General features: G+C 36.4%; 1 protein-coding gene across 1 annotated transcript; it reads left to right on the top strand.

Moving 5' to 3' along the window:
* The first annotated feature begins 23319 nt into the window (after nucleotides 1–23319).
* Nucleotides 23320–102092, top strand: LEMD3 (LEM domain containing 3). The gene is made up of 13 exons (XM_010386908.2): nucleotides 23320–24841; nucleotides 66127–66164; nucleotides 68975–69041; nucleotides 71558–71625; nucleotides 92198–92277; nucleotides 92364–92509; nucleotides 93651–93752; nucleotides 93880–93982; nucleotides 94645–94823; nucleotides 97135–97216; nucleotides 99421–99526; nucleotides 99613–99691; nucleotides 99914–102092. Exons 1-13 carry the CDS (start codon nucleotides 23320–23322, stop codon nucleotides 100075–100077), a joined length of 2736 nt encoding a protein of 911 aa, XP_010385210.1. The 3' UTR covers nucleotides 100078–102092.
* Nucleotides 102093–110957: the final 8865 nt, after the last annotated feature.

Here is a 110957-nt window from a genome sequence, read left to right as displayed (position 1 = left end):
TATTTGTACAAATAATAAACTCCAATTCTTTACTTTTCTCTGTTCTTTCAGAATACCTACCTACCCACTGCAACCCATTTGCCTTCCTACCCAGTATGACCCTATGGCAAGCCTTGCTAGTAGAACACTTGTTTGAACATTGACCTGGACTCTGTGGCATAGCCTGTTTGCCAGTCTTCAAGCATAGGAAATCTCTACTGAATATTTTCTTTGCTCATACTCAAAAGCTGCCACGCCTGGCTATAGAATCACAGAACTTTTGCCTAAAATGGTGATAAAGAACACAATAAAAATTCTCTTCTGAATTCTCTTCTACCAAACTAACCAGGAAAATATATGAAATGAGATAAATTGTCTATGAACATAAGGCAAAATAAAAGATAGAGTCAGATTCTGTTAAGAAACAAAATTATCCTTCTTACCTACCTGTGAAGTAGGATTGAAATATGACAACCTTTCTTCCTGAACATTACTCATGGCCACAGTGACCATGACTCAGTAACTAAAGTTATCAAAGTTCTACTTATTCTTAGTTACCTAGGTCATTTATTATCACACTGGGAAGTAATAGGGTGGCATTTTCAGGTATCCAAGGACTCAGAAACCAGATTGTCTTCCCAAATAAATATCCTGAATGCCTACTGTAGGACCCCAAGATATTAATCAAAATTTACATTCAAGAAAAAAAGTGGCCTAAATGAATTGGAGTGATCAATGAGATTAGTTAAATATATAGAGATAAATTGAATTTATACAAATGGTCTATAAATGTGAAATAAATTTATTTATACTATTTAGTACAAAGACAATTATGCAGTTTATGACTACATTTTAAATGAAAGAGAAAAACAAAAACACAGGAGAGAAAGGAGGAACTTCACAAAGGGAGACAAAGCTCTGGGTGAAATGTTTCTCAGAAAAGGGAGTCAAGTTCTTACACTGTCCTTGATTTTAATAATTAGATGCTAATGGCCTAAGAATGGTTTAACGGAAAGAGGATGCTTCTTTCTCAATTATTGCAGAGAAAAAGAGCACATTAATAGTCCATACCTAAGAAGAGGAAAGAGATTAAAACTCAAGAAGTATAAAATAAGACATTTTATTTCTGTAACAATTAAAATGGTCATTTACTGATTTTTCTGCCCTGCACCTCTGCATTTTTCTGGGAAAAACACTCCATTCCCCCATTCCCACTGGAATCATAGACTCCAAATGGAGATAATGTGGTTTTTAGATGATCTTATTTCCCCAGTCTAGATAATCTAGAAGTGACCCTCTAACTTAAGCTGAGTCAATCATAGAACCTCATCTTCCTCACCCACTCGCCATCCGGCCCTATAAAGTGGTACAGCACAGAGGCATATAGACACCTGGCACAAACTGTGACCATTACGCTCCTTCTTCAGGGTTTGTTCAACTGGGTCTGCGGGGAGGCAGGAGATAAAGCTGAGAGATATCTGACGTGGTGTATGTGGAGAAAACTAATCAGAGAGAAGCAAAGAAGGGAGGCCGAGTAAGAGAATAGTGGTGGTATTAAGTGTCTGGTTCAGTGGGTCTCTAGCTGCACTCGTGTAGGAGCCAGTGAATTTCCATTTCGCCTAAGCTAATTTGAGATAAGTGTCTACATCTTGCAACCATATACTACGCAAATGGAAGAATTATGATTGTAAATGTAAATGAGCTTAATTCTTTTAGCAAAAAGTCAAAGACTCAGATTGGAATGGAAAATGAAATCTAGTTATTTAAAGAAAGGCATCTAAAATAAAAGATTACAAAAAGATTAAATAAAATAATTTGTAAATACAAACCAGACAGATATAGAAGGCAAATATAATTCAAAGCTGAAAGCATTCAATAGAAAAAGTATTGTCCCTTGGTATGAATTAATAGCGCGCTCCATACAAAAGACATAGTAGGGCTGATGTAGCGGCTTAAGAATGTCTTCAGGGTACTTTTCTATTTCTGTTTCACCATCCTTGGCATGTGGCTCTCATTCTGGTTACAAGATGGATGCTTTAGCTTCAGACATCACTTCTGTGTTCCAGTCAGAAAAAAGAAGGGAGAAACAAAGCAGAAGGGACGGCATCTTAATTAAGAAAGCAAAACTTTCTAGGAATCACTGGCAGGCTTCTGTTTTACATTTCATTGTTAAGAAGTACATCATACAGCCACCCATAGTCGCCATGGAGGCCAAGCAGAGCACACTGACACCCCCAAGTTATAATTCTGTTACCAAAAAAAAGGAGAGAATGGAAACTGCAAAGGCAACTTGTAGTGGCTGGCACATCTGTCAATGGTAACATAAATTATACACACTTGCATCTTCTACAGTCCCCTGGTTTTTATGAGAAAGATTTTTCCTAAACACTTCTCAGCCTGTTTGTACAGCGCCTGGCCCCAAACTTCCCCAGGGAAGATGGAGTGACTTCTCTGCTTAGTGAGTTTAGGGTAAGAAACACGCATACACAGTTCAGTTGTCTCTTTTTTTCTCTTTACAGGAAATACATTTTGGTCCGCTGCATTATGACATCGGCATTTTATAGCACTGGGGTCGTTGTGAGGAGGACTTAGTTTTCCAGATGTGCCTGGGATGCTGGGGGTGGGTGGGTAAGCATGCCTTGTTCTGAGTCTCAGTTACCGTACACTTAAGCCACTTCCTTCAACCTGGCCTTTATCAATACTTAAAAGGATATTTAGAATTAGCTTGTCAAATTCTTTTTTTTTCTGTTCTTTTCTTTTTTTGAGAAGGAGTCTTGCTTAGTCACCCAGGATGGAGTACAGTTGTGGGATCTCAGCTCACTGCAACCTCCGCCTCCTGGGTTCAAGTGATTCTCTCACCTCAGCCTCCCGAGTTGCTGGGATTACACGCGCCCACCACCACGCCCGGCTAATTTTTGTGTTTTAATAGAGACAGGGGTTTCACCATGTTGGCCAGGCTGGTCTGGAACTCCTGACCTCAAGTGATCCACCCTTCTCAGCCTCCCAAAGTGCTGTGATTACAGGTATGAGCCCCCGCGCCCGGCCGGTTTGTCAAGTTCTATAAAGAAATGTTGTGATTTTGAGTGATGGCACTGGTATCCTATGTTTAATTTTCTGAAGACTTGCCAAACTATTTTCAAAAACGACTTTACCATTTTCCATTTCCACAAGCAATATGTGTGTGTGTACATACACAATATGTGCATATATATGTGTATATGTAAATATATCATATATATATTCTCATCAGATATATAATTTGCAGATATTTTCTCTTATTCTGTGGGTTTTTTTACTTCCTTGATAGTATCCTTCAAAACACAAAGATTTTAATTTTTTTTTTATTATACTTTAAGTTCTAGGGTACATGTGCATAACGTGCAGGTTTGTTACATATGTATATTTGTGCCATGTTGGTGTGCTGCACCCATCAACTTGTCAGCACCCATCAATTCATCATTTATATCATGTATAACTAAAGATTTTAATTTTTATTAAGTCCAATTTATTTCTTTCTCTTATTTGTGTTTTTGATGTAATGTATAAGGACATATTGTCTAAAGTCATGAAGATTTATACTTTTGGTTTTGTACAGGAGTTTTACAGTTTTAGATCTTACGTTTAGGTCTTTGATCCATTTGGAGTTAACTTTTTTTGTATATATTGTGCGACAGGAATTCAACTTCATTCTCTTGCATGTGGATATTCAGTCATCCAAACCCCATTCATTGAAGAAATTAGTTTTTCCTCACAGAATGAATTTGGCACCCTGTCAAAGATTAATTGGCCATACAACTTTAGGTTTATTTCTGGGCTCGTGATTCCACTGCATTGGCCTATGTGTCTATCCTTATGCCAGCACTGCAGTCTTGATTACTGTAACATTGTAGCGAGCTTTGAAATTGGGAAGTGTGAGTCCTCCACTTTTGGCTTTTTCAATGTTGTTTTAGCTATTCTGAGTCCCTTGCATTTCCATAGGGTTAGCTTGTCAATTTTTGCACAAAAGCCACTGGGATTTTCACAAAGATTGCAATAAATCTATAGAGCAATTTGGGCAGTGTTACCTATAATTTCAGCTTAAATTCCCTCTTTAATCAAGAGTTATTTAAAAATTTTGTCTATCCTTTTGTTGCATTCTTTTTATTACATGATTAGAAAATGTGACATTGTGAGTTCTGTTGCTTAGATTTTGTTGAAATCATCTTAGTTCTCTAATCCAAAATCCATTTATATGATAATGTCCCATAGACATTTGAAAACAATACTCATCTATAAGCATCTATGTGTTTGTGTCTATATATGTTCACACTTTTAAATCATGTTATTTAAATCCTTGTTTATTTTTTTACTTGATATATAAGTTTATAAGAGGGTTTACTGATAGTTTCCACCGTGATTGTGGATTTGTGATTATTTCTGTATTTCTAACAGTTAAAAAACCTGCTAGACCATAAAGAATGCTAACTATTACAGCTTCATGGTCACTTTTTTTTTACTCAATTTTTTTTTGCAGTGATTAGAGGACAGAGTATATCCCCTCCAAATTTTTGATACATATTGAATTTCTATTTTAATAATCAATAGTTGAAGTGAATGAACATGCTCTAAAGAAGACATTACACTTTAGTGCTCTTTCCATATCGCTTCTATAGCCCCCTCCTCAGTACTTCTCATCTTGAAATCATTTAGGCTTTTGTTTCTACAAAATTTATCTTTTACGTTGTATATTAATAACGAATTAGTCATAATGATAACTTCTAATGTATTTATTGCAATAATTAATGCATTTAAACTGTTTGGTATGGTACCTACTGGCACATACTAATCACTCAGTAATGTCTGCAATGATGATGAAGAGTATCAATATTACTGTCATTCTGCACAAAGCCATTCTTCTCTCTCGACAAGGTCTCTTATAGTGACCTTAGCTTCAGCTTTTACTATCACTACTGCCTGGATGAAAAATCTACCTTGACTCTGCTCAGGAGCTCCCTTGTTTATTTTCCATTTCCACTGCAGACTACTACTTAAATGTTCCACCAGAACATCAAGATCAATATATCCAAACTAGACTATCTCCTAACTTCCCAATTTCCATTCACAAAACAAGCATTCTTTCCTTTTACTCATCTGAAATGTTGGGGACATCTTTGCTGCCCCTTTCAACTTGCCCTCAGCATGGCAGTTGAGCCCAGTGTCTATATCAAGCAGTTGCTGATTTAATGTTTGCCTTCTTCCCTCTCCTTCAATATATTGCTAAGCCCTGCAAAAACTTACAAAAATGCCGCTTCTGTTCATCTTCCCCTTTATGGCTGCCTCCTCTCAATGTATTTTTTTAGTCTAATATTGAGTAAGACTCCCAAATTTCCTCCTTATTTTTTGATTTCTTCTCCCTTCTACTATTTTTGCATGTTAATCCTCCTCAAACATAGTGCTAATCATACATTTGCTATATACTACCAAACTGGTTCCTTGCTTTGAACATAAGTCCAAACCACTCAGGCCACCACTCCAGGCTTTTTACTGACATGGGTCTAAACTACATCATCCACTTCCTGCTTTATGGACAGTATGCATCAGTCAAAATGACATGCTGCTGCTTTCCTGAAAACACCAAACACTTTCTTAATGGCATGATATTTACCCTTGATATTCCTTCTGCCCAGAAAGCTTTCTCGAAGCATCTTTGCCTATTAAAATCCTACCCATCCTTCCAGGACCTTCTTAAAAACCACTCTTGTCAAAAAGCCTCGGTTCACACACCACATATGATTTGCCTTTTCTATGAGTCACTATAGCATTTTGTGTGTCTCTTGTGGTGATGAAAATATTTTTGCTTTAATTTACAGATTTTCAGGATTTTTAAAATGTTAATCATGTACCCAATTATAAGATTTATAAAGGGCTTTGCCCTACTTATACTTTAAATTTTTGTAGGCCATTCTTAGAGTAGCATATTTCACAAATTAGCACTCAATAAATATTTGTCGAGTTTAACAGAGACTGTATCATTTAAGGCAAAGCAAAGATAAATGATTGTCACTCAAAGCTAGTGATGAAATTGTACCCTTATCTCATACTGTGTACAAAAATCAACTCAAAATGAATTAAATATTTAAACATAAGACCTGAAACTACACAACTGCTAAATAAAACATATGGGAAAATCTTCTTGATAATGGTCTGGGCAATTATTTTTTGGATATAACACCAAAAATACAGGCAGCACAAGCAACAATAGACAAGATTGCATCAAACAAAAAGCACTGCAAAAGAAACAATCAAAACAGTAAAAAGACAATCTATGGAATGGGAGAAAATATTTGCAAACCATATATCTGATAAAAGGCTAATATCTAAAATATAGAATGAACTCAAAGAACTTAATAGCAAAAGCAACAAATAACCTGATTTTAAAATGGGCAAAAGACTTGAATACACATTCCTCATAAGAAGACACAAAAATGGCAAACATGTATATGAAAAAATACTAAACATCATTAATTATCAAAGAAATACAAATCAAAACCACAATGAGATATCACCTTACATCTGTTAGAATGACTATTACCAGAAAGACAAAAGATATGTGTGGGCAAGAATGTGGAGAAAAGGAAAACCTTGTATGCTGTTGGTGGAAAGTAAATTGGTACAACAATTACTGAAAACAGTATGGTGACATTTTTGCTGATATATATATATTCAGCAAAATATGTATACATATCAGATTACAGGTATATATATATATAGAGAGAGAGAGAGAGCACATAAACACAAAATGGGGTATTATTTAGCCTTTTAAAAAAGGAAATTCTGCTATTTTAGAAAATGTGAATAAACCTGGAGGGGATTATGCTAAGTGAAATAAGCCAGGTACAGCAAGACTAATAGTTCATGATCTCACTCATATGAAATCTAGAAAATCTGAACTCATAGAAGCAGAGAGTAGTGTGGTGGTTACCATGGGCTGGAAAATGGGAGAAATGGGGAGATGCCTGTCAAATGGTACAAAGGTTCAATTATGCAAGATGAATAAGTTCTGGAGACCTAATTCACAACAATGTGACTCCACTTAACCGTACCACATTGTATAATTGAATTTTCTGAGGGTAGCTCTTACGTGTTCTCAATCCACAGGAAAAAAAAGGAAAGAAAATGATAACTATGTGAGGTGATGGATATGTTAATTTGCTTGATTGTGGTAATCATTTCACTGTATATATCTCTTTCAAAACCTCAAGTTTTATATCCTAAATATGTACAATTTTTACTTGTCAGGGATACCTCAATAAATCTGAAAAAGGGAATGGTTCTGAAAGCATAAACAAGGTCTCTGAAACAGACTATATAAAATACAGACTTGTTTAAGTAAAGAAAGGCTATTTCTATAAGTGAATCTTTGCTTGGAGAATGAACTAGCTAAATATGTCTCTGAATAACACAAGAGAAGCATACACCATTTTTATGGTGGTAGACCTGAAGGAAACATGTACTTTGCAAGAAAACCAGACCACAGAAACAGCTGTGGCATATGAATAGAAGTCTTTCTGAACATTTGATGAAGTGCCAGAGGTTGCCTGTTGCATATAGTTATTTAGAAATACTTTGCTATTGCATATGGTTACTTAGAAATGTTGCCTTTGGAAAAAAAAAAAAAGAAGTGTTGCCTTTGTTAATACAGACACAATAATAACAACTGTCAACTACCACACCGTACAGTCTGAGTAGATGTAAGAAAATAATGGAATATAAATCTAGGAAAGCAAATTGCATCTTAATTTTAAAGTACTTTGAATACTGGTATGCTTTCAGTCTCTTTCCTCTCTCTGCATCAAAACTTTCAGAGCTATTTTTGGTATCTCCTTTATTTTGACCATCATAATCGTTTACGGATCCTTTAATAGTTTTTTCATCAGCATCATTTCCCTCCTTTCCATTACTTATGCCTCGTTAGTTCATTTGATCTCTTCCTACTCTAAGTAGGCTAGCTAAGTCATTACCACTAGGGTCTCTTTCCAATCTATCCTACTCCCTGCTGCATGGTTAATTTTCTCTATGATGGTGTTTACAGGATCAAAACCAAACAAACAAGAAACAACAACAACAACAGATTACAATGAACTGCTTACTAAATAAAATCCCAATGCTGTAAGACTAGAGAGAGAGAGGCAAAGAGAAAAAGACCCAAGAGGAGTTAGAAAGGTTACTCCCTTTACTCCTGTGGGTACCTCTCTTGTTGTTCCTTGTTAGTCTAATGTATCAGTTTCTCTTCGTTTGCTTCCTCCTTTAAAAGTTAGTACTTCAGGCAATTCACTGATATTTAGGTAATGTGTCCATTACAGAACTCTTTTTGCATACCAAATGGAAAAAATATCTAAATGATTTATCATCTCCAGGGTTGTTACTCCTTTGGCCCTTCTGTGATTTCACTGAACTTTAAAACAACCCTATTCAATAGTAGATGCAAGTTATCAACATTCTTATTTTATACAGGTGATGAAAATGATAAGAGAGTTTAATTTACTTCTGCAACATCACAAAGCTAGTAGATGGGACAGTACTCAGACCTCCTGAATCCTATTTATGTTTTCTTTCCACAATTAGTTATATTAGGAGAAATATTTAAGTGATCTATCAAATAACGTGGCCAGCCATGGTGGTTCATGCCTGTAAATCCAGCACTTTGGGAGGCCAAGCGATTGTTACCAGTGTAGAAAAAAAAGATATGGTTATATGCTCCTGGGGAAAATATAAATTGGAATTGGTTTCATGATTAGAGGCACATGCACTATGGAGTTTGAGTTTTTACAGTTTAAATAAACTTTATTAGAATGTCAGTTACATATAAGATACAGCCACTGAAGTGTACTGTTAGGTGATTATTTTTCAAAAGCATATAAACACTACCCCAATTAAGATAAATTTCATCAACCCAAAGAGTTCACTCACATCCCTTTACTGTCACTTTCTTCACCCTTCACCAAAGGCAACATTCTGCCTTCTTTTGCTATGGATTAATTTTTTCTGTTTCAAAATTTTATGTGAATAGAGTCATATAGTGTGTATTCTTTTGTTTTGAGCTTCTTTACCTAAACAATGCTTCTGAAATATGTCCAGATTGGTATGTATCAGTAGTTTATTCCTTACCATTACTGAGTAGTTCATATGTAGTTCCACTAAAATTTGTTTATATATGCACTTGTTGATATTTTTTCAATTTTTGCTATTATGAATAAAGCTGCTATTAAAATTCATATGTAAGCCTTTGTGTGGACATGTGGTTTCATTTGTCTTGGGCAAATACCCAGGAGTGGAATTGCTAGGTTTATAAGGTAAGTATATGTTTAGCTTTATAAGAAATTTCCAAAATGTTATCCAAAGTGGATGTACCATTTTACAATCCTACCAGTGACGGATGAAAGTACTGACTTCTCCACATCTTGGCCAACACTGGATATCATCACTTCTTAAAATTTTAGACATTTTTGTAGGTGTGTAGTTTTATTGTGTTTTAATTTGCTTTATTCTAATAACTAGTGGTTAAGCATACTATCATGTGCTTATTGACCATTTGTAGATCTTCTCGTGAGAAAAGTCTGTTCAAATACTATAAATTAAAATTTTTAATTTTTTGCCTGCCTATTATTTAAAGAGTGTAATATATTAGTTCTTTATCAGTTGTGTTACAAATATTTTCTCCATCTGTGGTTTGCCTTTTCATTTTATTAAAGATGGTTTTCCAAGAGCAGAAGTTTTTAGCTTTACATGTAATTTAAAGAGCAGGCATTATCTGAAGCAAAAGAACAGAGGTGATGCCAATTTCGAAGAGCAGAAGTTTTTAGTTTTACATGCAAATTATATGCAACTTCTCACTTTTTCTTTGATGACCAAAGTTTTAAGGACTCCAGCCTTAAGAAAATGCAAGCCTCAGCTTTAGCTTTCTACCTATCCATTATTCACTTGGGATGCTAGAAAATTGTAAAATTGGGCTAGAATCCAGGAAAATCTTACCAAAGTCCAAGAATGTGACAGCCATTTTTGTTTATATTAATAGCTATATTTAGTGGGTATATAATATGCAATGAGTAGTGTGCTAAACACTGTACATATATCATTTAATCTTTACAAAAAGCCTTACTAAAGAAACTGGGTGTGTTAGTCTCTTCTAGCACTGCTATAAAGAAATACCTGGCTGGGCATGGTGGCTCACTCGTGTAACCCCAACACTTTGGGAGACCGAGGTGGATGGATCACCTGAAGTCAGGAGTTCGAGACTAGTCTGACAAACATGGCCAAACCTTGTCTCTACTAAAAGTACAAAAGAATTAGCCAGGTGTGGCTTCATGTGCCTGTAGTCCCAGCTACTTGGGAGGCTGATTCAGGAGAATTGCTTGAACCTGGGAGACGGAGGTTGCAGTGAGCCGAGATCACATCACTGCACTCCAGCTTGGGCAACAGAGTGAGACTCCATCAAAACAAAATAAAAAACAAAACAAACAAACAAAACCTGAGACTGGGTAATTTATAAAGAAAAGTGGTTTAATTGGCTCATGGTTCTGCTGTCTGTACAAGAAGCATGGTGGCTTCTGCTTTTGGGGAGGCCTCAGGAAACTCACAATCATGGTGGAAGATGAAGGCAAAGTCAGCACGTTTTACATAGTTGGAGCAGGAGCAAGAGAGTGAGCGAGGAGGTGCTACACACTTTCAAACAACCAGATCTCATGAGAACTCACTCACTAGAACAGCACCAAGGGGGATGGGGCTAAACCATTCCTGAGAAATCCCCCTCATGATTCCAATCACTTCCCACTAGGCCACACCTCTAACAATGGGGATTACATTTCCACATGAGATTTGGGCAGGAACACAGATCCAAACCATATCACTGTGATTTAGAGTAAAAAAGTTATTATACTAAAAGCATACACATCATCAGTGGCAGAGATAAAGTCTACCTGACTCCAAAGCCCTTTGAATCTTTGAAAATATGCAGGATCTAAGAAATCTTTTGCTAGGCACAGTGGCTCATGCCTATAATCCCAGCACATTGGGAGGCCAAGGCAGGAGGATCACTTGAGCTCAGACTAACCTGGATAGCGTAGTGAGACCTCATCCCTGTAAGAGATTAAAAATAAAAATTAGCTGTGTGTGGTGGTGAGCACCTCTGGTCCCAGTCACTTACGAGGTTGAGATGGGAGGATTGCTTGAGGCCGAATCTTCTTTTCTTTTTTCTTTCTCTTTTCATTCCTATTTTACAAATGACTCGGTATTTATTTTCACTTTCTTTGAGTGTGACTTTCTGTACTGAAGTAGATGGAAAGCAAAATAGTAAATTTCCTTGACTTCCTTGCCACCAGGGTTCCACATTTGGTTAGATTACACCAATTCAATACACCTACACACATTTGGAAAAGTGGTCCTAAACAGGAAGTCTCCTCACTTCTGCTTTTGACTATTTACTAATGGTAAACATGGTTATAGAAATGTGGGGGTTTTATGCAGTGTCTGATCTCCAGTTTCAGAGCTATTAAGAGGAAGTCACAGTGGCAGTGGCATCAGCTTCTTGAGCTCTGAATTACAGCTACAGTGTTTTGTTTGTTTTGTTTTGTTTCAACTTTAGTAGCTCTATGGCAGATTCTCGAATACCAACCTTCCCGATTATGGCAGAGCAGGTAACTCCTCTGGGAGGTCAGTTTCATGGTGTTCAGTGAATCACTCCTGGAGCTCAGCTTAAAACCCTCTCTTTCAGCCCTTCCAGTGATTTTATAATGACTTAACACCCTGTATTAAATCTGTTTTAAATACTTCAGATGGTTTCTCTTTTCAGCATTGAACCCTGCCTGATATACATGGTAGGGACAGACATTCGACAATGGCCTCAGTAGCCAGTAGTCAGCAGATCAGCAGAGGCAGAGATAAACAGTTAGTTTAGGGATAAGAAATTAAGTCTTTGGGGAGACAGGTGTGCCAGAATCTCCATCACAAGAAAAGAAAGCACTATCCTAGTTAGCAGGAACCAGAACAACAGCTTCAGAACAGGCTGTGCTGCAACACAACCTGTCGGTTGAGTTGGCAAACATCAATCTTGGGAAATGGCTCCCAGACTTCCATTCTGGTCATCCTCCTCTATATGAATTTTAGTTTTTGAGTGTCTTTAAAATGTGGCAACAAGATGGGAACATAGTACTTTTATTTTTTTGGTTGGAGGACAGGGTTTTCTCTATCACCCAGGCTAGAGTGCAGTGGTGCAATCATGGCTCACTACAACCTCGACCTCCTAGGCTCAATGCGATCCTCCCACTTCAGCCTTCCAAGTAGCTGGGCACAAGGTTTGTGTCACCACACCCAGCTAATTATTTTGTTAATTTTTAAAAATTGTTTGTAGAGACAGGGTTTCACCATGTTGCCTAGGGTGGTCTTGAACTCCTGGGCTCAAGCCTCAAGCAATCCTCCTGCCTCAGCCTCCCAAAATGCACTTGGGATTACAAGTGTGAGCCACCCTGCCTGGCCTCAACTTTTGTATAACCAGCAAAGTTTACTCCAAACATACCTCTATCACTGCAGTCTAGGATTGCATTAGCTTTTTTGGAAGCTGTGTCATAACATTGGATCACATTCTGTTTCTAGTTAATGAAAATTCCTGCATCTTCACTCAGCAACTGATGTTAATTCAAATCTACTTACCCTTGCACTTAAGCAGTTGGTGTTTTGAGATTATGGAAGGACTGACCAAAAAATTATCTTCTTTCATGGAATTCAATTATTTTTGTTCACAGAAATTTGCATCAATGCCTTTAATTGCTCAGTTTTGCTACTATGGCAACACTGTTAGTTGTTACTATTTTTTCAGCCATTACATTTTCTCATCAACTTTTCCTTCCTATCTTCCAACTGTCATGTAACATGAAAGTTTGTTGTTGTTGTTGTTGTTCTTATTTTATAGCCGAGGTTATCTTTTCTTGAGACGGAGTTTCGCTTTGTTGCCCAGGCTGGAGTACAATGGCGCGATCTCTACAGTGATCTATGCTCACTGCAATCTCTGCTTCCCAGGTTCAAGCGATTCTCTTGCCTCAGCCTCCCAAGTAGCTGGCATTACAGGCATGTGCCACCACACCTGGCTAATTTTGTATTTTTGGTAGAGATGGGGTTTCATCATGTTGGTCAGGCTGGTCTCGAACTTCTGACCTCAGGTGATCCACCCGCCTCGGCCTCCCAAAATGTTGAAAATTGAAAAATACTGTAATTGTAGAAAGAAAAGTTAAATAGGATTCAGAAGGCCTGAGTACTATCCCATCTACTAGCTTTGTGATGTTGCAGAAGGAAATTAAACTCTATTTTTCAATTTCATCACCTGTATAAAATAAGAATGTTGATAACTTGCATCTACTATTGAATAGGGTTATTTTAAAGTTCAGCGACATCATAGAAGTGACAAAGGAGTATTGATACAAAACAATACACATTGCTCCAGTTCTCAACCCCTACACACCCCTACAAAGGCTTGCCATCTTATTCAGAGTGAAACTCAAAGTCCTTATCATGGCTTAAAAGGCCCTACAAGATCTACACTTCTCCTCCACCACTGATCTGATCTTATCTCCTATGACTGGTGCCCCATTTCCCATCCTATACCAGTGATATTGCTCTCCTTTCTGTTCTAAGAATAATCCCATCTTGCATATTCCCACACTGGGGTTTTGCCCCTTCCATTCCCTTCTCCCTTAGATATCCACCTGGCTTACTACCTCACTCTCTTCAGATGACTGCTCAAATATCACCTGATCAGAAGGGTCTTCCTAATCACCCAAATAAAATAGCATCATTTGCCTGAAGTCTTCACTCTGTATCCTATTTTACCTTCCTTCGTTTTTCACCTTAGCACCTATCTCTGACATATTACATATTATTTACTTAATATCTATCTTCTTCAGCTAAAATGTAAGATCTAGGATGTCTATTTTGTTCATTGTTGTATCCCCATCACCTAGAACAATGTTTGGCACAAAGTAAGTACTCAGTAGATATTTGTTGAACAAATGAATAAACGAACCAGATAGTCTTAACCAAATACTTAGACAAAATATACAGAGGAAGGTAAAAGTAAACATGCTATTCATTGATTTAATACAGTGAAAACAACTGAACTAGAGTTATATATGGCTAAATCTCACAAAATATTGAGCGACAATGTAAGTTGCAGAAAACTGCATATGTAAAATGTGATATCAAAACGTTTTATATACATATTGTGTGTGTGTGTGTGTGTGTGTGTGCGAGAGAGACAGAGAGAAAGAAAGAAAGAGAGAGAGAGAGACTGAAAGGGGGAAAGAGAGAGAGGAAAGAGATGATCCTTATTAATGATAAATACCAAAATCATACTACAAAATGAATGGTTGTTAACGGAGAGGGTGGTAATGAAGACATATAATGATATTACTCTTAATGTTTTGAAAGTCAAAACAAAAAAAATTAGTTATATAGACCATACTGAAGACTTCTTAGGGGGTCACAAAAAGAGAATTTATATCTCACATAATAGAACCAAATAAAATTCCCATTACACACTTTTGTTTTGCTTCAAAAACCTTCTGCACTACCAGGCATCTTGTTTCTACCTTTTTTTTACAGCTTATTTTGGGAAATCTCAAACACATAAAAAAGTAGAGAGATTAGTACATTAAACCCCCATGTACTGGGATTTCTGCTTCCTGTCAAAATGGAATAAGCGGGACTGGATTTACTCTGTAGCTGAAACAAGTTTCAAGACGATGGGCAACAAAGCATAGTGACTCCGAGAGAGGGGAAACAAATAAGGTGAGACTAAGATTGCCCCTGTTTATTGTTAGGAGAGAAGTTCCAGGCTGTGTACCAGAAAGGAGGAGCCCAATGACCATTGCCATTTATTGTAAACCTGTTCTTTAGGGCCAAATGAACAATGAAAGGATACACGACACTCAGAAACATTCCTCTTGTATGGATGGGCAGAAAATTCTCTCATTTAGGGTCAAGCAGCAGAGGTCAGGAGCAGGTTTCAGCCAGGGGCAATGGAAGAGGATGCTTTCTAGTCCATCAACAAAAACTAACATTGGCCCTCTCCCCTTCTGTCCTCTTTCTCCTTTAAGAAGGCTTAAGCTTCTGGGAAGAACAGACAAGAAACATCAAGGGATAAATAAATCAAAGTTTAAAAGTCTTATTAAACCAAAACCTGGTGATTCTTGATGCCTGTTTCATATGAAGTTCTCTTACAACAAATAAGATGACATTTAAAGAAAGGTTTCTGTTAACAAGAATGCATAATCATAAATGGAGGTGCTCAGACCTCTTTGTTTACACCACTGCTCATATGATGTGGGACAGGAAAACATTGGTATTAAAATGCTTTCTGCTACTTAATGAAACCACACCTCTAGAGAACCCTGGACCATGATCCTCTTTGCAGGTGTATTCCTTAAACTTCACGCTTAATTTGTAGACTCCTATCTTTCTCTTATTTTTAGATAATCCTACAGGAGGCCTACTCCAAATGTATTTCTTGGTGTGTAACTCAAAGTCTTCCTAATGCCATTTTGTTACATGTGGTATCTCTTTACTATTCAGGCAACACATTTGTACAGAATACTGTGCATAAGACAATAAACTAGGAGACGGGAGGGATGCAAATTTCAAAAAGGCATAGACCCTTATCTCAAGGAATGTAGAGTCTGAGGGGCAAGATAAAGCAAGTGTATAACTATAATAAAAAGTACAATAAAAAGTACTCTCAGAAAGTTTTGGATTTGGAAGGGATCTAAATGGTACAGTAGCTTTACTCATTTTAGAAATGAAGAAACGGAAAGCCAAAAGATTAAATGACTCATTTCATGCAGTATATGGGACAGCATGGTGGTTAGAAAGAACAGTGGACTTACGGGTCAGAGAACCTAGAGTGATTTTGAATTTCAGTCCTTGCTAGCTTTCACAAAGGACAAATGATAGAGGCTTCTATCCTGGTTAAAGATCAATAAAATAATTTTATAGACTACGAGGCAAAATAAAAATGTAAAATATTACTACAACTGTAGAACTGGGAATAGAACCCAAACCTCCAAATTTTCAGACCCTTGTCCATCATGTATTAAAGTGAAATGTTTTTCCATGACTTTTAGTTAGCAATTTAGGCAATTCACTCACTTGCATAGTTAGAGTAGAATATAATTATCAATCATTGCATACATATGTTGTTTACTTGAATCCTATGACAATTCCCCACCTGTCTGAGTTATATATAGAAAAATAAAACAGATGCTCTCACTACAAAACTTGCCTGGCTAATTCTTACAGTAGCATAGGATAAAAATTTTATCCAACATTTCTCAATACTGTGTTGTATTTTCAGCCTGTTTGTTCTGGTTTCTTCCTTATAAGCAGTGTTAGTGTTGAACAATTAAAAAGAAAAATAAACATGAGGAACTTTGTAGATCAAAACTAGTGAACACATCCTAGAGGCATTTTAACAGAAGTGATAGCATTGGCCAGGCACGGTGGCTCTTGCCTGTAATCCCAGCACTTTGGGAGGCTGGGGTGGGTGGATCACAAGGTCAGGAGATCGAGACCATCCTGGCTAACACGGTGAAACCCCGTCTCTACTAAAAATACAAAAAAATTAGCCAGGCGTGGTGTGGGTGCCTATAGTCCCCAGCCACTTGGGAGGCTGAGGCAGAAGAATAGCGTGAACCTGGGAGGCAGAGCTTGCAGTGAGCTGAGATTGCGCCACTGCACTCCAACCTGGGCAACAGAGCAAAGTGATAACATCAATATAATATGGTGTTACTTATTTGATCTGCTAAAATGGTAAGTGATATAATCAGTTTTGTATTTTTGAGTTTTCTTTCCAGTTGTTACATGTAGCAACAAAACAAAGAAACAGATTAACTGTAAAAGCCTTTGTCCTCTCCTTCACCCTATTACAGACACCTTCCTCTTTAGGGTAGATAAGAAAAGAGGGAACTAAGTTTATTTTTACCACCATATAACTGTATGACTCAATTAAGGTATTCAAGATTGGTATGGCATAGTAGAAAGAACAAGGAATTTGGACTCAGAGGTCCTGGGTTTCAGTTTCTCATTTGTCTATTGAGACTTGAGTCAAGTAATTTTGCTAGCCATCAGTTTTTTCATCTGTAGAAGATGAAGACTAAGAAAACCTACCCATTGGGTTGTCAGATGAATTATATAAAATTATATAAATTAAATGATTTCAGGCAGCTAAAAAGGTACATATTAGGAAGATAATGTAAACATTAAAAACATCTTAGAGTTTTTTTGGTTTTTCTTTTCTTTTTTTCTTTTTTCTCAGAGACAGCTCTTGCTCTCTCGCCCAGGATGGAGTATAGTGGTGAAACCACAGCTCCCTGCAGCCTTGAACTCCGGGGCTCAAGCGATCCTCCTGCTTCAGCCTCACAAGTAGCTGGGACTCTGGTGCATACAACCATGCCTGGCTAAGTTTTATTTTATTTAACTTTTTGTGGCGATGGGGTCTCGCTACACTGCCCAGGCTGGTCTTGAACTCCTGAGCTCAAGTGATTGACCTCCTAAAGGGCTGGGATAACATGTATCTGCCACCATGCTTGACCAAAATAAATTAAAATAAAATAAAAATATTTTAAAATGAGACACACAAAAATAAAGTTAAGAAATTTAGATGGACTCAGTAAGAAGGTTAACGTATAAAATATAGGCTATGTAGTCCTATACACTTGCTCTGACTGGATTGCAAATTTGAGTATAAACTTCTTAGCTGTCATCTCAAAGGGGGAAACATGGCAAGTCACCAGACAGTGTCCATCTGTTAAAAGGAAAACTTAAGACAAAATAAATTTGACACAGTTTAAGGAAAATAATGATTAATGAATTGGGAAGCATCAAAACCAAAAAGAGTTTATGGGCTACACTCTAGCAGCCAAAGCAGGGAGGTGTTTTTCTTTTCTTTTCTTTTCTTTTTTTTGTTTGCCACGACATGGAAACAAAGTACAGAAATTATCCGTACAGCTATGCATTGGCCTTATTTGGGTATGGTCTGATGGGAAGTCTCTAGTTATGTATCCAATCAGCTGATTGGCTGTTTGTGATTGGCTAAAGCTGGTGGGTTTTCTTTTTTTTTTTAAGTTAATTACAAGAACTGCTTCCACTTCAGTTTCAGTTTGCTTATATAAGAGCTTTAGGTGCAGAGACAACCTCTGGCTAATGGCCTCCTTCTTGTTTTTTCTTTTTTGTTTTGAGACTCAGTCTTGCTCTGTCACCCAGGCTGGAGTGCAGTGGTGCGACCTCAGCTCATGCACCCTCCACCTCCTGAGTTCAAGTGATTCTCCTGCCTCAGCCCTCTGAGTAGCTGGGATTACAGGCACGAGCCACCACACCCGGCTACTTTTTGAATGTTTAGTAGAGATGGGTTTTACCATGTTGGCCAGGCTGGTCTCAAACTCCTAACCCCAAGTGATCCCTCCTTGGCCTCCCAAAGTGCTTGGATTACAGGTGTGAGGCACCGCACAGGCCTAATGGCTTCCTTATTTGCTTGAACACATTCATAAAGTTAAAAACAAATTAGTAGTCTTGTGATTCCTCAAAAAGTTCAACATAGAATTACCATATAATCTGCAATTCCACTTTGAAGTACATACCTAAAAAAAAAAATGAAAACAGCTATTCAAACAGATACTTATTATACACCAATGTTCATAGTAGCATTATTCACAGTAACCAAAGGTGGAAACAACCAAAATGTTCATCAATGGATGAATGGATAAATAAAATGTGGCATATTCATGCAATGAAATATATTATTCAGTCATAAAAAGAAATGAAGTACTGATACATGCTGCAACACATATGATCCTCGAAAACAAGTGAAAGGAGCTAGAAACAAAAGGTCATGTAATGTATGATCCCATTTACATGAAATCGCCAGACTAGTTAAGTCCCTAAGGACAAGAAGTATATTAGTATTTGTCAGGGGCTGGGGAGAGAGGAAAATAGGAAATGGCTGCTTAATGAGTTCCGGGTTTACTTTGTGGGTGATGAAAATGTTTTGGGACTAGATAGAGTTGATGGTTGTGCAACATTATGAATGTACTAAATGCCACTAATTGTATACTTTAAAATGATTAATGTTGCCGGGTGCAGTGGCTCATGCCTGTAATCCCAGCACTTTGGAAGGCCAAGGTGGGTGGATCACCTGAGGTCAGGAGTTTGAGACCAGCCTGGCCAACATAGCAAAACCCTGTATCTACTAAAAATACAAAAATTAGCCAGGCATGGTGGTGTGTACCTGCGGTCTCAGCCACTTGGGAGGCTGAGGCAGGAAAATTGCTTGAACCCGGGAAGCAGAGGTTACAGTGAGCTGAGATAGCACCACTGCACTCCAGCTTGGGAGACACAGCAAGACTTTGTCTCAAAAATAAAATAAAATAAAACAATTAATGTTATGTTATATGAATGTCATTTCAGTAAAAATTAAAACAAGTAAATTGCTCTGGAAAAATACAACCATTTCTAATAATGAGACCAGACAGGACATTCTTTAAGGAAATGAACTCTCAGCAGTATCTTTATTTGAACAAAATGTTGCATTCATATCATTCTTCAATATAAACTGATGTCAAGGTTAAATGGGTGACATGGTGAAAGGTATTCTATTGGGAACAGGGTGGGTAGGGAAAGAGAGTAGGAGGAATAGCGTGTTAGTAATGTGGCCCAAGCTACATTGGTCTTTCATAAGGAGGCTTAATGCAGAAATAAAAACACCTCAAAGAAGAGTTGGACCAGAATCCATCACAAATGTTTTCCTCAGATTTTTGGAAGTTATGGAGCGGGACTGAGTTTGACATTGCACTGCCTGTCAAGTATTTGGGTGCAGTCAAGAATAGAGCCTCATACTTTAAGTGTTAGCCAGTCTGGAAGCAGGAGCAAGATCCACTGGCAAATGAGGAGAATGTTGGAAGTGAGCAGTGACAGTGTTGAAGTAGTGAAGGTTCTCCTGAAAAAGTGATGGGTCTTCTCAAACACCAAACAAAGGGTAATTATAAACCCATATAGTTCCATGAAATAAATCATGATCTCTCAGTATCTTCAGAGTGGGAAGGTTTCTTGTAGATCAAACAAGGCCATGTATATGAAAGTTCTTTGAAAAGTATAAAGTAGCACATCAATCATAGTTGTCATTATTATTAATATCTGATAATAATACCTAACCTGTAAACAACATATTTGAGCAACATTTTCACATACAGTGTTCATTCATCATTCTCAACAAATATTGATTGATTGTCTGCCTGGTAGGGCAGGCAATATCATTCACATTTAAAACATTTTTTTTTTTTTTTTAGACTGAGTCTTGCTCCATCACGCAGGCTGGAGTGCAGTGGCACAATCTGGGCTCACTGCAACCTCTGCCTCCCGGGTTCAAGCGATTCTCCTGCCTCAGCCTCCTGAGTAGCTGGAATTACAGGCATGCGCCAATACACCTGGCTATTTTTTTTTTTTTTTGTATTTCTTTTTTCTTTTTTTGGTCGGGGGGGGGGGAGGGCAGAGTCTCCCTCTGGCATCCAGGCTGGAGTGCAGTGGTGCTATCTCGGCTCACTGCAAACTCTGCCTCTCGGGTTCAAGCCATTCTCCTGCCTCAGCCTCCTGAGTAGCTGGGATTACAGGCGCCCGCCATCATGCCTGGCTAATTTTTGTAATTTTTTGTTAGAGATGGGGTTTCACCATGTTGCCCAGGTTGGTCTCGAACTCCTGACCTCAGGTGATCCACCCGCCTTGGCCTCCCAAAGTGCTGGGATTACAGGCATGAGCCACCGCGGCCGGCCCATCTTCATTAACTCTTAATTGGAATTACTTAATGCCTTGAGGGAAGTTTGACCATTTCCATTTTTGTCTATGGAGTACCATTTTCTTTAATTGCTATTACATAGCGTTCTTAGGGGCCATGCTACCGAAATGGCTGCACACAATACTTAGCTTTATATATTGACTAACATTTGTTGAGTGCACACTGTGTGTTACGTATGGTGCTATGCATTATGCAGATATATAGTTTTATTTACTCTTTAAAACAGCCTTCTGAGGAAGTTTTAATCAACCCTCTTCTGTTTGTACAGAAGCTAAAGCTCGGAAAGATGAATTAACTTGTCCAAAGTCACAGGCAGAAACATAAATGGTTCAACAGTCCTTATAGGAGGTCATTTAAAGGTTCATGAAAATCAGAGGCTGAGCCAACAGAGCTCTGTGATTCCTATCAGAGGAGCCAGTATGGCATAAAGCAAATGTTGAACCAAGAATGAAAGTAAGAGAGGGCTGGGTCCATATATAGTTTTGTCTAACTCCCAAGTTCACAGCTTAAGCACTCTGCTACATGAAGACACAAGTCCGCTAAGTTTATAATAATCTTAGTTCCCACCCAGATAATTATGGCAATAAAGTCCGGGTCATCATCATCATAGCCACTATAATTTACCATTCAAAACTCTCAAAACTCCGTGTGTAACGGTCATAGATTCAGGAACATTTGTAAATCTTAAAGTCTCAATGATAAAGGACAAGGAAGTGAGGAAGTGTCCTCCACAGAAAAGCTTTTTTTTTTGAGAAGATGGCAACCTTTTGCTAGGAAAAGTGAAAAAATGAGGTATTATTCTGCTGTTTGATTCTGGTTACTGAAAAGCTAGTATTTATGCTTTTTTTTTTTTTTTTTTTTTGAGACGGAGTCTCGTTCTTGTTGCCCAGGCTGGAGTGCAGTGGCGCAATCTCGGCTCATTGCAACCTCCACCTTCCCGGGTTCAAGCAATTCTCCTGCCTCAGCCTCCTGAGTGGCTGAGATTACAGGCGCCTGTCACCCCGCCCGGCTTTTGTGTGTGTGTATTTTTAGTAGAGACGGGGTTTCACCATGTTAGCCAGGCTGGTCTCAACCTCTTGACCTCGTGATCTGCACCCCCCCACCCCCGTGGGCCTCCCAAAGTGCTGGGATTACCGGGGTGAGCCACCGCACCCAGCGGTACCTATGCTTTTGACTAACATTTTTCTGTACAGGTGTATAATGTAATGTAAGAGGTAAAATAGCTCATTCAACAACAAAAAATTATTGTAGTATTTTGTAGCTACCAGGATTGAAGTAGTAAAGAATTGTCTGTCTGCCAAGGTTTGGGGAAATGGGAAAATGGGAAAAGATCTTCACCACACTGGGCGCATTTCACCTCTCTGGGATTCATTTCCTATTCTGTAAATGGGAGAGTTGGGTGTCCAGGTCTCGTCCTTGTTTTTTTGACTTTGTGTGAAGGTTTCTCCACCTCACCTGGCACTAGTCTTATTTCAAAATATTCATCTCATACTATCCTTTGTTTGCAAGTCTTTAATTAATTCAACAAATATTTATTGAGCTTCTACTAGTATCGTGAGTAACAAAAGCAAGGTTCCTCCACACATGGAGCTTATTATAGTCCAAAAGGATAGGACAATAAATAATTTTGAAAATACATACAAATATTTATTAATAACTAATAAATAACTATTGGTTGGAAAGGTGCTAAGAAGGAAATAAATAGGATCATGTTATGTCTTTGAGAGTCTTAAAATGAAGCAGATAAGCTCTTTCACTTTCAAAAGTGCTGACGTAGGGAAGTCATTAGGTTTCAAAAAAGGAAAAACTAAGATAATATCTTACAATTAACTAATGAATGAACAGCCATTACGCTAGAAGAAAATTGTATTTGACTGGTGTACTCTGTATCTTCTCAGAATGGGAGAGGTGAGGCTTCTCAAAAAGAGCAGCGAGAGAAAGTCAATTTTTTTTTGGTAAGTCAAGCGAAAGACGAACTGAAAATAGACAACTTGAAGTCAGATGGGAAAGCTGCCAATCTAGTCTGGCCGGCAGAATTTCTTTCAGTAGGTCTAGGCTTCCTTGGCAGTGGGAATCCAGATGTAAAGAAAACTTATGCCATGAACTTCAAGGTAGATTTCAATTATTACTGCCCGGTGGCAGGAACCTAGGAAGGAGAGGTCAAGGTGTGGTTTAGTAAGAGACACCTCCTGGGAACAGCACTTGGAAGGGTAGGGCGGAGAACAGCTGGAGATGAGACAGAGAGGAGGGGGGAGAATGCACCGACACCTCAAGGTGAGAGAGTAGAAACAGTCTCCGCCGTGGGAGCCGCGCGCTGCTCAGGTGGCTGTTTCCCGCTCAGGTGAGTTCCTCCCGCGCCTCCCATTGGCCGAGACGCCCGCGGCGCTGGGAGGACGACGCAGCGCGGTCTAGTTCAGGGTCTAGGGCGGCGCGTCACTTCCGGTAGCGCGGAGCTTGTAAAACACCCTGGAGAGAAAATGGCGGCGGCAGCGGCTTCGGCACCTCAGCAGCTCTCGGATGAGGAGCTTTTCTCTCAGCTCCGCCGTTACGGCCTGTCTCCCGGACCAGTGACGGAGAGCACCCGCCCGGTCTACCTCAAGAAGCTGAAGAAGCTTCGAGAGGAAGAGCAGCAACAGCACCGGTCGGGGGGCCGCGGCAACAAGACGCGGAACAGTAATAACAATAACACGGCAGCCGCCACGGTCGTAGCCGCGGGACCAGCGGCGGCAGCAGCCGCGGGGATGGGGGTCCGGCCAGTCTCAGGCGACCTCTCCTACTTACGGACTCCTGGGGGCCTGTGCCGAATCTCGGCCTCCGGCTCGGAGAACCTCCTCGGAGGGCACGGGGGCGCCTCCGCCGCCCCCACGGCTGGCAGCAAAGTGCTGCTGGGCTTCAGCTCGGACGAGTCGGACGTGGAGGCCAGTCCCCGGGACCAGGCCGGCGGCGGCGGGAGGAAAGACCGGGCTTCGCTCCAGTACCGCGGGCTCAAAGCGCCGCCGGCGCCCCTGGCCGCCAGCGAGGTGACTAACAGCAACTCTGCCGAGCGAAGGAAGCCCCACTCGTGGTGGGGGGCCCGGAGGCCGGCGGGCCCCGACCTGCAGACCCCGCCGGGGAAAGATGGAGCAGTGGAGGACGAGGAAGGGGAGGGGGAGGACGGTGAGGAGAGGGACCTGGAGGCCGAGGAGCCGCTCTGGGCGAGCCGGACCGTGAATGGCAGCCGGCTTGTCCCCTACAGCTGCCGGGAAAACTATTCGGACTCAGAAGAAGAGGACGACGACGACGTGGCCTCCAGCAGACAGGTATTAAAGGACGACTCCCTTTCCCGGCATCGGCCCAGAAGAACCCATAGTAAGCCTCTCTCCCCGCTGACTGCTAAATCGGCCGGCGGCAGGCTGGAGACTTCAGTTCAGGGAGGGGGAGGACTTGCGATGAATGACAGGGCGGCGGCTGCCGGGAGTCTAGACAGGAGCCGAAACCTCGAAGAGGCAGCGGCGGCGGAGCAGGCAGGAGGGTGTGATCAAGTGGACTCCAGCCAGGTTCCTAGATACCGTGTTAACGCTAAGAAACTGACCCCACTCCTGCCCCCGCCACTTACTGACATGGACTCAACCTTGGATTCGTCAACAGGCTCCCTTCTGAAAACCAATAATCATATTGGCGGTGGGGCCTTCAATGTGGACTCTCCCAGGATTTATTCTAACAGCCTCCCTCCCAGTGCGGCGGTGGCCGCCTCTAGTTCACTCAGGATCAACCACGCCAATCATACGGGCTCCAATCATACCTACCTGAAAAACACATACAACAAACCGAAGCTTTCCGAACCCGAAGAGGAACTTCTCCAGCAATTTAAACGGGAGGAGGTGTCCCCAACAGGGAGTTTCAGTGCCCACTACTTGTCGATGTTTCTCTTAACTGCTGCCTGCTTATTTTTCCTAATACTGGGACTGACTTACCTAGGAATGAGAGGGACAGGAGTATCTGAGGATGGAGAACTCAGCAGTAAGTATTAAATCCTGTGGGTAAGGTAACAAAGGGAATGATGTTAGTGGTCCGCTTTAGCCGCTCTTAGCGTTTTACATGAACTGACTTACCTGCAAGAATATGGTTTAACAGCAAAAACGCAATAGTCAGTGCATGTGTCATCTTTCTTTAAGAACACCATTATCGAAATGATATCATATGACTGGTGTTAAGTTTTCTGCATGATGTATTGTGAAATTCAAAACAATTTTTAAAAGAATATTATAAACTTGTTAGTAAAACTCATTTGTATATGTGACAGTTTTCTTTTAGCCCTAAGTAACTATTTGCGCAGATGCCAGTCACTCAACAAATTTGAAGTATTAGGATAAGGCACATTATAAATGTAGTGTTTTTTCAAATTGAGTTGTGATTCTAGTAGGCAATGTAATGGCTCTTGAAATTCGAATTATTTGTAGTATTAACTGTATGCATAAATTCGGATTAAATATTTTGTGGTGTTAACTATATGTATAATTTCTTAATAGTGAATGAATATAAAAAAACAAGGCACACCTCTTAATTTATTTCCCAGCCCAAAGCACTTTCCCTGTCATCTGTACAAAAAGTAGTGGTAGGGCAGTGCAGGAGCTTGCAGTCAGATTTCCAGGTCCTGTTATTTACTTGCTAAATGACTGTAGGTAGGTGTGTTCATTGTCATTATCAAAGTATTTCTGCCCTTAAACACAAAAAGAAGATGAATACAGACCATTTTGTGTTCTGTGAAGGAAGTGAAGATGAATAATTGAAGTACACAACTTTATTTTTTTTTCCTTTTTATAAAAAACTTACCACACTACACTGACGTAGGTGTACACTGCTTTAGATTGAACGGAGGAGGTACTGTTTGAGGTGAGACCTGAAGCAGAAGGAGACAGCCTTGTTGAGAAACAGGAGACCATTCTGAGTAGAGATTGTAAGAGGAAAGGCCTTGAGTTGAGCAAGAGAGCCTTCTTGTAGGTTAAAGTGGTTAAGCATCTTGAGCAAAAGGGAGAGAGTAAGAGTTAAAGCTTCTGAACTTTCCTAATCTATAAAATGAGGCCTCTATTGACTAGAATGATGTTTGTGAAGATTAAAAGAGAAAGTAAATTAGTATAAAATGGACTTCTGAATACATAATTTCTCAGTGTTAGGTCTCTCTCTGCATTCGCCCTGAAGCCTTCCTACTCTTTTCACCCAAGATGAATTCACCGTATTTTTATTTGTATTCATAAAGTTGGCTTATTAGTTTTATTTCGAAATAGTATGAAAGATGCATTTAGCCAACTCAGATAAAGAGTAGGAGTCAAAATAGTGTAAGCTTTGATATAGCCAATTCCAGGACAGTCAAATAATAGATTATTACTTTATTGCTTAATTACAGGGGTTGGAACAAGAATGAAATTCAGCTCTCACTTTAATTTGTTCCCTGGGAGCATGAGTGTATTGTGTCCTGCCCCAAATATTTGGGAGAAAAAAAATAAGGGCACATTAGAAGTTAAACTAGTAAAAGTTCACATAAATTAAATGACATTACCTATCAGCAGTAGCTATCTGCATCTGTGTCTCTAACAGCTATAAGATCTGGCCTTTTTCTTTTTTTTTTTTGAGACAGTCTTGCTCTGTCACCAGGCTGGAGTGCAGTAGCACGATCTCTGGTCACTGCAACCTCCGCCTCCCGGGTTCAAGGGATTCTCCTGCCTCGGCCTCCCTAGTAGCTGGGACTACATGCGTGTGCCATCAGGCCTGGCTAGTTTCTTTTTTGTATTTTTTAGAGACGGAGTTTCACCATGTTAGCGGATCTGGCCATTTTCTAGGAGCTAATTGTTTTACACCTATTGTACCATTTAATCTTCCCAGCAACTCACAAAAGCAGGTGGTATTATCCTTATTTTTTGGATGAGGATGATACCAAGTTAAGAAATGCACTGAGTGTTGAACAGTTAGTAGTAGGGCTAAGATTTGGTTTCAGATTTTATTTCCAACTATAAAGACCATTTTAACACAAGATTTGGTTTCAGATTTTATTTCCAACTGTAAAGACCAGTTTAACACTGTTTTGGGTGTTGTTTGTAGAGAGCTTTCTAAATAAGTGGGTACCTTTATTATGATTAAGAAAGTACTTGACGGCTGTGCATGGTGGCTCATGCTTGTAATCCCAGCACTTGGGGAGGCCGAGGCGGGTGGATCATGAGGTCAGGAGATCGAGACCATCCTGGCTAACATGGTGAAACCCCGTCTCTGCTAAAAATACAAAAAAAAATTAGTCGGGTGTGGTGGTGGGCGATCGCGCCACTGCACTCCAGCCTGGGCTACTGAGCAAGACTCCATCTCAAAAAAAAAAAAAAAAAAAAAAAAAAAGTAATTGACTGTTTGGTAGGATTTCATACAGAATTATTGATAAGCACAATTCTCAGTTAAGGTGACTTTCACATCTTATCAGTATTAAGATGAATGACTAATGTGATGTACTAAAAGTTCAGGTAGAATAGGTAGGATAGGAATGCTAGGATTTTGGTACTCTTCACCTTCACTGATAAGGAAGGAAGGAAATTATATTTACATTTTAGTAAATGGTAAATGTGAAGTAATCTGGGTGTTGGAAAGAACAATGGCTAAGAAGTAGAGGATCTAGGTTCTAGAACTTGTCTGAATGACTGTAGGTCAATCAAGCTCCTTCATCTCTGAGCCTCATTTTATATACTAAATGGAAATAACAATATCTGCTGTCTCTGGGGTTGTGAGGGTCAAGTGAGACAGTGTGTTAAGCATAAGGTGGTATTATTCAGAAGTTTAGACAAAATTTGTTGTATTCCTGGTAAACTAGAGAGAGAAATAGTTAAGACATTTCTATAAATAATATAGTAGTGCATTTCTTACCTGTTTAACATTTGGTTTTTATCCCATTAAGTACACATTATAGAAATTAATACAGAAATTTGAATCAAAGTATGATGAATCCTTAATGTATGATATATTTGACATATTGTATGTCTACCCTGTGGAAAGAAGTGCCAACTTTAGTCTGCACACCTAACAGTGTTAGGGTATCAAGAGTGAATAATATTTTCACTCCATATATATATATGTATACACACACACACGCGCGCGTATTCCATATCCTTTGTTATATTATGATGCTTTAACCGTGGAGTTTGTTGGTCAAATAGTATGCTTAGGGAAATCCTTGTACTTTGAGCAGTAGTTTTCACCAGAAGATTGTAGGTTATATGTGAGAGTAACTTTTAGGAGGCTTTTATTAGTTCTTTAAATTACATATAACATATAATAGATTAGTCTTTTAAATTGTTCTTAATCATATAGTCTTTGAAACTTTTTCATCAATATCCTATTTTTTATTAATTGCTATAAGTCTCTTCTTCCTCATCTATAAAACTAGGGGGTTGGATTAGATGATCCCTAAGGTCTTTCCAGCTCCAAGGTTTAAGATTCTAACTTTGAACTTCCATACCAAAACAACTCAAGGATCAACCTGCAGTCAGAGTAGTCACTTGTTCCACAGGTGATTAGATCAGTTATAGCCCACCAAACGAAAATAGAGAAGCAGAGTAGATCGACTGTCCTAGGCTCATATGATCATTATTAATTTTTTTTTTTTTTCAGTTACAAAAGACATGACTTCTGCAGAAAGTTTGAATAGAGATGAAGGAAACAGTGAATGGTTATTGTATGCCTCTCTTCCTAGCCTCATGCTGCCCCCATATAAATAAGTTCAAGTATTAGATCCTTTCTGACCTTCCTTAATATTTTTCATGTAAATACATCTGTGTGTGTGTGTATATGTGTGTATGTACAGATTTTCATTCAAAAACAGAGTGTCTACTATGTGCCCGGTACTATTTTAAGCAGCAGGGATATGTGACGAACAATATGTTGCATATGTGGAAGATGAAATCTCTGTTACAGAGCTTACACTTCTAGGAGGGGAATGGACAAGTAAATAAGAATTTCAGATAATGGTAGTTGCTAACACAAGGTATTGCTGGTAACTTTTTGGGGCTGAGGTGAAGAGATATGCAATATTACATAAAGGTAGGCAGACCTCTTTTGGTTGAACTGAGGATGTTTGAACTGAGATATGAATGACTTGAAGGAACTAGCCTTTGATCAGGAGAAGAGCATTCTGGCAGAAGTAACAGCAAGTGCAGAATTCCTGAGGCAAGAACAGGCTTGTGTGTTGAAGGACCAAAAAGAATGGCCAGTGTTGCTGGGACATAATGAATGAAGGGGAAAATGGCATGCCATGAAGTTAGAGGTAGGTATGGGCCAGATCGTAAAGACCTAAACACCTTGAGGGACGTTGAAAGGAGTCAGAATTTTAAGTGACATTATAGCATACATATTCTGCAACTTTTTTTCACTTAACATTGTATTATGGGTAACTTTTCCATATACTAATTTTAAGTACAGAGGTATAACTTTAAAATCTCATTTTCCACTAGTCCCTTTCTCATCCTATAAAAATGCTAAAATCTCTATCATTCTAAAAATGTTGCTCTTCAATGCTCTTTTATTCTCTAGTTGTTACTCTCTTCTCAAACTTTCTACCTCTGTTTTCTTCCCTGCCATTCACTCAACCCTGTCTAGTTTAGCTTTCTTTACCAGCCATTCCTCTGCTACCTCTCTTCTTCGAGTCACCAGTTACTCAGTTTTCAAATCCTCATTTCTTTGGTATATTTAGTGCATTGACAACTCCCTTCTTCGTGAAACTTTCTCCTTTCTAAGCTTCTGTATCACTACTCTCTCTTAGTTTTCATACTCCTGTCTGCCTGTTTTAAATATTGGTGGTCTCCACAGCTTGATCTTTTGGCTGTCTCCTATTGTACACATTTCTCTAGGAAGTTTCATTCACTCTCCTGGCCATTATCTTCCAGTTTTGTATTTTTACCTTGGAATTCTCCTGAGATCTAGGTATACCTATTTGTTTACTAGACATGTTTTGGGTATACTAGAAGTATGTACCAATACCATCTGACATTTTCCTTATATTTATCTTGTTTTTGCTCCTCTTCCGTGTTTTAGTTAATGGTGCTTCCATCCACCCAGACAGAGCTCAAGAGAGAAACCTTGGATTTACCTAGATTCTTTCCTTTCCCTCACCTTCCTCCAAACCCCCAACCTAATTGGTTACCAAGTCCTGTAGTTCTGTTTCCTGTGTATCTTTTGAATCAGTCTTTTTCTGTTCCTCGTCACTATTCTAGGTTAGTCTCTTGGCTGAACTCTTTCAGTAACCTAAAATGGTGTCCCTGCTTCTAGGCTGTAGCTCTTCCAGTCCGTTTGTCAGTACAGAGCAGTAGTTCTAAAGCACAAATGTGATCATCGCCTCTTGTTTAAAATTACACAATGGCTTTCTCTTAGTTATTGGCCAAAATCTAAACTCCTTGGCTAAACTGTTCAAGATCTGACTATATTTGCCCTTTCTACCAGTCCCCCTTATCACACTTACTTTCTAGAAAACGGAACTACTTGCTGTTCTCTGAGTAAGTCATGAAATTTGTGCTTTTCTACCTTTGCACAGGTTATCCCCCTTTTTGGGAATGTTGTTTCTTTATTGTGTAACTGTGATTCATTCTTAAATATGTCATCTCCAGACATCTCTGACTCTCTGTCTTTTTACCCTAGGGTTTGGCCCATCATTTTGTGCTCAAATAAGACATTAATGCATCCTTCATAGTATTTAGGACAAAGTATTATATTTGTGTGTCCATCATGCCAAATAGATTACAGCTCCTCTCTTTAGAGTAATCTTTCTATAGGAGTAGAATACAGTGTTAAAGAGTACAGACTTTTTACTCGGTTCTGATTTTGGCTCTACTTTTTAAAGTAGACTATACTAGAGATATAATTGCCTCATACTAAAAATGAGATTGATAATACTGTCTCAGGATGGCTTGTATTAAGTGAGATAATGCATCTAAACTAGTGTTGTCTGGCACATGGAAATCTCTTAGTAGATGGAAGTCACATTAGTATCTTCAGCACAGATTCATTATTTAGCAAATATCTGTTGAATAAATGATCACATACCAGGTACTCAATATATATGCACTGTTAACTCATAATATCTAACTCAGTAATTGGTTATCTACTTAGTATCTGGTAAGGATATATAAAAGAAATCTTATTTCTGTAGAAGCTTCCATACCACTAATAACAGTAATAGGAAATGACTAAGAAACATACGGGATATTATGTGGTGACACACTTGTATAAAAGGGGAGAATTCACTGTAAATTCTCAAATGATCGATCTTACATGATCAGAAACTCTAAATTCAACATTTGGATTTTATTCTGTAGGTTGAGTAATGGAATTCATAGAGGTTATAAAGCAGAGGACAAGCATGATCGAATTGGTCTTTTAAGAAGGATAAACAGTTGATGGTATAGATAGTGATAGGGTTGGAGGGAAGGAGTAGGGTGATGAAACCTGAAGGAGGTTGATAAGTGGGAATGGAGTTGGGCCTCTGAACGACATAATTCATTTGAAGAAAGACATATGGTTTTGAATATAGAGAATAAAGTAGAGATAGGAGTCAAAGATTATTCTGGCCATGAACCTGGATGACGGTGAGAATGGTAATGTCATTGGAGGAATTAGAGATGTTGAAGAGGGCTCTTGTTTAGGGAAAAGTGGTCTAGGGAAAATGAGTTTACTTAGAACTTATTATTTGAGTTGTTCAAGTGAAAAATTCTTATAGGCTCTTGTAGATACAGAATTGGAGTGAAGATGAGAGACTGGTGCTGAATGTGAGTACTAGTACTGTTTACTAAAGGAATACTTTTAAATGTTTGTTCTTTTAATGTGTTGTTTTTTTCTTTAAAACCATGACCAGTTGTTACAAAGAGGTAACATGTTTTATGTCATTGTCGTTTAAAAAATATTTTTACTTTTTAAAGTAGACTAGCCAAAAGGTCCCAACCGAACTTGGTATCTAAAATGAATATGGGTAATAAGCATTTTGAAAAATAGTTGTTGCTCTCGTTCTTTTTTTTTTTCCCAACATGAGATAGGGTCTTGCTGTGTCACCCAGGTTGGATTGCAGTGGTGTGATCATGGGTCACTGCAGCCTCAACCTCCCAGGACTCAAGCAATCCTCACAGCTCAGCCTCCTGAGTAGCTGGGACTATAGATCTGCACCACCACACTTGGCTAATGTTTTGTATTTTTTGTTGAGATAGGGTCTCACTTTGTTGTCCCGGCTGGTCTTGAACTCCAGGGCTCAAGCGATCCTCTCACCTTCGTGTCCTAAAGTGCTGGGATTACAGGTGTCAGCCATAGCGGCTGGCCTACTCTCTCATTCTTGAAGAATGAAAGCTCCGTGTTATGTTTGAAGTTCTACGAGTTGACTGCTTTGTAAAAAAAAAAAAAAATCCTAGATCTATGAGAATATTCCCATGAATGCCAGGGATTTGCATACACCAGTTTGATGATTTCAGAAATTAAAGTCTACTCTATGAAAATGTTTTTCATTTGAAAATTATCCCTAGAATGATTTAAAATTAAAAATAAAGGAAAAACTTGTGAATCTCTACAGATATATCCATGGAGACTAGTTTGAGGATACATTGGCATAGCTATCAGAGAACCTGGGCATCAGTATTGGCCCTTCCACTTGCTAGGTTTTTTTTTTACTAAGGCAAGTTGCTTAGCTGTTGTAAACTTCAATATCCTCATCTGGAAAATAGGTTAAATGAGAATTAATGAAGTAATGTGTGTAAAGTAAAACTCATACATGGCACATAGTAATAATAATAACTAACCCTTATGTAGCATTAACTGTGTGCCAGGCACTGAGCTAAACAATTATTATTTAATCCTTATAAGGTAGGTACTTATCCCATTTTATAAGTAAATGGAGAAGTAACTGAGAAGTAATTCTCACCTAGGGTCTTGTAGCTAGTAAGTGAAGCAGCAGTAGTTGAACTCAGATAGTGGCTCTTAACCGTTCTTCTAGATTTCCTTTTAATATGTATAAATAAGGACTTGATATATGTTCTTTACTATTATTGTTATTAGAAAACTGTGAAGAGTATAGATTCATAAAATCCTAGAAGTGCGTGCCAAGAATAATCTATGAAACCTAACAACTTTAGGAAAAGTGGTATTCATTCAACAATTATGAATCACATGGAACTTTTTATCCTTAAGGTTTTAGATTAATTAAAGGGGAGGGGCATCTGCTGTAATACAAACTATAATATGTAATACATAGAGCAATAATACAATATGAAAACTGTATCTAATTTTTAAAATATTTGCACAGTCTCAAAACTGGTAGGGAAAGTGATCTTTTGATTTGTATTACCACTTACAACTTGTTCTTTCCATTGTTCATTTTTAGGATATAAAGACCTTTTCGTACATTTGTTCCCCCTTTTTTGCCCCTTTTAAATAAACTTTGTATTTTCCTTTTATACTCATATTCATTTTAATGGAAAGGATATGTTTGATAATTTCAGGGACACTTTAAAAAATTGTTTTCATGATTCCTAAGAGTTGGGAAGTTCTTAAAGCTTGCTTCTCCTTGCTCATTGGTTATTCAGTATTAACTTTGCCTATCGGAAAAATATGTTATATAAATAAAAGGAAATTTTTATCCTCAGTGCAAAGATAATTATATAGTTTGTAAGTTGTTTAAAAGAGGACACCTTAAACTGTTGGAACTCTCCTCCAAAATATACTTGTTAGTAAATAAGTACTACTAACTTCTTTATGAAAATTTTAATACTAATGATATAATCTAAATTAGAATAAAGATATATTCTAAGGGTGGGGAGAATATCAGGACAAATAGTTAATGCATGCTGGGCTTAATACGTAGGTGATGGGTTGATAGGTGCAGCAAACCGCCATGGCATATGTTTACCTGTGTAACAAACCTGCACATCCTGCACATGTGTCCCAGAACTTAAAATAACATTTTTTAAAAAATGTATTTTAATCTTGTATTGATTATACACTAAAAATTGCTGCCATTTAATTTGGGAATATAGCTTAATACTAATAGTGGAAATTGTTATGACAGTTATTTGCTTATAACTTTGGATTTTGATTTTCATATTTAGAACTTATTTTTAACATAGATTTTATTTATTTTTTATTTTTTTGGAGACAGGATCTCGCTCTGTCGCCCAGGCTGGAGTGCAGTGGTGCAGTATCTGCTCACTGCAGCTTTCACCACCCAGGTTCAAGTGATTTTCCTGCTTCCACCTCCCAAGTGTCTGGGATTACAGGCACATGGGACCACGCCCAGCTAATTTTTGTATTTTTTAGTAGAGATGAGGTTTCACCATGTTGGCCAGGCTGATCTTAAACTGCTGACCTCAGGTAATCCACCCACCTTGGCCTTTCAAAGTGCTGGGATTACAGGTGTGCGCCACAGTGCCCGGCCTTAACATAGATTTTAAAGTGAACCAGTAGCAGTATATTTGAGCAATAACCTTTGGATTTCACTGTTTTAATAATCTGTGGTTTAAACTGCATCAGTTTATATATTATATCATATATATATTGTTAATAATATTCTTTATTAACAATAGTACCAAAATTTTTTTAAACAAGAGTTGATCAGGAAGAAAAAGTTAGGTCGTAATAATTTATTTTGCACGTTTAATGTCATTATTTAAAAAATATATTTCTAAGGAAATTAGCTCTTCAAAAAGGTTATAAAAATTATTGTAACAGGTAATCTCTAAAAATAGAATAATGCATCTATCATATGGAAGCCATCATGAATTACTTTTCATATGTCTTCATTTTCTTTTATTTCGAGGTATAGTTTAAAATTATACCACTTAATTTTTCCTGGGTGGCAGATTTATTGCTTTGTGCTTTTGTACACCTTTTTACTTAAAATGCTTTTGCAAGATGACTTCTGAATTCATCTTTACAGCTATGTTACTATCAAATGACAAGCTAAAGTTTAAAAACAAGGCTTGGTTGTAAAACTATGCAAGAGTTTAGTTCAGCTCTCCTGAACTAATTGGGTAGTAAGTATGCACCAGCAATTGCTGTCCTGCCCTGAATGTGACATGAATAGAAAAAACCCTTTAGTAGCAAATGGGTATTTTAGCACATAGCAGAAAATTAATTTTGTTTTTCAGTTAGCTCATATATATCTGAGTATGTACACACACACGCACACACAGACACACACACACACACACACACACACAATTTGCTCACTATGGCTAATTCCTGAAAGCACGCTATACTTACAAAGGATGCTTTTGCTCTGTAGGAGTTCACCAAGGTAAAATTTTCAAAGCATATGAAGAGGATTGTTGAAATTAATTAGGAGGTTAGGGGAATCTTGGAATATCTACTTCTTCTAGCCTCTGAGCTATTACTTGGAACCTTGGTCAGCCTTATTAATGACTTCCTTGGTTTATAAGTGTATCTCCCATGGGATCACAAATGCTTTCTTGTTTGATTTAGTTCATTTGAAGAAACATTAAGTTTCTCCTACTCATTTATTCATTCAGTCACCCATTCACTCAGATTATTTATTGAGCACCTATACTATGTACCAGGTAATACCAGAAGATAAGTATATATCATACTTTTTAGAACTATAGGAGTGACACGCTCCCCACGCTTTGGCTGGCATTCTCTCCTTTCTCGTAAATATTTCTGCACTAGCTAGCCTTCAGAATTGGAATTTTGTTACCATGCAACAATGTATCAGATTTTTATATATTGTGACTTGAGAAACATACTTTAAAAATTAGTTTCTGTAAATTCGAGTATACCATCTGGTAAAGCTTACCACAGTGGTAAGACACAAAGAAATACTTGGATAATTGAAGTAATGTGTTTTGATCATTCCTTTTACCTTTTCTGTATTACCATTTTCTCAATTGGGAATTCTACCTTTAAAACCACACAATTTTAATAAATGTAGGTTTTATTATTTCTTGCAGGTTTTTAGGAGTAATTTTTAAAAAAGGAAGAGACATGAAGAATGAATTTGCCAAAAAATGAAAATGTTATAAAATCTGAACATTTATGATTATGGTTCAAGATGTCCTAGAAATATTCTTATCCTTTTGACAGAAGTGTTATTTTGGTTTTTTTAAAGTTTCATCTCTAAATGTCCCTTCTTTCAGATTTTAAAGCCTTAGGTGATAAGAGCAAACATTTATTGAGAATTTTCAATGTGTGTGAACATTTTATTTTAATTTTCATGCGGGTAACTACTCATACTATGTCTGTGAGAAAACGGAAAGATAGAGGGAATAAAGTTACAAGTGATTTGTCCAAGGTCCCACAGCTACTGCGTGTTGGAGCCAGCATTTGAACCGAAGATCTAACTTTAGAGTTCACAGTATTAACTACCAGGCAGCAGTAGAATTTTTTTATACTTTATCTTATTGTTAGCTACAAGCTTTATTTGGGCAAGCAAGATACACATAACCTCTGGGCCTTGTTTTTTGTGTCTGTTAAATGAGGGTATGGTAAAATCAACTTTACTTCCAGCCAGTGATTTTTGTAGGGAACTGCTGTGATAATGTCTGTAGAAATGCTTTGGAGAAATTTGGAGTGATACATAACTGTAATTTTAATATTATAAGTTCGAACTTAACATGTATAGTAGTTTAAGTAACACATGTTCAGCACTATGACATGTCCTGTCAGTAATGTTAATAAGTAATAGAGTTGGCTAAATTTATAGTCCTTATCAGTATTTTTAAACCTTTCTCTCAAGCCGTTTGAGCAGATAAAAGGGAGTTATCTTTTCACATTACATAATTAGTGCCTTCGTTATCTCCAGGACTGAAAAATAATGTGGTTTTTTTTTGCAGCTATATTAAACAGGTGATGACACAACTTGAAACTGGATTGTAGCCTTGCTGATCTCTGAAAGGTAGATTTGCTGATAGGAAAGTCAGAGATGGGATACATTGCTTTAATCGAAAGTGTAGTACTGAATTTGAGACAGAAAAACATTTTTTAAGAATGAGGATGGGTCTTAAAGTAAGATTCTGTTAATATTATGTGAAGAACAGACAATGCATACAGTTGGTACAGAAGGGTGACTTGTCACATGCTGTTCTTCAGCTAGTTTGTAAGATACCATGAGTACTGTTATTATCAAAGTGGGAAGATGACGTGTGTCCCCATGAATGCGCAATAGGTGAATATTAATACTACTTAAATTAGAAAGTATTTAAAGTACATTAGGATCTTCAGTCTCTTAGATAAGTCATATGAAGCACATAATGAAATTTCCATCCCATTTTGCATTTGTAACTGTTATCGGTGATGGTTTAGACCAGAACCGTCCAGACACAGTAGCCACATTAAAACATAAAAAAGTTGAAATTAATTTTAATAATTGATTTTATTTAATTTTATTTAATCTGGTATACCTAGAATATTATTTTGACATCATTAATTTTCCATCATTAATGAGGAATCTGATGATTAGGTTAATCACTTTTTCCAAGTTTATAGGGCAGGGAGAGGAGTTATGGAGTTATGTCGTTGGGTAAAAACCTTAGCAACATGACTTGAAAGCTCATCCACTAACCATTGTACATACTGTTTTATAATCGGTACAGAAGTTATTGATGAAATATTTTATGCTCTTTTTTGAATTAAGGTTTTAGAATCCAATATGTATTTTGCACTCATGGTGTATCTCGATTCAGACTAGGCAAGTCTGGACCGCTCTGAGTTATGGAGTTACATTATTGGTTTAATGAGACCTGATGACTGTCAATTTTTGAATGCTTGTAATGTGCTGTACGTAGTGTTCTCTATAGTATTTTCAGTAGATCTTTGTAATGACTCTATGATGTCAGTTTTCTTACCATTTTAGACATAGACAGTGAGGTATGGAGATATTAATTTGCCTAAGATTAAACAGGTAGTCTATAGAGGAGCAGGATTTAAAGCTAAATCTGACCCTAAAACCCCTGTCCTGTTTTCTGTTTCTGTTGCGCTGTTTTAAAGCACTGCCACTTAGGGTTTGAGCAGGTAGGTGACTGAGCTATAGTTCTGGCACTGCTCAGCCAGTGACTTATGATTTAATTTCTCCTTATTTTTAGGCACAAAGGACGTCTTAGCTTAGAGTGGAAGTGATGTCTTCTAAGTCCTTACTCATATTCCTTATTGAGAATGTTCCTTTATACTCATTCCCCATTTCCCATTCATTAAACCGCTTTCTACAATTCTTTAAACATGTAGAGTGGAGAGATGGCTCTTTGAGTCTATTACAGGACCGTGGCGGCAGATAAGGGAAAACTCAGCTCGTATTGGCAAAAGTGAAAACTAATGTCTAGTAAAACTTATGTCTGGATGGAGAAGTTTTCTAAGGGTTTCAGTACTTCATTCTGAGAAAGAATTGAGAAGTTCTTATCATGCTCTTTGAATTGTAAATATTTTTTCAGTTATTTTACAGGATGTTATATAGTGGATTAATATTTAGCACCTTGTTCTATTTAATTTGAATAATTTCTTTGAATTACATTTGGATTCCTAGAGAATGTTTTCTCACAAAGACAAGCTTTTTCATTTCAAAAGGAAAAATAGGCAGTCCCTGATTTTTGAATATGTTGTCTTCCAGATTGTGTGTAAAACAGTTGTTTGAACTTGGAGCATGTTTTACTACACTGGTTTTAAGTTCCTGGGCTAGCCCACAGAAGCCTATTTAAAACCACATCCTATTTTAGCACTAATATACTATTGGTTTAAGTTTAGGGAATCAGAGCAATGGATTGTGTTCTGTGAGAGTTGGAGGAGAAAGAAAGTTTATTTTTGGCTTTTAATGTTTTCTCTTATACTTTGTTGTTTTCCAACTTATACTGGCCTAAGATTTCTGCTGTTTTAATATGATCTTGGCTCAATAACTTTAAAAGGTTCAATAACTTCTAAGTACTCAATAACTTCAACATTTTCTGTATGAAATAGGTTTACTTGTTGAGTGCTTGGCAAGTAAACATTTTATACTCGTTTGTATCTCATTTAGTTTTTAAGAGTTTTATGAGGTAGGGGCTAGTTTTCCATCATTAATGAGGAATCTGAGGATTAGGTTAATCACTTTGTCCAAGTTTATAGGGCAGGGAGAGGAGTTACGGAGTTATGTTGTTGGGTAAAAACCTTAGCAACATGACTTGAAAGCTCATCCACTAACCATTGTACATACTGTTTTCCTCTTTCACATATCCTCGTCTCCTTTCTCTCTTTACTAAGTCCCAACTTCCCTTATTCCCTCAATTCAGATACTTTTTTTTCTTTTTGAAAGAGACATGTCTTGCTATGTTGCGCAGGCTGGCCTCAAGTAATTACTTGGGCCTTGGGCTCAAGTAATCCTCCTACCTCAGCTTCCTGAGCAGCCGGGTCTACAGGCACACACCACCAAGCCTGGCAGTCATCTACTTTAAATGTTAGGGTAAGCCGTTTGATTGAATGAATTCATAATATAATATTGCGGAGCTCTGTTCATAAAAATTGTATGATTTTATGATAAAATTTGGTAATGTGATTATCTTTAGTGAGAATTGAGCCAATATGGAATCAAGAGTTTAGCCCTGCCTCTCTAAATTGTTCTTTATCCTTAAATGTGTAGTAGCTGGATTGCCTACAATTCTACATTTTCTGTTAGAATTTATGGCAAAAACTGTGGACCGAGAACATTTTGGGAACTGTGCCCATTATAAAGTTTGTCTGAAGACCTAATAAATAATTTACATTTCATACTGTGCTATTGTTTTTCAATGGTATTTCAATACTACTGTGATTAAAATATAAAATACTATATGCATGGTAGCATTTGGTCATATTTTCTTAATAAGTGGATATCAAAAGTACTGTCATGGGGAATCTGAATATCTTGATATAAATGAAGAGGTCGTTTTGCTTTAAGAGTAGAGAATCGTGGCCGGCGCGGTGGCTCAAGCCTGTAATCCCAGCACTTTGGGAGGCCAAGACGGGCGGATCACGAGGTCAGGAGTTCGAGACCATCCTGGTTAACCCAGTAAAACCCCGTCTCTACTAAAAAAAATACAAAAAACTAGCCGGGTGAGGTAGCGGGCGCCTGTAGTCCCAGCTACTCGGGAGGCTGAGGCAGGAGAATGGCATAAACCCGGGAGGCGGAGCTTGCAGTGAACTGAGATCCGGCCACTGCACTCCAGCCTGGGCGACAGAGCGAGACTCTGTCTCAAAAAAAAAAAAAAAAAAAGAGTGGAGAATCATTACTTAAAGAATGTTACAAGGAGATTTTATATAAATTTTATATATAATATATATAGCATTTATTTTCAAGACATTCATATTGAATGTCAGAGAATCAGTTGTGGTGTTGAAATGACTGACTGACTTACCAGCTGGTAACCCCTTAATCTCAGAGGTGATTGTACAAGATCTTGATTAACTCAGATTCTGTTAATAACTTTGATTGGTAAAACATTTTTGGCAGTAAGTGAAAAATTCAGGCATTATAAAAGACTTGGGGAGCCTTGCCTTGAAGTTTTCTATCTCTCTAAGAACTGTAATTTTATCCCAGTAGCTCTATGGTAGAGACAGATGAAGGTTGGAGTTGCAGTATATTATGTTATTTTATAAACGTGCTATTTTTTATTTCATGCTAGGATTGGGAAAAGATGACTTATTAATCTATCTAAGATACGTTAGTCTATCTCTCTCCATGCTGCTAGGCATAGTTACAAAACATCCCATTTTACATTGAGGAACTAAGAGTCCCAGAGAGGGTAACTTGCCTAAGATTGTAAGTCATAAACTTCGGAGCTAGTGTTCTTTGCCTCAGATTTTTTTTTTTTTTAAATTTTGCCCGTTGCTTTTTATTATTAAGAGATACTTACTCATCTAAATGATATAACTTATGGAGCAAGCATTACTTAAAAGAAAATTTGTATTTTACTTAAATTCTTTAATTTTTAAAAAATTGTACAAGGTTGAACTTAATACAAAATAGCTATAAATTTATTAATGCCATCTTATCTAAGAAGGAAAAAGGATAAAAATATTAGTTACTTTGAAAAATATTCAGTACCTTTTAAAAAATTCTAATATTTGAGTTAGGAAATGAGAGAAACTAGGATGATTTAGGAGGATCTTTTCCTGAATTTTGTTTTGGGCAGAATATCAATCCAAATGCATTTTAAAAAATAGGAGTATAATACTCTGCAAGGTTGGTTTAGATTGTTTTTTGTTTTTCGTTTTTGCTGACACCTTCTGTTTTCTTTAAAATTCCTTTTGGCTAATAAATTCTTCAAGGGTTAAAATAATAAAAGACACTGGTGTTACGTCAGTATGTGTGTAGTGATGAAGAACCATAGTACAAACACAGTAGTTAAGTGAAAATATATAAGCGTGGTGTATGGGTTTTGATGTTTAAAAAGCAAGATTAAATAGGCTATAGTAGTATGTTTGGAAATTTGGAAGAAAAAAACAAAGTGGCAAGTCAAAATTCTGCTAAGACCATATGCTAGCTAGGATAGACATGATATGAATATAAATAAGTTACTTGTGCTTTAATTTGTAAGGCCTTTTACATATGTTCTTACACAATCAGCTTTGCCAGTTTATTACAGGGTTGTTGCCATACTTTTCATTTATTTTTGCTAATCCTTGTTCTGCAAGGATAAATAAAAGCAGATAAAACCAATGGTTTTGCTATATACAATAATCTTAGGGTTTAAAAGTGTTTTAGAAGCCATTAGCTACTTTAAGCAATATTAGCTACTTTAGCTACTTCAGGGGTTTGAGGGAGATAATGTTTTAGTTGGGCTCTTTTGGTTATAAGGACAGTTTTAAGAAAGTGAGTGTTTACTATGAGGATATATGTAGACTTCAACTGTAGAGACATTAACAATTCAGTTCAAGGGATTCCAGGTCTGTGCTTGTGTGTGTGCCTCTGTCACTCAGTGCTGTGCTAAGTTTTTCTTGGATTATTTCACTTAATTCTTGAAATTGAGGCCTAGGGAGGTTAAGAAACTCATCCAAAGTCAGTAAGTAGCAGAACCGATTTGAGTACAGATAATCTGACTCCCACTATGGGATCCTTGTCCCTATACTGTACTATCTGCACAATTTTGTATTATTTCATGTATTTGTTTTTTAGATTTCCCTTGGAATTGTTCCCACTTCCCCCCTTTAAAAAAAAAAAAGTCTCACATTCTACTAGACCAGGAGTTCTTAAAACAGTGGTCCATCAATCTTAAGGAAGAGATAAATGGACTCCAGGTAAGCAGTAACTCCTTGAAATTATATGTACATATTTGAATATGCATGCATTTTTGCAGGGAAAGGGTTCATAAATTTTATTAAATTCTCAAAAGGATCTCTGTCCTCCAAAGTAGTAAGTCACTGTACTACCAGCAGCTCTAGGGAAGATTCTGAGTTCTCATCTTTGTATTCCCTAGCACTTGGTTTTTGGTTACTCAGTAAATATTTGTTGAAGAGACCTTAACAAATAGAAATGGTATGTAGGAAAATCGGTTTGAATTTAGTCCTAATCTGGAATTTGAAGATGCCTTCAGTGTTTATTTAAAATGGTATTAAGGATCAATCTTACTGGCTTCGTCCAGAAAACTGTTTTCTGGCAGATTCAGATTTTATGAATCAAGTTTTTTGAAGTCAGGTTTTTGAAATCAGAGAATAAAGCAAAATTCAACATTTAGAGTCTACAATAGGGTCTCTAAAAAAGGCCAGCTTTTTCCCCCCTCCAGTGTAGTATTAAGACTCTGTTAATATTGGATAAAGAATTAGGGACCATTATACATTTTAAACATTAAAATCATACTCAGGGGTTGAAGTACACTATGTAAGCTACATGGAAACTGAGAGCAGCTGAAGGCGGAGAGAGGTAGCCTAGTGTTAAAAGAAAAACTTTACGCAAAATAAATTAAATAGTTTATTTGAGCAAAGGATGATTTATGAATTGGGCAACACTCAGAACCAGAAGGGGTCCAGAGAACTCCTTTCCAAAGCAGTGATGGGCAGTGAGCTTTTATAGGCTGAATGTGCAAGTAAGACGAAACTTAAGTGGAAAGGCCCTTGTTAGAAGTTAGTTGGTGGTTTCTGATTGGGTATGCTTAAGTTTTGTCTTACTGTTTACACGGGATTGGGTTTTGGTTTGCTTACAGAGGAGTTCTGTTCACAGAGAAAATCTTCAGGCTAATGGCTTCCTCCTTACTTGCTTTAACAATTCTCTCCTTTTGTCAGCCTCTCAATCTTGAGTGCTTGACTAAAACTTTGAGCATTGATGACACTTTCTGTCACCATTATAGCGGACTTACTTGGTCTCAGTATGGAATACATAAGTCATAATGTCAGGCTAATGGGAGCAATATTCCTTTTTTTGGTTCATCTTATTTTTGTTTTTCTAATTACAGTGAGACCATTTGGCATACTGCTGGTGGCTGCAAACATTCATTTAAGACACTAGAAAGAATACAGTGCACCAGGGAGATGACAATGGGCACTATCAGGAGGATAATAGTAGTTCTTTCTTACCCACAGGAAATATGTTTCAAGACCCCCATTACTCCCACAGTGGATACCTGAAACTGGATACTACCAAATCCTATATATACTATGTTTTTCCTATAATACATACCTATGATAAAGTTTAATTTATAAATTAGGCACAGTTAAGAGATTAAAAACAATAACCAATGGTAGAAGAATTGTAACAATATACTGATAAAAGTTATGTGAATGTGGTCTCACTCAGAATATCTTATTTTACTGTACTAATCTGTTTTTGGTCCGTGGTTGACCAGGGGTAACTGAAACTACAGAAAGTGAAACTGCCATAAAGAGGGAGGAGGGACTACTGTCATCAAAGGACTGGTGTATGCTCTTTAGCCAAGGCCTCCATGCACAGAAGCAAGTAAAATAAAAAGATTGATGGCTAGAACAAACCATAAACGCACTCTCTGTGTTCAGAGGGCAGTTGGTCAAGGTTTCTAGATTTGAGCTCAAAGCATATTTTCCTGATTTGCAGTTTGAATGTTTCTGGTTATGGCATTGGGCATTTTGGTGAACTCCCTGAGTGGCCCATTCATCAGCAGGGATGAGTGTTGCCCAATACCCGCCTGTAGGGCATCAGAAACCAAGAAGTTTGTAGGTACGATGTCAAGGACAATGAACAGGACTAGAATCTGATACGCACAAGGGTGCCCTGTAGTTTTCTACTGAAACCTAATTTTTCTCTCTACAGCTGCTCCCATTTCTATCAAAGATAATCACAATAAGACTAATTTGTTTGCATAATAGGTCTAGTCACATTAAACTTGGCTTGGTTATTCACATACGTGCAGCAAGAGTAGTGATGGACCATATAGGCTGTCTAAATCTGCTTTGCTGGAAGTTTTAAAGGCATCTCAGATTAGACTTTTAAAAGCCTCTCTAGGCTATGAAGCCATGCCCAAGACTTACCAGTAGACTTTGCCTGTACTGCCTATAGATTTGGATGAATTCCTCTCTTCTCAAGGTCCTCAAAATATTTTTAAAGTTACTGGGCCTGCCTTATGCAACCCTTAAGGCCAGGAAACCCTTAAAGCCTCATACTACACCAGTTTTTTTCCAAGGGGCTTTCATTGCTTCATAAAGTAAACCTTAGTTCTTTAAAACTGGCCATATCCAGCTCTACGCACATTTTCAAATAGGACTTTCCAGTTAAAAGCCTTGGTATTATAACCAGTGTTTCCAGTTATAACTTGTTACAAAGAGAACAGATTTTTATTGAACTTTTGCAAATAATTTACTGCAAACCAAAAATAAAATTTGAAGGCCCCCTGCAACCATCTGAATGGACTTCCTCCTTGGCCAGGGAATCCTAACATTTAACCTGAAAGACTGCTTCAGTCCATGATGGGAAGTGGGGGTTGAACGTGCCTCATTTAAGTTGGGGTTGGACGTGTCTCATTTATACCTCTCCAGTATTAACGTCAACACAGACTCTAGGTCTGATAAGAAACATATACAGCCTATTTTCTCTAAAGCCTGCTACTTGGAGGCTTCATCTGCATGATAAAAACCTAGGTCTCTGCAACCCCTTCCTTTCTATATATCATAACTCTTTCAACCAATTGCCAATCAGAATATGTTTAAATCTACCTATGACCTGGAAGCCCTGCTTTGAGTTTTCCCCGTCTTCCAGATCCAGCCAGTATAAATCTTATGTTTCAATTAATGTATTATGTCTCTCTAAAATGTATAAAAGCAAGCTGTACCCCAACCACCATGGGCACATGTTAACAGGACCTCCTGAGTGTGTCTCATGGGCGATCCTTAACCTTGGCAAAATAAATTTTCAAAATTGATTGAGACTTTTCTCAGTTACTTTTTCGTTTACACTGTATTGCCATAAAAATAGAAATAGTTGCTTATAGTTTCTGAATTCTGGAGGGATCAGATAGTTGAGAAAAGGTGTTTCATTTTCATTCACAAAGGTATACTTTACCAAATTATTGAAAGTTGTAGAGATAGCTTAAGAGAAAAGTTTCCTTAAATATGCAAAGCACAACGTTGCAGAATCAGCAATGTTTTAAACAAAAAGGCCATTAAAAAAACCTATAATTTTTCTTCATCAGTCGTTCAGTCTCGTGTAATTCCTATTCTGCTTGATGTCAGGTTAACAATTTTATGAACCAGTTTCTTCATCAGTGTTGTGGAAACTCTTAGCCAGACCAACGATATAATCTTAAAGTTATAAGAAACTTGTACTTATTCAGAGTCTTTTCCATGAATCTGCTTGAAGATGAAACACTTTAGGATTATAGTTGCTTGCAAAAGCTTTCAGGAAAGCGTCAGAGTAAAAATTAACTCTGTGGATGACGGGAGTTAAAATGGCTATGATAAGAATTTATTATGCAATTGACAAGGAAATTTTATTTTTTGTGACATCAGTATTTTAACATAAAAATCAAAATTATGACCTGGTAACCTCCTAACAGGACATATCAGATTTGTAGGAATTTCATACCGTTTCTAGAACACTCAATAACATACCCAGGCAAATATAACTGAAGGAAAGTTAAACATCATTACTTGTTTGACAGTGCTTACCATGTAAATTTAACATAATTGACCTTTAAACTAAGGCTTATTAGTTTAACATCTCTCTTTTTATGAGGAGAGAGAACAGATTCTTTTGAGATATTCTAGGAATCCCCTGGAAGCTACCAAAGTTAGTTCGAGATAAAAAAGACCTAATGGAGGCCGGGAGTGGTGGCTCACACGTGTAATCCCAGCACTTTGGGAGGCCGAGGCAGGCAGATGTTTGCTGAGACAGGAAGCAGCCTGACCAATATGGTGAAACCCTGTCTCTACTAAAATTACAAAAATTAGCTGGACATGGTGTTGCACGCCTGTGGTCCCAGTTACTCGGGAGGCTGAGGCAGGAAAATCGCTCAAACCTGGGAGGTGGAGGTTGTAGTGAACCGAAATCGCACCATTGCATTCCAGCCTGGGCGACAGAGCCATACTCCGTCTCAAAAAAAATAAAACAAAAAACGACGGAATAATGGAAAGAATTTTGGGAAAGTTTGTCAAAAATATCAGAGGTTTAAAATACTTGATTAAAATAGATCACAGATCACTTGAAATAATACCTACTGATTTAATCAGAGTGGTAATTAAGAGGCAAATACAGGAAGTTACATAGTTGCTAAAAAAAAAAAAAAAAAAAGCACCTTAGTCTCGCTCTGTCGCCCAGGCTGGAGTGCAGTGGCTGGATCTCAGCTCACTGCAAGCTCCGCCTCCCGGGTTCACACCATTCTCCTGCCTCAGCCTCCCGAGTAGCTGGGACTACAGGCGCCCGCTACCTCGCCCGGCTAGTTTTTTGTATTTTTTTAGTAGAGACGGGGTTTCATCCTGTTAGCCAGGATGGTCACGATCTCCTGACCTCGTGATCCGCCCGTCTCGGCCTCCCAAAGTGCTGGGATTACAGGCTTGAGCCACCGCGCCCGGCCGAGAATTCAGTTTTCTTAAGCAAAAACCTAATAAAGCAAGAACAGACCAATACTTTAAGAAAACTTTGTTACCACTGTACTTTTGATATTAAGGTTCATCATTTTTAAAATAACTTTTAAATATAAAATTCATTCACCTTCTAGCCACCTTGACCACACATAAAATTCCTTTTTCACGATTGCTTTTCTACATGTCTACAGTTTTCTTGTATGCATTCAGTTTTGCCCTATACCCTTCTTCCTTCCCATTGTGAACAACCAGGCATTCTTCTTTAGGATGGAAATTACTTTTTCCCTTAACAGAAACACATCTTTTATACCTTAATAGCTTTTTTTTTTTTAACCAAAAACAAAAACTTTCCTCCATACAGAGTTGTTTCCCTTATTATTTTTAACTTAGCAAAACTCCAATGGTGCAAGTAACCAGAGATTTTGGAAACTGGTTTTAAGTGGATGTATTATAACATAAAACAAAGCTAGCCATTATCAAGTTATTTCCTTGTTAGCTATTTTTACAGCATGTGCATGTTAGGCAGTCATCATGAAAGCAAGAATCTTAAAAAAGTTAAATACCTGTTTTTTTTGTTGTTTGTTTGTTTTACTGCTGTGCTATATAATACATGTTGCTGTTAGCAGCAGAACGTATCAGCGACATGGCACCAAAGTATGTTACTGTCGGCGAATTCATGTGGATCTGCAGCAACCTCCGTTCTTGCCTCCTCAGAAGAAAGAATTCGACTGAGAGGCATAAGGCAAAAGGAGAGATGGAGGCAAGTTTTAGAACAGGAGTTAAAGCTTTAAAGCAGGAATGAAAGGAAGTAAAGTACACTTGGAAGAGGGCCAAGTGGGTGACTTGAGAGATTAAGTGTGCGGTTTGAGCTTTTGACTTGGGGTTTTATATGGTGGCATGCTTCCGGGGTCTTGCATCCCTTTTCCCATGATTCTTCCCTTGGGGTGGGCTGTTTTTATGTGCAGTGGCCTGCTAGCACTTGGAAGGGGCCAGCATATGCAATGTGTTTATTGGAGTTGTATGCATGCTCATTTGAGGTGTTTTTCCCTTAGCACTCACATGTCCCCGGAAGGTCATATATCAGTTAAAATCCTCCATATTGCTTCTTAATGCATATGCTGGAGCCCGCTCGCCCAAGTCCTGAGATCTTATTGGAAAGCTACTGATCACCAGTTTCAGGTGTTTCTGTTTATTGGGAGACTGCCTATCCCTGGTGCTGGCTGCAACCAATTACTGTTTTAGAGAGACAATTAACAACTGCTTGGCCATCGCCTGATGGTCGCCTAACATAACTGGCGTGCGTGTGTGTGTGTGTGTTTTGGGGGAAGGGGCCTCCCCTGCCTTGCTCATACCTGACTAGCTACCTACTGTAACAAGGCACTTGGAAACTGGACACTGCACTTTCACTTGCACATTTGTTCTTATGTGGAACCCATAGTTCTATAATCTTAAACATCTAGTAAAGATAACAAACTTATTTGACTAGTAAAAGCAGGTAAAATAAAATGTTATGCTCGTATTATGCTTAAAGCTGGTAACTGAGAAGACACAGCTCTTTTTATTAAACCAACAATATTGGGTTCATTTTGCCTGTTGCCCAGATAGAGCTGATTTATCAAGACAGGGGAATTGCAATAGAGAAAGGGTTTAATTCATGGAGAGCCAGCTGAATGGGAGACTGGAGTTTTATTACTTTTCAAATCCACCTCCCTAAAAATTTGGAGGCTAGGGTTTTTCAAGGATAGTTTGGTGGACAAGGGAATGAGTGCTGTTAATTGGTTATGGATGCAGTCATAGCGGTGTGGAAATGGTCCCTGTGTGCTGAGTCTGCTTCTAGGTAGGGGCCACAGGACCTGTTGAATCAAGAGTCATGGGTCTGGATGGGGCTGTTGGTGGTCAGAAACATAAAAGCTTTAAAGGATATCTCAAAAGGACAGTCTTAGGCTCTACAATACTGATGTAGAAGTAATTGGGGAAATTGTAAATCTTGTGCTCTCCAGGATAATGGCTGGTAATTGATGTCTATACCTTAGAATTCGGGCTTCTCTCATCCTCCTAATTTGGTGGTCTTTCATTAGTTTTACATAGGCAGTTTAGTTTTGGAGAATGGTTATTATTTAAACTATAATCTTAATTATAATTATAAAATAATTCTTAAATTATTATAATCTAAATTATTGAATTGTAATCTAAATTTCTCCCAAAATTAGCTTGGCCCAAGCCCCAGGAATGACTAAGGACAGTTTGGAGGTTAAAGGCAAGATAGGAGTTGGTAAGATCAGATCCCTTTCAATGTCATAATTTTCTTACCGTTACAATTTTTGCAAAGGTGGTTTCATTCTTGGGTTCTGCAACCTGCAAACACTGTATTTTTGACCCATGGCTGGTTGAATCTGCAGATGCAGAACCTGTGGATATGGTGGACCAGCTATACTGATTTACATAAGCACTTATTTTTCTTTAAGCCGATTAAATAGAGCTCTTTTATAAATTGTCTTTGGCAATACCATCCGGAGGTAGAAAAATATCACACAAATATAACACATGTACATAAATATATAGGCAGAAGTAAACAGATCGTATAGCTCTCATTTTAAAATTTTAGTCATGTGCGATGTCTAAATACAGAACTCACTTGTTTATTAAAAAAATAGCTAGTTTCAAATTGTGTCTCTGGCCAGATGGCTACGCTCCTTACTGACGTTTATGAAAAAGACTGAAGATTTTTTATTTGCCAGTTTCCAAATAGTTGTATCCCCGTTTTCCTCTTCTGATGAGTCATCTTCCCTAAATTTTCATGTCTAAAGGGATGGCTCTTAGGTTAGACTAGGTAGAGCATTTATATCTCAAAGGCACAGAGCTAAGGCTTCAGGCTTCAGTACTGTCATTTACTGAAACAAGGAAAGAAGGTTGTAGGTAAAGCCCCAGTTACAAAAAGATGGCCAGGAAAAGCTTCTTAAATGCTTAGGTAAAGCTAGTTATATAGGTTTAAGTCATTGTCTTCTCCATTCTAAGAATTTCTAATGATTCAGTCCTACTTCTCTCTCTGGTGTAGAGAGAGAGACAAATGGGAGATTTCTTTTATAGATGTAAATTTCCCTTACAAAACGGTCTAAAAATAACTGGTTAAAAATAGTCCTTATGCCAGTAAGGCATATTTTGGAGATTAATTTGGCTAGAAGGATCAAGAAGTCCTGGATCTTGTGCTCCAATGAGAATTCTGAATTCCTCAGCAAATTTCTGGGGGTTTTCCTTTGGGACAGAGAAACCTTTGCTTGATCTGAGCTCAAGATTTTGACCAAGGCATAAAGGTGGTTAAAGATACCGACCTGGTTGATGTGTAGGCCTAACTTTATAAAACATTTGTCTAGCTTTCTTTTCATCTTTGGGTTGGGAAAGTAACTGAGCTAAAAGCTTAGCAGATAAAGAATAGGCAGAGGATGGGGTGGGGAGGTGCGATCAGAGTTAAGTCAGTCAACACGTAATTTAAAAAAAAAAATGAACTGCTTAAGCTTTTCATTTGCCTTTTGTAGGGAGTCTTTGAGAGAGGCAATTTTTGAGTCTTTTAGAAGCCTCTGCACACCAAAAAAACCCCCAAACAGAACTCTGTTGTTTCTGAGGTATTTTGGATCCTTTTTTTCTAATGTGCCTTGCAAATGAAGTTTTATCACTGTGGCCACTGGAACTCTTGAGTTACTTTTGGTAAGGTTCACTCATTTCTCTAAAAAATCACAGGTTCTGAGCCCTTAGTTCTTAAGCATAAAATTCGCTGACGTTCCAGATGGCAGAGTTCTAGACTTCTTGCCTGCAGATGAACCCATGATTCACTGCCTTCTCAAACTTACCTAACTCACCTTATATAAGACTATATTGGGCCTCCTGCTAGACCAATATAGTCTCTGTCATGACTTACAGGCCCAGTCTGGATCAGAAATGCTCATAGTCAAGAGAACTCAAAACAGGTAGTCAAGCTTGTATCCTGAGAGGGACCTACCATAGTGACCTCCAAATGTGCAGCAAAAAGCCATGAACTCAAGGGGCTCAGTGGGGGCACTTATGCCTGTTACTCATTGCTCCTGTGGGTTATCATTGGTGGGATCTCCTTCAGACCCTCATTTCTAACACTAGAAGTATTAAAAGAAAACCTTTAGACAAAAGAAATTTAATAGAGTTTATTTCAGCGAAGAATGAATTATGAATTGGGCAGCACTCAGAACCAGAAGAGGTTGAGAGAGTTCTGCTCTGAAGCATGTGGGCAGTGAACTTTTATAGCCTGAACACAGAAGTAAGATGAAGAAAACTTATTTGGTTAGAGTGGCAAGATCCTAGTTAGAGGTTAGTTGATGGTTTCTGATTGGTTGAGGTTACATTTCGTTATCCTGTTTACATCGAATTGGGTTTTGGTTTGCTTAAAAGTAGGAGCTCCATTTTACAGAGCTCAGGCTAATGGCTTCTTTCTGATTTGTTTTATTAGTAGTCATATTTCCCATCTCAAGATGTGGCTGAAGCACGTGTTTATTGCCTGTAATAGCCAAGTAGAATGGTTGTGGGAAATTGTAGGTATCATTTTTTTAGCATTCACTCACACATATTCGTGTATATTCTCTCACTCCACTACAAGTAGAAGTTGTAGAAGTTAGAGTAGATGTTAAGTGAGAATCTGATATAACTACAGTATATGCTGAACATTCTGTCCATTGTATTCATGGGGAAGCATGGTTTTTACTCTTAAGGTTCCATATATTATAATCAACAAAAAAGTCTTTAGCCTACTTTACCACATATTATAACTGCTTAAATTGTTATTTTACCAAGCAGTTTTGTTTTTGACTTGATGACATACTTAAGTGTCTCTGTTTCCTAAATGACTTTTCATCTGTGTCTGTTTTCTTCCAGAGGTAAAATCCAAACATATATATCATTTTTAAGCACATTTCTTATAAAGTCAATGATGGGAACTTCTTCAAATTTAGTTTGTATGTTTGTTCTGGTCATACTTCCACCTCTATATGTTGTCTGTATGTATAATGCCCTTTTCCTTTTTTATCATTCCTCTGCTGTTTATTCCCATTCAGTGAATGGAGGGGAAACTATTATTATTTAAGTCTTATTCATTTTATTCCTCTGTGCATTTGCTGTCTCCAGTTTTCTTATTTGCATATTGTTTTTGTGCCACTCAAAACTAAAACTGGAGATAAACATTGAAGATGTTAAGTACATGCATTGTAATTTTGAATGTTACAAAGTGAAAGACCTGTTGTATTTAATTGTACGTGAAATTCGTATTACTTTATTGCATTGCACATCTCCAGTGCATCACAAATCCCTTTTGGATCTCCAAACTCTTGTTTAGCACAATTCCTTCAGAATTGACTTTGTTATAATAAAGTTTTACTTGTATCTTTTAATGTAAATTTAGAGGAACTGTTATAGTCTCCAGTGTGTAACAGTTAATATTTAAAATTTCTTCCTACAGTGAGCTGTCACCATGTTTAATAAATTATAGTATTCATTAGCATAAATTACTTTGGGTGCCAAGTTAGCTATTGCACAGATGCTTTGTATTATTTATAGATTTGTATCTAACCTTTACAAGTTGACTTGCTTTTGTTTTTCTGTTCACTTGTCACCATGCAGTAGGCAGTAGCATAATTATTTAAGTGTCATATGTACAAAAGTAGTTTTCAGGAAGAGATCTGTTGAAACTCCTAAGAGGTAGATCAGTCAAACTTTTCTACCTTGAGTAATATAGTAAGATTAAGCTCCCATAATTTAAGTAGACATATTGCTTTGTCTTTATTTGAATCTGATCCCCTTGTATATTAATCCCTCGGTATCCATGGGGGATTGGTTCCAGAAACCCCACAGATACTAAAATCCACAGATGCTCAAGTCCCTCATGTAAAATTGTGTAGAATTTGCATATAACCCATGCACATCTTCCTGTTACTTTAAATCATCTTTAGATTATTTATAAAACCTAATATGATGTAAATGCTATGTAAATGGTTGTTATACAGTGTTGTTTTTAAAATTTGTATTATTTTGTAGTTATATTGTTAGCATTTATTGTTTTGTTTTTTTCCCCCCACGTATCTTTGATCTCAAGTTGGTTGAGTCCTTGAATGCAGAACACATGGATACAGAGGGCTATCACCACTACCTTTCTTCCCAACATTGTGGTAAACTACAAAGGTGTCCTTAGCTGACAAATTATGGCAGCACCTTAACTGTTTCCCTCTGGAGTTTTGAGCCGCCGGGACTTAGTTTTGTCTTTGTGGGAGGGGTGAAGCAGGGAATTCATTATCAACTTTGTAGTTTATCTTAGAGTAAATTGTTGATATTTACTTAACATCTAAGAGTCTTCTCTTAGATGAAACTTTCTTTGAATGAGGACTTCAATTTTAGTTACTAGTCAGATTCAGGAAGAATAATTCTATCAAACAATATTTTTTGAGTTGTGGATGCTCTATAAAGATACCAGAATTCATCTTTGGAAGGAGTAGACTGTCATTAAAGTCTTAAATGTCTATTTTGGTATTTTCTGGATTTGCTAATGATCTAACTTTCTAATTTAGTAATATTTTATTTAAATAAATGAAACCAGACTTACGAAATCATTGATGGATGAATAGGTTAAGCATTTTAGAAAATAATTTATGAATATTTGCAGCCACATTTTAAAAATTTCTAGACACAAGATCTTAACATTTTAGCTATTTTTCAGTATGCTATGTTTCTGACATTGTTTTAGTAAAAATAAAATCTTATTTCTAATGTAAATTTTATGAATTTCTAAAAATAAGGCTATATTAAACATCATTCTAAAACCAAAAAAACTGTTACATTACAATGAATCTTCTAGGTATTTGCAAAAGAGAGGGAACTTTTCTTTTTCAGTTTTCAATTTATAAAGAGTTTACATTGAATTATGAATAAGGCTGCTGTAAACATCCATGTGCAAGTTTTTTTTGTGGACATAAAGTCACCTCCTTTGGGTAAATACCAAAGAGCATGATTAATGGATCATGTGGGAAGATTACATTTAGTTTTGTAAGAAACCAATAAACTGTCTTCCAAAGTGGCTATACCATTTTGCATTCCTACCAGTAATGAAGGAGAGTTCTGAGGCAGGAGAGTAGCGTCTGGAGGCAGGGAACGTAAGACTGATTCACACTGACTTCCTGGAACTGAATCAAAAGGAAAACCCCAACTTTCCACACCCAAGTAACAAAGGAACAGAGGCTACACCCTTTGAAACCCCTGCACCCCCAACCCCTCTGCCACCTTCTGCATTGCAGATAAGAAATGGAAAGTACCTTTGATTGGTCCCCTCTAGGAACCAATCAGACTGATCACTGGCCTAGTCTTTATTTGCATAAGGGTGTAACTTTGTGACTTAAGCCTCTGATTGGTCACTTTCCACCATCAATCAGACTGGTCGTGAGCCACTACTTCACTTACATAGGGTGTAACCAAGTGACCAGTGGGAAACCTCTAGTGGGTATTTACACCCCAGAAAATTCTGTAACCAGCGCCCTTGAGCCACTTGCTCGAGCCTGCTCCCATTCTGTAGAGTGTACTTTTTGTTTCAATAAATCTGTACTTGGCGTTGCTTCATTCTTTTGTTGCTTTGTGTGTTTTGTCCAATTCTTTGTTCAAAACACCAAGAACCAGGATGACTCATAGTCAAGACCCTCCACCAGTAATAGTTCTACATCCTCACTGCATTTATGATGTCATTGTTCTTGTTTTTGGCCATTCTGATAGGTATGTAGTGATATCTCGTTTTTTTTTTTTTATTTGAGATGGAGTCTCTCTCTGTCACCCAGGCTGGAGTGCAGTGGTGCAAATTCGGCTCACTGCAAGCTCCGCCTCCCGGGTTCATGCCATTCTCCTGCCTCTGCCTCCCGAATAGCTGGGACTACAGGCACCCGCCACCACGCCCGGCTAATTTTTTTTTTGAATTTTTTAGTAGAGATGGGGTTTCACCGTGTTAGCCAGGATGGTCTCAGTCTCCTGACCTCGTGATTTGCCCCCCTCGGCCTGGTATCTCATTATTTTAATTTGTATTTCCCTGATGACATATGATGTGGATCATCTTTTCTGTATACCTTCTTTGGTGAGATGTCTGTTAAGTTCTTTGGCACATTTTTTAATAGGATTTGTTTTCTTGAATTTTTTTCATATATTTTGGATAGCAGTACTTTATCAGATATGTCTTGCAAATATTTTCTGACGGTCTATGGCTTCTCTTTTTATTCTCTTAACAGTGTCTTTTATAGAGCAGAAATTTTTTAATGTGAATGTCAGCTTATCATTTCTTTCATGGATTATGTGTTTGGTGTTGTATCTAAAAAGCCATTGCCTGTGGCGGGCGCCTGTAGTCCCAGCTACTCGGGAGGCTGAGGCAGGAGAATGGCGTAAACCCGGGAGGCGGAGCTTGCAGTGAGCTGAGATCCGGCCACTGCACTCCAGCCTGGGCGGCAGAGCGAGACTCCGTCTCAAAAAAAAAAAAAAAAAAAAAAAAAAAAAGTCATTGCCAAACCCTAGGTCATCTAGATTCTCTTTTATCTTTTAGGAGTTTTATAGTTTTGTGTTTGATATGTAGGTGTATGATCCATTTTGACTTAATTTTTGGGAAGGGTATAAGATCTGTGTCTAGATTAATTTTTTTGCATGTGAGTATCCAGGTGTTCCAGAATTATTTGTTGAAAAAACTATCTTTGCTCCATTTATTGCCTTTGTTCCTTTATCAAAGATCGGTTGACTGTATTTATGTGGGTCTATTTCTGGGCTCTCTATTCTGTTTCACTGATCTTTTTGTCTGTTCTTTTACCAATACCACACTGTCTAGATTATTGTAGCTTTAGAGTAAGTCTTGAAGTCAGACACTGTCAGACTCCCACCTTTGTTCTTCAATATTTTGTTGGTTATTCTGGGTCTGTTGCCTTACCATATAAACCTTAGAATCAGTTTAACAGTATCCCCAAAATAATCTGCTGGGATTTTGATTGGTATTGCATTGAGTTTACAGATCAAGTTGAGAAGAACTGACATCTAGAAAATACTGAGCTTTCTTATCCATGGACATGAACTATCTTTCAGTTTAATTAGTTCTTTTTGATGTCTTTGATCAGAGTCTTATAGTTTTGCTCATGTAGCTCTTGTACATGTTTTGTTAGATTTACCTATTTCATTTTGGGAGGATGCTAATGTAAACATTATTGTGTTTTAAATTTTAAATTCCACTTGTTCCTTGCAGCCATATAGCAAAGTAGTTGAATTTGTCTGTTACCCTTGCATCTTGCAACCTTGCTATGGTTGCTTGTTAGTTCCAGGAGGTTTGTTGATCAGTTCTTTCAGATTTTCTACATATATTGTCATATTATCTGTGAACGCACCAAGTTTTATTTCTTCTTTCAACCTCTGTACTTTTTCTTTCTCTTCTGATTGCATTAGCTAGGACTTCTAGTATGATGTTGCAGTGCAGTGGTGAGAGAAGACAAAACATCCTTGCTTCATTGCTCATCTTTTTTTTTTTTTTGAGACGGAGTCTCGCTCTGTGGCCCAGGCTGGAGTGCAGTGGTGCGATCTCGGCTCACTGCAAGCTCCGCCTCCCGGGTTTACGCCATTCTCTCACCTCAGCCTCCCGAGTAGCTGGGACTACAGGCGCCCGCCACCTGGCCCGGCTAGTTTTTTTTTGTATTTTTAGTAAAGACGGGGTTTCACCGTGTTAGCCAGGATGGTCTTGATCTCCTGCCTCGTGATCCGCCCGCCTCGGCCTCCCAAAGTGCTGGGATTACAGGCGTGAGCCACCGCGCCCGGCTCATTGCTCATCTTAATGGGAATGCTTTGAGTTTCTCACCATTAAGCATGGTATAAAACTGTGTAGGTGTTTCTGTTTTTGTTTTGTATTAATATTCTTTATCAAGTTGAGGAAATTCCCTTGTATTTCTAGTTTATTTTACTGAGAGTTTTTTGTCTTTTTTTTTTTTTTTTTTTTTTTTTTTTGATGCGTGGGTATTGAACTTTTTTTTTTTTTTTTTTTTTTTTTTTGAGATGGAGTTTTGCTCTTGTTGCCCAGGCTGGAGTGCAATGGTGCAATCTTGGCTTACTGCAACTTCGGCCTTCCAGGTTCAAGCAATTCTCCTGCTTTAGCCACCCGAGTAGTTGGGATTACAAGCGTGTGCCACCACACCTGGCTAATTTTGTATTTTTAGTAGAGATGGGATTTCACCATGTTGGCTAGGCTGGTCTCGAACTCCTGACCTCAGGTGATCCAGCTGCCTCAGCCTCCCAAAGTGCTGGGATTACAGGCTGAGCCACTATGCCTGGCCTGGGTATTGACCTTTTGTCAGATGCTTTTTCTCCATTTGTTGATAAGATCAGGTGTTTTTTTTTCTTTAGCCTCTTGATATGGACTACATTAATTTATTTTCAGATTGCACAGCTGCAATAAGTCCCACTTGGTTGTAATATATTGTTCTTGTTATACTGTGGAATTTGTTATTTGTTGAAGACTTTTGCATCTGTGTTCATGAGAGATACTGTTCTGAAATTTTCTTGTAATGTCTTTGTCTAGTTTTGGTATTAGGGTAATGCTGGACTCATATCTGCTTCTGTCTTCTGAAAGATATTGTAGAGAAGTGGTATAAGTTTTTCCTTAAATCTTTGGAAGAATTCTCCATCTGGCCTGGTGCTTTCTATTTTGGAAGGCTATTCCTTACTGATTCTGTTTCTTTAATAGGTATAGTCCTATTCAGATTGTGTCTTCTGTGAATTTTGACAGATTGTGTTTTTCGAGGAATTGGTGTGTTTCATCAAGGTTGTCAAATTTGTGGGCATAGAGTTGTTCACAATATTCTTTTGTTATCCTTTTGATATCTGTGGGATCCATAGTAATGTCCTCTTTTATTTCTGATACTAGTAATTGGTTTCCTCTCTGTTTTTCTTAGCTAGCCTGCCTAAACGCTTGTTAATTTCATTAACATTTTCAAGGAACCGGCTTCTGGTTTCATTGATTTTTCTCTGTAGATTTCTTGTTTTTTAATTTCATTGATTTCTGCTGTAATTCTTACCCTTTCTTATGTTTATTTTGAATTTAATTTACTCTCTTCTTGATTTTCCAAAGTGGAAGCTTATAAATGATATTAGGTCTTTCTTTCCTAATTTATGCATTCATTAAGTCATTTATGCCTTAGGTTGCAATTTTTTGAATTTTAGCAATCAGGCCTTGGCAATGATCTTGTGCAGTAGGGTATTAATAACTCCCACATGCTTAGCGTTCCAATAGTGGAACACTAGACATAAATTTAATAAATTTCCCTCTAAGCACTGCTTTTGCTATGTCCCACAAATTTTGGTACATTTTGTTTTCATTTAGTTCAAAATATTTTAAAGTGTCTCAAGATTTCTTTGTAAACCCATATGTTATTTAGAAATGTGTTGTTTAATCCCCAAGTATTTTAGGATTTTTGCAGCTATCTTTCCGTTGATTTCTTGTTTAATTTAGTTGCAGTGTGAGAGCAGTCATTGTATGACTTCTCTTTTAAATTTGTTATGGCGTGTTTTATGGCCCAGAATGTGGTCTGTCTCGGTGAACATTCCATGTAAGCTTGAGAAGACTGTGTATTCTGTTGTTGTTTGATGAAGTAATCTTTTGTTCATTATATCCAGGTGATTAATGATTTGTTGAGTTCACCTATGCTTACTGACTTTCTGCCTTCTGGATCTGACCATTTCTGGTACAGCAGTGTTGAAGTCTCTATGTTAGTGGATTCTTCTGTTTTTCCTTTCATTTCTATCAGTTTTTGCCTCACATATTTTGGTACTTTTTTGTTAGGTACATCATAAACATTAGGTATTGTTTTATCTTCTTAGAGAATTGACCCCTTTGTCATTTTGTAATGCTCTTCTTTGTCACTGATAACTTTCCTTGCCCTGAAGTTTGCAGTATCTGAAATTAATACAGCTACTCTTACTTTATTTTATTAGTGTTAGCATGGTATAACTTCTCCATATTTTTACTTTTAATCTACATGTGTCTTTACATTTGAGGTGGATTTCTTGCAGACAACTTATACTTGGGTCTTGTTTTGTTATCCACACTCATGTTTTAATTAGAGCATTTGAACTATTGATGTTCAAAGTAAGACTTAATGTCATCAGTAGCTAGAAACTGCCACTTTTTTTCTTCATTTTTATTTTTTTTAATTTCAGGGGTACGTGTGCAGGTTGCACAGGTTTGTTACATAAATGTATGCCATGGTGATTTGCTGCGCCGATCATTCTGTCAACCCAGGTATTAAGGCCAGTATCCATTAGCTATTCTTCCTAATGCTCTCCCTCACCCCACCCCCCTCTGATAAGTCCCAGTATGGGTCTTTCCCTTGCATGTGCCTGTGTGTTCTCATCTTTCAGCTCCAACTTATAAGTGAGAACATAGAGTGTTTGGTTTTCTGTTTTCATGTTAGTTTGCTGAGAATAATGGCCTCCAGCTCCATACATGTCCTTGCAAAGGACATGATCTTGTTCCTTTTTATGGCTGATAGTATTGCATGGTGTATATGTACCACATTTTCTTTATCCAGTCTCTCATTGATGGGCATTTAGGTTGATTCCATGTCTTTGCTCTTGCAAATAGGGCTGCAGTAAACGTATGTGTGCATGTATCTTTATAATAGAATGATTTCTATTCCTTTGGGTATATTCAGTAATTGATTGGTGGGTCAAATGATATTTCCACCTCTAGATCTTTGAGGAATCGTCACACTGTCTTCCTCAATGGTTGAACTAATTTACACTCCCACCAATAGTGTAAAAGCATTCCTTTTTCTCCACACCTTGCCAGAATATACTTCATAAAGACTTGTTGAAAAGCCTGTGGTTAGAAGTCTTTCTTATAGCTTTTGTTGCAGAGATCTCAAACTGAGGGTACAATTATAATGTGGAATTAGTGCTTGAGTAAATGTAAGTAATTTCAGTTATAGTCTCTGTATTAGTCCATTCTCACACTGCTATAAAGAAATACCCAAGACTGGGTAATTTATAAAAGAAAGAGGTTTAATTGACTCACAGTTCTGCAAGGCTGGGAAGGCCTCAGGAAATTTGCAATAATGGCAGAAGGAGAAGCAGAAGCAAGTACCTTTTTCAGGAGGTGGCAGGAGAGAGACAATGCAGATGGGGAAGAGCTGCTTATAAAACCATCTGATCTCATGAGAACTCACTATCACAAGAACAGCATGGGGGAAACTGCCTCCATGATCCAATCACCTCCCACCAGGTCCCTCCCTCAACACATGGGGATTACAATTTGAGATTAGATTTAGATGGGGACACAGACCCTAACCATATCAGTCTGATATCAGTTCCCCCCCCCCAAATCTTCATTTTTATGTTGAGCAAGTGTGAGACTTTCAGATGATTACAAGGTTGAAAGAGACCATAATTTTTTTTAATCATATATAAAGACTAAGAACCAGCTAAGTAATAAGGATAATGGAAAATTTGACTCTGAGTTTTAACCTTTTACTTCCTTAGACACATTGTTTTCAGTTTTCTTTATATTCTTAGTACTTTGATAGCAATGTTTAAAGTTTTTTTTTTGTTTTTTTTTTTTTTTTTTTTTTTTTTTTTTTACAAAATCTGTGTGTACTTTGTTATTTTTAAGCATAGTTTATTTGAAAACAGCATGGGATTTTTGCCTCTCAAGGACAGGTGAAAATTGGGAGTTCTGTAGGAGAGCAGAAGGCAGAAGTGGAGAAGCTTTTGTGTTCTTGCCCTTTCCCTTCTCTATATCTGATTATCCCCATCTAGGTTTGTATATCGAAATTCAGATCAATAGGTGGGATTACAATTGAAAGGTTATTAATGAATACAAGGGTGGTGGTACAAGAGTTTACCTTAGGCAAGTGTTATGGAAGACAGTAATAGATAATTTTGTCCGTAAAACTTTTCCTATTATGATTATGTAAACTCAATATTCATATGTTAAGTATACATCAGGTGAACTGTTCCTGTCATCTAGAATGACCATCTATTTAATAAAGCCATGAAACAATTAGAGAACTTTCAGAAAACAAATGGGCAAAATGCTGTGTTGCAAAAACATGTCCTGCCTTGTTCATCCTGTCCATTTTTAGATTGGTCTGGATAATAGTGAAATGCAGAACTGTTTGCCACACAGGTGCAATGTTTTGCAGCTGTTGGAAACGTTCCCCCTCACCCAAACCCCTTTGCTTTCTTCACATAAAATTACGCGGTGCTGACACCATTCATGCTAGAAGATGGGATTTGAGAATTTGAATGTCTGTTTACATAAAGATGTAATACAGAGAGATAACTGCACATTCAGGCATCTGAATATAACTGCCTAGATGACTTTATTGAAACTGTCCTTAAGGTCACACTAGCCTTAAGGTCATGGAGTTTTAGAGATTGCCTTTAAAACTCCTGTCTGTAGAATTGCTGCCCTCTAGGACTGAATGTCTGAGGACAGGGCTTATATATATTTATTTTTAAATCTGTTGTAACTAGCACAATACCTGGACATAGTAGGCACTTTATATGTTTGTGAATATTTTATGTTGCAAGATGAAGCCAAATGAAAATATCATTTAGATGTAGTATGGTACTAAATCAGAAATTAGAATTTTTTTAAACTGATGTCATGTGGTACACTCTGTAGTAGTCGTATGAACAGAGTGCCATGGCCTCAGAGAGAAGGGGAGTGAATAATTCTGTCTATGGAAGTCACGGAATACTTTATATTTTTATATATCATGGAAAATACCTCCCTAGACTACAATTGGAGAATCTGTTTTGAAGAGAATTTTTTCCTCATCTAAGAGAAAATGTATTTTTTAACAGCAGTGTTTTCCCCCCATATCCCCATTTTTGTCATTTTTGATGCATTATATAAATAACCAAATTAATGATTCAAAATTGTAAAGTTTTAGAGCATGCTTTCTTTATATAAAACCGATGTTTTATTTTCTATAGTTATTTCTATGATGAGAGTTATGTAGGCATTGGAGTCAGACATAAATAGGTTTGAGTCTCATTTTTTTTTTTTTTTTTTTTTGAGATGGAGTCTCGCTCTATCGCCCAGGCTGGAGTGCAGTGGCCGGATCTCAGCTCACTGCAAGCTCCGCCTCCCGGGTTTATGCCATTCTCCTGCCTCAGCCTCCCGAGTAGCTGGGACTACAGGCGCCCGCCACCTCGCCCGGCTAGTTTTTTTTTTTTTTTGTATTTTTTAGTAGAGACGGGGTTTCACGGTGTTAGCCAGGATGGTCTCAATCTCCTGACCTCTTGATCCGCCCGTCTCGGCCTCCCAAAGTGCTGGGATTACAGGCTTGAGCCACTGCGCCCGGCCGAGTCTCATATTTTTGAATCCCAACTTATTAAACTGTTTACCTCAAGGAAGCAACTTAACCTCAGTGTGTCTCAATATTTCTGTCTGCAAAAATGGGGCTAATATCTACTCTGAATGGTAGTGTTATGAGGATGAAATGAGGTACCTCTTGAGTACATGGCAGCAGCATTATTCCTGGTGCATATTAGGAACTCAATAAACATAATTTCCTTTTTATTCAAATAAGAGGGTTGTAGTGATCAAGACTAGTACTTTTCTGGCATTGACGAAACTACTCATCTCGGAGACTGTAGTATGCCCTCAAGTTTCTGTTTGTTTAGCATGTGCATAGTACCCAGTATCTGCAAAGGCATTGAGATACGTGGCGATACTGCAGTCTTGGGGCTGGGGGTGAGGAGTTGAACACCAAATATTGAAATCATGATGAAAGGTAGTAAATTACTGAGATTCTGAGAAGGGGGATTCTGAGAGGGAGGTCACGATAAACTGCAGTGATTAGACATCCTTCATGGTTGTAGCATAGCTACAAACTGAACCTTAAAGGCAGAATGGAGAAAACATTCAGGCTTAAAGAAGACCAGAAAGATCAAATGCCCACTCTTCTGAGAGAATATTTTTGTGTGCTGTAATTGACAGTGGTTCCATGTATATAGATCAAAAAATTGCCATAGCAGACTGAAGCTGGCTGTGTTGACCCGAAGAAAGCATAGGAAAGCATCCTGGATGTACTATTGCCTGTTTTCCTGAGTCATAAGTAGCATATCATTTATTCTCCAAATGCTTGGGACTCTTAAGCTAGGAAAGCATATACTTTGAAGTTTATAAAAGTATAGATGTGTTCGGAAGTTTTTCCTTTTTATCTGAGAATTCATAACAGATGATCAATTTTATTTCTCTGTAACAGAATGGAAACCTGTTTACATTTGAGAAAAGACCAGTAAAACTAGTAACATTTTTGGAATTGTTGGGGTGTGGAGGGAGGGATTTGGAGGAGAAGCATTGTGTATCTTATAAGCAATTATCACAAGATAAGAATTTGTTCCTTGCAACAAAGTGTGATTAGAAGCCATTGGAAAATTTTGAGGGTTCTAATGAAACATTGAAGGAATTTGATTTTTACAGTTATTAGAATAGTTTAAAGGGAAAAGAAGTCAAAATATTAAGGACATTTACAAAGAAAAGTTTGGTATATTTGAGGCTTGAAATAATCTGAACTAAAGTATTGAAGAAGAAAGGTCCGAAAAAGCAATAGTGAGAGGCTGTTGGGAGTGTAGGGTTAAAGGAGGACAACAGATCAAAAATGGCTTCATGGCTTTGCCTTTAGGGGATGAAAGAGTAAATTTTGAAGGACCATCTCCTCATTATCATTGCTCTAGGATAAGAGATAAGAGCTGTAATTCACTCTCAGGTCCCTCCCTAGTTTTCTCTCCCTAGTTGACTGAATAATAAATGAAGTGGCAAATTTTTGCTGTGGGATGCTTTTGAAACAAGGTTTCTTCTCTTCAGTTACCTAATTGGGATAGGGTATTATATATTTTCACTAGGGGTAACAGTATGTGTTGTTTCGATTAAAGACTAGGTAATTTGAATGTGATAGAAGATATTGGTGTGTTTTTTAGAAATACTGAAATGATTTGGGGAAAGAAAAAAAATGTGTAAAGATACTTTGAAAACTTTGAGGGCTTTTAATTTGTTAGAGTTGCTGTTTTGGGGTGGTGTTTTCCTGTAAAAACTTAACCCCAAGGACATGTTTTACTTCTGCTGTTGTTAATAGGTCTCTGTTCATTTAATAGGTGGCGATTATCATGAGCATTTTGGGAAAAAAAATTTAACAGAAGTTTTGTTGGGCGGAAAGTATACTCTTGGCTTTTTTAGGTATGTTATACTCCAGGTATTTTAGACTACAAGGCAAGAGGCAGAAATCTAGAAGGATACTAGGGGCAGAGCAATATTTTCAGCAAAATTGTTTTCCTCCTCTTCAGCTTTCTGTGTTATCCTATCCCTCTCCCTTCTTAGTAGCTCAGAACATACCCTCCTCCAGCTTCCTGCAGAATTTAACACTTTTGCTTCAGTGTTAAAGCGTAAAGTGAAATAAAGAAGAGTGCCTAGATAGCACTACCAGCATTTTTCAAGCACTAACTGTGTGTCTAGTACTATGCTTGGTTCTGGGCATGCACATGTGTATAACACACTCCCTGTCTTGAGAAGCCCACAGTAGAGCAGTCTGGTGGACATTCATAATTTACAGTTACGCTTTTATGGAGCTACTCACAGAGCTGATTTTCCATTAACAAAAAGTAATTTTGCGTATAATCAAAAAAGCAATACTAGCATGGCTTTTCTTCATAGACATTAAAACGTGGTTTTTGGAACTGCACACTTATATTTTTAAGAATTGTTCTTATAAAGAGCAAATACTTCTTACACTTAGTATTGTTTGGCTAATTTATTGTCATTTGGCCAAATGACAAGGCATTTTTTTGGTAGTATATTGAGCTAAATATAGCTGTTCAATGTTTACATTGAAAAATTAGTATTATTAAAAAGGGTATCTTTTTAGTCCATGTGTTCTGATCATTAACATTTTATTTAATCTTGAAGCTATATTATTTCTTCTCCGTATTCCCCTTTTGAGTACCTTTGATTTTCTGTAATGTCTTTCGAAACTTTTTCTTTCCCAACATTAAAACCCTTTGATGTATAGAGAAACATCGTTTAAAAATCCATTAGCAAGATCCCTTATGATGATAACAGGATGCATTTTTTTTTTTCCTTGCTCTTTTATTGTACCTTGTTAAGCTGGTCTCAGATGAACTTTCTTAGAATTAGGCAGTTCCTGGTTCCTATGGGACTTCCTGTTTTCTCAAATAAAAATAGAAAAGCATCTCAGAAAGGAAACCTGGTCAGTGTGAACTACTTTGTGAGATCAGTTAGTCTTAGTTAGTCTTAGTCGTAACCTGGATTATACAGATATATAGTCTATATAAAATATGAAAGTTTACAGGTATCTGAAAGCTTTGAATATTTTTGTATGTGATATTAAAATAAACAAAATGATAAGGAGAAGACTCTGAATAAAAACCCTGAGAGGTGCTACATATTCACCCATAAACATTTTTGTATCTTAATTTAGAGGTGAAGGAGGGGCATAGGGGTTGGATGGAAAGTGGTAAATCCTTTCCTTATTATGTAATATTTTTATTGGACATTTGGAATTGTTTAATACTGAGATTTTAATGCTTAGTTACTTCGATCTGTATTTTTTTTTTCTTGCCACTTTTTCAGATGTTAGCAAGGATTAGGAACGTGGATTTAAAAAAATCATTAGAAGTCAGAATTCTAAATGAATTATTCAGTTTTAAAGCATCTTATAGATTTCTTTCAGTAGTTAACTGCTTCTTACTCTATATTTTGAAGTGAAATCAAGTTAAGGTGGAAACAAATGATATAGTCATTAACAGTAATAATAATGGTGTGTGTTGAGTGCATATTAAGTGCTTGACACTGTGTCAAACATTTTATCTTGTTTATCTCATTTAATCCTGACAACAACTGTATAAGGTAGGTATCATTGTTATCCATACTCCTTTAAAGAAGAAACTACAATTTAAAGTAGCTAATTAGATGTTAGTTCAAGGAGACATTACTAATAAGTGGTAGAGGTGGAGCTGGGACTTGAACTCAGCTTCTGTGACACCAGAGCACCTGATCTCAATGATTATGAGGAAAACCACTAATTCAGAGTGAGAATGATAAGTGTAAGTCTGAAAAATTACTTCCCCAACCTTTATTATCACCAGTTTGTTTACATTTGGTTTGCATATTTGTATCCAGTTTTAGCAAAGTACATGCTGGCATTTCAGAGAGTTTGTTTGGGGGATTTTAATTCTTAAGTGATGCTAATACTTCTCTTTTTTTCTTTCCTTGATAGTAGAAAACCCCTTTGGTGAAACATTTGGAAAAATACAAGTAAGTAAATGATCATAATGCTGATAATTTCATGTCATGTTTTATATGATAAAAGCATTAGAATACTATCAACTAAAAAAAGTAATTTTAAAGTTATTTTAATCTAAAACAGTAGGTTTTATCAACTAAAAAATAGTAATTTTAGGGTTATTTTAGTCTAAAATAATAGGCTTTCTTATTCAGAGTGTTCCTTAACTTTAGTATAATGAAATCTGACACAGATTTTCTCTTAAGAGCTGAACTGTTTATCACTTTACCGTAAAAGACAACTGCCAAGTAAAATGGGAGTGGCATATCATCAGTGGATCTTGTCTTACACTTAAAAGTATGCCTTTTGCCTGTAGTTGCTGGATACCTTAACAGTTTTTGTCTGTTTTGCCCTCATTTTATCTCTTTGGATCTTCTGCATATTGGCATGCTTATTCAACCATCAAAAGGACTTAGAAAGACAGCATATCCTTCAGGCTATTTCTTTAATTTTTTAAAGAGTGCTATAATACTAATTTTAACTTAAATCTTATTTATGTAAAAATATTTTTCACTTACCCATCATTACAGGGACTTCAGAGATTAAGATGTTTAAGCTTGTAATTAGTTGTTAATTTTTAATTATAGGAGCTGTTATATAGACTTGCATAGAAAACATTATTTGTTGTACTGAAGGATGTGTAATAATGTGTAATCACATCCATAGAATATTACTTTCTGTTGTTAAAGTGGAACTCTGAAATAATTAGTAATATTCTATTGTGGTGATAATTGTTTAAAACAAAGTTGGCTTTTTCAGTTGCATTATTAAGTATAACAGTGCTATAGTGTCATAATTTAAATTTGATACAGTATACTTACTGAACATTGGAAATAGAAGACTATTTTTTCTGTTTAATTTTCCCCAAGGAGGAAACTGAAGTTCTGAACTTCTGAATAATAGTAATAATTATAATGAAGATAGTGGCTGTTTACTTATATTAAATGCTCATTCTGTACAGGGCCCCTTGCCAAGTTGTATTAGTCTGTTCTCACGCTGCTAATAAAGATATACCGAGACTGGGTAATTTATAAAGGAAAGAGGTTTAATTGACTCACAGTTCAGCTGGGGAGGCCTTACAATCATGGCAGAAGGTGAAAGTCGTATCTTACCTGGTGGCAGGCAACAGAGTATTATATGTAGGGCAATTCCCCTTTATAAAACCATCGGATCTCATGAGACTTATTCACTATTCATCACGAGAATAGCATGGGGAAAAAACCCACCCCATACATGATTCAGTTACCTCCCACCACTACCTCCCAGAAGACGTGGGGATTATTATAATTCAAGGTAAGATTTGGGTGGGGACACAGAGCCAAACCATATCACAAGTGTTAAAATTCATTATTATTTAATCAAAGACATAATGCAAACAGTTAAAAATATCCTTGAAGAGAAAATTGGCTGAGGGTTGAAGAAGGAAATATTTAATGGTGACAATATATGAGAAAATTGGATAGAGTCACCCTATAGATTTTTCTCCCTCTAAAATGAAAAACAATAATCTGGCCCTTACTAAAACAGACAATTATAAAGTAGCTAATTCAAATTATAAAATTGCCTTTATTTAATGAAAGATTATTCGAAAGCTTATTTTATGTATTTACTTGTGGAACTTAAACTAGTTTGCAGAATGATTAGGGAAGCTAGTAGTTAGACATTAAGCTGAAATATTAGGAGACAATCTGAAAAGCAGTCAAAATGGAAGAAGAGTATAATCAAACTGTAAACCAATAAGTAAGTTTAAAAGTTGATTTGTATACTTTTCAGATTTACTGCTAGTTTAGTGTACTTGTACTAAAGATAATTGAACCAAAACCTATTTCTTTCTCAAAATGTATTCATTCACTTAACAACATATATCATCATGCCACTGTACTCTACTACAGCCTGACAAAGCAAGACTGTAAAGATGGATAGATAGATAGATAGATACATACATAGATAGATAGTAAATAGTATGTGTGTGTGTGTGTGTGTATATATATATATATATAATAAACACCTATTTAGATTATAATTTAGTTGACCATTTGGATAGCAGTTAAGGCCCTTGCTAAGGGTCTTTCTCATTGCCTAGAATGCTGATCTCTTATTTTTTTCCTTTGAAACCAAACTCAAATATTCTGTTCGATAGATTCTCTTCCCTCCTTCCCTTCCTCTGTATTTACAGAAAGAGGAGGGAAGAGAATCTTCTGTATTACTCTACAGTTGTTATATAACATTTAATGTCTTTTGCCCTTGAGAACACGAACCATCTTGTTCACTGGGTCTCTTGCGTTGCTGAGAGAACAGTTCTTAACTCCTAGTAGATGTTTGTTGAATGTTTGTTTCATTTTAATGGTTCATAAGTTTATACAGGGGCACCTCATTCCCTTAGTTTTATGTGGTTGAGTTAGATTAAAACAAGACATGAAGGGCAGTCTTGATGAAGAGAACAGTCTCATATGAGCAGTTTACATAAGAATACATTGTGTAGAGGGGGATTGGGAACATTGCTTTGGTGATTGATGGAGTTTATTGTCTATGAGACCTTTTTTAGCACTAACCTTATGCCAATTTTTAAATCATTCTCCAGAAAGTGGAATATTTAGAGCAATAGAGTCTTAGATTAAGGTTTCTTAAAAATATGGTGCCCATTACTTAAAAATGAATTTGTCTTTTAGATTGTGTGGCTTCTATGATTTTAAATTTACTGCTTTTTGTTTTTGAATAAGAATTATTTGGTGTATTTTTTTCTTGGAATTGGGTATTTCATAATAACTTCTTTTAATTTTAGGAAAGTGAAAAAAATCTTATGATGAACACATTGTATAAGCTTCATGATCGATTGGCACAGCTTGCAGGTAATTGTTTTAACTTTTGTAGTTGCTAAAAATGTTTTGAAAAATGTATGTAGCATGTTATTAGTAGAAAATCTTTTTCCAAGTCCAGTGTTATATTTGTGGAATATTTTTCTTTAGAAGTTTATATTACCTATACAGAGTGATTTTTGATTTTTACATGTGTATTTAATCAAGGCTTTTTTTCCTGTCTTCCATCTGTATTAGAGGTAATATATATATATACGTATTTATATATATTATATAGTTATAAAGTTGATCAAATTCTTTATTGCATTAATAGTAACAAAAAATCCTGAAAGCTTAAGTATCAGAGGAATTAGGTAAGCAATGAATTAACTAAAATATTAGATTAAATATACAAATGCAGATTTTCTTTTATTGGTTGTATAGGTATCATTCTGTTGGATAAAGTAAATTTATTCTCCTGCAATTTTCTCTCCTGATTCATTGCATTTTCCTCGTATTCTGCTCGTAGCAATTGTTTGAGAGCTCTAAGGTAGTGAGCTTGTCTGAAATTGGAATAATTTATTATAGATGAATTGGTATCAAGTTTAGCACATATAAACTGCAGTAGCAACTTATCTATTACCTTTTTTTAGTTCTTTTTTTATTTTATTTTACATATAATCTGAAAGAAGAGACTTGGATTCTTGTAAGCAGTCATAAGAAAAGAAAAATGCAGTTTTCAAACTTTTCTATGTAGCAGATCTTTTATGTAAACCAGATTATTGGTAGCAACCTATAGGTAAATATGGAACTTCTCTGGTTGAATGGAAGTATTTAGGATCCTGACAGTTTCCCATTCTCTCATCTATCTATGTTTTGTCCATTAGGTGCTTAATTCTGGTCAATTTTTTAAGCTTTTAATTCTGTATTATATTGCCAAAAGCCTTCTTTGCTTTGATTGTCATTCACACACTGCAAGCTAATGACATTTATTTGGTATACTGTAGCACTCAGAGATAGGTTAAGTATATGCTAGTTGTGCTAGCCAGGGATGTTGCTAACACAAGCTTCTACAGGTATCTCTGTAGCATTGTTTTATCAAGTATGGTTAATGGCCAGCTAAATCAGCATAATCTGGTGTGCTTTTAAAGATAAGATTCCTTCCCCTTGAGTAAGGGTCAGCAAGCTTTTTTTCTGTAAAGGGCCACATAGTGGATATTTTAGGCTTTGTAGGTTAGTTTGCCTCTGTCATAACCACTCAGTTATGTTATACCATGAAAGCAGCCATAAATACTACATAAGTGAATGAGCTTGGCTGTATTCCAATAAAACTTCATTTATAAAAACCAGCAGTAGGCCAGATTTGACCCATGGGCTGTAATTTGCAGACCTCTGCTCTAAATCTGTGGGATCTACATCTCTGAGGATGCACTAATAAACTTTCAAGACTTGTTCATTTAACAGGTACTTCTCCCCTTTTTATGGCTGCTGATATTAAAATGATTACTTGAACAAAACTGAAATACGAACATGGCTACTTTTATTTTAGAAACATTTGCCAAGGATTTTACTTTAATTATTCTACTTTCATGTTAACAAAAGTTTTTTAACTTTTGAAAGACACAGGGAAGGGAAAACGTGACAATTGGAGTTCAATGTGAGGATAATTTATTTCTAATAACCACTTACAGTCTAAAGAAAAAGCTCTGAATTCTCTTCTTATCAACAATTAAAATAAAAGATAAATGTAGTTTTCCAGTGATTTATATGTAGCACATCCCTTTGTAGAAACCAGATCATAGGTGGAAACTTGTACCTGATTTCCCTGTTGATCTGTTATAACAATTTTTTTTTTAAAGATTTTTTTGAGACAAGATCTTTTCTGTCACTCAGGCTGAAGTGAAGTAGGGTGATCACAGCTTACTGCAGCTTCAAATTCCTGGAGTCAAGCTGTCTTCTCGCCTCTGCTTCCCGAGTAATTGGGACTACAGATGCACACCACCACACCTGGCTATGTTATAACAATTTCTAAGGCATGTACACCGCTTGCTAAAGATAGGATTAGTTATACTCTGAAAATGCACATACTTTAATTTATTAATAAATTCAAACTTACTTGAACCTTTAAATGATTAGCTTTAAGAATAGATGTGTAAATTAAGTTAGCACAATGAATTTGCTGAATTTTTTTCCCTTTTAGGAATAATACATATTTCTGGAGGGCGTCTTGTATGCCAAGATCTGTGGATAGGCATCAGTGTGACAGTTCCTATAACAGCTTACAATTTAGTTGGGACTATAAGAAAAAGATATGTTCCCGTTTGGACTGAAATGCATTTAAAAGTGTGGTTAATGTAAGGGTAGTTGTTTGTTTATATTCTTACTGGAATTTCTTTGTTTATATTCTTACTGGAATCTTCTAGAAAGTATAAATAATATTGTTCATGTTCTTTGTTTACTGATTATAATATAACCTATAATTGTGTAATATATAAAATATTTGAATTAATTGTTTTTCTTGTGTTTAAAAGAGTACTGATTCAAAATTAATAATATGCTAATCTTTCCAGGAGATCATGAATGTGGCAGTTCTAGTCAAAGAACGCTTTCTGTTCAAGAGGCAGCTGCGTATTTAAAAGTAAGCAGTGAAATTAGAATTTTAATAGTTATATTTTTAAAAATTATATAAATCATTGCTACTTACAAGAATCATATATTTGATTATTTTAATTGTACTGTTAAAAGCTTGGACCTACTGTTTGGTGTAATATGAGCAGTTATGAGAAAGTGAAATTGTGCAACTTTTTTTTTTTTTTTTTGTGAGACAGAGTTTCATTCTTGTTCCCCAGGCTGGGGTGCAATGGCTGATGTTGACTCACTGCAACGTTCACAACCTGGGTTCAAGCAATTCTCCTGCCTCAGCCTCCCAGGTAGCTGGGATTACAGGCACCCACCACCTCACCCAGCTAATGTTTTTTGTATTTTTAGTAGAGATGGAGTTTCACTATGTTGGCCAGTCTGGTCTCAAACTACTGGCCTCAAGTGATCCGCATGCCTCGGCCTCCCAAAGTGCTGGGATTACAGGTGTGAGCCACCTGTTCAATTTTTTTTTAGTTTGTTTTAGAACATTCTCTATGAGAGAATGCATATTAATTTGGAAAGGGTACAAAGAAACATTGATCAGAGGGAAATTGAGATAGGTGAGTAATAGTATGTAAGAAAGCAGGTAAACATCTAACCATTTATTTAAAATCTTCTGTCCCAGATCAGTTTCTTCTCAGAATACTAAGAGAACTAGCTGTTGAATTTTCTAAACTACTGTAAATAATTTCTGGAAAATCTTAATGAAAGGAAAGGTACTAGAAGATTAAAGATGAATAAATGTCATTCTGATTTCTCAGAAGCGAAAAGTGGAATTTGAAAACCATATAGGAAAGCTTGTTGTCAGTCCAGTTCCATAAAGATAATTTCATAAAGATATGAGTTCTTGCAAATGGAAATGTTGATCCTTGGAAGGTGGCTGGCATTTGAATGTGGACAAGTCATGCCATAAAAATTTCATGCCTCCCATTCCCTTGTTAAAATTGTAAAAAATACATAACATGAAATCTATTAACATATTTTTAAGTATGCAGTACAACTATATGTGCATTCTTGTACGGCAAATCTCTAGAACTTCTTCATCTTGTATGACTGAAACTCTATACCCATTGCACGGCAGGTCCCCATTTTCCTCTGCCCCATATCCCTGGCAACCACCATTTTACTTTCTGCCTCCATCAGTGTGATTAACAGATACCTCATATAAATTGAATCCTGCAATTTTTGTCCTGTAACTGGCTTATTTCCCCTAGCATAATGTCTTCAAATTTCATCCATATTGTAACATGACAGTATTTCCTTCATTTTTTAAGGCTGAGTAGCATTTCATTGTATGTATACACATATTTTCTTTATCCAGTCATGTTGATGGGCTTTTAGATTGTTTCCACCTCTTGGCTATTGTGAATAATTCATCAATGAACATGGCAATACAAATACTTCTTTGAGACTTTACTTTTAATTCTGTTAGACAAATACCTAGAAGTGGGATTGGTAGATAATATGGTAGTTCAACTTTTTATTTTTTGAGGAACCTCCACACTGTTTTCATACTGACTGTACCATTTTACATTCCCTCCAATAGTATAGTAAGATTCCAGTTTCTCCTCATCCTTACCATTTATTTGCCTTATAGCTCTCTGTGTTTTCGATTTGTGTTTCCCTAATGATTACTGATGTTGAACATCTTTTCATACACCATTTATATACATATACATCTGTGTGAATATATAGCATATATGCAACATATATATAATACCCTATTTGTTGACCATTTGTGTATCTTCTTTGGAGAAGTGCTGTTCAAGTTCTTTACTGATTTTTAAATTCGGTTATTTATTTTGTTTTTGAATTGTAGGGGTTTCTTATGCATTTTGCATGTTAACCCCTTGTCAGATACATGGTTTGCAAATATTTTCTCCCATTCCGTAGGTTACTTTTTCACACTTTCACTGTTTCTTTTACTGCACATTTTTCTATTTTTGCTTTTGTTGCCTATGCTTTTGGTGTCATGTCCAAGAAATTATTGCCTGTATCAACATCAAGAAGCTTTTCTTCTATGTTTTCTTCAAGGAGTTGTATAGTTTCAGGTCTTACATTTAAGTCTTTAATCCATTTGGAGTTGATTTTTGTGTATGGTGTAAGATAAAAGTCCAGTTTGATTCTTTTGCATGTGGAAATCCAGTTTTCCTAGCACCATGTATTGAAGAGATTGTCATTTCTCCATTGCATAGTCTGGCACCCTTGTAGAAGATTGTTGGATCATATATCAGTGGCTTTATTTCTGGTTCTCTATTTTGTTCCACTGGTCCATTTATGTCTGTTTGTATGCTAGTACTATACTGTTTGGATTACTGTAGTTTTGTCATATGTTTTAAAGTCAGTGTGAGGCCTTTGTGGTTCCATATGGATATTAGGATTATGTCTTCTATTTCTGCAAAAAACACTTTTAGGATTTTGTATTGCTGTATTGCTTTGGGTAGTATAGTAATTTGAGTAATATTAAGTCTTCCAATTCACAAACATGAGATGTCTTTCTATTTATTTGTGTCTTTTATTTCATTCAGCTTTTTTTTTGTAGTTTTCAGTGTATAAGTCTTTCACCTCCCTGGTAAAGTTTATTCCTAAATATCTAAATCTTTCTGATGCTATTGTAAATGGGATTATTTTCTTAACTTCCTTTTCAGATTGATTGTTGTTAGTGTATAGAAATGTAACTGATTTTTGGCCGGGCGCGGTGGCTCAAGCCTGTAATCCCAGCACTGTGGGAGTCCGAGACGGGCGGATCACAAGGTCAGGAGATCGAGACCATCCTGGCTAATACGGTGAAACCTCGTCTCTACTAAAAATACAAAAACTAGCCAGGCGAGGTGGTGGGCGCTACTCGGGAGGCTGAGGCAGGAGAATGGCGTAAATCTGGGAGGCGGAGCTTGCAGTGAGCTGAGATCCGGCCACTGCACTCCAGCCCGGGCGACAGAGCGAGACTCTGCCTCAAAAAAAAAAAAAAAAAAAAGGTAATTGATTTTTGTATATTGATTTTATATCTTCCAACTTATCTGACTTTATTTATTCTAACTATATATATATATATATATATATATATTTTTTTTTTTTTTTAGTAGAGATAGGGGTCTTACTGTGTTGCCCAGACTGGTCTCAAACTCCTTGACTCAAGTTATCCTCCTGCCTTGGCCTCCCAAAGTGCTGGGATTACATGCATGAGCCACTGCACCCAGCCAACTAACAAGATTTTTTTGGTGGAATCTTTTGGGCTTTCTGTGTATAAGATTATGTCACCTGTTTAGAGAGATAAATTTACTTCCTTCTAATTTGGATGTCTTTTATTTCTTTTTCTTGTCTAATTGCTCTGGCTAGGATATCTAGTGCTATGACAGATAGAGATGGGAAAAATAGCCACCCTGGCCTTCTTCCTGATCTTATAGGAAAATCTTTTTTTTTTTTTTTTTTTTTGAGATAGAATCTCACTCTGTCGCCCAGGCTGGAGTGCAGTGGCATGATCTCTGCTCATTACAACCTCCACCTCCTGGACTTAAGTGATGCATGTGTTTCAGCTTCCTGAGTAGCTGGGATTACAGGTGTGTGCCACCACACCTGGCTAATTTTTTTGTATTTTTAGTAGAGATGGGGTTTCACCATGTTGACCAAGCTGGTCTTGAACTCCTGACCTCAGGTGATCCACCCACCTCAGCCTCCCAAAGTGCTGGGATTATAAGCGTGAGCCACTGTGCCTGGCCAGGAAAATCTTTCAGTTTGTCATCATTGAGTATGATATTAGCTAAGGGTTTCCATGCATGACCTTTAATGTGTTGAGATAATTTCCTTCTATTCCTCTTTATTAAATGGTTTTATCATGAAAGGATATTAAATTTTATCAAATGCTTTTTCTGAATCTGTTGCGATGATCATGTGATTTTAATCCTTTGTTCTATTAATGTGGCATACTCAATTTTGATTTTTGTATATTGAACCATCTTTGTGTCTGAGGTATATGATTCTGGTGTGTGATCCTTTTCATGTGCTTTTGAATTCAGTTTGCTAGGGTTTTTGGAGGATTTTTGTATCTCAGGGATTTTAGTCTGTAATTTTCTTATAGTATCATTGTCTGGCTTTGGTGTCAGAGTAATGCTGGCCTCATAAAATGAGTTTGGAAGTGTTTCCTCCTTTTCAGTTTTTCAGGAAAATTTGAATAGGATTGGCATTAATTCTTCTTTAATAAAATAGATAATAAACTCAGAAATGAATTCTGATTTTTTCTTAGTCTAGTTAAGGGTTTGTCAATTTTGATCTTTTCGAAAAACCAACTCTCAGTTTTGTTGATTCATTAAATTCTCTATTTAATTTATTTTTGCTCCAATCTTTATTATTATTTCCTTCCTTCTGCTAACCTTAGGCTTAGTATGTTCTTTTTTTAGTTCTTTGAGATGTAAAGTTAGATTTCTCATTTGAGTTTTTTTTTTTTCTTAACATAGGCTTATCACTGTAAACCTCTCTCTTGGTATTGCTTTTACTGCTTCTCATAAATTTTGTTAGGTTGTGTTTTTTATTTTTTTAATCTTAATAAATTTATAATTTTTCTTTTGATTTCTGCTTTGACCCAATGCTTGTTCTAGGAGAATGTTGTTTAATTTACATATATTTGTGAATTTCTCAGTTTTTCTCTGCTCTTGATTTTTAGTTTCATTTCATTGTGGTGTGAAAAGATACTTGGTAGGATTTCGGTCATCTTTAATATGTTAAGATTTTTGTGGTCTAATATATGATCTAATTTGGAGAATGTTCCATGTGCACTTGATAAGAATGTGTATTCTACTCCTGTTGGATGGAATTTTCTGTATATTTCTGTTAGATCCATTTGATCTATAATCGTTGTTCAAGTCTTCTGCTCCCTTATTGATCTTCTATTCATTATTGAAAGAGGGGTATTGAAACATCCTATTGTGTTACTGTAATTTCTCCCTTCACTTTTGTCATTGTTCACTTCATATAATCAAGTACTCTAATGTGGGATACATATATATTTAGAATTGTTAAATCTTCTAGATGAATTGACCCCTTTGTCATTTATATAATGAATGTCTTTCCTTATCTCATGTGATTTTTTTTTTTTTTTTTGAGACAGAGTCTAGGCCTGTCACCCAGGCTTCAGTGCAGTGGTGAGATTATAGCTTACTGCAATCTCAAACTCCTGGACTCAAGTGATCCTCTTACCTCAGCTTCCCAAGTAGCCGGGGCTACAGACACATGCCACCACACCCAGCTAATTTTTAAACTTTTTGTAGAGACAGGATCTCACCATGTTGCCTTTAAGTCAACAATTTTTCTAATATGAGTATGACTACCCCTACTCTTTTTTAGTTATTATCTGCATAGAATATCTTTTTTCATCTTTTGGCTGCCAGCCTGTGTGTGTCCTTAAATCTAAGGTGTATACATGATAAAATTGGAGGTTTTTTTTTTATTCATTCAGCCACTCAGTGTGTTTTGATTTGGGAGTTTAGTCCATTTACATTTAAAGTAATTACTAATAGGGAAGGACTTATATTGCCTTTTTTATTAAATATTTTCTCTCTGTATTATAGCTTTTTTTGTCCCCTTTTTCATGTCTTACTCTTTTGTGTGTCTTTTTTTTTTTTTTTTTTTTTTTTTTATAGTGACAAGCTGTGATCTCTTTCTCGTTTTCTTTTATGTGTCTTTTGTAGGCATTTGTGGTTACTATTGGGGCTTATATAAATCATCTTATATTCACAATGATATTTTAATCTGATAACACCTTAACTTTAGTCACATGGAAAGTCTCTACTTATATCTCTCTTCATTTTTTATATTATTGATGTCACAGATTACATCTTTGCATATTGTGTATCATCAACATATTTTTATAAAGTTTTTTACACTTTTGTCTTTAAAATTGTATATCACAATTAAGTGATTTACATACCACCATTACAGTGTTACAGTATTCTGATTTTGTCTATATATTTACCTTTATCAGCAAGCTTTATATTTTCATATGCTTTTGCATTGCTAGGCAGCATCCTTTCATTTAACTTGGCACTCAGTTTAGCATTTCTTATGAAGTAGTTCTAGTGATGATTAACTCCCTTGGCTTTTATTCTGAAAAAGTCTTTATTTCTTCATTTTTGAAAGATGGTTTTTCTGGATATGTAGTAGTCCCCTTTATCCATGGTTTTGCTTTTCACAGTTTCAGTAACCCCCAGTCAACTATGGTCTGCAAATATTAAATGGAAAATTCCAGAAATAAACAATTCATAAGTCTCACATTATATGCCATTTTTAATAGTATGATGTACTACTCCCCCAACCCCCTCGCCCACCACACACACACAGTATTCTTGGTTGGCAGTTATTTTCTTTCATTACTTTGAATATGTTATTTCACTCTCTTCTGCTTCGTAAAGTCTTTTGGGGACTCCCTTGTATGTGATGAGTAGCTTGCGTCTTGTCTGCTTTCCTCTCCTTGGTTTTCAACAATCTGAACATAACATGTCTCAATATGGACTTATTTTGGTTTATCCTCATTAGGATTCATTGGCTTCCTTGAGTCTGAATGCCCATTTTCTTTCCCAGGTTTGGGGAGTTTTGGGCCTCAAATACATGGATTTTTTTGTGTGTGTGTGTGCCTGTTTCTTTCTTCTCTTTCAGAAACTTCCATATTACTGATATTGCTTATATTGGTTGGCTTAATGGTGTTACATTAAGTTCTTTAGACTTTCTTTACTTGTCTTTATCCTTTCTTCATTTTGCTTGTCTGATAGAATAATTCCAGATTACCTTCTTTGAGTTTGCTGATTCTTTCTTCTGTTTGATCCAGTCTGCTCTTGAACCCCTCTAATGAATTATTAAATTCAGTTATTCTTTAGCTCCAAAATTTCTGGGTTTTAAAAATATTTTCTGTCTCTTTGTTGATATTCTTACTTGGTTCATGCATTGTTTTCCTGATCTTGTTGAGTATCTTTATGATGGCTTTTTTTGAATTCTTTGTCATGTAATTCTTAGACTTCTACTTCTTTAGGTTATGTTTTGGAAGTGTGTTTTGTTTCTTTGATTGACTGTATTTTTGTGGTTCTTCATGTGCCTTGTTACTTTGTGTTGGGATTCATGCATTTAACAACAACAGAAAAAAACAAAACAAAAACAAACCTAGCCACCTTTGTAGACTTTGTGCAGGGAAAGTCTTTTACCAGTATGTCTGTGTAGAGATTCTGGGTTTCTTACATATCTTTTCTGTGGTTGTGGTTGTGTCCTCTCTGGACTTCTGCGTGTGAATTTCCAATTAGAGAAGTTTTGCTGGTTTATTTTCTCATAGTTTATAATCTTTTGATCCCTGATATCTGTAGATTATCCCTGGTGTCTGTAGATTATCTGGAGCTGCCATAAGCTATCCAACTCTGTTTGTTTGTTTTGAGACAGAGTCTCGGTCTGTTGCCCAGGCTGGAGTGCAGTGGCACAATCTCAGCTCACTACAACCTCTGCCTCCCTGGTTCAAGCGATTCTCTTGCCTCAGCTTCCCAAGTAACTGGAACTACAGGTGCCCGCCACCATGCCCGGCTAATTTTTTGTATTTTTAGTAGAAACGGGGTTTCACCATGTTAGCCAGGATGGTCTCGATCTCCTGAACTTGTGATCCACTCACCCCGGCCTCCCAAAGTGCAGGGATTACAGGCGTGAGCCACTGTGCCTGGCCCAGCTCCTTTTTCTTCATAGGGGCCCCCAGGTATCTAGAGTATACTGAGTCCTGTCAGCATTTTGAATCAGGTGAGGCAGAAGACAGCCAGGCAACGCTCCCTGCCTCTGTGAAGTCAGAACTTTGGATGCATGTCTAACTTTTTTCCTCCTCAGGGAGAAGCCAAGAGTTGGGGTTTTTCTCAACTTTCTTCATGCCGAGCTGGGGGTAGGGACAATGGTGAGTGAGTGCTGTTGCCTTTGTTCTTAGTAGTCCTTAACTTGGTGTCTTTCAACTGTTAGATTCAGACACGACAGAAACCAGTTGCCTCCAAAAGTTAGACCATTAGAGATATATTCTAGTCTTCTGTTTTCCTTCTGAGGGGGAAGCCACGAGTTGGCAGTTTCCTCTCTATTGCACTACCCTGTAGGGTGATGGGAGCGTCTGGGAAGTGAGTGACATGAATTTTCATAACAGCTTTGATACAGGTGGTTTTATGCTTGCCTAGGTGCAGGAACCTTTTAACTAATATCTGGATTTTTCTTAAATGGAATTGATCCATGTATTTTTGTTGAATCAGTGTCTCATTGAGGGAAGGAGGGTCTGGGGCTTCCTATTCTGCCATCTTGCTGATGTCACTCCTCCCATTTTTTAAAAATTAAAAATGTAGTATATGTTTTAAGGCTTTCAGCAAAGTTTTGGTAATAGTCTCCTGTGATATGCTCGTCAACAAAGAGAAATATTGACTGAGTTTTTAACTTAATGCATGACTTATATGTAGGTACCAAAAAGATCCTAAGACAGTATAATAATGAGATTATATCTGGAGTCAAATTCTGGCACTCCCAGTAGAAGCTATTGCATTTTGGTAAAGTCTCTTTAACTTTTCTGAACCCATTTCTTTGTGAATGTGGGACTGCTGTTAATACCTGTCAAAGTTGTTGGGAGGCTTGAGTATATAAAATGCCTAGCTCAGTGCCTGATGATTATAGTAGCTTCCCAATAAACTCAGTTTCTGTGTTTTCTAATTAAATCAGTGCCACTCTAGCGAGTAATCTCTAATAACATGCCATAGAAATTTTGCTTAAGGTTGTTTATTGTCTTTATTTTCCATTTTGACCTAGATGAGAGCATTAATGACAGTAAAATTTATGGATAGTGTGATAGCTAATAGACTAGACAGTTAAAGAATCAGAATTCAAAAAGATCTTGACTAAGAAGGAGTTATGATTATAGGGCTCAGTGTTATGGGATGGACGAATGTCAGGGTGCAGGCAAAAAAAGGGATTGGATTGAGGAGGCTAAAGGAAACAGTAGAATAAAATATTCCATGAAGAAAGGCATAGTGGGAATCCAAAGCAAGCAAACTGTTCCTTATAAAATAATTGAATGGGTTTTTACTTCTAATAGTAGGACTGTCTTATTCCATTCAGTGTTTCTTTCCTATTTTCTTTTTGTTATGTAGTTAAACCTCTGAGATTTGATCTCTGAGAGGTAATACCACAGATCTGTGTTATGATTGGTCATAAATTCCTGAAGCAAGTTTCATTTGCTTTTCAGAAGAATCCTGAGACTCTTAAGGCATATTAAATATAATTAATTCTTCCTTGGTGTCTGAGGATTACTTCCAGGACCCCATGGACACAAAAATTTGTAGATGCTCAAGTCCTTTATATAAAATACTGTAGTATTTATGTATAACCTATGCATATCCTGCTGTATACCTTAAATCTTCTCTAGATTACTGATAATACAATGTAAATGGTATGTAAATAGTTATTATTATACTGTATCGTTTAGGGCAAGCTTGTCCAACTCCCAGCCCAGGACGGCTTTGAATGCGGCCTAACAAAAATTTGTAAACTTTTCTTAAAACATGAGAATTTTTGTGATTTTTTTTTTTTTTGGCTCATCAGCTATTGTTAATGTGTTTTATGTGTGGCCCAAGACAATTCTTCCAATGGGGCCAAGGGAAGCCAAAAGATTGGACACCCCTGGTTTAGGGTATAATAAGGAAAAAAAAAAAAAAGACTGTATAAGTTTAATGCAGACATAATCATCTGTTTTTTTTCCCAAATATTTTTGATTCATGATAGACTATATCGACTCTATTCAGTATTTCAATCCATGGATGTGGAACCCATGGATAAAAGGACTGACTGTATTGTGTTTGAAGGACTGAAGAAATGGGATAGGGACTGGGGACAAGATAGGACCTGACCAGTAATTAAGGTAGAACTGAGGAAGAGGCAGGGATTGGTGCAGAATTATTAACCTCTTTTTCACTTCTCCCAACCATTTTCTTGTAGCTGTGAGTCAGTAATAGTACATGTTAAAAAGAAGGGGCACAGATGTGGGATTGGGGTAAGTCAAAGTCTAAGCCAGGCAGCAGTAGAGTATAAGATTAGTTCTACTAGAGACTGGCAGCAAAGAAGTTACTGGAAGCACCCTTGCATGAGTTAAGTTGGAAACTGCTTATATCTACTTAAAAAAAAAGTTATTAATGAACTGTAACTTTTTTTGTTTTCTTCTGATTTTTATTTATTTATTTATTTATTTTTTTGAGACGGAGTCTCGCTCTGCCGCCCAGGCTGGAGTGCAGTGGCCGGATCTCAGCTCACTGCAAGCTCCGCCTCCCGGGTTTACGCCATTCTCCTGCCTCAGCCTCCGGAGTAGCTGGGACTACAGGCGCCCGCCAACTCGCCCGGCTAGTTTTTTGTATTTTTTAGTAGAGACGGGGTTTCGCCGTGTTAGCCAGGATGGTCTCGATCTCCTGACCTCGTGATCCACCCGTCTCGGCCTCCCAAAGTGCTGGGATTACAGGCTTGAGCCACCGCGCCCGGCCTTCTTCTTCTTCTTATTTTTTGAAATGGAGTCTCGCTCTGTCACTCAGGCTGGAGTGCAGTGGCGCGATCTCAGCTCACTGCAAGCTCCGCCTTCAGGGTTCACGCCATTTTCCTGCCTCAGCCTCCCGAGTAGCTGGGACTACAGGCGCCCGCCACCACACTTGGCTAATTTTTTTTTGTATTTTTAGTGGAGACAGGGTTTCACCGTGTTAGCCAGGATGGTCTCGATCTCCTGACCTTGTGATCCACCCGCCTTGGCCTCCCAAAGTGCCGGGATTACAGGCGTGAGCCACTGCACCCAGCCACTTTTATTATTTTTAATTAACATAATTGTACATATTTATGGGGTATAGTGTGATATTTTGATACATGTATACAATGTGTAATGATCCAGTGGGGTAATTAGCATAGCCATCACCTCAAACATTTATAATTTCTTTGTTTTGGGAACATTCAAAAATTGCTCTTTTAGCTATTTGAAAGTATATAATAAATTGTTGTTAATTATAGTTGCCTTGCAGTGTTGTAGAACACTAGAATTTATTCCTCCTACCTGGTTATAATTTTGTTTAACCAACCTCTGGCTACACCCCCTCCCCCTGTCACTTTGCCACTTTCTAGCCTCTAGTAACCACTATTGTCTTCTGCCTCCCCGAGATCAACTTTTTAGCTTCCCCAAAGGTAAAATAAGCCAAGTTCTTAATAGTCCTTAACTTGGACTTCTAACTCACTTGTCTTCCACAAGTGAGAACATATGGTATTTGTCTTTCTGTGGTTGGCTTATTTCACTTAACATAATGTTCTTCAAGTGCATCTGTGTTGCTGTGAATCACATAATTTTGTTCTTTATTATGACTGAATAATATTCCTTTGTATATATACCACATTTTATTTATTCATCTGTTAATGAGCGCTTAGGTTGATTCCATATTATTGTTAATAATGTGGCAATAAATGAGAGTACAGATACCTTTTTCACTTACTGATTTCGTTTCCTTTGGATATATACCCAGTAGTGAGATTGCTGGATCATATGGTAGTTCTATTTTAATTTTTTGTGGATCCACCATACTATTGTCTACAATGGCTGTACTTTACATTTCCACCAACAGTGGATAAGAGTTCCCCTTTATCTGCATCCTCGCCAGCATTTGTTATTTTTTGTGTTTTTGATGCTAGCAATTCTAACTGGGGTGAGTGAATATCTCATTGTGGTTTTGATTTGCATTTCCTTGATGATTAGTATGTTGGGCATTTTTTCATATACCTGTTGGTTGTTTGTATGTCTTCTTTTAAGAGATGTCTGTTAAGCTCGTTTGCCCATTGAGTTCCTTGTGTGTTCTGGATATCATTCCCTTGTCAGATGAATAGTTTGCAAATGTCTCCCATTCTACTAGTTGTCTCTTCACTCTGTTGCTGCCTTTGCTCTGCAGAATCTTTTATTTTGCTATAACCCCATTTATTTTTGCATTTGTGTCTTCTCCATAAAAACCTTTGTCCAGACTAATGTCCTGAAGCATTCCTCCTGTATTATCTTTTAGTACTTTCATAATTTTAGGTCTTAAATTATTTAATCCATTTTGAGTTGGTTTTTGTGTATGGTGAGAAATAAGGAGGCTGGTTTCATTCTGCCTGTTTTCACAGCACCGTTTAGTGAAGAGACTGTCCTCTCCCCAGTGAATGGTCTTGGCACCTATGTCAAAAATCAGTTGGCTGTAATTATGTAGATTTACTTCTGGGGTCTTTATTCTGTTCCGATGGTCTGTGTGTCTGCTTTTATGCCAGTACCATGCTGTTTTGCTTACTATAGCTTTGTAGTATGTTTTGAGGTTTTATAGTGTGATGCATCCAGCTTTGTTCTTTTTGCTCAGGATTGCTTTGACTGTTCATAGTTCCATATGAACTTGAGAATTGTTTTCTTCTACTTACGTGAAGAATGTCAGTGGTATTGTGATAGGAATTGCATTGAATCTATAGATTATTTTTGGTAGTGTAGTTGTTTTCATAATCTTCTAATTGTGAACATGGGATGTCTTTTTTATTGGTGTTTTATGGTTTTTCTTATATATCTTTTACCTTCTTGGTTAAATTTAATTGTAGGTATTTTATTCATTTATTTATTTTTGTAGCTATTGTGAGTAGAACTGCTCTCTTGATTTCTTTCTCTGCTAGTTTTTTGTTGGTATATGTTACTGATTTTGAGCATTGATTTTCTGCCTGCAAGTTTATTTAATTTGTTTATCAGTTCTAAGAGGTTTTTGGTGGAACTTTTAGGGTTTTCTACATTAACATCATGTCATCTGCACATAGGGAGAATTTTTCTCCTTTCCAGTTTGGATGCCCTTTATTTCTTTTTCTTGCCTAATTGCTCTGGCTAGGACTTCCAATACTATGTTAAATAAGAGTGGTGAGAATGGGCACTGTTGTCTTATTCCATTTCCTATAGGGAAAGCTTTCAGCTTTTTCTCATTCAGTATGCCGTTGGCTGTGGGTTTGCCGTATATGGCCTTTATTGTGTCCTTCAGTACCTAGTTCGTTGAGAGTTATCATGAAGAGATGTTAAATTATATTCAATGCTTTTTCTCCAGTGAACTCTGTAGCCTTTAGAATATTTTTATATCTTGAGTTATTTTATGTTTCATATTCAATTTTGTCTTATTTTAATTTATTAGAATTTCTGTTGCATATTTTTATAAGATTGTGGATTAATTTAATTTCATTCTTAATTGGTTAAAGAATTATTTTATATAAAATGTTAATACTCTTTTTATATAGTTAGGTTTATGTATGTTTTTGTTACCTTTTCTTTTTGGAATCTCATTTTTCATGTTTTTCAAATGCTATAAAACCTGCTGTGGTTTGTCATCACCATAGACGCAGTTTGTACTGCCAAAAGCAAAACAGAGAGAGCTTTAAACAGGGTTTTCCCCCCCAAAAATATAGTTTTAAGTTCTATATAAAAGTCTTAAAGTACTATTTTTAATAATGCTCATTTTTTCAACGTAAAATTAAGTAATACCGGGTAGTCACAGTGGCTCACACCTATAATCTCAGCACTTTGGGAGGCCACGGCAGGAGGATCATGTGAGCCCAAGTGTTGCACACTGGACTGGGGAACATAGTGGGATCTTGTCTCTACAGAAAAAAAAAATTTTAATAGCTAGGTTTGGTGGTACATGGCTCTGTAGACCCTCTGTAGTCCCAGCTCCTCAGGAGGCTGAGGTGGGAGGATTACCTTGATTGTACCACTGCACTCCAGCCTGGATGACAGAGTGAGATCCTGTCTCAAAAATAAAGAAATAAATAACACTCATTATTTAATTCATATGGAAAATTAAAGGAAAAAAGCTTCAAATTCACTATCTAAGGATAACAACTGGCAAAATTTTGGTCCATTTTCCTCTAATTATTATAAATATTTTTTTCTAAAGCTAATATTACTTTATTATAAATATTTTATACTATAAATATTCATGTGTCTTTCCCTTGAAATTATTGTGTGTATTTCAAAAATCACTGAACGATTTTTGAAAATGTTTTCTATCACTGAATATTTCATTATATGATTTTATTTTATTGGTTTGTGGTTTTTCAGTATTATGAAATCACTCTTTGCATATAGTAATTTTCTAATATTTCTTAGGAAATAATCCTAAAAAGGAAATTACTTGTTCAAATAGCATGAACTTTTAAAAATGCTTTTGATATATGTTGCTGTATTACTTCCCAATTTGAAATAACTGCTTTAGCACAATCTAGCCTTTATTTTATTTTATTTTGTCCATATTCTGGCATAAATATGGAGGAAACTCTTTACAAAGGTGTATCAAACAAGGATTATAATATCTATGTGGAGGGGCTTCTGCTTATGGAAAAAGAGATCTATTACATGTTTTCATATATTTGCACTGTAGTTTCACCAGCAACACATTTAATTTTTAGATTGAGGAATAAATAAAGCAAAGAATGTGTAGAGCCCCTATAGGTATAAGCTAATTTTTTCACAACTTCTAGTACATTTTAAGCACAATAAATATAGTAAATGTTTGATGGAGAAAATGAGTGAATAGGCCTCAGTAACATGTTTTTGTTTTCTTGAATTTAATTATTTATTTTAATTCTTACTTTATCCAACTTTCTTCTTCAAAGGAAATTTAATAAACTTAATAACTAATTTAAATAATTTAAACACTGTTTTTCTAACTACTCCAGTGCTCTTCTTGAGCTTTTTAAAAAACTCGTTTTTGATATTGAAAGCTTATTTTAATTTGTGAAAAGTTAAGAGGTCCCTCTGGTGGAACATTTAAGAAATACATAGTTTATATTTCCATGAAAATACATGGTTGGTTTTTAAGTTAAATGGTAGTAACTTTGTATAACTTTTTATGGAATGATGTAATGAATGGGGGTTACGTTCCTAGGTTGCTTTCAAAACCTGCTTAACCTTTAACACGATGAATATGTTTAAGATTTGTGAAGAAAATAGGAAAGTAGACAGCTGCAAATGTGTCAAATTACGGGGCTGGATAGACGTTTATGGCCTAGAATGCTAATTACTGTTAATAAAATCTGTGTGGAAAAATGAGTGTTCTGAGAAGTGGAGTGAGGGGGAAATTTTATGATAATAATTAAAGTTTATAAAGTACAATGTGGTACTTTCTGTATGTTAATTCTAATTTCAGAATGATCCAACAAGATAGATGGTATTAGACCAATTTCATAAAGAAACTAAACCGTAGAGGGGCTAATAACTAGAGTATCCAGCTACTATGTGATGGAACTGGGAATAGAACCAAAGTACTTGGTCTTTTCTATATATTGTTCTGCCTCTTAGGTGGATGGAGTGGATTCATAATCCTTAGCTCCAGCTATTGAGTGGGCAATGGACTGATGCTATTAAGGGTTAGGATCGGAAAAGGTGGTCAAAGTAGATACATCTGAATAGGTGGCATATTTTCACTTGTCCCATTTAAGGTTGTACATATAGCTAATCTGTAATGGAGCCAGGATCTGATCCTGGGTCTACTTGGTTCTAAAGACTGTGTTTTTTTCTGTTATTCTAGCAGGTGAAAGATCATACAATTCTTACTGAATCAGGAGTGATATCCTATTCAGCATTGTGGATTTTTGTGTGTTATATTTTAATTAAGTTTAAAAGGTGCCATCTGATGTATAGTGTATATCATCTCACAGTTCACTAGAATATTCACCAGCTGGAAAGCTGCGTAGCTATTACTATGTAAATTATCAGTTTCATAAACTATCCATAGTAGGTTTTTAGTCCTTGCTTGATTTCTCCCTATACCAGTGCCTTTTTCCCTTCTTACTAACTAAAGTTTTGTTGCCTTATTTAATGAAACAGTATTATTTTTGTACTTGGAAACTGTAATCCAAGTTCAGAGAATCTGATGTGGGTTTTAAAATACACATTTTTGACCCATTATTTTGAAAATAACATTTGGGAGAGGTCATGGGGGTATGCGTGAGTACACACGTGTTAGATTTAAGATTTGGGAAAATATACTTCGAATTTAGAAAGATTTACATGAAGCAGTCAGTAGTATACTGACTGAGCTCTTGCCTATAAGTAAATAGTAATAAACAATAGTAATAAAAGTTGTGCCTTAAAAATTAAAAACTTAGTTTCCTCCTGATTTTTGTCATCAGTTATTGGAAAATGTTTGTTTTATGATGCTGGAATGCCGTACCTCAGAGGTTAGCAAGCCATGGCTTATGGGCCAGATCCAGCCTGCCTGTTTTTGTATGGCTTGTGAGCTGTGGTTTTACAACAGTTTTAAAGCTTGCTTTTAAAAAAGAAAGAAATTTATATGGCTGCACAGCTTAAAGCGTTTACTCTGGCGCTTAAAGCATTTACTTTCTGGCCCTTCACGGAAAAAAGAAAAAGTTGACCAACCCCTGCCGTACCCACAGCTTTCCAGGTGGCTACAAAAAGTGAATAATAAAGCAGTTTAAACTGTTAAAATCAGGTGTATGCTATGTATGCTACAGTATTAGCATCAACTATTTGGCATAAGCAAATAATTCAATTTTTGCTTTTATAAAAATTCCATTTTCTAATACTCTAGCACGCTATATATATATATTTTTGTGGAAATAATGGCATATTTTAGACCTCAGCCTATTAAATCCTTAATGAGGTTTTAAATAATCAATTGTTTATTGAGAATGTGTACCCATAAAATGAACATTCCATGGTTTCGTTGTATTCCAGATAGTGAGTGGATGTCAAGTGATATTAACAAGGGAAAGGAAAACAGAAAAAGGGAAAATAACAACAGATCGTCTTTTCTTACCTTTGTTATTTTATAACTAAGAGGTTTAAGGCCTCCATTCCTCCTCGTACTTAGCTTTTTAGATCTGTAGGTGTCCTTGTTAATTTTTAAGGGATATTTGATGAGAACAGTAATATTTATAATGTCAGCCTCCTAAAATTTTTATATTTAAAATTTGCAACTAATAACCTTGGGAGTTTGTTTTTATGTTATCTGAAACTTATGCTTATAGTCTAGTCTTCAAAGACTAGATTAAACTTGTCCAGTAGTATATGTAGTAATGCAAAGCATGCCATGATACTAGGCAAATCATAGTAATACAAGCTGAACAGCATGTATATAAGTACAAGTAAATACAACATTTATTTCATTCATTTTTAATATATGCATGTATTTGAAGGGTACTATGTGACATCTGTGTCTTTGAAGAACCAAATGAACACAAAATCCTTTTTAAAAATGTATGGTAGTGACAACATTACAAAGAAAACTAAATGCAATAATGCTGTCTTCAGCTGCACTGACAACCTATATTAATCTTGCTTTGTAGATTTTCATTTATACACAAAATGATTTCTAGTAGTAATTGAAACTAATTGCCTGAAATTATTTTGTGTAACTTTATTGCATATTTTAATACAATATTAAAGCGAATAAAAATCACTTGTATCCTCATTCTTATGCTACTCATATGAGTACATATATTTTTATAATTATAAATACAGTTGGTGCTACGTATACATGGGTTTTGCATCCACGGATTTAACCAACTGTGGATCAAAAATCTTTTTGGGAATAAAAAGAAAAAAAATACAATGGAAAAAACACAGATTTAAAAAATACAACTGTCTATATTCATTTACATTATATTAGGTGTTATAAGTAATCTAGAAATGATTTAAAGTATAAAGAATGATGTGCATAGGTTATATGCAAATACTATGCAAGTTTATGTCAGGAACTTGAACATCTGTGGATTTTGGTATCCATGGGGCATCCTGGAACCAATCCTCTGTGAATACTGAGGTATGACTGTATATATAAATTAAACGTAGTTTTATTTTTTTAAGCAGATAGCTATTTAGCTCTCATCATGATTATTTCTAAGTTCATAATATCCATTGAAATGATCTCATATATAAACTTTTTTCAAGCATTGAATACATTGTCTGCAATTTTTTGATATTTGTAAATGCTATAATAAAACACCCAAGCTTAAAAAGACAGATGGCCTCTTCACCATCTTAAAAATCCCAAGAGTAGTTTCATGTAATGATGCCTAACAAGAGTAGTTCTGCTTTATAAAACTTTGTATTACATTCGCAAATTTGATACATTAGAATAACTTATCAGTTTTATATTAGGAAGTAAACTATACTGATCAAATGAAAACCTTAAAATTTCCAATGCTGTTGAAGAATTTGTTGATAAAATACAATAGGGCACTTCTTAGAAGAATCTCTTTTTAAGAGAGATTTTAATGACTTTTTATTTCTGTGTTTAGAAATTCATTTTTTCCTCTATGAGCCAGGCACGGTGGCTCACGCCTGTAATCCCAGTACTTTGGGAGGCCAAGGCAGGCAGATCACTTGAGGCCAGCAGTTTGAGACCAGCCTGGCCAACAGGGCAAAACCCTGTCTCTGCTACTACTAAAAATATAGTGATTAGCTGGGTGTGGTGGCACATGCCTATAACAGCCCAGTTACCTGGGAGACTAAGGCACAAGACTCTGCTTGAGCCCTGGAGACAGAGGTTGCAGTGAGGCAAGATCGCACCACTACACTCCAGCCTGGTTGACAGAGCGAGACTCCGTCTCAGAAAAAAAAAAAATAAATTCATTTTTTGGTCAAAAAGGACATAAAGACATACTAATAATACAAACTCCGTGAACATAGGGAATTTTCACTGTGTTGTTTATGCTGCACCTCTAGTTTCTAAAATAGTACTTGGCACATAGTAAAGGTGTTTATAGCAGTATTATATTTGATAAATTTTAAAAATTGGATATACTCTAAATGTTCGTTAATAAGGGGTTGATTAAAAGTGTAGAATAATCATACAATGATATACTATTTTGTTGAAAAAATAGGGTTTTTTCTATGTATACTGACATTGACACAATATTTTGTTCCATGAAAAAAAGCAAATAGAACAATAGTATGTGTAATATGATACCAATTTATTTTTACTATTTTAATTTAAAAATACCCACACATAGCAGTTCTTAAACTTTTTGGTTCCCTGTAATTACTGAGGACTCTCTGGCTTTTGTTTGTGGGAGATATATATTTATATGTTTTTGTTTATATTAGAAAGATATATTTACTTTCTAATGGTGAATATGTATTACAAAAATACATGTTTATATTAAAAATTAAAACTGAAAAAAATTTATGTATTTAGAATAAGAAAAATGAATCTATTATATGTTAACATAATGTATTTTTATGAAAAGTGACTTTTCCAGAATGAAAACATTCAATGAGAACAGTGGCATTGTTATATATTTTATAAATCTCTTAAATTTGTAGCTTAATAAAAGGAGACTGGATTCTTATCTGCTTCTGTATTCAACCTGTCATGATGTTTTAGTTGAAGTTCGTCATTAAAATCCAGCCTCACATTGATATGTAGTCAAAACATTGGAAAGTATTTTAGTTGCCTTTTCAGATAATTGTAGATAGATGCTCTTCTTTGATATGATACCAAACCTCTATAAGTAGTAGTTTCTTAAATGTTAGTTGCAATGTGGAATGTCAAACTGTATCAGTGAACTTTTTGTACTCTCGTCTCATAAAATCCTTTTGTTTATTTTGTACTTTGAATGGATCTTTTACCTCTGCATGATGTTATATGCATGATTGGTTTTTATAAAAATCAGAATTTTTCAAATGCATTGGTCACATTTCATTATTCCATATCAAAAAACTGCATTTGTGAATGTTACACAAATCTCATTGGAAAGGTCTTCAAGTATTGTGAAGTTGTCCAGATCACAAAGATGAATGCTAGTTTTTCAAAATTCTACTTTTTACTTGAATGCTCAAATCTTATAATTGGTAACCCGGTTGGTTTTTCTTTAGTTGATAGGCTTACTGCTTTTATGTGTTGAGAATATGTCTGTGAAACATCCATATCTGGAAGAGTTTGCCATTTCTTTGTTCATTTGTAAATAGTATTGCATTTTAAAAAGTGGTGAATTCACTCTCATGATGGCACTGATAAACTAATGATAATAAAGAACTTCCAAGCCTGGCGCAGTGGCTCATGCTTGTAGTCCCAGCACTTTGGGAGTCCAAGGCTGGTGGATCACTTGAGGACAGGAGTTTAAGTCCAACCTGGCCAACATGGTGAAACTTCGTCTCTCCAAAAGTATGAAAAAAAAAAAAAAAAATTAGCCCGGCCTGGTAGCTGACGCTTGTAATCCCAACTACTTGGGAGGCTGAGGCAGGAGAATCGCTTGAACCCAGGAGGCAAGGCTGCAGTGAGCCAAGATTGTTCCACTGCATTCCAGCCTGAGTGAGAGAGACTCAGTTCCCAAATATGTAAAATTAAAAACAAAAAAGCAAAATATTCACACTGATTATATTGGAGTAGTGGGAAAATGCTAACTTTTTTTTCTCATTCTTTTTAAATTTTCTGTAATGAATATTTTATGTTATGTAGTTAAAATAAAAATGTTATATAGAGTGTGTTATAAAGGATACCTTACAGAGAGTCGAATGTAGATTAAGAATAGTTATTTTTCTCTATTTTTGTTGTTAGGATTTAGGTCCTGAATATGAAGGTATATTTAACACTTCATTGCAGTGGATCTTAGAAAATGGAAAAGATGTTGGAATAAGGTAAAGGATCTGATTTCCACTTTGACCATTTTGTACTGGGAGAAGTGATTTTGACTTTAAATTCTACCTTACTTATTTTTAAATAGGTGTGTTGGTTTTGGCCCTGAGGAAGAATTGACAAATATAACTGATGTGCAGTTTTTACAGTCCACAAGACCACTGATGTCTTTTTGGTGTCGTTTTCGACGTGCTTTTGTTACTGTAACTCACAGATTATTGTTGTTATGCTTAGGTAAGTTGTAAAGGTAAGAAAGGAGATAAATTGCAGTCTGAATTTTTGTGTGTATTTCACTAAATGCGAGTTGAAAATTCATTTTTGTGATTGTTACCACATAAGTCACAGCTAGATGTCGTCTCTAAATATAATAAAAATAATGTCAGGATCATTCTAAGGGCTTAGAAAACAGTAATATGAGGAGAGGTAGGAATAAAACTTTATCATAAGACTGTCACAAAAAAAAACAAGTGTGGTCAGTGTATACATAGAAATCTACTTTAGAAAGTAGAATTGAAAAATATAAAAATTGAGCTTATTTTAAATAATAGTATTATAAATTAAGTTTATTAAAATTATGTTTAGTTTTTAAAATGTCATTTACCTAAATTAAAATTTTTATCATTTTTTAATTGATAATAGGGATTTAGGTGATAGTTTTTTTTATTATTATTTCTTTCTTTCTTTCTTCTTTAAAAATAATTCATTTTGGCCAGCTTTAGTGGCTCTCATCTGTCATCCCAGCACTTTGGGAGACTGAGGCAGGAGGATTGCTTGCACTCAGGAATTTAAGACCAGCCTGGGTAACACAGTGAGACCCTACCTCTACAAAAAATTTTAAAAATTAGACAGGCATAGTGGCAAGTACCTGTAGTCCCAGCTACTTGGGAAGCTGAGGTGGGAGGATTTCTTGAGCCCAGGAGTTGGAGGCTGCAGTTAGCCATGATTGTACCACTGCCCTCCAGCCTGGATGACAAAGCAAGACCCTATCTCAAAAACAACAACAAAAGAAAAATTCATTTGCTTTTTTAAGATGATTTTTGTAAGATTTAGTATGTTTAGTCTCGAGATTCACTTTTCTAGTCATTTTATGCTGCAAAGGAAAAAAGTTTGTGAAACATATTTAATTTTTTTAAAATAGTAGTTAGAATTTGAGTGTTCACTTGTCAAGGTAATGGAAGAAATGCTTTTTTCTAGAAAGAAGTGAAACTTTGGAAAATGTTCAGTATTAATTTTTTTTATGTAGTTTTAATCGTATAGGTAATTCAGCCATCTGTCTTGAAGATTCATTCCATTGTGGCAGTTAAAATAATCACTGCAATATTATTGAGTGATATTGACCACAATTTTTAAAACACAAAGTATATTAATATTACAGGTGTAGTGATGGTTTGTGTCGTTCTGCGTTACATGAAATATCGATGGACAAAAGAAGAGGAAGAAACAAGGCAGATGTATGATATGGTGGTGAAGATTATAGGTATGGTATTTCCAAGAATCTCAACTATTTCTAAGAATCTTAACTATTTCTGGAAGAGTCATTGTGTGATTAAACTACAACATTATGTCAAGTGATTGATTCCTTTGTAAATTTTATTTATTTTTAGATGTTTTACGAAGTCATAATGAAGCCTGCCAGGAAAACAAAGATTTACAGCCTTACATGCCTATTCCACATGTACGCGATTCCTTAATACAGCCTCATGACAGGTGTGTTCAAAGCATTGTGAGTTCAAGTAAATCAGAAAATATAGGTGCTTTCTGCAGTATTGAAAATTATATTGAGAGCTGTGACCCTTCTCAACTAGACTGACTTACTGCACAGGTTTTGTTTTGTTGGTACTTTATACTCTCTTTCTAAATTCTCTTCTGTTATTCTCCTGATTTTGAGTGACACTTGGATTTCTAAGTCATTCTCATTCCTAGGCATTCTTGATTCTTTGTTGTTAGTCTCCATCTTATTTCGTTTAATTTCATGTTGATAAAGAAATAGATGATAGCCAGTGGCTGGTGTTTTACTAATGTTTTTTAAGTACTAACTTTATTATTAATGAAGCTTTTAAAGTAAAAACTAAATACAACTTTTTGAAAATAATAGATAATTCCATATCCTGAAGCAGCATCTTGACCCTAGCAACACATAATCGCCAGTGGAGCTTTGGGGGGGAAAAAATACAGATGTTTGTGCTCTAGCTCTGGAAATTGAAACTCAGTAAATCTGAGATGAGGTATAGGCATCTAATTCTTCTTTGAACAAACTCCATGAGTAGTGGTAAGAACAGCTAGAGTTAACATTACCTCAGATACTAATATTTCAAAAAGATGACATAAGCCGAGATGATAGTAAATTTGCCCTTTTGTTCACATGATAGGAAAAAAATGAAGAAAGTCTGGGATAGAGCTGTTGACTTCCTTGCTGCTAATGAGTCTAGAGTTCGCACGGAAACACGAAGAATAGGTGGTGCAGATTTTCTGGTTTGGCGGTGGATCCAGCCTTCTGCATCCTGTGACAAAATATTAGTTATACCTTCTAAAGTATGGCAAGGTCAAGGTATGTATTTTTAAACATCAAGAAAGTAATTTTCTTCCAATTTTTCAAAATGACAAAAATGTGTTAAGTGAAACAGTACAGTCGAAAGATGTATGAAGGCAAAGCTGTCTTTCTGGTTCCATTTCATAGAAGGAATCAGTGTTAGCTTCTTAAGTATCCTTCCACAATTTTGTCCTTGCTAATGCAAACATAAATGGTTTATCTTTAATAAAGATGAATATTCCTTGAATCTTGCCTATTTCACTTAACAAAACAACTTAGTATTATATATGTTAACTGCATTCTTTTCATCTAATTTCTTTATGTAAATAACATAATTTATGTTACATATACAATATAATATATATAACCTGTATGTATATAAGTGAAGTCATAACTTTTTAACTGCTCTTTTTTTTCCAATTTTTGCCTGCCTCCTCTTACTAAGACTTTTCTATTTATATATCCGTCCTGCCAAGTAACTTTTGTGGGTATCTTTCCATATTTTTCTTAATGCCTACATTGTTTCAAAAACATGTATAAATAAGGAAGGGGTAAGTTTGTAGGGGGTTTTGAAGATTGGCTGCCATATGTACCCAAACCTTTGCTACACAGAAAAGCAGAAAACAATGCATCAGAAAATTATGACTTTTTCTTATAAAAGTATGTCAATATTTGCTAAACACAGTGTTTGTGGAAAAGGTAAGTAAGTTGTTTTGGACATGCAATACAAAGTCCAGTCATTCCTTTTTTATTCTCCAATTAATTTTCACTTTGAAAAAGCTTGAATAAGAGGCTTCTTTAAACATGGCATGAAGTGATGCTCTGTCAGGGAAAATAGCTAAAGCATCCAGGGCTTAATACCTGGGTGATGGGTTTGAGTTGATAGGTGCAACAAACCACTATGGCACACGTTTACCTGTGTAACAAATCTGCATGTCCTGTACATACATCCCAGAACTTAAATTAAAAAATGATGCTTTGATGTTGCCAACGATTATACTATTTCCTCTAAATGATGCATGCATTTCAGTTTCTCTGTAAACTGAAAATAGAGAATTCCTTATTTTACTTGACCTCTTAACAGTGTTTGACAGTTCAGCCCTCCTTGAAACTTTCTTCATTGGGATTTGGGGATGCCACTTTCTTCTGGTTTTTTTTTTTTTTTCCTTCCTCCTACCTCAGACTTTCTTCAGTCCTTTTCTAGATTATCCTCTTTTTCTTCACCTCTAGGTGTTAAGAGTTTCTCAAGGCCATCTTTTTTTTCCCACTCTGCCATCTCTTCCTAGATGATCATCTTGCTGTGACTTAATTTACCATATTGGGATAACTCCCAATTTTTTATTTTGAATGAAGTCTGGTTTTCAGATTTTTGTACCCAACTATATATTTCTCTACTAGGAGGTGGGCACCACAGATTCAACATGTACACCAGCCTGATCTCTCCAGTGTTCCTAGTCTAGTTAATGATACCTTTTCTGAGTTGATTCTGCATAAACTTAGGGGTAATTCTTAATCTCTCCTTTATCCCTCTTTGTCCAATCTTTCAACAGGTCATGTCATGTCTACTTCATAATATGCCCTGATTCTATCCACTTGTCACCTGCACTGTTGGCCTGTCTTACCCACATCATTATCCTCTCCTTCTTAGACAACTATAATATAATAATAACCTTCTAACTGGTCACCTTGCATTCACTTCTGCTTTTACCTGAGTCTCCACATAACAATGTATTTTAAAATTTGTAGTTTTAAAAGACAGATTTCATACTCTTCTCCTTAAAAACACTTGAGTGGCTTTTTATTACTCTTACGATAATGCCCAAATAAGTTTTTGTAGCCTACATCATCTTAAATAATCTGACATCTTCTGTAGATTTATCTTTCTATTCTTTCTACTCCAGCCACATTTGCTCCTTCTTGCCCCAGGAGCTGTGTACAAGCGATCACCTCTGCTTGAAATTTTCCTTTTCTCTTCACCCTGCTAATTTTTATTCTTCAGTTCCCACATAAATTTCACTTTTTCAGGGAACTTTTATTTTCTCATATGAAGTTAAGTTACTTTTAAAAAGCTGTCTATACTTTCCTTTCTTAGGACTTAATAATCACAGTGGTACTTTCTTGCATGACACTCTTCATCATCTGTCTCTCCCATTAAACTGTAAACTCTTTGATAGCAATGACTATCTGTCTTATTCACCTTAACATCTAACCAGGGGTCTGGCTCCTAGTAAAAGCATGCAGTGAATATTTTTCGAATGAACTGAATAATTGAATACCTTTCAACAAATTGGAACAATGACAAATAGTTAATCTAACTTGTTTTTTGTAGCATTTCATTTAGATAGAAGAAATTCACCGCCAAATAGTTTGACACCGTGTCTAAAGATTCGGAATATGTTTGATCCCGTTATGTAAGTATTATGATCGGGGTACATGTAACTCTTATTCTGAATATTTGGCTGGAAAATGCATGATATTCTTATAATGGTGTGTCTGTAATTGATAATGTTTTTTTTCTGAATCTCTACTACAGAAACGTTATGTTTTTGTCTTTCATTAAATTCCAAGCACAGATTTGGCCAAAGGACACTAATGTGTAAAGATTTGTAACACTTTTATAAATCTTTGTATTCCCTATGAATCCTCATAGCAGATAAATAGATAAATGCTTGAGGCAAATTAATGACTCATGTCATTATACATGACTGTCATTATTTTTGCCTCAGTAGAAAATATAGATTAAAAAAATCACTGCTTCTTACAAATTTCAAATCTCAAATTGTAAAAAGTTTCCTGTAAAGATGTATACACCTGCTTCTCTACAAAGTCCTGTCTCCACTTGTCAATGTAATATTTGAAGAACTTCTCAGACTTTATAATTCAAGCAACATATGCTTCCAGAGAATAGCACAGTCAAAAGTGACTACCTTAGAATGCATAGTATTTCATATATAAGCTGTAATAACTCTTACAGTTAGCTTCCTGAGGGTACTGCTTATCTATCCAGTGATATTACAGATCAAATTCTGTTTAAAAGTCCCGACAGTGGAGTGATATTACAGATCAAATTCTTTTTGTTTTAAAAGTCCCGACAGTGGTAATTACAATATGTGTAAAATACCCCCAGAGTCTCATCACTCATTGATGAAATTCCAAATAAGTGACAGCAAAATTGGAAATGTGAAGAAGCAGTATGCCACCTGTTTGCACGCACACGTACACACACACACACAGAGAGAGACACCGCCTCTAATTTTGCAGAGATAGAAACAATTAGCAGTATGATGATACCTCTGTTGGAAATCTCACCTCATATCTTAGGAATTCGCAAGTCCACTGTTTATTACCTAAGGTGAAAATTTGTGATTTAAAGTGAAGTCATTTTCCTCTCTCTCCTGCCATCTTTGTCTCACAAGCAAGACAAATGTCCATTACTACAGCAGAAAAACCTTAGAACTGTCGTTATAGTAAGGTGGCTGTACAAAATGTTAGTCCTGTATCATTATTTTGGAAAAGAGAAGCTGAAATATAGTATTTACTAAGATTTTTCTTCAGGAATTTGAACATATCATTACAATTAAAGAAAATAACATTTGGCCGGGCACAGTGGCTCCCACCTATAATCCCAGTGCTTTGGGAGGCTGAGGTAGGTGGATCACTTGAGCTCAGGAGTTCGAGACCAGCCTGGGCAACATGGCAAAACCCTGTCTCTACAAAAAATACAAAAGAAATTAGCCAGGATTGGTGGTATGCACCTATAGTCCCAGCTATTTGGGAGGCTGAGGTGGGAGGATGGCTTGAGCCTGGGAGGCAGATGTTGCAGTTAGCCGAGATCACGCCACTGCACTCCAGCCTGGGTGACAAAGCAAGACCCTGTCTCAAAATAAATAAATAACGTTTGACTTTTACAACTGTAATAAGTTCACAACTCATTTAAAGTACTTATTAACACTAGAAAGAAAACAGAAATAACTGTAAGTACACAGGATTTTTAAACATAGGAATGACCCAATCCATTTTTTCTGCAGCGGTGGGCTAGTCTTTTATTGCCTCAGCTCTCTGCACTCCTTTTTTTTTTTTTTTCTGAGACAGAGTCTCACTCTGTCGCCCAGGCTGGAGTGCAGTGGCATGATCTAGGCTCACTGCAAGCTCCGTCTCCCAGATTCACGCCATTCTCCTGCTTCAGCCTCCCGAGTAGCTGGGACTACAGGCGTCCGCCACCATGCCCGGCTATTTTTTTTTTTTTTTTTTTTTTTTTTTTGTATTTTTAGTAGAGACGGAATTTCACCATATTAGCCAGGATGGTCTCGATCTCCTGAACTCGTGATCTGCCTGCCTCGGCCTCCCAAAGTGCTGGGGTTGCAGGCGTGAACCACCATACCCGGCCAGTTCTCTGCACTCTTACTGGAATGTGAGAGGAGGGCTGAGACTTCTGAATTATTATTTTTAAATCCACCTCCTGTTAGTCAACAAACATTTACTTAATACCAATTAAAATCATATGTAGTTTTAAAACTATCCCAATTCTGGTAGTATATATATGTTGTAAGAGACAATGAAGAATTTTTACCAAGTAGGAATATGGTTGTTGATTTTTGTTTTCATTAACTTTTAGGGAAATAGGGGATCAGTGGCATTTGGCAATTCAAGAAGCAATTTTAGAAAAATGCAGTGATAATGATGGCATTGTTCACATTGCAGTAGACAAAAATTCACGTGAGGTAAAGTAACTTTTAGTATTGAATTTCATGTTTTGGATTTGTTGCTATTAAACTAAGACTATTTTCTTTCTTTTTTAATATCCCAGGGTTGTGTATATGTTAAATGTCTGTCTCCAGAATATGCTGGAAAGGCTTTTAAAGCATTACATGGCTCTTGGTTTGATGGTAAGAAATTTGAGTATTACAAACATTTTGAAAAGATAGTTATAGTTTAATTTTAAACTATACCAGATTTCAAGTAAAAGAATTTAGGTTAGCATTTTTTTGAGTAATAATTTTAGATGACTTTAGTTATGTTTTGTGCTCATATGTCTTTTACCACAGTTAATTTTCTGCAAATATTAAACAGTTTTACTGATCTAAAATATTATTTCTATCTTACAACAGGGAAATTGGTTACAGTAAAATATTTACGGCTAGATAGATACCACCATCGCTTTCCACAGGCTCTCACTTCCAACACTCCATTGAAGCCATCAAATAAACATATGAACTCTATGTCTCATCTTCGTCTTCGGACTGGCCTAACCAATTCTCAAGGAAGTTCCTGAAAATATTTCCTTCCATTTCTAAGACTGTTACTTACAATAGGAAAATTCCTGTTTGGCTTTTTGTCTTCCTTTTTAAATGCTTTTTGTATGTAATATTTTTATTGATGAATACATCTCTGAACGTTCCAGAAGTCTTAAGGTTCCAAAGGGATTTAGCAGTGAGACAGCAATGCTGAGTAGGTAGGATAATTATTTCATTCAGCTTTTGGAGCTCAGTTAAGCCAATGCATTTAAAGTTTTGCATGAGGAACATTGACTTTATTAAGCATTTTCAGATGTGGTGGTTGTATTTTTGCACCAAGAAGTGTTTGGATAACCACACAAAAGCATGATGAAAAGGCTTCTTGTAGTCCCATACTTTCTTGTGAACTAATGTTGTGAATTTTTGTATGCAGTCATCTGCATAGTTCCTACAGGCTAATGTGGTAAAACTGTTGATTTCCCAATTTAACCTTAGGTTTCTGTTGCTTATAAGTGATTCATTTGCTACAGCTGGAATATGGGAAAATTAATTTGGGCTTAGTGGTTACAAATATGTGTAAGTGGATGTATATGTACTTAAACTGGCTTTGTATATATGTATAAATGCTGGTGGTGGTGAAAGTAGTCTTGTTTTGTGAAGATGTCTGCATTAAAGCAGTAAAATAAGCTTTCTATTTTATTCATAATCTAATGTGTGTGTATATATGTATGTGTATATGTGTGTGTATATATATAGGTGTGTATATATATACACACACACAGATACACACATATGGCTGTACTTTTGCATAGATCAAACAGCCAAACACCTGGAAGTATTAGATACAAGTTTAAAATATCTTTTATAGGTTTTATATAAAAATGTCTGAGTATGATTTTGTGTGAAAGTTCTGATACCAGTTGTAATAGATTCAAATTTATGTGAGCAATAAAGAAGAAATTGGCAGATATTGGAAAAATATTTTGTGTAAAGCTGTATTTATTATAGATGCCAGGGCTGTGACATAGTACCATTGGGATTAAGTCGTTTTCCCAATCTATTTATAATTTAATGATATGTTAGTGCCTCTGTTATATGTCAAGTTTAAAGCAGGGCACATTGTTGCAGCAAAATGTGTATTTGACAAATTATACTTGCAATTTTGGGTCATGAAAGTTTGCAGTATAGTAAATGCACGATTGACCGTTGCTTTGTGCCTCAGTATTTAATTTGTTTCAGTAAACTTACTTTATTACTGTTTTTGATTTCAGATAAAAATAGTTGCTGAGTAAATTTTACTTGTAATCTACAATTGGCTTTTTAAAAATAACCTGTTGATATATAATTGTCAGTCCAAATGAATATGTGAAGCAGCTGGAATTGTACCAATTTTGGTTTTATTTAAAGCTCAGTTTCCTTTTCGTTTTATTGTATGCGTTGGGTTTGCAGCATGAACTTGCACAGATAATGCACGTTTTCTGGTTAAGTAAACATGATGCACACTATTCTGTAACAGAAAGCCCTATTGTGCCTTACCTATGTGCTTTTGTGGGCACCTTGTTTATGAAGAATAAAAAATGATTTGTTATCTGAAGAGAATAAATTTTAAATTCTCAGTTTATGTCTCAGATGCTAACGTGTGAAAATATAAATATATATAATATATAAAGTAACCAATCTTCCTGTATTTTATGTGCATCTTAGTGATTTATCTGAGCTTAGTGACCCCCATCTTGTAACCTGTTGCAAGAGTGAATGTAAAAAATAGTTGTGGCATTTTAAAAGGTCGCCTTTGATGCAGATGCATCTTTTTCTGGCTTCTAAAACATATTTCATGTAAACATTGTACATTTATTATTGTAATATATACTATTATGCAGCTTATTTTACCTGAAACTGTTAAGCCGACCAAGATCCCTCCCTGCAAGACAGATGGGAATGTGTATAATAACTAGGTATTTGAGAAGTTCTGAAGTTTGATGTAATCTGTTACTTGTCCTGTTAAAAAAAAAAAAGGAAAAAAATTCTAATTAAAAATTTATTAGTTTTTTTTTATGTGTCTTGGCTTTTTAAAAACTTTTTAAGTGCACTGTGTCTGTATTTATTTTTTACCTGTGAAAATAGGTGTGTTTAGTTTAAATCAGTTTGACAGTCTATGAATATTTGTGCTTATAAAGATGAATGAAGACCATAAAGTTAATTTTAACTATCCATCCCCTTAGCATTTTATTTTTTCTCATGAAAATGTCTTCATCCAACTTTCAAGTATTTGAACCAAAATAGGGCAAGAATGTCAATCAGTTGCATCACAAAGCATTAGTTCTGCTAGATACTTTTTCAAGCAAGACTTTCTTTAAAAGGAAGCATTTCTTTTTCTTTTAACATTCTGGCTTGAATTCTGTTGCATTATAAACTATTAACAAACAGTTCATAGGCTAGTTACTTTAAATAGCATTGGTTTAGACTTTTTGATATGTTAATCAAGTAAAAAGAAGACTAGATTAGTCAGTCATGTGGTACACTTACTGATTACTAACAAATGCCAAGTCCTGTTACGCGTTAGGGATACAAAGATGAAAAACACATGACCCAATCCTCAAGATGGTCACAGTCTAGAGGAAGAACACAGAGCAGATAAAAGATAATGTGGAAAATACAGTGAGAGCGAAACAGGCAGAAGAATTCTGCGAGTAAAGAAAGGCACCTTTTATGCATCTTAATATAGAGAGAAGACCTCAGGGCAGGTGAGGCAACAACTGAGCCCTATTTTAATTCAGTTGAACACTCTTAATTAGTATAGATACAATTAATTATAGTTAGTATACAATTAGTATAGATACAATGATAAAATTTCCCTTGAGCTCTCAGGAGAGCTTCTATTACTGTGGTGAGCTCATGAAAAGGAATGTGATCTGTGTGATTATAAAATCAATACTCATTGGTATGTAGATTCATGAATATCTTGTGAATATTGAAGGCTGATGTTGGATTTTGTTATATTTTCCTTGTATTCACAGATTGAATGGTAAGTTATGATTTCCAGGTGAACTGTGTTTTGATGTGTCATGTGCCCAGAATGTTTCCTTTAACAAGATTTATCTTGCAGTTCTTCCTCCCTGCTCCTGTTGACATCACATTATTGTAAGTCCCCTCCATGGCATTTTTGCCTTTTTTTTCCTAGACTTACCTTGGCAAGTCACTGTTTCCGGATGACTCATACAGGGTGCTAAATCAAGCAGAATTTTGGCAATCACTCTTTTGGGAAGGATGCTGAAGAACAGATACTTAAGAACTGAGATCATTAGGAACCAGAGTTGTGCCTTAAATTGAATGTCCAGAATGCTCTTGACCTTTAAGCCCCATTGGTTAAACTTTATGACTAGAAATGCATTCTCATGGTGGTTTTCTATGCCTGAGAACCTCTACTAGGGGTAACAGGATAGACACATTTTATTGATTCTTAGATTTTAAAACCAGCAGAGCCTGTGTAACTCAGATTTACTTTTTCTTTCATGGGTAGACACTGGAGACCTGAGAATGGTCCTGAAACTGGAAAGAGGGTAATATAGGTATAGAGAGCACATGAACAAATATTGATGAGAAACAACCCAGTTTATGCACAAACTAAAAGCAGAACTGGGTGTGTTGGCTCATGTGTGTAATCCCAACTAGTTGAGAGGCTGAGACGGGAGGATCACTTGAGGCCAGGAGTTTAAGACCAGCCTTGGGCAACCTTTAGACCCATCTCTAAATGAGAAAAAGAGTTAGCTGGGCGTGGTGGCTCACACTTCTAGTCCCCATCTACTTGGGAGGCTGAGGTGGGAGGATTGCTTGAGCCCACAAGTTCAATGCTGCAGTAAGCTATGATCGTGCCACTGCGTCCAGCTTGAGTGACAGAATGAGACCCCTTATCTAAATAAAATAAGTCAGCTGGGCCCGGTGGCACAGGCCTATAATCTTAGCACTTTGGGAGGCCGAGGTGGGCAGATCACTTGAGGCCAGGATTTCAAGACCAGCCTGGCCAACATGGTGAAACCCCGTCTCTACTAAAAATACAAAAAAAAAAAAAAAAAAAAAAAAATTAGCCAGGCATGGTGGCATGCACCTGTAGTCCCAGCTACTCAGGAGGTTCAGGCATGAGAATCGCTTGAATGTGGGAGGTGGAGGTTGCAGTGAGCCAAGACTGCACTACTTGACTCCAGCCTTGGTGAGCAAGACTCACTTGAAACAAAAAATAAAAAAAAACCATAAGCAATTTCTTACGACTGAATCACTAAGCTTAAGGACATAAATAGATAAGGAAGGTAGCCAATGGTCACACCATGGAAGTCTTTGTAGGTCACATGAAGATTGGATGTTGGATATTAAAGGGAGTTTAGGTGAGAAATGGATGATATGGATTTGTTAATAGAGAAAAGATTTGAAGAATAAGAAAATGGGAAAGACGATTAATTATTGAGAGAGAAACTGATACCTAATTATTTAGCATGGGAAATCTAAAATCCCAACATTTTAAGGAACAGATTGGATAGGAAAAATGATAAATTGGGGTTTTGGCTATGTTGAGTTTGACCTGCCTATAAAACATTTAGGTGGATGTTTCTAGCAAGTGAAGGGGGATCTACATTTCTGAGATATTTTGAGAACTGTCTGAGGGAGGTACAATTTGGGAGTTAGAACCATGACCTTGGGTTAGATGACCTAGCGAGTCCAAATGGTTAATCCCATTTCTGCCATACTTACCTGTGTGACCCTTAGATGGGGATTGGGGATGGGGTGAAGTAGAAAGGAAAATTTGAACTAAATTAAGAAGGTAGAATTTGAGAAAGTGTTTCAATGATGTGAAGTTAAAGTGTAATCTAATATGACCATCACATTTCTGGTTTGGGTAGCTGGTTGGCTGGTGATGACATTCCCCAAATTATAGATTACAATTGTCCCATGGTATCTGCAGGGGATTGGTTTCAGGACCCCTGTGGACACTAAAATCCACAGATGCTCAAATCCCATATATATAAAATGGCATAATATTTGCATTCAGTCTACTCATACCCTTCCATGTACTTTAGATCATCTCTAGATTATTTTTAATACCTAATACCATGTTATTGCTATCTAAATAGTTGTTACACTGTATTTTTATTATTTTAAATTTTTTTTGGAATATTTTCTGTCTGCAGTTTGTTTAATCCACAGATTTAGAGCTTGTAGATACACAGGGCTGACTGCACTAGAGGAGGGGAGCAGGAAGCCAGTTATGGTGCTAGATAAGGTGTCCTATAATTGACAAAATAAGGCAAAATGATCCCTCTGACTTCTCTTTGTCTACCGCAGAACATTGTTGGAGGAAGGGTAAGAGGGGACTGTCTTTGAGAATCTCTTCTCTCCACAAAATTAACTTTTAAAATGTTCTGCCATTGTCTGTGATTGTTTGATATTGATTAGAAATTTTCCTAGTTTGTAGAAAAATGAGATTTTGTATAGGTCTAGAAACCTGCAGCTGTTGAAGGAAGGAATACATGCTAAAGTTGACTTTTGTCAACTGTTAAGAATGGTTTATCTTACACTCAAAACTAGAAATTTGTTTGAGGCTTTATGTTAGACAGCCTGTGTAACTGTAGTCAAGTCATTTGGCCTGAAAGGCTTTTTCTTTTTCTTCTTTTTTTTTTGGTGACTTCATTTTGTTGAAGTGATTTAAAAATACATCTTTTAAAGGGCAGTCCTATTTTTATAGTTCCAAATGTTGCCATACTTCTCTATACAAAAAAAAAAAAGTTACTAATGTGGAATTTTGAAATCTCAGTGACTATTTCCTACTAAATAATAGTGAAATTCAAGTTGGATTTCAAGGCCTGCCTTTATCTAGACAGGTGCTATTTCAGAGAAATATGTCAGTTGTGTAATTAATAGTTTTCTAATGGCCACACTAAAAAAAGTATAAAATGGGTAAAATTAATTTTAGTATGTTTAACCTTATGTATTCAAATTATCTGAACCTGTCTTTAAAAATGTTATTTTACATACTTCAAAAATCTGGAGTATATATTATAGCTAAGGTGACCCTGGGATATATGACTTAAGTGCTGAAACCTATACAGTGGGCAACTTATTTACAGCCTATCTTAATCCAGATTTGACATTTTAATTGGAAATACTTGATCTATATTGAGATATCATAAAATCTACAGTTGAAACAGTAGGTTCACATACCCAAGTTCTTCCCAAATACTAAAAAGTTTTAAAATTTTAAATTCAAATTTAAATTAATTTGAATTAATCAAATTAAAACTTGAGTCCTTCAGTTGTATTACCCACATGTAGCCAATAGCCGCATGTAGACAGTGGCTACCATGACTACAAGTCTAAACCAGCCTGTACCTTTCTAGCCAAATCCCAGTCCTCATCCATCTACCTGTGCTCTAGTCGAACTAAACTGCTTGTCTGTCTTCTATATACCTAACTTTTACTTGATTCTGCCTTTTCTGATGTTGCTCTCTGGCTTTACTGATAATTATCCTATTATGCCTCCTTCACTTAACTTTCTCCAGCCACACTGGTCTTCTATGTCTCCTGTATACTTCCTATCTACAGGGACTTCACACTTGCTGATCTCTGCCTGTAACATTATTTCCCTGGGACCAGATCTTTGAATGGCCTGCTCCTCCTTATTCAGGTTTCAGCTCACATCTCTTCATGGAGATCTTCTCTGGCCTTTCTCTTTTAAATTGCTGTTTTATTTTCTTATTAATATCTGAAAGTATCTTATATGTTTATTACCTATATCCCTTGCTACAATATCAATCCCCATAAAAATAGGGAGTCTTATTTTTGTGTTGTTTGCTTGATTTTTAGGTCCCCAAATAGTGTCTGGCTGAAATTAGGTGCTCAGTATATATTTTTTGAATCAAGCCATACACTTTATTCTGTTACTCTGCGTCTAAAATTAAGTTTGTGTTTTGATTCTAGGGAGTTCAATATAACTTTCAGGGACCTAATTTCTTCCTAAGTAGTGCTTTAGCAGAATCCCACAGATTTTGATGTGTTGTATTTTCATTTGCATTCAGTCCAGAATACATTCTAATTTCCCTTTTGAGTTCTTCTTTGCCCCCTGGGTTATTTAGGAATGTGTTATTTAGTTTCCTGATACTTGAGGATTTTCCAGGTAACTTTACTTACACTTTTGATTTCTAATTTTATTCCTTTAGCATCCATTGAATGATTTGAATCCTTTTAAGGTTGAGACTTACTTTATGGTCCACAACACAAACTTTCCATAAAAATTCTATGTGTACTTGAAAAAGAGTTTTCTACTGTTATTTGGTGGGCTGTTTTATAAATGTAAATTTGATGAAGTTGTTTGATAGTATTATTCAAGTCTTCTGTATTCTTACTAATTTTTCATCTACCTGATAATTATTGAAAAGGATTATTGAAATCTCTAACTATAATTGGGAAATTGCCTGTTTCTTGCAGTTCTGACAGGTTTTGCTGCATGTATTTCAAAGCTCTCTTTTATGTATGTAAATAATCAGGGTTATTATATTCTCTGTGTTTTGACTTCTTTATGGAAGTGATCTTTATCCCGGATAATATTCTCTGCTCTGAAATCTACTTTGATACTAAGACAGCCACTCTAGCTTTCTTTTGATAAGTCATTTATTTTTAACTTATTCATATCTTTATATTTAAACTATGTTTCTTGTAGACAATATTTAATTAGATCTTTTTAAAAGATCTGGTCTGATAATCACTCAATCTCTGCCTTTTAATTGGGGTATATACAGCATTTACATTTAACATTTAATGTGATTATTCATTGGTTAAGTCTGTAATTTTGCAGTTTATTTTTTATTTGTCTCATCTGTTGTTTCCTTTTCCTTTTTTCCTACCTCTTTTGGACTGTATGTGAAATTAGTCTCTTTCTGAATGCGAAATTAGTCTTCCTCCTAAGAGTTGTGGACTGGCTTCGTACAGTGGCTCATGCCTGTAATCTGAACACTTTGGGAGGCTGAGGCAGGAGGATCACTTGAGCTCAGGAGTTCAAGACCAGCTTGGGGAACATAGTGAGACCTTGTCTCTACTTTAAAAAAAAAAAAAAAAAAAAAAAATTAACCAGGCATGGTGATGTGTGTCTGTAGTCTCAGCTATCCGAGAGGCTGAAGCAGGAGGATCACTTGAGCCCGGGAGATAGAGGGTGCAGTAAGCTATGATTGTGCAACTGCACTACAGCCTCGGTGACAGAGCAAGACTGTGTCTCAAAAAAAAAAAGTTGTGGACATTAGCTTGAAATTTCGATATAGATTTGTGGAAAAGATTCTTGTAGCATTTGGTTTTTGATCACAAGGTTGGATGATAGTTTTTTAAAAAAACACCTTAGTATGCATATGTGCACAAAGGTTGATTAAAGGGTGATAATGAAATACAAAGAGATGGTTTGGGGGACGCACTGCTCCTACAAGGGGCTCTGCAGAGTTAGTAAGGGGAGTTAGTTATTAGACTTCCTTACTCCATCATCACTCCATTTTTTTAGTCCCTCTTTCATATTTTCCATCTCTTTGTCTTTCTGTACAACATACTGAGAAACTTCTTCACATCCATTTTTGAGTACACTAATTTTATATTCAGCTGGGTTTAATCAACTCATAAATAGAATTTTAAAAATTTGTCTTTATGAGATATATTAGGTGTATTTATCTCAACTTTATTGAGATATAAGTCACGTATCATACAGTTCATCTATTTAAAGTGTATAACTTAGTAGTTTTTAGTGTATTCACAGAATTGTGTAACCAGCACCACAATCGGTTTTAGAATATTATCATCACCCCAAGAAGAAACTTTATACCTCTTAACCATCATTCCCAATCCTCTTAACCCTCATATTCCTAGGCAACAACTAATCTTTCTGTGTCCTCATATTTTCCTATTCTGAACATTTCATATAAACGTAATCATACAATATGTGGTCCCTTGTGGCCAACTTCTTTCACTTAGAGTAATGTCAGGGTTCATCCATGTTGTAGCATGTATCAGTACTTTATTGCTTTTTATAGCTGAATAATATGTATAGATACACCATATTTTATTTATGTGTTGTTAGTTGATGAACATTTGGGTTATTGCCAGTTTTTTGCTTGTTATGAAGAATGGTGGTATGACCATATACTAGTTCTCAAATAGATACAGGTTGTCATTTATCTTGTGTATAAGTAGGAGTGGAAGTGAAGGTTGTGGCAACCCACAAGTCATATGGTAACTCTATGATTAACATTTTGAGGAACTGTCAGGCTGTTTTCCAAAGCAGCTGTACCATTTTACATTCTCACCAGCAGTGTATGAAGGTTCCAGTTTCTTCTCACCCTCTTCAATACTGATGATCTTTTTAAAAACCATCCTAGTTGGTATGAAATGGTGTCTTAGTGTTGCTTTGATTTGCATTTTCCCTGCTGGCTTATGATGTTGGCCATGTTTTATGTGCATATTGGCATTTATCTTTGGAGAAATGCCTATTCAGATCATTTGCCCATTTTTAATTGGGGTATAGCCTTCATTACTGTGTTGTAAGAGTTCTTTAAACGTTGTAGATGGGTTATCAGATTTCGATGTGCAAATATTTTCTCCTATTTGTGGGCTCTTTACTCGCTTGATGATGTCTTTTATAGGACAAATGTTTTAAATTTTGATAAAGTCCAATTTATTTTTTGTTGTTGCTTGTGGTTTGAGTATTTAAGAAACCATTGCCTAATCCAAGGTTATAATGATTTACACCTACGTTTTCTTCTAAGAGTTATATTGCTTTTCCTTTTACATTTAGGACTTTGATCCATTTTGAGTTAATTTTTTAATATTGTGTGAGGTAGTAGTCCAACTTCATTTTTCTGTATGTGGGTATCCATTTGCGACATCCCATGAGATACCCCAGCACTGAGCTATCTGTTGAAAAGACTGTTCCTTACCCAATTGAATTGTCTTGTCACCCTTGTCAAAAATCTACTGATTGTAAATGTGAAGGTTTGTTTCTGGAATCTCAATTATATTTTATTGATTTATATGTCCATCCTTATGCTAATACTACACTGTCTTGATTACTGTAGCTTTCTAGCGAGTTTTTAAATCAAGAAGTGTGAGTCCTTCAGCTTTGTTTTTCTTTGTCAAGATCGTGTTGACTATTTTGGATCCTTCAATTTCCTAATAATTTTGGTGGGATATGCTTCAATTATTGCAAAAAAGCCAGCTGGCATTTTGACAAATTATTTGAAATCATGAAACGATAATTTTCAGTTTATGTTTGATTTCTGCTCTATAATCAAAGAATCATTTTGCATAATATCCCAGGCTTCATTTTGAAAATGGTCTCTCTCTGATCATATAATTCCTTTCTGCTCTTCTTGTGGTCATTTTTGTTGTTGTTTTTTTGTTTTTGAGACAGGGTTTTGCTCTGTCGATCAGGCTGTAGTGCAGTGGTGTGATCTTGGCTCACTGCAACCTCTGTCTCCTAGGCTCAAGCAATCCTCTCACCTCAGCCTCCCGAGTAGCTGGGACCACAAATGTGTGCCATCATGCATGGCTAAGTTTTTGTATTTTTTTAGAGACGAGGTCTCTCCATGTTGCCCAGGCTTGTCTCGGATTCCTGGGCTTAAGTGATCCACCCACCACAGCTTCTCAAAGTGCTGGGATTACAGGCCTGAGCCACTGTGTCTGACTTCCTTGTCATTGTTTTTTGTCATTTCCAACTTTTTTTTAATTGCTAACTGGACAGACCCTGATACATTTCTGGTAATGCTTGTAATTTGAGCAGTTTTATGTCATTTTTATTGACTTTGTGAAATCCTCCAAAGTTTGAGAAGTTTGCTAGTTCACTTTTTAGTGGAGTTTCATTGAACTTATATTGTGTTTTTAATGACAATCTGCAAGACAC

This window comes from Rhinopithecus roxellana, chromosome 10, assembly GCF_007565055.1.
Source record: "Rhinopithecus roxellana isolate Shanxi Qingling chromosome 10, ASM756505v1, whole genome shotgun sequence".
In the NCBI taxonomy this organism is placed as follows: Eukaryota; Metazoa; Chordata; class Mammalia; order Primates; family Cercopithecidae; genus Rhinopithecus; species Rhinopithecus roxellana.
This window is presented reverse-complemented; position numbering and strand designations above follow the sequence as displayed.

Bases quoted from the DNA above. Each gene is read 5' to 3' on its own strand.
- LEMD3 (XM_010386908.2), top strand. From the start codon at position 23,320: ATGGCGGCGGCAGCGGCTTCGGCACCTCAGCAGCTCTCGGATGAGGAG. The intron at 69,042-71,557 runs GTAATTGTTTTA...TAATCTTTCCAG, and splicing joins TCGATTGGCACAGCTTGCAG to GAGATCATGAATGTGGCAGT. The intron at 94,824-97,134 runs GTATGTATTTTT...TGTTTTTTGTAG, and splicing joins TAAAGTATGGCAAGGTCAAG to CATTTCATTTAGATAGAAGA.